This window comes from Larus michahellis, chromosome 11 (genome assembly GCF_964199755.1).
Source record: "Larus michahellis chromosome 11, bLarMic1.1, whole genome shotgun sequence".
NCBI lineage: Eukaryota > Metazoa > Chordata > Aves > Charadriiformes > Laridae > Larus > Larus michahellis.
Genome location: NC_133906.1, coordinates 9,913,476 through 10,044,306, shown reverse-complemented (window position 1 = coordinate 10,044,306; position 130,831 = coordinate 9,913,476). Strand labels below are relative to the sequence as shown.

The 130,831-nt window shown below is 57.2% G+C and overlaps 4 protein-coding genes across 9 annotated transcripts; all 4 read left to right on the top strand.

Moving 5' to 3' along the window:
* Window positions 1-19,182: 19,182 nt before the first annotated feature.
* Window positions 19,183-32,477, top strand: ARHGEF37 (Rho guanine nucleotide exchange factor 37). Of its 2 annotated transcripts, XM_074603973.1 has the most exons (14): window positions 19,183-19,273; window positions 19,348-19,391; window positions 21,467-21,684; window positions 22,098-22,221; window positions 22,622-22,769; window positions 23,634-23,833; window positions 24,413-24,543; window positions 25,127-25,231; window positions 27,130-27,240; window positions 28,416-28,745; window positions 29,700-29,828; window positions 30,191-30,389; window positions 30,827-30,999; window positions 31,397-32,477. In XM_074603973.1, the coding sequence occupies exons 3-14, from the start codon at window positions 21,481-21,483 to the stop codon at window positions 31,604-31,606; spliced, it is 2,064 nt and encodes a 687-aa protein (XP_074460074.1). In that variant the 5' UTR covers window positions 19,183-19,273; window positions 19,348-19,391; window positions 21,467-21,480; the 3' UTR covers window positions 31,607-32,477. The 2 variants fall into 2 exon arrangements, with proteins under 2 accessions (XP_074460074.1, XP_074460075.1); XM_074603974.1 differs by having other exon boundaries at window positions 19,252-19,391; window positions 30,194-30,389.
* A 20,485-nt stretch (window positions 32,478-52,962) lies between these two features.
* Window positions 52,963-106,289, top strand: PPARGC1B (PPARG coactivator 1 beta). Its single transcript, XM_074603808.1, has 12 exons — window positions 52,963-53,160; window positions 90,748-90,921; window positions 93,411-93,623; window positions 95,514-95,630; window positions 96,422-97,598; window positions 98,198-98,234; window positions 98,651-98,715; window positions 99,404-100,169; window positions 100,652-100,727; window positions 101,595-101,716; window positions 102,079-102,233; window positions 103,923-106,289. The coding sequence occupies exons 1-12, from the start codon at window positions 53,077-53,079 to the stop codon at window positions 104,024-104,026; spliced, it is 3,090 nt and encodes a 1,029-aa protein (XP_074459909.1). The 5' UTR covers window positions 52,963-53,076; the 3' UTR covers window positions 104,027-106,289.
* An 8,517-nt stretch (window positions 106,290-114,806) lies between these two features.
* Window positions 114,807-121,397, top strand: LOC141749750 (E3 ubiquitin-protein ligase TRIM62-like). Its single transcript, XM_074603809.1, has 6 exons — window positions 114,807-115,826; window positions 116,454-116,549; window positions 117,624-117,857; window positions 117,953-117,975; window positions 118,976-119,118; window positions 120,509-121,397. Exons 1-6 carry the CDS (start codon window positions 114,927-114,929, stop codon window positions 121,081-121,083), a joined length of 1,971 nt encoding a protein of 656 aa, XP_074459910.1. The 5' UTR covers window positions 114,807-114,926; the 3' UTR covers window positions 121,084-121,397.
* A 1,230-nt stretch (window positions 121,398-122,627) lies between these two features.
* Window positions 122,628-130,357, top strand: LOC141749904 (E3 ubiquitin/ISG15 ligase TRIM25-like). 5 transcript variants are annotated; one of them, XM_074604174.1, is made up of 9 exons: window positions 122,634-123,314; window positions 125,538-125,633; window positions 126,204-126,437; window positions 126,563-126,585; window positions 127,767-127,903; window positions 128,493-128,523; window positions 128,753-128,781; window positions 129,615-129,653; window positions 129,970-130,125. In XM_074604174.1, exons 1-9 carry the CDS (start codon window positions 122,694-122,696, stop codon window positions 129,987-129,989), a joined length of 1,230 nt encoding a protein of 409 aa, XP_074460275.1. In that variant the 5' UTR covers window positions 122,634-122,693; the 3' UTR covers window positions 129,990-130,125. The 5 variants fall into 5 exon arrangements, with proteins under 5 accessions (XP_074460276.1, XP_074460275.1, XP_074460273.1 ...); XM_074604173.1 differs by having other exon boundaries at window positions 122,635-123,314; window positions 128,750-128,781; window positions 129,970-130,357; XM_074604175.1 differs by lacking the exon at window positions 128,753-128,781 and having other exon boundaries at window positions 122,628-123,314; window positions 129,970-130,357.
* Window positions 130,358-130,831: the final 474 nt, after the last annotated feature.

The following is a 130,831-nucleotide window of genomic DNA, read 5'->3' as shown; positions in this document are numbered from 1 at the left end:
CTCTGGGCAACCCAGGCCAGTGTCTCACCACCCTCACAGTAAAGAATTTCTCCTAATACCTAATCAAAATCTTCTCTCTTTCAGTTTAAAACAGTTACCCCTCATCCTACCATGACACTCCCTGATAAAGAGTCCCTCCCTAGCTTTCCTGTAGCCCTTTTATGGTCACCCCGGAGCCTTCTCTTCTCCAGGCTGAGCAACCCCAACTCCCTCAGCCCTCACAGCAGAGGGGCTCCAGCCCTATGATCATCTCCGTGGCCTCCTCTGGCCCCGTTCCAACAGGTCCATGTCCTTCTGCTGTTGGTGGCCCCAGAGCTGGAGGCAGCCCTGCAGGGGAGTCTCACGAGAATGGAGCAGAGGGGCAGAATCCCCTCCCTTGCCCTGCTGGCCATGCTGCTTTTGATGCAGCCCAGGATGCAGTTGGGTTTCTGGGCTGCGAGCACACATGGCCAGGTCATGTTGAGCTTCTCATCCACCAGGACCCCCAAGTCCTTCTCCTCAGGGCTGCTCTCCATCCATTCCCTGCCCAACCTGCATTTGTGCTTGGGATTGCCTTGACAGTGTGGCCCTGTGGCTCCCTTGCAAGGACCATGCTGCAGGCAGAGCCACCCGGCACGGCCACAGCTCTTGGCCCGCAGCCCCCACTTTCACGTGGCCGTTACAACCGGCTCCTCTCCTTCCCCAGATTACTTTGACCCAGCAGCTCATGCTCCAGGAGTTGTTTCTTGCAGTCTGTCAAAACCGAGCTCTCCTCCGTTGCCCCCTCGCTCAGCGCTGTGAGTTTTTCCTTTGCAGGAACACAAAACTGTGAATTCCCAGTGACTCATCATCACTCCCTGTCAGAGCAGCGTCTTCTGCTGTGCAAGCCTACATTTGGGAAATGATTCAGTCTGCAGGAGAAAGAAAGCTCCTGCAGTAATGTAGCTCATGTATGTAGAAGGAAAGACTACTCAGGGTCTCTACTTTTAAGGGGGTCAGTCAGAGAAACTGCTTTCCAGCTTGCCTGGTGCACCCAAAGCCATGAGAATAATAAAAAGTTCGATTTTAAGACTAGTCTATGCACAGATTTTTTGTAATAGTTAACTACTATTTTGGAAAAAAGTGAGATTAAAAGATCCAGATTAGGACACTGCTATATCGGTGGGAAGTTTTTCGTATAAAGGTAGAGGAGTCCTCTTAACAGAACAGCATCCACACTGTGAGAGAGGCTTTTATTGCACTCACCATGTTGCTTTCTAGCTTGGTAAAGGCACGGTGGTACAAACACTTTCTATCTGCACAAGTGCAAAAAAGTCCTGGCTTGTGTCCATCTGGCTGTTAGGCAGCGAGGGAAGTCAGTGATTTGCCTGTGTTTCTTCCTGCGGTGGACTCGGTCAGCTCCATAGTGAGGCACCAGGAGGAATGAAGAAGGAAGACGAGCAGCCAGCAACGCTCTGAACTGCAAATATCAGCTCCAAGTTCCCCTTGTGTTTCAGGGAGCTTAGATCCAAGGTTTTACTACAGGTCTTGCCGCACCTCTAGTAAAAATAAAATGCAAAGGATTCAATATCAGCCCAGATCGTGCCAGATGCACCAGAATGAAAACGATGCTCCGAGAGCGAGCTAGCCTCCAACTCATTCCCACCTCGGTTCTCTCAAGGAGCATTTGTGCAAGCAAGAATATCTGCACTCTTTTCACTCAAAAGCAATGTGGGTCTTGTGCGGAGGAGCTCAGATACATCACACGCTACTTAAGGGGGCTGGAGTTTCAAGGGCAAATGAGGTATCTTTAAACATCACACTCATTTCTAAATGCAGAGCCCCTGTGTCCTCAGTTGCCCTCACGTTGCTGTTAATGGTGATTTGCAGACAGCTTAGGACTGATGTGCACTTAGCAGCCTTTGGGGTTTGGTTGTTTGTAATGGTTGCTCTGGATGGGATTTGAGCAGTTTGGAAGCGTTTGGCTTGAGTCACGTATCCTTGGAGGAGCTGGAAAAACAGGTCTGCAGCTCCTGGCCAGTAAATAGACAGCGCCTGGGTATGCAGGAGAGCAGGATCTCCTGGGCTATGCAATGCTGCCACCTCCTGCCTGCCAGGGGACATCTCTGTGTCCAGGGGACACTGCCGGTGTCTGGGGCCAGGGGACATCACACAGGACAGGGACTGGTCCAACCATGCCTGGTGCAAACGCACCCAGGCACGCATCTTCCCCAGAACGTCTGCAGTGCTGACCAGCAGTCAGCATTAGGTATTTTTTTGTCTTGGTCATTTTTAACATGCATTCACTAATGGGTCCTACAGCAGGGATGGGAATGGGGGAATTCAAAGGAGGATCAGTCTAGGCAATGTGGGAAGGGCTGCCGGACAGGAAAGGGATGGCAGAAGTCAGCCAGCATAAACCAGGCTAAAACCGGGACACAGAAGAGGTGGAAGACCTACCAGCACCGCTGCAGCTCTATCACCCCTGGCCGGGAGCAGTGAGGATACCTGTGAACACCCTCCTGCACTGGGACCAGGACTGTGGGGAACACCTCTGCCCCGTCTCCAGATCTGCAGCTCCAGACATCCTCATGTTTATTGGACAGGTGAAGGAAGAGCTGGAGAGCCCCGTGTGCCAGCATCCCACTGTGTGTCACGCTGAGATGACCTCAACCTGTTTCCCGTTTCCTCACTCCCGTGGTCGCAGACCACATCTGTTTGTGGGCTGGGGACATCATGTTGGATCCTACCTTTCAGATTTACATCTCAGCCACTCCAGGGCTCTGTTCATATCTTCACAGGTAGCAAGGAGAGGTTGGTTTAGTTTCAGAGAGGAGGAAAGGTGCATGTCTGTTTCTGGGTAGGCAGAATTTAATGCAGTGAATGAACAGCACTATTCAGAGCGTGAGGTTGGAGGAGACATGTAGCTGCATGAATCCTAGGTGTCCAGAAGCTGATCAGATCTGGAGGTAGGTCTCACCTGGTGTGTTGTCCCCTCCTGTGTCAGGACAAAGTCCACCTGTGCAAGACATTTTGCTCTTTTTTATTTTGGCCCACAGAGGTGTTCTGTCTTCATGCCATGGTGCAGGAAAAGTCCCCTCCTAGCCCCTTGCAGAAAACCAGATCCTATGGCACGGCATTTGGGGTTTGCCTTGCTGAACAGTGGAGATACTGACAGTCTGAAAGCCATCGGGGCCTTGTAAAAATCCTGCCACCACCTCTGCCTTGGGGGTTGTGTCCTGAGTCTTTAGGAAAGCACAGAAGTTGGTAAAGACAAACACGAACAATATCAAGATCAGTACAAACATAAAACCCATGAAGATGCTGATTGGATTTAAAATTATATCAATTAAAAGCGCTGAAAATGTAAGTTGGGAGGGGAATTGTAGGCTGTGGTTTCACAGCAGCTGGCCTGATCTGACTCACTGGTGCTCATACAGGGTGGTCTCACTTCTGCGTCCTTCTCCCCTCCTACTCACCCCGCTCCCAATGCTCAGCTCTGGCGGCTCCTCAGAACCTCTGTGGTCAGTTCAGCTTTCCAAGCCTACAGAAAATTGTCTAAATGGTTCCTCTCGGTGTTTTCTCTGGGTTAATGTTCTGCCAGACTAGTGACTTGAATGGCGCAAGGAGCTCCAGGAGACAGTGCAAGGGTTGTCCCCTGTTGGCAATGACATGCTGTCGGCCAAAACACCAGATGGGAGCGATCATTGGGAAAATTAAAGAAACATCCCCTGCTGCCTGGAAAGGCACTCTGCAGACACCCAGGAGAGAGCACGAGAATCGTTGAATTCACTGCTAACAGGGAGAACATCAGCCTCATCACCACCACCAAAGAGGATGGGGTGAGCTGGACAGCCAGAGCATCCGCAAGTTATTCTTTAGTTCCTGTTCATTATTATTTTTTGCTTCTTTCAGGGACACTGAGACAATGAAAGCATGTTTATGGCTGCATCACTTGGTAAAGTGAAAGGAATAAATCCCCTCTCTTCTCTTTCCAGAAGATAGGCCAGAAGTCCTGCTGCATGACCAAGCCTCCAGTGTGACTGGTCCTCCTTGATCCCCACATCCCTTATCCTTTATTTGTGCCTGCTTTGCAACTGAGCATCCCCAAACCTCTTAATTTGATCCCAGCAGAGAGGGGTGTTTTCAGTGTGATACACCAGCTGTTTGATGCAGCACTGATGGAGCAGCATCTTCTTTGCATGCTTGTGACCATATCAGCAAACACGTGCTGCTGTGAAGTTGGAGCAGGAGGGAACTGCTCATCTTCCTGGGCAGCAGGGATGTCTCAGGCTCCTGGGGAGGGAGGAACAGTGAAATGACAAGCTAAGCAAAGTCATAATTGAAAAAGTCAAAGGCCATGCAGCGCCTCTGCTCCGGAGCAGTCAGCTCGCATTCAGGTCAAGTTATAATTTCAGAGCCTCTCTGGAGTGGAGCTGCCATCTCCCAGGGCTTTCCTCCTGCCGCTGTGGGTAGGACCTAGGAGCAGCAGGGATGCACGTCCTGAGCGCTTCTGCAATACGGACCGCAAAGGGCAAAGTTACATGTCACAGCAGAGCTAAGGTGACAGATCCCATCCACTGCCCAGCAGCAGAGTTCTGCTCTCCCAGCCAGCCGCCCCGGCAGCCCAGCCCCTCACTGACATGATGCACGTCCTAACCTGGCAGGAGACGATTCCCTTGTTTTGCCAGGCTAGTATTCTCATGGTTTAGGGAATAAAATTGTCTCATGCCAAGGTCCAACAAAGCTGGAGCTGATGCAAAGGAAAAAGAAGAGCGGGATCAGCAGAAGCCCAAGATCTTTAGAAATAAAACTGCCATCTTCTGTCTTTTGACTCGTCCCTCCAGACACCTAGCATCAGCCCCTCTCCAGAGGGACACGTTCACCCTGTGAATTCTGTGTAGCCAAGAAAAAGCAAGGTCCATATCTTCAACCCGAGGCCCAATCTGCTCTCTGAGGTGTTTATTGTCTCAGAGAGATGGAGAAACCAATGCAGTTTGTTTTGCCCCAAATTTTCCCTGGAAGTGGGCAAAACCCAGGTGTGGATGAACAAACTGAGACATCACTAATGGGTTTTGCTGGGTCCTGGGCAGCCAAAGTCATCTCAGTATTTCTTTGCTCTTTGGCAGGAGGGGCAAGCCAGCTTCTGGCATGGCTGAGGGATTTGTGTTTTAAATTAGGTCTGGGTTGCAGGTTTGTAGACACAGCAGGTTCCTTGTCTGGGGACACCCGTTCTGCTCTAGCATCTCCTCGCGCTCCCCCTGCCCACGCTGTTACACCAGCAGCATGCCCTTCACACAGGGGTGTTTGCGCTCCCTCCTGAGCCCCTGGGCTTCGGCTCTGCTCTGACCTTAGCTGACTCTCCATCCAGCTATTTTTAGCAGGGCTTACGGCGTTTGGGAAAGTGGCTGGAGAGGAGCAGCTTGTGCCAGTAAGAACCAAACCAGGCTTGTGCTGGGACCCCACGTGAGGTAGCTCACCTTTGGATAGTCCTCTCTGTGTGCCTGAGGACACCTCACGGGGTGGCTTTGTCACCCATCTGGCCAAACCCAGCTCCCCCGCAGGTGCCTCTGGCAGAGTGGGGTGATGTGGAGCTCACCAGGGCATTGCAGTGGGGCGGGAGGGATCCGGTCTCTCCACATTCGTTGGGCAATGTCCTGCCTGACACCCACCCATGCCAAGGGCATCCACAGGCACCAAAGAGGTGCTACTGGCCACCCCTGCCAGGGCCACTTGTCCCTGCCCTCCCTCTGCTCCCTCCCCTGCGCTGGCAGGGCCAGGCCGGGGGCTGCGGGGAGCCAGCCCAGGGAACTGGTCCAGGTTGAAAATAACTCTGTTTTTCCGGAGCAGTCTGACACCGGCTGCGTTTGCCAGGCTGGCTCTCAGCGCAAAGCTTCAATGCCAGTGCTGGCACAAGGCAAGAGCCACCATTATTTTTGGCAAGGGTGCCAGCTTTAAGTGTTCGCACATAACCCTCAGAAAGTTGTCATCCCTCCTAATCTGGGTTTACAGCCAGCACGGGCGATGCCTTATTGCATCAGAAAAGATATGAGCAGCCATGCCATGTCTGACCTGGAGCCTGGGATTTCGTCTCCGGCGCTGCTGCAGGAGAAGGGCAGCAGAGCCAGGCAAGGCTGGGACGAGCCTTCCCCCCAAACCCTTGTATTTGACCACATCGTCTCTCCAGACAGACCCCATCATCCGCAGCCATGGCAGCGTGGATGTAGCATCATGCTTTGCTGGTCCTCCAGCAGGGAAAGGACACGGCGGCGGCCTGGACCTGGGGCACGGCTCTGGCCGGCTGGGCAGAGACTGGAGCCGGGCTGGGACAGTGGGACAAATCTCATTCTCACAGTGCTTGAATTGAACCAAAAGTATCTGGGTCTGGGGAGAAGGTGTCCATGAAGTAATAGCACCATTTCCAAGCCTTGCAAGAAGTTACATGGGAAATTCTGCAGTCTGTGATGTTCTTGGCTGTTTGGAGTGAGGGTTTTTTTAAGTACTGCAGGAAAAGGGGGATTTTCAAGTAATTTAGATGATTCATAGGAAGTGCCACTATTGCACAGCTGAAGTTCTACCGATGAACTTGTTCCCTGGAAGGCTCTTTCCTGTAAAGTTTCTCTAGTGAACGTACTAGTGCCAAGCAGCAGCGTCTGCAGGCTGCTGGGATTGCCCCAGCTCTGCTGCAGAGCTTGGAATATCCACCCAGGCAAAAGGGTTCAGAGATGTGAGATCCCTAGAAGTTTCTTTCTTGGTGGAGCTCATCTGGTTTCCTTTGGGATACCTTGCCGTAACTCTCTGAAAGGCCACAAGATTTCCAAAAGCAGTTTCCTTCCCTAGCCCAGTGCCAAGAGGCTGCGCAGCTCCAGGAGTGTTTGTAGGCAGAAGGAGGAGCTGCAGCTCCTTTCCTTTGGCACAATCGCCAGGAACAATTTGCTGAAGGGGGGTGAAGCTGAGGTCCAGTCTTTCCAGTGATGTCAGACTTGAAATTGCTTCGGGTACTTCAGTGGATGCACTGGGAGGTGAGGCGAGAGATTCTGAATAAGTCACGGACCAAAAAAGATGTAAATGGTAGCGCAGCTGATTCACTGCACGTCAAGTGCTATGGTTAAGTCTTCAGCAGCAACTTCTCCGGTGCTTTTGAATTAATTACCCTGCTAGTGCAGTGTACTGGTATTTGGCATCCAAGGCACATTTCCTCTGTGAAACTGCTGAAATCAGTCGGGTTCAAATCACTGAGGCGAGCCTCGTCTAACGCAAAATAATTCAGCTTGTGGATGACAGCTGGTACACCTGGGAGCAAATCTTCCCCCCGGGTATAATGTCTTGAACCATTTTAGGGAACACGGATTTTTATACATGCCACGTGCTGTGGTTTAGGATGCTAGGGAGGATAAGAGGAAGGAAAGCAGGCGGTGCAGAGGATCTGCTACAGCCGCAGAGCAAGAGCTTGGAGAGCGGGATGTGGCCAGCGCGGTCCTATCTGCCCAGCATGGCTTTGGCTGGGCTGGGTGGACACTGCTGCTCTCCGGTGGCAGGAGCCAGCTGGGCACAGTCTGTCCCAGCATGTTGGCCATCACCCTCTCCTGGGGTGCTCTGGATCTCTTTACACATTGGGGGAGGAATGATAGGGAGCAGTGCGCAGAGGCTGTGTCCTCCTGTCTCCCAGCCCTCCCCCTGCAGCATGGATGCTCCCTCTGCCTCCCACCTCCTGAATCTTAAAATACTTAGAGGCTGCCGCTGGATGAGGATCAGCACTCGAGCAGATTGCAGACGAGGGACCCAATCAAGGGCTGCTGAGTCTGGTGATTTTATCACTAACAGCACATCATGCAGTGGCTTTTATCAGCACCTCCTCAGGGGTCATGGATGTAAATGTCCTGTGGAGTCAGGGCACCACAGTTCCTTCCATTTTTTTTACAAGCAAGTTGCTTCCTCCCAAGATTGGAAAGAAAAATATGTTTGAGAGCACCCCAGAGAGCCTGGAGAGGATGGTGCAGTGGAAAGGAGCCCCATGCCTCCAGGGGCTTGTTTGTAAATGTCTGTGTGATTTTTAAACACGATGTTTCCTAGGCCACCATCCTGATTTCTGCATCTGGAGGAGATTCTCAGGATAATATCTCTGAGGGATGCTGAGTGCTGGCCCATCTCCTGGGTGGCATGCAAAAGGGCATGGCACTGGGACACTACTGGGCAAAGCGTTCCCTGGAACACTTCCCTGGAGGTGTTCAAGGCCAGGCTTGAGCAAAGGATGGGGCTTTGAACAACCTGATCTAGCGGGAGGTGTCCCTGCCCAGGGCAGGGGGTTGGAACTAGATGATCTTTAAGGTCCCTTCCAACCTAACCCATTCTATGATTCTAAGAAAGTATCCCAGGATTTGGACTCAGCCTGGAGCACCTGATTCCAGACATATTGTGGCTGGAAACCTGAGGCTCCAGCCCCTTTGTGAGCGTGTCCTCCCAGGGGTAGGATCCACTTGTGCCTTGTCGCTTCCAACAGTCACCTACAGGCCTGAACATCTCTACTAATGGCGCAGCTTTTCGTGTCATTCAAAAGCTTATTCTTGTTCAGATCAAAAAAACATGGGCTGAGAGATGCTGTTTGATTATGCCTGGATTTTTTTCTCTCCCCTCCTCCAAAGATTATCACGAGCTCCGGTTCATTAACGTTTATGAAAAGCGCAGGGTGGAAAGTGCCAGATAAGGGGAAAGGCTCATCACGTGTTATTGTCACCACAGTACTGGAAATATCACTAACAAATCAATCAGGCCCTTGATGCACAAGGCCCTGCTCCACATCTCCAGAGCAGCAGTTACGCCATGCGGGTCCCACTTTATCTTCTGAGGAGCAGAGCGAGCTGATGAAAAGGGTGCAGGCTGTCCTGCTTTGATGCTTTTGAGAGCGAGCTCATTCAAGGGCCCCTTTATTGATGGGCCTTCAGCTAATTTTAGTAGAAATGAAGAGCAGCTCAGCAGGGGCCACGGTTTGCAAAAGCAGGTGTCTGTGTTAGATGCTCCAGCCAACACGTGAGCAGCCACAGAAATGGCTCTGCCAGATCTCGCGGGTAGCCCTGAGCTCGCTGTCCCCAAGCTCCAAACGGGACGGGGACACGCCAGCTTCAGTCCCAGAGCTGGGTGGCAGCGAGACCCCGTGGCGACAGCTTAACCAACTTTTGGCCACCATCTTTTCCGGCAGTAGTTACCTCCCTTCTGCTCTGCACCGAGGGCACAAGCTCTGTCTGCATCATCCTCTGCCGAGGGGGAGCAGGTGCTGGCTGGGACCGGTCCCCGAGCAGGAGGGCTCCTCCAACAGCCCGGGACCAGATTCAACTGCAGAGCGGCTTCATGGTGGGAACACAGCTCTGCTAATAGCCGCTCCATGCCTCGTCCTGTTGCCACTGAGTGAAAATGCAGGCATTTTTATTTATCATGGCACAAGGCTCCGGGTGCGGAGTTCTCATACCCACACTTCTTCCTGCAGCCTCTCCTTCAGGTTCGTGAGGCCACGTCTGTGCGGTGGTGACTGACGCCTGGCACAGGAATGTCACACAGCAAGGACGGCTCACCCTGATTACAGGTACTGCTCTCCTGGTCCGAAGCCCACTAGTACCTGGGGAGCAGATCGAAATCTTGTGTGACTCAGGCACAAGACTCGTCATCTCTCTCCTAAGTGAGGTGGTTTCCCTGCCGTGCCAAGGTCTCATGTGGTCCTGCCTCCAGTGGGACGCAGACCCCCAGACCTCCAGAGGAGGAGTAGTTCCCCATGGCAAGCCCATGCTACCCGGGCTGATGGAGCCAGGCTCCGAGGACTGGCACCCAACCTGCTGTCTCAGACAGGCCATTTACATCACTCTAAGGCTTCTCAGAAAAATCCAGATGTGTGGGACCTGCCTCCCCTCTGCAGGGACGGAGACAAGGAGAGCTCTGAGACCAGAGGGGAAGAAATGAGTGTTTGACATTCCCCCAAGGGTAGACGTGCTGCAGCCATGGGGTGCAGGAGGTGACAGTGTTCCTCTCTCCTGTGTCCGCTGCTGGCTGAAAGGTGGCCAATGCATCCAGAGCATCCTTTGGATGCTGCAGCATGAACTGCAGCAGCAATACATTAACTCAAAACAGGCACCGCGTCCTGTCTGGGAGCTCTCTGCCAGCCACTGCGCTGGATATCCCCAGCATCTCTGTGCTGCTGTACTGGGACGGTTTGTCATGGCGGGTTGGGATGGGAGCTACAAAAAGGATCATTCCCCGCAAAGTGTCCTGTTCACTTCCAGAGGGTCAGGTAGCTGCCAGCGTGATCCATGCTGCGACTGGTGTGTTCGGTCTCTGGAGCACAGGAAGGCCTGTCAGTCACCTTTTTGAAAAATTATCCTGAAAAAAAATGTTTCTAAAAATAGGAATTTCTCCTCGTTTCACCTCTGCTGGACCCTCTCCCAAACAACAGACGGACCAGAGTCAGATCTTCCCGTCAAAGCCAGTGGAGTCACATCTCCGTAACCAGCAGCTGGTACCCAGCTGCAGAGAACTGGTGCATTGCAGGGAACTCCGAGCACATGACAGCGTCTCTCTGCGTGCCCTTGCTGTGAGGTTTGTTTTATCACCCAGGAGAACTGGAGATGAAGTTCAGAAACGGACTGAATTCAGCAGGGCTGCCTGGGTATCACAGCAACTGCATCATATCGTCAGACCACGTGGCAGCAAGCAAACAGAAGACACTGGAGTCAGCTGCTGTGTCCAAATCACCAACTCCTGACACCTCTGAGCTGAATAAAACACAAGCATTAAGTGGCACAGGGGAGACGTGCATGCAGACGTATGGGCTGGTGACAGAGGCAGGACTGAGTCCTAGCGAAAGAACTTTTTTAAAACGATTTTTTGTGATCGGAACATCTGTTGTGGTTTCCATGAATTCCCAGAGTCTTTTCCCCTCCTCGGTCTCAAGGACATCACCAGGCGGCTGTTGGCAGCAAAGTACTTGCTTTCATTGGGCTGTATGCTGCCTGAAAATCCAGAGGAGACCAGGCAGAGGGATGCTCCCTGTGGTGAGCCATTCCAAAAAGTTCTTCAAGAAAAGTAGTGAACTTCAGTTGATTATTATCACCTATTCTCCTAAACCCAAAGGGAATGGGAGCATCTCGTGGCGGCGCGGCTGGTCTGGCACACAGCAGAGGTCGGGCTGAGCTCCCCGTGTGGGGCAGCCTCCCTGCAGAACCTGCGGCTGGAACAACCTGCACTCCCCTTGGGCGGGGAAGTGGTGTGCCATGTTCCCGGGGAGCTGCCCAGGCTGTGGCTTCTTCTCAGAACAGCGGTTTGGCAAAACGTAAGAGCCGTGCGACAGCTCATCTAGGCCAATATCCTGGCTCCAGCTGTGGCCCGCAGCAGATGTTTACGAGGCACGGAGTAAGGGCACAGCAAGACTTCCTGAGAATAGTCCCCGAGCTCCCACCAGTCCTTCAGCCTTAAGGAAGAGATGGTGGTTCTTTGTATTTAATAACCCAAAGGATTTTTCTTCCATGAATTCATCCAGTTCCTGTTTAAATGCTTTGCATCTGTCACATCCTGTGGCGAGGAGCTCCACGGTTTAACTATACATTGCACCAAGAACCACTTCCTTTTCCTTGTTTTAAACTTCCCTCCAGGTAGTTTCGTTTGGAGCTTGTACTCCTGTACTGGAAGAAATGGTGAGTAATTACCCCTCCACACCTTCACGTGCCTCCCAAGACGGTGCAGATCTGTATCACACCCCTCTCTGTCACCCCTTTTCCTGGCCATGGAGCCATTCCTCACACAGAGGCTGCTCCAGAGCTTGGGTCATTCCTGCTTCCCTTCTCTGAGCATCTTCCATATCCCTCTGGAGACAGAGGCAAAGGGGAGAGCCTCCTGAGTGTGGGCACATCACCGGCTTATGCAGTGTCAATGCTTCCTTTCTTGACCTCTGTTTCTTTCCTACTCACTTTTAACATCCAATTTTTGCTTTCTCTGCTCCAGACATTTTGGAAACACCATTTAGCACTACTTCCAAGATGTCCTTCCTGGGAGGAGACGCAGCAGTCAGAGACCATCACTGGGCTACCAACATTAGAGCTGGGTTTTGTGTGTTTGCTCTGCCTTTGCCTGAGTTTCTTTGGCTGCCTTACCGTCCCACTGCTCGGGGAGAGGGACCCGGCAGCTCCTTGCAGCCTGCCCTTGTCCGCTCTGCTCTGAAGAGCTCAGTGCTGTTGGCAAACGTGGTCACTTTGCTACCCCTGCCCTATTTCAGATCATTTCTGGACACACTCAATGGTTCTCCATGGGTAACATCCCTTCCCTGTGAAAACAGACCCTTTACTTCAGTCCTGTAACAACTGGTCTGACTAACAGGTCTTTCCTCTCTCTCTCCCATTCAGCCTTTGGTGGGAGGCCTGGCCGGACATCTTGCTAGACACCCCAGCAGACCACATGAGCCAGATTTGCTTCCCTGCATCCTTGCTGGACGGCCCCATGATCCCCCCTGGCCGAGAGGAGGACCCAAGGCTTGGCAGAGCGGTCTCTAACTGGCTGGTGGCTCTCCACCATCATGGCCTGGGGAGGAGACCTGCAGCTGGGGCGTAGGCTGATGAGTCAAGGCAGGTGGAAGAGCTGGAGCTGGCATCTCATCTACACACATTAATAATGGAGACGTACTTCTGATGCTGCAGTCATCTTGTGGCTGGAGGGAAGGAGATGAAGTAATGGCTGCTGACGCACAGGGGAGCTCTGCTTTCAGCTGGAGCAACTGATGGGCACAGCACACCCAGCCAGGTGCTGCTGCTTTGGCAGGAAGCCCCACATTGCTGGGGCCGCGGTAACCCAAAAGGAGAGGGGGTCCTGAGCTGTACGGGACCCTGGAGCCTGGGCAGGTGGTGCACCTGGGGCTCCGGGCCATCATTTTATATTCCATGGCATTAGCTGCTGGGTTTTTTCCACAGCAAACTGCTCCCCAGTAAAACATCCTCCTTGCTAAGATGTGAGTAGAGGAGGACATGTGGGCAACACCGTGAGGTGGTCATAGAATCATAGAATGGTTTGGGTTTGAAGGGACCTTAAAGATCATCTTGTTCCAACCGCCCTGCCATGGGCAGGGACGCCTCCCACTAGACCAGGTTGCTCAAAGCCCCATCCAGTCTGGCCTTGAACACCTCCAGGGATGGGGCAGCCACAGCTTCTCTGGGCAACCTGTTCCAGTGTCCAGATGCACCACCCTGCAGCATCTCTGCTGTTGATGGGGCTCCAGGGAACCCCCTCCTTCCACCTCAGCCTCTTTTCTCCCCTTCTGGGTTTGTTTGGCCACATCTCTGTCTTCTCAGCCTTGGCATGTGGCAGCCCCACCAGCACTGTCCTGCCAGGGATCTGCAGTCAGACCTCCACGGATGCCAGGCAGCTGCCCACCCCCAGCTCTCCACAGCCCCCCGTGGAGATGCCTGTTTCTCACTGCTTGGTTATTTATCTGCTCACAAAATAAAGGGGGAGGCCAGGCTTTAGGCTGCTCTCCTGAAAAGGCTCTTGGCCATGAGCTTCCCCGGCCCATTGCACAAAGTTCGGGGGCTGCCCACCCCTGCCCTCCTTCCTGGCAGTGCGTGGAGCTGGTGGCCTACTGCAAGGTGTCCTTACTATGCTGTGAGACACAGCACACCGGCTGAGGTTCCTGGGCTGGGTTTTTGCCTTCAGTAGTGAAACAAGCACACGATGATCCTTCTCAAGGGGGCAGCTCTTACGCTTGCCTGTGGCGGAGACACAAGCCCTGTCAAGGCAGAGGCACTCCCAGTTGCGTCAGTGGAACAAGGGATGGAGAACTTGCACACAGACTGGCTTGGCAGCTTCAAAGGGCTGCTCTTGCCTCCTTCCCACCCTTCGTTTCTCTCTCAAGCAAGAGAAGTCAGCTCCTGCAACATCTCCTGCGCAGGCAGCAGCTCCTTCAGCGACTCCAGAATAACCACTCATGCAGGAATTTGCCTGGAGGAGAGGGTGCTGGTGGGACTGATCCCAGAGGAGAAGGTGAATCTCGAGGGGATGCACCTCTGCTTATCTTCTCGCGCCCTCACCTTGCACAGGAGAGCAACTGCACCCCGGGAGAGGGTACCAGCAGTGGGGTGCCTCGGTGCCCGGGTGCGTGGGTGGCCCAGGGCGACAGTGTGGTGTGCCGCTGGGAGGAGGCGGTGGTCACGTGGAGCTCCAGCTCTGCGGGTGGGTGGTTGTAACGACTTGGCAGGAGCAGAAACTGTACAAAGTCAGGCAGGGACAAGCTGTTGGTTTGATCGGTGGAAATGACTAATCGGCATAAACCACCAGAATTTTCTAAAGTCTTGTTACTTTTCTCATGTCTCATGGCCTCCTCACTTCAGGCAGAAGGTGATCGGTGGGATGGTGTGCCCATGCCCTGTGGGATGCTTTGGGCAAGGAGTGTTGTTGGTGGCACTGCCCCGTGATCGGATGTCAGTGGCCCCAGCTAGGGCTGGACTGGCCTGGAGACATTTGTCCTTCCTCCCAGAGCTACAAGGTGCTGCAGACACCCCCATCCCTCCCTGGCACCCCTCCCCAGATGCCCATGGACCATGCACACCTCTGTGTGCTGCTCAGCCGTGGCTTTCCAGGCCAGGGCAGGGCAGAGGCAGGGACTAAGTGCCTGTCCTGCTCATAGGTTTGGAGACACCAGCCCCGAGGAAGGGCCTGGTGTGTGCGTCCTTGATGGGCAGGGCTGGGAGACCTTGCAGACCACAGCCCTTACGAAATAACCAGTTTGATAACTGGGGAATTGTGCTCTCCAGCAAACTGTTATCCTTCATCAGCAGAGATACCAGCAGAAAAAGAGTCACCAGCATCCCTGCATTAATGGGAGGAAGAAAAGAATTAATATCAGTACTACTTGGTTTGTCAAGCAAGAGATGGCAGAGGGCTCCCAGCAGAGCACTGGTCCCCAGGGAGCAGGCATCGCTGTCTGGGCAGAAAGGCAGATGCCTCCGCTTTCAGTGCCTTCAAACCAGTGTCTGGCTTTCTCCTTGAGCTGTTCTCACCATCAACAGCTGACAACAGGAACATGGGCCAGATGGGTGAAAGGCCCAGAGTCACCAGCCCTAGGACAGGAATGGAGATCTCAGGGCTAGAAAAGCAATGCAAGGCAGCAGGGACTCGGTGGGGAGAGAAAAGGACCACAGAAGCTGGTGGACATGAAGCTTCAAGCACTAAAATGTGGTGCTGTAGCCTCAGAGAGGCCAAGAGGGGCTGAAGCCTCCCCCACGAAGGAGTTCTGCCTAGGGCCCATAAATAACCCTCTTAGAAATAAAAAGCTGACTCTTAATTTATTCCGCTTGGATCAAATTCTGTCTGCTTATTTTTAGGCTCTGCTCTGTCTCGTGGTGCAGGCATTGCCCCCCCAGCCATGGGGCCAGAGTCGGCAGCTCCTTCCAGATCGCTGGAGCTAATACAACTTCTGCTTGCTCAGGAGCGGGCCCTCGGCACAGCCCCAGTGAAGTACGCGGACGGGATTGTCCCGAGCAGGGAAGCACAGCCCTCCTTCCCTCCCACGGAGGATTTAAACACAGGTTACGTTAGCTGGGGAGGGAAGAAGGAAGAGATAGGAATGACATCTATGTGGTTTTTCAGGACTTGCCCGTGCTGATGGCCAGCTCAGCAGAATGAAGACCTTTCATTTCACGGTCTTTTTCCTCCTTCACCTAGCTCCTTAGCTCAACTTTTTCTGCTTTGCACAACACACACAAGCAATGGTGTTGGAGGCAAAGTCCGCTTCCTAGACCTGCCACGTGGGAGGAAGTTTTGCGATTAGGATGCACCTGCAAACACATTCTTGAGCTGCTTTTTTTCCCCCCATGTTTTCATTTCCACCATGAATGGCCAATAGCGGCATGTGGTCACGAAGTCCTTTCAAGACGGGAAAGAAGTCCAAAGAACAGTAATAATGGAAAATATTAAATAGAGGAAATGTAACTTTCCTGTGCAAACCTGCTGCTCAGAGAGGAACCCCCGCCTGCTGTTGTTAGGCATAGCCTGAGCTGTGCTTTGCATGGCTGGAAGTTGTGTTTATTTTCTGAGCAAGCCCTCTCTAACTCAAAGCTTGTCTGGTGTGTTCCCAGAGAGCCCCCTGATGGCTTTAGCTTTCATCCAAATAGTCTGAGCTTTCAGGTTTTGAGTAGCTGGGAATATCCCTGTCGACAGCAAAGGACTTTCCAGGAGCCAGCAGAAGTTCGGGGTGAGATGTAGGGGGGCAATAACCACCTCCTTGGCTGAGATGGCATCTTCTCCCTGGTGGCTGCTGCACACACGCTGGGGAGCTGCGTGCTCCTGCCTGAGCTTGGCTCTTGCTGCAGAGACCTGGCAGCCTCCCACCCTGCAAACCTGCCTCTCGCTGATGCTTTTACCATGGTGCCTATTTTGAGCCAGAGCCCAGCACCATCAAGCAGGTGTTTCTCCAGCCGCTGGTCTGGGCCTGTGCGCATCACAAGGAGTGTCACGGGGGCACCTTGTCCCACCAGCACCTTGGGGTTGGTTTTTTTCTTAAATACTGCCCAAATAGAGGTAGCAAAGTGCTCCTGCCATGGCAGTGGGTATGAAGAGGGCCGGGTGGTGCCATGGAGGTGGCTCACCCTTGCTCTGCGAGAAGCATCCTGCAAAAACAGTTTTGCAATGAGGTTATACAAAGCTGGCTCTGTTGCTGGAGAAGGCAGTCCTGCCTCCCTGCCACCCTCCGCAGCAGCTGCGGGGTCCCACACACAGTCCCACACGCAGTCCCACACCCTGCCACTGCTTGCCAGGTTTCGTGTTGGCAGGGCGGAGTGCTGGCTGCCCACAAGGGTGCCGATGCCGAGAGTGCCAGGGGACAGCCCACCCCGCTGGGACCCTTTAGCTTGGCTTAACCTGAGCACACCACCTCACCCTGGGACACAGACATTGTGCTCGACCAGCCAGCGCCTATTTGCTTTTCCCTTGTAAGGGGAGCCAGGCCAGGGCAGCCAGCCCGCTCTCATGCCTCCCCAGGGAGCCCTGGAGTGGTGACAGCGCTGTGACACTGCTCCAGGTCCCCAAGCCACCCAGGTGGAGCCGCAGCAGCCCCAGCCCCATGGCTGGATGGGAGGAGTGTGGGGCATGGCATGGCACAGCAGGAAGGAAACGGCTTGCATGGGGGGAAGGAGGCATCAGCCGCTCCCCACAGGGCTCCCCAGAGAGGCCATCCTGCAAGGAACTTGCTGGGGCCAGGTTACACAGCATCTGAAAAAACAGACTGGAATGGGAAATATGCCCAAGGCAACACCCATGGCGTGAGCCAGCCAGGGCGGAGCGGGTGGCCGGGGATGCCACCCTGCTGTGCTGGCTCCAGCGGGGCAAGGATGCCATCTGAGGCGGGAGAGCTGCCCTGCCGGGACTCCTCAGCAGCCGCAGGAGTGTGGTTCCTGCCCCGGTGTGATCAGCCACAAGATGCTGATGGGAGCAAAGCGGCGCTGACATCCCTCGAGGTGCCATGGCGTTGCTGGACGCAGCGGTAAGAGCACCTGCCCAAGGATGGAGCTGGAGAACTCCTGACATCGCTGCGATGCCAGCCCGAAGGCTGCCCAGACAGGCGTTCCACTGCTTCAGAAAGCACCTGGGCAAGGACTGAATCCCTTGCTGCCACCTGCAAGGGAGGAAGGACAACATCTTGTCCCCAAGGCCACAGCCAGGTAAAGCCCTTGCTGCCCAGCCATGTGTGGGTCTCTCCTGTGGCCACATATCTCTCCCTAAGCCCGTACAGTGGGGGCCAGTCTGGGAACTGTTCTTGTGGGGTGGGGCTTTACCCTGGCCACCCACGCAGCCAGGGGACATCACTGCATGTTGGCTTCTCCCCAAAACACCTGCCTGGCATTAATGCTTCTGCTTCTTCTCAACCCTGGCTCCTCCTGCTGTGTTGCTGCCCAGCTTATTCACCCACAAACTCTCCTGTGCCCTGCAGCATCCCCCCAGCACAGGGACAAGGGAAGATGGTCTCATGCTCTTGGCTCAGGGCCCCCAGCACAGCCCCATGAGCTGTATCCAGCATCTCCACAGGCAGGATGGGATGCAGGCAGGGAAGGCAGCAGGGCAGGCTGGCCTTCCTGGCACCAGCACTGTGTGGGAGCCAGTGGGGCAGATGTGTGCGGGCCCCCATGCTGCCCTGCCCAGCCCACATCAGCCCCCGCATGTGAGCAGAAATGGACCCAGAGGGAAGGACTACACTGGAGAGCTCGTCCTGGACCATCACTGCCTGTGACCTGTATGAGTCACTGAAAGACTCAGAGTCCTTTTTACTGTGCCACTTTTTGGACGCTGTGGGTCAGCCTGGAAAAACCCAGGTGTCACCGTCCCCTCCCTGTGGCCAGGCTGAGGACGAGTGGCCAGCTGCGGGAGCTGGCTGCAGACCAGCCTCTCTCTTCTCAATAGCTTGTTTATAAGGATGCAAACACCTCATAAGTGAAAAAACAACCTCACGCCAAATAGCCACTGGCTCGCAATGGCCCAACCTGTGCAACCACTTCCTCGCTTATATATTTTCAATTCTGTTTGCTCAGAACCCTTTTCCGCTGCTGAGCAGCTGGCAAGCGATGGCAGAGCAGAGGGGCATGCGGCCAGGGGGATGCCTGCCTGTGGGATAATGCGGGGAGAAGCCTGTGCGTCCATGGATGGGCTGTAGGAGCACCAGGGCACCAAGCTAGTGCTGAGGCGGCAACGCGCTGGAGCCATAGCAAGGCCATAAAAAGACCCAGAGGACTTGCCTGTGTTTATCTCCAGCAGGAGCGAGCCGGTGAGTCTCCTGCTCTCCATCCGGAGCTGCTGCCCGGCACAGGCCACCAGGACACCGGGGGCTGCCACACTGCTGGCTGCGCAGCACCAGGATTTCAGGATGGATAAGTGCAAAAGGTGGTGGCGGGGCGGGGGGAGCTGCGGCTGCGATGTCGGGCGCTAATACAGACCCAGGTACGGCGCTTGGCGCCCAGCTGCTTTTGCAGATGAGAGAGATGAGAGTATCCCCCCTCCTCCCCCCGCCATCGCCGCTGCGGCGACTCCCCCGGCTCGCTTTCCCCAAGCTCCTCTCCCGGCCGGGTTCGGCCGCCGGCGGAGGCGGTGAACATGGGCTACCAGCCCGCCTGGCCGCTTGCCAGCCTCCCCGCCGCCGTCGTCGCCGCCGCCGCCGCCGGGCTTGCGCAGCGAGCGCCGCGCTGCTCGTCCCACCGCGGCCGGGCCCCGCGGCGGGCGGACGGCGGGCACCGTGCTCCGGTTACCGTCACCCGGCGCCGCGGGCTCACTCCACGCCCTGGGCTGGGGCCCTCCTGCCCGCCCCGGCCGTGCCAGCCCGGCTGCGGCGCCGCGGGTTTATCATTAACTCCCCGCAGGCAGCGGGAGAGCGGCGGCCGCAGCCGGGCACGGCTCCCCGGCGCCAGCCCCGGCCTCCTCCGCAGGTAAGAGCCGGAGCAGCGGGTTTCGGGGCGTGGAGGTGACGGGGCGGCGGGGGGAGCAGGGAGATGGCAGGGCCGTGCCGGAGCCTGTCCCTCGGGGCGGAGGGTGGGAGCTGTGGGGCTGGAGCCGGGGTGCCAGGGGGGCCGCGGCATCCCCTGGGTGCGGGTCCCTGTGTGCTGGCTGGGGACGCTGCCTGGTCCCCGCTTTACGGGCAGGGATGCTCGGAGCCACTGAGGCGGCGGTGACATGTCAAAGGCGGGCAGCTGCCTGGGAGGAGAGCTGGGAAATGAAACCTGCTCTCGCTCTCTCCGTCTGGTCCAGCGCTGTCCAGAAATGCTTCTTTTTGGTTTTGCACAATTCCCTTGTTCCTCTGATGTTTCAGGCCGGAGGGTGGGGGAGGGAAAGAGGTTTCCCCAGCTTGGGGGCACCCCCAAAAGCAGCTGCGTGCTCTGGGGGATGCTAGTGCAAGGACCAGTGACACCCAGCACCTGCATGCCCCGGAGCTGCAGGACAGCTCTCCAGGGCTCAGCAGATGTCTCAGATCATGGCTTTCCACCTGCCTCCACTGCAGCCCTTCCTCTGAGTCAGAATTTTGCTGTGACCCCCAGGCAGAGGACGCTGGGCTTGTCCAACAGTCCTTGACGGGAATCCCTCTGCCTGGACACCTTGGAGGCACCCAAAGGGGCGCAGGAAAGCGTCCCCTACTCCCCGTGTCCCAAAGTAGCCAATGCCATGCCACAGACAGGGGTGGCAGCCAAATCCGCAGAGGGCAGGGATGACAGCTGGCACAGTAACGTGCCCCTGTAAGGCAGGCAGAGGTCCCATACCTTGTCACAGGCATTTGCTTGCTATGCCAAGCCCAGCTCTCCTCCAGCGCAGCAGTGGGCATGTGCCAAGGAGGGGATATTCACCCTGCCCGGCGCTCACAACTTCGTCACCCGCTTGTCAGCTGGACCCTTCCCCAGCAGAGGCGCGGGTTGTCCTGCCAGCCCCTCTCCCTGCTCCCACCGCGGGCGCCTGGGGCTGCAGCCTCTGAAGCGGGCGCCTGGCATGCTATGCTGCACTCCGGCTGACAGTCAGGCGTGGAGGTTGGCACTGGTTGGGCAGGCGGCAGAGGGCAGATGCAGAACTGTCCTCCCTGTGCCGCTGCTTGTGCCATCTTGCTTTTATCCTGCCGAGCCACCTCCGCCTTGCCTTCGCTCCTCGCCTCCTCCACAGCCTCCGTGAGCAGGCTGCCTGGCAGCATCCCTCCCCCCGGCTGGGATCTGGATCCAGCCGAGCTGTGCGCTGCGCTGGCGTGGGCTGTGCCCTGTCTCTCTCTCAAGGCCTCCTGCCTGCGACGGAGCACTATCTGCAATGATTTGGGAGGTGCTCCATCCTCCTCGGCATCAGTTAGAGCAGAGGGTGTTCCCTGAGAAGGAAATGACATGAATCAGCTCCAATTTTTCACACTCTCCACAGGCAGAGAGGAGAAGGGAACGGGTTGTGCTGGGCAGGGCACGGTCATTGCGCACTGGGGGCTGCGAGTGTCTCTGACAGAGGCGCCACCAGCTTCGCCCACTTCTCTCTCCCATCCCTGTGACTTTTAAACCAGCTCTCCCTGTCACAGAAACATCTCTTGTTCAAGCGCTACAAGAACACCCTTTGTACTTTGAATAGGACTCTTGAACGCAAGGCAACGCGCCGGGCGCTGACAGCCAAGGCAGGGAGGGCCACAGGCAAACCCCACTCTGCTTTCAGGGACCAGCCCCTGCGCGGTCCCGGTGCGGGGTGAGTGCTGACCTGCTTGCGGCTGGGGCTCCCCTTGCCTGCACCCTGGCCTTGCGCGCAGCCATTGGGCACGTGTGCGTGGCAAGTCCCTGCCTGCCACACGTGGGTGTCTGCCCTCCACTGTCAGCCTGCTCCTGGCTTGCGGTGCTTTATGGTTTTGTGGTTCTGGAGTGTCATCCACACCTTGCTTGTAAATGCAGATGGGTTGAGAGTCCCTGGGGATGTGTCCCTGGCACAGGAGAGGGAGCACGGGCCCCGGGGCTGCCCTTGCCACAGCCTGTCCCTAACTCCCTGCCACAACCTGCAGAGTGTCACACCAAGATGGCGAGCACCCACGGGACAGAGCCCGATGCTGAGGATGCAGCCGAGACTGAAGAGGCCATCTACGAGGAGGTGATGCCCTGCGACAGGATGGAGCTGAGCCAGCGGCTGGCCGTGGAGGAGCTCATCACCACTGAGGCCAGCTATGTCCACAACATCCAGCTCTGTGTGTCAGACATCCGGGCACACCTCCAGAAGAAGCAGGTGAGAGGGGGCATGTCCCCCCGCCCCAGGCCTAGGGACCATAGGGTGAATCTGTTGAGATCTGCAAGATGCTCAAATCACTGCAGGGAGGTCACCTTCCAGCCTCCTGGGCTTCCCTCAATCAGCCAAGGTCTTGGGTTGGTTGGACATTGGATCTGACCCAGTACAGCTGTCCTACAGCTGTAACCCTGATTCTGTAACGTGAAAAGGCCTCGTTGCCCTGCTTGGGAGCACAGCCGGGTCTCAGCATCCCCAATGCCTCCTGAAACAGAGCATCGCTCCAGCTCCTCGGATGTCGCGTGGGGCAGCTGGAAGGACACAAGTGCTCAGAAGGGTGTGAGTGCCTGCAGAACACAGGGTCCTCCTCTGTCTGATGTATTTGGCTTATCCTGGGGCATCTTTGTTCCCTTCAGCTACCTGAACTTGACCTGGAAGGACTCTTCTCTAACACTGACGACATCCTCCACATCTCCAGACGGTTTCTGAAGGGTCTGGAGGCCACAGCCACCCAGGAGCAGGAGCAGCTGCTCTGCATCAGTAAGTGGTGCAGTGCCGAGAACTGACCCATGCCCACCCATGCCTTTGCTGGTGCTGGCAGTGCCACCGCACAGTGCTGTGCCCGGGTGCAGCTCCCAGCCCACCTGCCCTGACACCTCCTGCACCTCGGCTCCAGGGAGTGCTGCTGCCGGTGCATTGCCATCCACAGGCAGCCACCCATGTGGACCCCACAGGGACAAGGCAGACCTGCCCAGCCTGCAGAAAGTGATGAGGGGGCAGCATCAGGCCCAGCTTAGCAGATGTGCCCGGGGTGCAGAGCACTGCCCTGGAACGTTTGGCTCTGCCAGCTTCACCCTTCAGCAGGCTGGGGAGAAACCTCTGCCTTTCTCTGAGGCCATAGGAAAGGACCATCCTTGCCAGCCTCACTCTCCTTCCCCAGGCGCCCTATTCCAGGAGTTCAAGGAGGAGATGGAGACTGTCTACAAGATCTACTGTGCCAGCTACGAGCATGCCCTCCTGCTGGTGGAGAGCTACCGCAAGGACCCCAGGCTGCAGGAGGAGATCTTGGAGACCCTGAATGCAACAGTGTAGGTACCTGCTGCTGAGCCCACCACCTCCCTCTCCCTGTTTTACCTTTTGGCCTTGCCCTTCTTCTCTCTGGACAAGCTATGCATGGATACATGCCACCATGCTGAGTCTAGTATGACGGCCATCACCTTTGTGGCATTGCCTGGTGTAGTCCCTAACAGCCTGTCCTGCATCCTTGAGGCCATTTGTCAAAGGGGCACTACAGGTTGGTGGTCTTTTATGGTGGACCCCAAAACAAGGGTTGGGGTGGCACCCGCAGCTGCCGCCAGCTCCACAACCGCCATTGAGGGCACATGTTCCCCAGCCTGACCAGAGAGACGGGTTGGCCCCGAGGGACCTGCCAAACCCTTCCTGAACTACAGGGGGGGTCGCACTGTCGGAGCCAGGAGTAGCAGGAGCGGCAGTGGAGCAGTTGCTGAGATTTGCTGCTCTCTTTCAGGGCACAGGCTGCGTGACTCCCAAAGGGGAGTCCTGCCTGCAGCCTGCCTGCGCTTTGCCCACACCCTCCCTCCCCATTCCCCCCGGAGCAAGCGCTGATCCGGTGCCTCCCAGCCAGACAAGCGCAGCACTGTTCAGGGAGGCAGGGCACCCGCCCGGGGCTGGCACTGCCTTCGGGGATGGCGGGGACAGTGTCCCCCTGCCAGCGGTCCCGGGGGGGTGGCCCCACAGCTGTCAGGGAGCAGGGGTTTACAGCCAGAAATCCCCCACGGCTGCAGGGCAGAGCTTGCCTGCATCTCCAAGGGAACAAAGCTCCCCTGAAGCTGGAAAGGGGCTGCTTTCTCCCCAAGATGCTCACGGCAAAGCCGGGAGGAGCAGCAGGGCAGCCCTCCACGCTGACCTTGAGCGATTCCCCTCTCCATCAGGCCTCACACAGGCGCGTCGGACCTCAGCTTCTTCCTGGTGATGCCGGTGCAGAGGGTCACCAAATACCCGCTGCTGCTGGGGAAGATCCTGGAGAACACCCCCACCAGTGCCAACGCTTACCCGGCCCTGCAGGCAGCCGTCCGCGCCATGGCCCAGGTCAACGCCAACATCAACGAGTACAAACGGCGCAGAGAAGTAGGTGAGCGGGCAGGGGCCACGGTGCAGGCACGGGGCACGGCATCTGGGAAGCCCCAGCCCAACCTCAGTCGTCTCCCCTTGGTGTTGCACTAATTCCTGCTTAAATCAGTTCAAAGCTCTCCTACCCTCCACCTGTCCCACCTGGTGGGGCCACAGACTCATGCCGGCAGCTCCTGGCACTGCTCTGGTCCTGCAAATGCCACTCTGGGCAAGACCTGAAGGCTGCAGGAGCAGGGTGGCATGGGCAGGGGGAGGGGGGAGTGCGGGTTGCTGAGCACAAAACCAGTCTGTCTGCATTCCTGGATCTGGGGAATGGGGAGGAACAGTCCTGCCCTTGGGATAGGAGAAATCAAGCTCCCCACAAACAGAAGCTTGCTCTTTTTGGTTTTCGTAGTACTTTCCCCGGGGCTGCCCTTCTCTGATGTGGCTTGTGCTTATCCTGTTGATCACGACTTGTCAGCTCCGGGCCTGGGTGCTGCTCACCCTTGTTGCCCACTAATGCTGCTGAGGATGCTGCCCTGACGTTTCCTCTTCTGATCTTTCTTTCCCTCCCATCTTGTGTGCCCCCTGCCCGAGACAGCGACCAAATACAACAAGGCCGAGCACCTGACGCTGCGGGACCGCTTTGCGCGCCTCAACACCCACTCCATCGCCAAGAAGACCACGCGGCTGAGCCGGCTCTTCATGCACGAGGCCGGCATCGTGGCCAAGGTGGGCAGCCCGCACCCTACTGCCTGCACCCACGGACCCGCTGCTTCTCCTTGGGTCATTTCTGGGGTTTTCCACTGCCTCCTGAGACACCTCATCAGTGGGAAGGGGAGAGCGGAGCCGAGGTGGCATGGCCAATGCTGACACCCAGTGGCCTGTGCTGTCACATGAGCCACAGTCCCATTTTCGAGCAGCCTAAGGGTGGCTCCTTGTCCCACCCGCCAAGGACCAGTGGGATAGGAGGGATGCAGGTACACACCTCACTCCCTGCCTCAGAGCGCTGCAGGAGAACACTTTGACCCCCAAAGGACCCACAGGCACCCCACTGAAAGCAAAGACACCCCAGCGTTCCCCAGCACCACAACCACACCGAAAGCCCTGTTTCCTCATGCATCCCAAGCACCTGAGATTTTGACCTGAGATTTTTTCAGATTCCTGGAGCCTCTCAGGGTCTCCCCCGGCTGTCCCCAGCACCGTGAGCATCAGGCAGGTGCCTGGCTGCTTTTTATGTTAGCACCCAGCGAAGGGCACCTGAGGCATTGCCTGGCCTGCCCGTGCTGGGGATAAGCTGCCTCTTGCCTCGCAGACGGAGGACAAGGAGTACGATGACCTGGAGGAGAAGTTCCAGTGCGTGGTATCCAGCGTGGCCGTGCTGAAGGAGAATGTGGCATCCTACCTGGGCCATTTAGAGGTAAAACCCTAGCCACTTGCAGGGGGTTGTCCCCATCCAGGCATCAGGACCTGTTTCTTGGGGTTGCAGAATACTTTCAACTATGGAAACCAGTGTCAGTTGGGGATGCTCAGTGACTTGCATCTCTCAGCCAAAGTCATTGTGCTGGGGGCTTGCACAACATCCAACGATTGCTCAGATACAGCGAAGTTTAAAACAAAGTCAAGGCTTCGTTGACACAGTCTGAGCTGGGTGTCATTTAGGAATAATTGGTCCTTAAACTGGTCGTTATTTCAAGGCATTAAATAGCTGGGAAGGCTAAGTGTTGCTCAGCCTGGGAATTCTTGCATAACAGGTATAAGGCAGAAGCGTTCCCAAATCAGGGAAACAACAAACTTCCCTTCTGAAATGACCCAGCGGGGTAGCTGCTGTGATTTTCTCGTGGAAATCCCTTGGGGCATCTGAGGGAAATGAAAGTATGAGCAATGGCAAAATCCCCAGACGCTGTATTATCAGAAAAGTCTCAGGAAATAACAGAGGGTTCAGAAAGCAGCAATTCAAGGGCTGGAGAGACCTTGTAATGAAAATACTGACAAGGGCTCCCCATCTAGGATTGGGAGGGAGGAAAAGGGGACAGAAAGACTCCTTGTAGCCCAAGGAGGGGGTAAAATGCAATTAGAACAGAAAAAAACGACTGTCACAGTGAGACATGGCATCAGCTAGGGGGACAAGGTATGACCGTCCTCTGAGACATCGAGTGCTCTTGGGGACCTGCCTGGCACTGCCCCTCAGTGAGCTGCATCTCTGTAAGCCAGCTTCTTGGCTTCAGCCAGGACATCAAGTGGCTGCAAATAGGCTGGGCAGCCTAGATCACGAGCTGTGGTGTGGAGTCATGCTGGGGTTTGGGTGTAGCTTCAGAGGAACTGCTGGTGGGGGAAGGTGGGGCTGCATGCATGCCCCGTCTGTCTCCCTCTGAAAGCTTCTCAGAGACGTCCTGAGGAGCCGATGAAGACATGTTCTCATAGGGCAGAGACAGCCACTCTTTATGCTGTCTGGCAGTTCCCTCTTGTGCATCTGTCTCTACCAGTGCCTCCACCACAAGGAGAGGCAAATCTTGGTGCATGCAAGATCACCACAGCCACCTCTGCTTGTGTAAGAGCCCCTGTAAGGTTGAGGAAAAGCACACAAGTCTCAGCTGCCACCTTCTGCTCAAAGGGTCAACCCCTTTCCCATTTTATGTTTCCATCTCCAGTCCTTCCTGAGGCAAGGAGAGGCCTCCAAAACACAACCACAGGCAAAGAGATCTAGGACAGAGATCAGGGCACTCAGAGGCCAGGCTTCTCTTGGCACCAGCAGCAGGCTGGGGCTCAGGGAGCTCAGTGCTCCCTTCTCTAGGTCTAGAGGTTGTGGGTCAACATCTGCCACCAGGCAGGAAGGAAGCTGCTGCCCACAGAGTTAACATTAAAGCAAAGCCTCTCAAAGCAGAAGAGGGTCTCCACCCAAACCATCTTTCTGCCACTTTCCTCTCCCACCAGTCTCACTCTCCATGCAGAGGTAGGGGGAAGATTTTGTACACAAATGCAAGAAACTCCATGGAGCTACTGGAGCACCAAACCCAAGAGTCAGAGCACCAGAAAACATCAAGCTGGGGCAGGCTGCCTGGGGCCACAGGGCAGCCCTTGGCCACCTTGCAGGGGTAGGAGTGCTTTTGCAAGCTGGTGCATGATCCCTGCTCAGAGGGAGAGGTTTGTTAACATTGAAGCGAGCTCCGCAACTTGCAGACGAGAGTAGCCCAGAGCATCAGTCCCGCTAGGCTGCTAGCACAGAGCGCCCAGACTGAGACACGGCATGTCTTTGAGAACATAGGGATAGGTTACAGATGGGTAACAGGTCAGGTCTGATGGCTTTCTCTCTTCCAGGCTTTCCTGTTGCCTACCCCACACAAGCGTGAGCTGCAGATCGACGAGGGACCCGCCCAGCAGTACTGCCGCTTCGCAGAATACCTCCATTGCACTGTTTTCCCAGAGTTTGTGAGTGCTCCTTCCCTGTAGATCTCCTTCAACCACGCATTGCTCACACCAGTAGGGCCTGGCTGCTCCCCCAAGGCAGGGCAGCTAAGAGTTGAGGGGGACCTCAGAAAAGGCAGTGTCCTCACCAACAGGCACAGTCCCCTGAACATTGCAGGCAGAGCCAGGGGTCAGTAACAGGATCCATCAGCAGTCCCAGACACGTGAAGTGAGGAACCAGCTCCAGGGTCCATCCAGGAAAGAAGAGGAGGTAGGGCTAGGGACATGGCTACAACACAGCTCTAAAGCCCATCCAGGGCTGGAGACAAGCTGCAATGTCTATCTGATGGGTTCATCCAGGAGTGAGCTACCTGCAGCAGAGGTCCAAGATCCACCCAGGAGACAGAGGTAGAAACCACCATACCCACAGTGATATTCAGGCAGCAGCTGAAGGCCCTTAAATGGGCTGCGGGCAGGGGTGTGGGTGGAGGCCCCAGGTGAGGCTGATTTGGGCCATTAAAGCCTATTTTGTGCCTTCAGGGCCCTGACATGTTCATGGCCAGCCATGGAGGCAGGGCTGCGGCAGAGCACAGGATGGTGGGAAACACAATGTACTGTTTATTTGACCCACACAGGTGTTTGGCCCCAAACCTCAGTCCAACCTACCCATACCTTGTGAGCCACCCATCTGTCTCCTTCCACCACCAGGACTCCCGCTTGGGTGGTGGCTGCTACCGTAAACGCAGTCAGGGAGGTTTTCTGAGCAGTAAAGAATGTGGCAGGGCAGCCTGAACCCCACACCTGGATGCTGGCATCCCCAGGGAGCACCAGCACAGGGAGGGTTAACCATGCAGACCCTGGGCTGAGGGCCTCCGTCCAACCAGGACATTGGGATCTGCATGGGACAGTCACTGCAACACCCTCCTTGGCCCATGGGACCTTGCACGTAAGGGTCCTACCCAATCATTTGCGTGGAGCACAAGTTTTGAATCATGGCATGCGTGACTGCTCTCTGCCAAGGGTATGCTTTGGTTGGCATCCTGTGTGCCTTCAGGGAAGGATGCCTCAGACGCTCCTCACTCCACGCAAGCCCCTCAACAGGTCCCTGAGCCTTTTCTCCTGTGTAAGATGGTGCCCCATGCAGACAGCTGGGCCTGTGGGGGCAGCTCATGTGGAGATTGGGTACTTTCGCTCCACAGAAGCGGCGACTGGACAGGCTGGTCTGCCAGCCCCTCTGCAGCCTCTCAGACATGCTGGTGGGGCCACAACAGCTGGTCAAGAAGCGCCTGGACAAGCTGCTGGACTATGAGGAGATCCAGGAGCGGAAGAGTGAGATGGGCAGCGTGACATACGACGAGCAGGCAGCCATGAACACCTACCTTGCCATCAATGCCCTGCTTGTGGCCGAGCTCCCGCAGTTCAACCAAGTGGCTCTGCAGATCCTGGGGCAGATACTGTGCTCCCTCTGCACCCTGCAACGGGACTTGGCTGCCCAGGTCCTGCACCAGGCAGAAAAGGCGCTAGAGCAGGTGAGAGTGACCCCGTGGTGTGTGTGCCCAAACCGTCCACGTGCTGAGGCGGACCTGTCTTCTTCAGGCTTGGAACATCATTTGGATGTTGGGGCACTGAAGGTTTGCTGTATCCCAAGCCTGCTCTTGCAGACACACAGCTCCCTGCCTAGCATTTGTAGGCGATCTCTCCTCCCCTTCAGCTAGGGAAAGCTAAATTTTCTCTTTTCCACTGCCAGGAAGTGTCCTGCTCTCTCTTTGAGGACACCACTGGTAAATTATTGATGTGCTGCCTGAGAGATCAGTGTTAACTCGGAGCTCCTGAGGGCTCTGTGCTGGGAAGGCGAGGAGGAGGACAGCTTCTGGCCTGAGAAACGAGCATCCCTAGAACCTCCATCCCCTGGGAGATATCTCCCAGGACTCCCTCACTGCACAGCACTCTGAGCCTGACATTTGCAAACATGGTGGGTCAGGCCAGTCCAGAGTCCTGGGGCAGGGCATGGCTCCGGCCTGACCCACGAACAGGATGAGAACAAGATGCAACCACTGGACGTATCCTCTCAGGCGCTGCTCGTACATACCTAGGCATGAGGGTGGATTCCCCTTGCTCAGTCTGGGATGCTTACATGCGGACATCTACCCCAGAGCTACATCCACCTGTCTCCCTTTTTAGTCAGGTGAGACGGACTGTGGGCTTGGGGCAGGACAGCAGGACCCAGGGACTGCTGCCATGGGCTGGGTACAGCCCAAGAGCCGCACGTGTGACTGCCCTGGGCAGGGCAGGGGGCTTAAAGCCAGAGAGCAGCGGCTCTCCTTGCCAAGGGGAACCACATCCTAGATGCAAAGTTCATCTTAAGTGACAAGGTCTGTTATCTTGCTTTCTCACCTCTTTTCTTCCTGCTCCTTTTGTTTGACCCTACCCACAGCTCTTCCCCTCCCCAGGGCCTACTCTGATCTCAGGGTCTGTCTTCACAGATGCCCCACGGTCGCATGCCTCTGCCCGGTTTCTGGAAGATGGTGGATGACACCTTGAAGCAGTCTGACGCTCAGCTCCATGCCTTCTGCCAGACGTTCGAGACAGTCACACCAAGCCCTGTGGCACAGGTAGGAGCTGGGAAGGGGGTGTCTCAGGCCAGCTGGATGAAGAGGTAGGATTGTGGCTTACCAGAGTAGAACATCTCCTTGGGAAAGTTGGCTCAGAAAGTGGCATGGGGGCTTGCCACAGCTACAGTATTTCCCCCAAGCCCCTGACAGCAGCTGAGTGGGAGTAACCAGGGAGGAAACAGTCTCAGCTCTTCTGGTTCTGGACATTCATCCCCAAACCATGAGGCAGAGCAGATAGTGTAAAGGAGTTTCTCCTCTAACCTCTCACTGGGATGTGATCCTGCAGAAAGGAGAACACGTGTACATGGAGGACCTCAGTCTCCTGTGTGTCCCATCGTGTTCCTGTGTCTTTTGCTCCCCACCAGCCTCTGAACCCTGCCGAGGAGCGGAAGGTCCTTTCCCTTGTGAGCAAGCACGGCCCAGACAAACTTTACCAAGTGACGAGCAACATCAGTGGCAGCAAAGACTTGGACCTGACCTTGCAAAGGGGACAGATTGTAGCTCTGCTGCAAAGTATGGACACGAAAGGGAACACGAGCAGATGGCTGGTGGATGCTGGAGGTACTGTGAGCGCTACGGGGAGCTTCTCCTCGCCTTGGCACCAGGGTCAGGACACAAACCCAAACCACTTCCTCACCTTGGATGAAACAGCGGGCCATTGCCTCCCGGGTCCTCCCTTCCAGGGTTTGCTCAGCCCAAACCCACCTCTGCTTTGCCAGCTGCGCCCATAGCCATTAGCTGTAAAGTTCAGGTTTCCCCATGGGGGAGCACTCGTGGCTCATCATGGCTGGCAAAGAGAATCCCATGCACACAGAAACATCTTGAAACCCCTTTTTAGGGGGTTTTGCTGCTGGATATCCCCTAGTGATGGATCAGTTTGAACAGGGCTGCTGTGCCATGCCAGGCAACAGCCAAGTTGTCATTCCTCTCTCCTCCAATCAGTCCTACATGTGCCAGGCAGCATGGCCCCATGACCTGTGTGTGTGCGTGTCCTCCAGGTCCTCGAGGGTTTGTGCCTGCTGGAAAACTCCGGCCCTATTGCCCGGTACAAAGCCAGCAGACCGGGATGCAGATGCCAGCCCTGGAGAGTGGCACAGAGAGAAGGCGACATTCGTACGCAACACCTGAAGCTCCCAGGCCCCAGGTGGCCACCTTCACCCCAGCTTTCCAGGTGAGAGAGGGGGACACCCCCCAGGGCCATTCCTAGCAACCCCACCAGCTCCATGCTACCCCTTGTGTGTGCAGCGTGTGGGTGGGAAGGTGGACCTGCTTTTCCAGCACACATGTGATCATACCTGTGCAGCCATGTGCCTCGCAGGGGAGTGTCACAGCCCCTGACCGAGTGCCCTGCGAGGCTGGTGTCTGCCTTGCTGGGACCTGGGGTGGACAAAGCAAGAGAACTGTGCTTAGTGGGGTCCCCGATGTCCCTCCATAGATGGCAGTACTGCAGTGCCCTCTTGGAATCCACCTCCGTGTCCCCTCTAGGTCCTGCCCTGCCATGTGTTCTTTCCCCCTTTGATCCTCGTGTCCAGCAAGGGCTTCCTCCCTCCTTCCCCTGCCTTTCCCAGGTGGTCGCCGGCTTCTCCTTCGCAGCCAGGAGTCCGCAGGAGGTGAGCCTCCAGGCAGGGCAGCCCGTGGTGGTGCTGGAGCCACACGACAAGAAAGGGAGCAAGGAGTGGAGCCTGGTGGATGTGAACGGCCAGAGGGGCTACGTGCCTTCCAGCTACCTGGTGACCGTCCCTGTGCAGGAGCCCATGGGCTGGAGCTTGCCTGTGTGAGCATGGCCAGCCCGGCACCCAAGGGCACAGGTTTCATCAGATGAGAGCCGTCCTCTTGGCACCCTGAAGACTCACTACGGGAGATGCTGGAGGAGAGCGGCTGTGGTGGCCCCGGGCCAGGGAGGCGGTGGGAAGCGTCTGGCAGAATACGGCCCGGGAGATGCGGGTGCGAGGGACGGCAGTCTGGAGGCACGTTTTAATGGGTAGGTGTGAGGGTGCCATGTCCCATAGGTATTTGCACAAAGGAAAGGAGCACGAGTGAGTGAGGGCAGGTGGCTGCGGTTTTCCAGGGATTTGCTGAAATCCATGTCAGTAACAAAAGTGTTCCTAGGGGTGACAAGACAGCATTGTCCCCAGGTTAGATCAGAACCAAGCTGCAAAGGGTGCAGTGCTGCAGAGGGGGTCTTCAGCCTGGCATGCAGCATCTCAGGCTCTTGGGAAGAGGCTCTCAGAGGAATCGCTGGTTTGAGTGCAGAGATTGAGGTGGAGCACCACGGAGACATGTCTCCCTGTTCCTCACCGGGGTGTCACTCCTGCCTGGGTGCCCACTGTGGTGTGCCATTGCGGTTCCTTCAGCAGCACAGCCTTCACATCCTGCTAAAGGGCACATCAATGCCAGCCTGCACCCGGCTGCAGCATCAATGATGGGAGGGTGCCAGGCTGAGTGTGGTGGTCAGGGTCCTCCCCAGCCCTCCTGGCCACCCAGCACCGCTCCTGGCCTCAGTTTCCCCCCGCAGCACCACGGGGCTGATGCTACTGACCCCTTTCATAGAATCATAGAATCGCCTGGGTTGGAAGGGACCTTTCAGATCATTGAGTCCAACCATCAACCTAACTCTTGACAGAAACCATGACTAAACCATATCTCTAAGCGCTATGTCTACCCGTCTTTTAAATACCTCCAGGGATGGTGCCTCAACCACTTCCCTGGGCAGCCTGTGCCAATGCTTAATAACCCTTTTCGTGTAAAAGTTTTTCTGAATATCCAGTCTAAACCTCTCCTGGCGCGGCTTGAGGCCGTTTCCTCTTGTCCTATCGCCTGTCACTTGGGAGAAGAGACCGACCCCCACCTCTGGACACCCTCCTTTGGGCAGTTGTACACTTTGAGCTCTGGTGACGAGAAGCGCTCTGCGCGCCACCGATGCTGTGTCGCGTCACTGGTGCGCTGACATTACAATACATGGCAGTGTCTCGCTGCCCCTCCCGTGCCGACGGGCTCCCCCCCGTGCCGTGGGCTGCGCGGTGGCCGTGGCAGCGCGGCCGCGAGGTGGCAGAGCCGCCCCACATGCCGCGGCCGGGCGCTGGGAGCGCTGGTTTTGGTGGGGGGCTGGCAGGCTGCGGAGGGGTTTCGCTGCTGGGATGGAGTGTCCCTGTCCTTGGGAGACGTGGGGACAGCCCGAGGTGGCAGGGCTGGCGGTGCCGGGGCAGCGGCTGATGGCCGGCTGTGCACCGCTTCCCTCCCAGCCGGTGCTGCTCGGGGCTGGGGACGGAGAGCACAGCTCCTGGGGGGCTCAGGGCACGCTGTCCCCCTTGCCGACCCACACAAATCTCCAGTGGTTTGACACACGCCTGCTGTCTAGAAGCACATGCCCCGTGGAAGAGGTTTTGGGGAGAACCAACCTGTGTCGGTCGGTCCCTGACCTAAGGCTTGGTTTGGGGACAGAGACAGCACTCCCTCCCACCACTGCCTGAGGCATCACAGCTCTGTGCCTCAGTTTCCCCATGGTTTGCTCTGATGCTGTGCTGTTTCGAGATGCTGTTGGGGCTCAGGGCAGGGAGCTGTGCTCATGAGAGCACTGACACAGTGTCAGAGGGAAATTCGGGAGCTCCCGGCTGCAGCCCTCAGGGACTGGCACCGTGCTCCCTCCACGGGAGAGCTCTGCCCACGGTGCCATGCTGCCCACCCCTCGCCCACCACGGGCAGCAGAGCGCAGAGGCACCCGCCGGTGCAGCAGCCTGGCGTCGTCCCGGCTGCCCTGGGCACCTGCCGCTTCCCACATCAAAAAGGTGTGATGGCCGGGCTGGCGAGCGCTGGCACGCCGGCTCCTGCACCCTGCCCGGCAGGGAGGCAGCACGCTCGGCCGCCCACGGGCTCCCCGCAGGACGTGCTTTGGCGGCACGGTGACTGGGTGCGGGTTCCCACAGTGCTGCCCCGCAGCCACACTGGGCAGGGGGGCAGAGGTGGCATGTCTGCACCCAAGCTTGCACTGTGTGGGGAGGGACAGGGTAGGTGCCAGGCAGGTGGGGACAGGCCCCAGATGCTGCTCTGCTTTCGCTGTGCACCCCACACGTGGGACCAGGTGCCTGGTTTGGGGCAGAGCTGCCTGTGGGGCTCACCCTCCGTTGTACCTGCAGGGTCCTGGGGCTTTATCTGTGGGGCGACTTGGGGCTTGCTACCTCCACCCAGGTGCCATTGAAAGCCCTGAGCAAATGCTCACTGACACAAAACCTGGGAGGGGACGGCAGCACCGGAGCTGGGGACATTGCCTGGGGATGCGCCCAGCCTGCGGAAAAGCCGATGGGCTCCTCGGGACGGGAAAGCAGGCAGGCTGGGGGCAGGGAGTGCTACTGCACGGGCACTGTATTTCTGAGCCTTGCCCACCAAGCCCTGGCCCCACCGCGGCAGGGCTCACACCTCCAGCTCATTGCTGATGGCTTCTCTGGATTTTTCTGTTCCTAATCAAATCACATCAGGTTGGATTTCCCTCCCGAGCCACCTTCCTGCCGGCTCAGCAGGGCACAGATGCAATCAGCCACGCACCAGCACAGGCAGTGGCAAGAATCAGCAGCTCGGGCAGGTCCTGCTCCATAGCCTGAGGGTGCCCAGGACCCTTCGGAGAGTGAAAGGTGGCAGCAGGACAAGGAGCATTGAGAAACTGCTGCTGCCTGTGCCCTGATCTGCCCGTTGGAAGGAGACCAGGGGCAGGCAGGACTTGATAGGCAGCTTACAAAACCAGTTGGGCTTTCTCCGTCACGCTCATCAGGACTCAGGATTTCTTGTGCTCTGAAATAACAGCTCCTCTTTCCCCCTGCTCCAGGCACCGCCGGTGCTGCCTGTGTGCCAGTGCCAGCCAGAAGCAGCTCTTTGTCCTGCCTGCAGCCAGCACGGGGGGTGCAGGCTGTTGCGAGATGTCCTAGACCCCCGCTGCCTCTCCTGGGTCCCCACTCCATCCACCAAACGTCCATCCACCAGCACTTGACAGGGTTGACAGGCATGAAGGGCAAGGTGGAAACAGCCCACCAGGAGATGTACATGAGCCACACACCAGTGCTCTGCAGGCAGTGGCAGCGAACTGGGGACATGCTGCTCGTGTCAGACGCTGGCTGGCTGCCCCCTGCACGCAGTTGTGCTCCAAGCTGGATCCAGCCGAGGCACCAAGAGGCTCCTTCATATGGTGCTGAGCAAGCCAGGACCAGCACCCTGCCCAGCAGTGGTGGCACTGGTGCCCTGCCTGCCCCGAGATCCCAGCGGTGCCTGGAGTGCAGTGTGGACACCCCCACTAGGAAGAGGAGAATTAGCTCGTGTGACTCTCTCTGGACCTGAAGGGATGAGCTGGGCACGGCAGTACCCACCAGTCCTGCTGCCGACAACCATGGCCATGGGACCTTCCCACGGGGTCTATCCTCAAGATAGTACTTGGCTGCAGGACACGGGGTGCTGACATCCTTCACCTCTCCCATGATTTCACCCACGCTTGTTGCACCTGCTGCTGCCCCGAGCCTGGAAGTGCCCCTCGGAGCCACCAGAGGGTACGGGACTCTTCCAGCCTAAACATGAGGGGGAATAAAGGGCACAAGTGTGCCTTTAAATAGCCCGGCGAGGACAGGCTCTCCCAGGAGGAATGCTCTGGCTGGCCTGGCGGAACGTGCTCGTGGCCAGGGGCACAAGGCGACAGCCGGGCAGGGGCGGCTCCTCGCCAGGAGGTCAGGTGAAGGTTACACATCGCCCCGGCCGGGTGCCGCTGTGCCGTGCCTTGTCACTGCAGGAGCGAGGGCCGTGCAAGGGGGAGAGAAACACGTGCCAGGCTGGGGTCTCGCGGTGCCCGGGGCTGATCTGCAAGGTGGCAGCGGAGCCGGGCAGGTGCTGCTGCCTGCAACCTGCCTGCCCACCCGCACGGGGTTTGGCACCGGCACAGCCTGGCTGCCGGAGCAGCCTGCCAGGCGGCTTGGGTTGTCCAGGAGCGGCTGCTGCACCCCTATCCGGGCTGATTCATATCCTGGACATGCAGGCATTTGGATAGTGTCCACCCGCGGGGTGTGACAGCACACGGCCGTGTCCCTGAGGTGCCGGGCGCCAGCCCAGCCGCATGCCGGAAAGCAGGATGGTGGCAGCCCAGACTGTGCTCTCCCCTGCTTTGCGGAGCGTGCTGGTCCCTGGGGACATGGCAGTGGCCGTGGGGAGGGTGGGGAGCCGCAAAGCGTATCTCCAGATGGAGACACCTGGATGTCAGGGAGGATGGTGGCGTGCCCAGGTGTCAATGTGTCCGCTGGCTCTGCCGGGGCACCCCAGTGGTAGGGAGGCAGGAGAGGAAAGCAGCTGCCAGGGCAGCCCCAAGGCTGGGCTCCCAAACCAGGGCCCGTCCCCTCACCGCAGAGTGCCAGAAGGGGAGTCGAGGTGCAGCAGGGCTGCAGTGGGCAGGGAAGGAGGGGAGAGGGGGGCACCCAGCTGCCCTGGGCTGAAGGGCATGGCCAGCCCCAAGCGGAGCTGTGCTTGCAGCCGTGGTGCTCGAGTTCACCACCACTGCCAGGCTGCGCTGGCTCCGAGCAGAGCCAGCCGGCGGCTCCACTGTTCCCAGGTGCCCGCCCATGTCTGGGAGCAGGGTGGCCCACGAGAAGCAGCCAGCAGCCCTGGCACACTGGCCCCCCGCGGCCCAGGCTGGCCCTGCTGGCTGTGCCGCCAGCCGTGATGAGGGCGGTGCTGCGTGGCCTGGGGCAGGGCTGAGCCCCACGGAGAGTGGCAAGACACGAGCAGAGGTGTGAACAGCAGTGCTCGCTCCAGGCTCGCGCAGCCGGCACCTGAATTGTCTAATAAAGTGTGAAATTGCTTTCATGCTCTGCTACCTTTGCTGAGATGGACCGTCATTACGGCCCCCCCTTCCCAGCCGGCAGCCGGCTGCTGCCAATGTCCCTGCTGTCGCGGCGCTGCCAGATGAGCTCCTAGCTGAAGCTGTGCCTGGCGCGGCCCCACAGGACCACTGTGCCAGGGGCTGCCGGGTGGCACCCACCGTCCCAGGGATGAGCCCCCCTCCCCTCCTCCTCAGCCCCTCCATTGTACCCACCCCATGTAAAAGCACAAGCTGCTGCAGGTGCATGACCCTGGATGGGGGTAAATGTTTGCCATGGGGTTGGGGGCTGCAGACCCTCTTCCTTCTCCCCATCAGATGCCCAGGGGGCACAGGGGTCAGCTCCAGACCGAGCCCTGCCCTGGGGCTGCACCGCTGCCAAAGCCCTGCCCTTTCCCAGGAAGGGCTGGCGGGGAGCGCGCCCATCAGATACAGCCCGCGAGGAGATAGGGCTCCCTCCAGCCACGCCGGGAGTGCCAGGAGCCGCCTCGGACCCTTGCTCGTGTGGCAGAGGGCTCCCACCTCAGCAGGGACAGAGGAGCAGCCCGCCACAACCTCACTGGTGGATGACTAATTGTTCCTGAACCACCTGGATGTGCACAGAAACCGTTCTCCAGCGTTAATAACGATAATCAATCATCCTGCTCTGGGCAGGGGTTGTGGAAGGTTTCCCAGGGCTGGGGAGCCGGAGGGCTGGTCAGGGGACTCTGATGCAAGCCCGGGGGCTCCCCTCGAGGGGGCACGGCGGTCTCTGCTCTGGTGGTGGCTTTCCTCCCGTGCTGCCCACCAGGAGGGCAATCCATGCCCAGGCACACCCTGCAAGGGGAAGTGCCAGCTCCTCGATGCTGACACCGTGCTGCTGCGCCCAGGTCTGTGCAAACTGGGATTTTGGAGGGAATATGCGGCCAGCTGGGAGCCTGGGCCATGCACAGGGCACAGGGTGTTCCCTGCCCCAGAGGGTCCCATGGGTCCCTGTACCAAAGGGCTGGACACAAGCGCTGGGCAGCTGCTGAGTGGGGCCCAGGAAAAGGAGCTGTGTCTGAGATTTCTGCAGGGATCAAGATACTTTGCCCCAGGAAAACAATGCCATGTTTTTCCAGCCACTGATAAAGTTGAACCCTTGATCTGGTTAAAGATTTAGCCCACAAGGCAAGCCTGGGTAGGACAACAATGCTGTTAGCACCACCAACTTGGTGACACTTGCCCAGGCAGAGGGGACTAACCCTGCTTCCCCCTTCCTTGTGACTCAGCCCTGCTGTCGGAGCACATCCCTGCAGCTGGACCCTGCCATCCCTGGGCCACATCCAGGGCCTGCCATGGGGGATGGAGCTGGAGGATTCCCAGGCGCCGAGCTGAGGCCGGGCAGGCGGATGGCACGCAGCCAGGGAGGGGAGCATCCCGCCGGGAGATGCTCTTTCTTCATGTAACCTTATAACCTGCACACCCCGCAGCCGCCTGCCCTGGCCGCAGCTCAGCCCAGTGCCATGGTCTGGGGCAGGCTTCATGCCGCTGGGAAGCCAAGCCTTGCCCTGACGTGACATGAGTCAGCTGGAGCTGACGGGCAACACTACCCACCATGAAAAGCTCAGCCAGCATGCCAGCCCCTGCCCCGTGTGCCCCTGCCCTGCCATGACCCGAGGGGGTCCTCAGGCAGGGACGCCCCATGCCAGCAGCCCCAGGGCGATGCACCCTTTCCCTTGGGACTTTGTCAGCCCCATGGCGTGAGGGGCTTCGTCCACCTGGCAGCAAAAGGCAGATCCCTGTGGTTTCGTCCGGTCCTCAAGGTCACTCTGTTGGCTGGAGAGCGCTCCGGGGCTTTCCAGAGACCACAGGAATTAAGAGAGCATGGCGGGGAGGGGGTGCAGGGCACCCTCCTGCCTTCCCGACGGCTCCTGTGACAGCTGCCCTTTCCCGCGGCCCAGCCTGGCAAAGGGGACAGACACCCACGGCCACAGCTCTCCTCCCGCGGCCCCGTGTTTGATCCTCGGGTGGGTGCACACGGTTGTCACGGTGGTACTTGGGGCCTCAAATGTATCCCAAATACACCCGTGCAAAGGCATCCCAAATAAAACCCTCAGACCGACCTTGGGTCACTGGTGGCCCCCAGGCTGCAATGGCCTTAAGCCATTTTGGGCAAAGGGATTCTCAAGCCCGGCTCTGCTCCCCTCTCCACCTCCCCTGCCCGGCTGCTCTTGCTGCCCTGAGGAAAAGCTGTGTGTGTGATCCCTGTGTGCCACCAGGCACTGCCACCCGCCAGAGCTGGCACGGCTGCGAGCCGGGGCTTCCCTCCCCAGCCAGAGCCCTGCGGCTGCAGCCCCCCACCCTGCAGCCCTGGGCCTGGGCTCCCCGCCTTACACAGGGAGGGCTAATGGGGCTGTTGAGTCCCAGACACCCTGGGCCCCTGGTCTGCAGGCACCACGGCTCAGTCTCCTGGCTGCGGGAACACGCTGCGGGGCTGGGGAGACCCCCCAGGCAGCTCTGTGCTGGAGCAAAGGCAGGGGGGAGGCAGGGATGGAGAAGCTCAGGTGAGCACCCGAGGGCAGCATTGCTGCCCGCGGGCAGGGAGAAGGCAGAGCGGTCATTCTGCCTCCTGCGGGCACAGGAACTGGCAGGGCTGCCTGCTGGCGTGCTGCCGCAGGGACAGCACACACCTCTCCGGCCACAGGCCGCTTCAGAGGGGCCACCAATTCAGCGCCAAAAGCCGTTTCAAAGCCCACTTCTCGCAATCAGGCAGAAAGGCTGCCTAATTCCCACCTGACCTCCCCACCGCCTGGAGCCATGCCAGCTGCTAGAGAAAAGCCGGCGCTGGGAGCAGCCGGGCCACCGGCACTCTAACCCAGCAGCATTCCCAAGCCCTCCTTCATTAGCATTCCCCCTCTCCCAGCCTGCACAGCCTGTTCCCAAGGCCCCCAGTGTTAATTGAATTACTTCCCCCACAACTGCCGCAGCTTTGGGGACTCGAACATCTGCATATGCCACAGGCAGCCTGCGTCGCTCCAGCTCAGCCCTCCCCCGTGCTCCCCGCTTCCCCCCCCAGGAATGAACGAGCTGCGGGGAAGAAGAACAGACCCGGCAATGGCAATTCCAGGTTGGTGTGAAGGTGCAAATAGCCCCCTTGCAAAGACTCACAGAACGAAGGGAATGGAGTCAAAGTGTAAATCAGAAGCCCCAAGGGCTTTGGGAGCCCCCCCGGTAAGGTCTGCAAGCATTCAGGAGAGCGTGCGGGGTCTGCTAAAGCCATCGCTACACCCGCCATGGAGCGGCAGCCCATCGAGCCGTCAGTCCGAGGCCGTTGCTGCATCTCCACCTGATGAAGGTGATTTGTGGGTCTAAAATCTGCCTGCTTGGGGCTGCACCCGACTGTAGCTACAAGCTGCAGACAAGAACCCCCTTTGTGCGCCCAGCCCGCATCCTGGCTGGGATTTACCTAAAACAGCCCCAGGACAGAACGGCTGGGTGGGGATGGGGGGGGCGGGGAGAGGGAAGAAGGCTGCCTGGTGTTTGTTTTTACTAATGAAGGCCCATAATCAAATCATTTCAATTTTAATTGTAAAGCCAGCAGGCAGATTTCTGTCTCCAGATGGGACGTGATAGGAATAGTTGAAGGCTGGGCACGTTCTGCTGCTCACCTTCATACTTGGAGCGTGGCTGATGGGAGCAACCCCCCCCCCCCGGAGGCACCCACCCTGTCTCGGATGAGCCTGGTTCTGGGGGCTGTGGGGACTATATGAGCCCCCTTGGCATCATTAAAAAAAAAGGACTGAAGACTGGAAGAAGAGGCACATCCAGCCATGGGGCTGTGAAGCTGAACTGTGGCAGTGAGATGTTCCCTGGAGCACCAGGCATCCCGCCTGCGCCAGCCTGGGACCTCGTCTGGTCCAAATCCCACTGCGCCTGGGGGACAAGAACACCAGAGCCCCTGGGGTTGGAGAAGGGGTGACAGCTTCCCTAAGCAGTTGCTGGGCGTCAGCCCCAAAGCCTTTCCTGCTACTTGGACCTGGGAAAGTTACCCCCGGGGAAGGTGCTGCCACCATACCTGCGTCAGAGCAGGGGCGGCAGGAGCCGTTTCCCCTCCTTTCATCTCCTGGCTCTGCCAGGGTACATGAAATCTATTTGTGGCTTCTACTTACCGTCTCATTTTTTGGGTGCTTGGACTTTGGGAAAAGAGGAAAATGAAGAAACTGGGTCATTTTCTATTTATTTGGAAGAGCTGAGATGTTAGCCCTCCAGCTGCAGAGAGCTCTGCTTGCGTCTCTGCAGGGCTTGCGGAACTTGGAAAGATGCGATGGGGGAGAGGAGAAACCTCCCCCTCACCAAAAAAAAAGTGTGTTTTGCCCAGCTTCTTGTTTAGGCTGGGGGGAACTGGGTGCAGTGAGATTGGGATTGCCCTAAAATGGCTAATTCAGGCTAAGCACATCTGTTTGTTTCTCGTGGTGGAGAAACGGAGCCAGGAGGGTCTGGGTCGCTCTGGGACTGATTAATTCCCCCAGGCTGGGGGTATTCCCCACTGCCTGCCAGGCCTCGGCACTCGCCCAGGGGCAAGGGACCGGCAGCCAGGTCCCTGGCAGTGTCAGGGGAAGGAGAAGTGCTCCTCTCCTCCCCATCAGCGAGGTTTATTCCTCCCAGAGGAGGAGGAGGGCAGAGGGCCGGGGTGGTACAGCGTGATCCAGGCAGGTCTTGCCAAGTATAAAATACTTTGTGCTCTTGTTAGTGCGATTACCATAGCCATAACGGGGCAGATCCATCTCTTATCAGGGATGGCTGCTCCTGCTTTCACTCCCCGAGCTTCTGCCCTCCCTGTGCCTGTGGTCCCGCTCCTGGTGCCGACAGTATTTCTGGAATCCCCTGGAAGGGATCCAGGCTGGGGCACGCTGGGCACTGAGCAGCTACCAGCAGCCATCCAGCCGGGCCTCTTTGCTCTTATCTGCTCTCCCTTTTTGTGCCTGAGTCACCAGAGACAAGAGCATCAAATCAGAAATAAAGTCATTAACTCACTAAGCAAATACAGATGAAAAACCTCAATTTATTTTTTGAAATCGGAGCCCTGGTTCCTCGGGGCTTTAAGCAGCGTCTTCCCTCCTCCAGCTTTCCTGCAGTCAGGTCTGTTCCAGCCCCACCTGCATCCCGGGGGTAAGGAGAGGAGGGAGATACAGGCACCAGCCCCACGGGGCTCGGCTTGTCCCACAGCAGCCCATGCACTTGCTGTGGATGTGGGTCTCCAGCTGGGACAGGGGGAGCCCCGTGCCCGGTGCCCTCCCTTGCTGATGGGTTCTGGCTACATGAAACCGCAGTGGGTCTCCCAGCCCAGGCTCGGGAGTGCTGGGAACATCCAGCTGGAGCGATATGTCCCTCTCCTTGCCCTGTGGCACCCATCCCTGCCACCAGCACAGCACCCTCTGCCCGGGTCCAGCAGCTCGTGCCTCCCACGTCGCTGCAGTTGGCGCATCCCCATCCCAGCCAAGCTGTGATTTTGCTCTTCTTCCTCTTTTTCTTTTTTTTTTTTTTTTTTTTTTTTTTTTTCCCCACCGTGTACAAATGGGAATTAAATCGAGGCCACTAAACTCATTCGTGCTCGCAGCCGTTATGGGATTGGAGGCAGCTTTTCACCACCAGCTCTTCACAGCAGCTGCCTGTCTCCGGCTGGAAAACCGCAGCGTGCTCACTCCTGCTGCTGGAGCCCGGCATGCCGCTGCCTGCTCCCTGCCTGCTCCCTGCCTGCCGTGCCGGCAGCCCACCTGGCAAAGCAGGGCTGGGGTTAAACCCAACCAGACCAAAACACGCGCGAGCAATTTCTTTCTCATGTGAGTGCACTCGGGGCCAAAGGGCACCGCATGGCTCCTGCTTGGGGTCCCGCGGCTACCCCTGGCCCAAAGCCCCGTTGCATTGGGTTTACCTGGTGTCCCGGAGGTGCCTGCCTCTCTGCATCCCTACCACACAGGGAAAAAGCCCCCAAAAGTGCCTGTGGACAGCAAAGGAGGGCAGGCATGAGCGCGCTGGGAGGTAACAGCTGCTGGGAATTTAAATGACCGTCTGTGAATGCTGGTTTTGTTTTGTCCCAGCCATGGCTGCACTCTGCTCCGGCCAGGCAGCATTCAAATGCAGCTGCTCACAGGGCTCACGCCTGAAAATAAAGCTGGCCTGGAAAACCCTGGGACAAACCAAGCTTGAGAGGAGGCCTAGTGCGGCACCCTACCCCTGCCTGGCTCTGCCAAAAGCCACGGCCCCGCGGGCCAAACCAGCGGAGCCGGCCAGAGTGGGCAGAGCCACAGGGGTATGCAGGAGCCAGGCTGGTCTCTCCCCAGGGCCTCCGCTACAGTTTTATTCCCGTCTGCCAGAAGGAAGAGCGATGGAAGGAGCAGAGATGTTCAGGAAGCGAGTGAGGCGTGCTTCCTGCTCGCTTCCTGCTCACCCCGCCTGATGGGACACTGCCGTGGGGCTGGGGCTGAGCAGCAGAGGCAGACTTTTCCAGGGGCAACCTTGGGGTGAAGATCTCAGCTTGGCCACCAGCCTGGGACATAGAATGCTGCCCCGTCACCCACCACATCTCTGTGGGCAAATGGAAATGCCGCCGGTCGCCATGGTTTATGGTCTCGGCCACGCACCGACGTGATGCTTGCTGCCAGATCCGTGACCTGAAAATCTAGTTTCGTATGGATAAACAGCATTTCTTATTACTGTTGCTGATGTGGTAGCGGTGCATTGCACCATAGATATTTTAATAATACATAGTCCTTTCAATGAAGGGGCTTAACAAACTAATTTACTTTCCAACAATTGTATATGTCATATTTGCTCATTAATTCATGCAATACATGAAACGAAAGTTACTAAACATTTAGAAAATAACAAGTGTACGGAAGAAGTGCACCTGCGTATTGAAAAAAGAACCCAGGCGCTGCTGCTCCTGGCACAGCGGCTGCCGGCAGGCACACGGTGCCCGATGGTTCCTCCTTGGCCCGTGTGGCAGCGCAGGCTGGAGGGGCGTGCAGCTGGGCACTGCCGGTCCCCCATTCCCGGGGATGCTGACGTTCGTGGCAACTGCTGCAAAGTCGCTGTTTAGATGAGCTTTTATTAAAAATAAATAATGCTTTTAAAACAAAGCTGGCACCGGGGCACCAAACTGTGACAAAGGCCAGGAAGGCGGCGCTGAGGATGATTAATGTGATTTTTCCTGCAAAAAGCTGTAGCAGTTCTCCCATGCCAAAGGCTCTGCTGGGGGTTGTGGGAAGGACGAAGGCGATCGGTGCCACTTGCAGCCCGGTGGCTTGTCCGCAGAGGGCAGAGCCCATGCCCGTGAGAGGTCTGGCTGTGGCATCACGCACTGCCCAGGCCAGGCTTTGGCGGGCACGTGTCAGGCAAAGGCTGGAGGTTGAGGCACAGAGCCCTTCCAGCCCCTTTGCAGGTCTCGGCTCTGTATCCATCCCTCCTTCGGCCATTATCCCCCATGCCTGCCTCCAGCAGACCCGACTCCTGAGCCCAGCTGGGTGGTGAACACTGCTCGCCTTCAGAGTAGTTAAACAGGACATATGATGTACCCTGACAAGTACCATACAGGGTCCCTGGGGTTTTGATAATGTCATATATCCATCACCTCACCACGCTGCACAGGCACAGAGCGGCCCACGCCAGGCACGTCCCTATCACATACGGAGATCCCCCCATATCGCAGCCTCCAGGTGAAGCTGAGCAGACCTCCAGCACCCCAGAAACACTCCCAGAGGCTGTGGGAGGCCAGGCCCGCTTCCCCGGGGCAGACTCAGCCTGCTCAGGCTTCCCAGGAAGGTGCACCCCATCCACCCCCCGTGCAGACGCGTTTTCCTGCGCAGAGCACCAGTGCGACGACACAGCTGCCTCCGCTATGGCCGTAGGGACTGGGCTGCAGCTGCTGTCTGGCTGTGACAACCCCGGTTGCAAAACCCCTGTAGCGAACGAGTTTTGCGGCCGGAGGGCTGGAGCCCTCGCTTGGAGCTTGTCCAAGGAGCGCTCAACGCCTCAGCTTTCCCCCACTTCCTGCTCCCAGCGACCGGAGGGAAAAGCCATGAGCAAAGTCTTAGGCAGACATTTGGGGAATGAAAAAATCTCGCTCTCTGAGCGCGGTTTGGCTTAACAGCTTGACGGGGGATGGCACGCATTCGATGTACAGATCGGGAGGCAGAGATGCTGCCCCATGGATCCTGCAGTTGTCTGCTCCGGCAGGGAGGAGAGAAGGTGCTGCCGCACATCGCTTTGCTCCTTTTATCCTGGTCCCTCCCCTGCCTTTCCAGGCCAGAGCATTTTCCAAACTCTGCTTTATCCCATCCCTGACGCTTCCTTTCTCGCGCTACCAGCATCACTAATAATAACAGCTCTAAATTCTCCTCGCCTGGCGCTCAGTCGGTGGCAATGGGCGCTGTGCAGCCTCACTGCATCTCTCTGCGTCTCCACTCGGTCTGCGGCGGTGCGCGCGCCCTTAAATACATAAAATGCGTGGGCAATCGTGCACTGCTCCCTCCTCCCCCAGTTGGGCAATTCGGGATGCAATATCCAACCCCCTGGCTCTTCGCTCATAGGAATATCATGCCCGTCCCCGTGGCAGGCAGAGTACCCAGGCGGCTGTATTCCTTACCTCTCAAAGGAGCCGGGAGCACGGAGAGAGCTGGAAATAGCCCTGGCTGACACAGATACCTGTGCAAAACAGCAGGGGCCTGCACTTGCCTTGGTAATTGCATACTGCATGGCGATGAGTCACCCGCAGCCCCGCTCCCTGCCTCCTGCTGCATGGTGCGGGCAGGATTCGCCATCCTCAACTTGGTACCGTTTGGCTGGGAAAGTGCTGCACCCCCCTCACCCCCCCGCCAAAGCACAGGCGGTAAGCGGCAAGGATAGCAGGGAAAGGATGGGAACGAGAGCATCTTGCAGCTTTTTAAGCTCTCGAGATGCTTTCAAGTGCCAGCAAGACTGTGTGAGCTGTGATTTTGCTGCATTATTTCTGTTGCTAGCCATCTCTGCACGGGGAGCGCCTGTGTGCAGGATAACTGCTTGCAGCAAGCAGGCATTCACCAGTGCCGGGTCTGGGGGGGCTGAGCCCACAAGGACACCACCCACAAGGGACCAGGGACCCCCTGGGACCAGCCCTTAGCACTTCCCGGGACGGGGATCCGGGGTCCCTGGGATGGGCCCCCCTTATCTCAGCCAGCGGTACAACTGCAACCGAAGCAGCCGGAGAAGGAAGCGATGTGTCAGCTCACCCCAACCTCCCCGGCCACGGGAAGAAGGCCTCACCAGCAGAGCTCTCCATCCCCATCCTCATCCTCCTCCCCGTGGCGGGGGGCTCAGGGGCTGCCTCGCTGCTGGCGATTGCACTGTCAGGAGGAGATTAATAAATAATTAGCCGGCAAACTTCCACCAGGGAGCTTTGTTTCTTCTCCTCCAGCGGTGCTGCCTGTTCAGAGAGTGAAAACCAGGGGAGAGCGGCTATCTCCGGGGAGAGGGCCTGGAGGGGGTGGCATTTTCCCCGCCAGGCTGGCAGCTCCCCGATCTCCTCCGCAGCTGACTTCACGTATCAAAGGGACGCAGGAGGGAGGAGGAGGAATAGGTAAAATCAATGAGAACCTATTTGGCGGGGTAAAAGAGCATGGTTTTATTTATAGCGCTGGCTGGAGCTGAAGTGTCTCCTGCCCAGGGATACGGTGCCGAGGTGCTGGGGAACAGCAGAGCGGTATCTGTGTGGGGACGGGAGATGTTCCAGTGCCTGGTATCCCAGTGAGCCCACAGCCCCATCCACACCACTCCCCAGGGTGCTGCGGAGCACCCCTGCGGAGGGGTTTCTGCTCTAACTGCTCTAACACCAGTGCTTGCGGTGAGAGGGAGCTGGGAACTGAAAACCAGCCCCTTCCCCCTGCTGGTGCCAGCCCAGGGGTGCAGTACGTGGGGACAGTGACGGCCACTCACCATGGGGGATGCTCGGAGGAGCACTGGTGAGGAGGGCAGGGGGAATGCAGAGAGGGTGCTGCGGGATGGGGGCCTGGGGACAGATGGGGGCAGCCTGGCTGACGATCACCCTGGGCTGGGAGCCACGAGGTGGGGAGATGCCCACAGACATCCCTGCCAGCAACGGCTGCTTGAGGAACAGCCAGTCCTGGCTTGGCGGCACGGGGGATCCGAAGCAGCTCCCTTCTCTGCTTGCCCCCTTGGCTAGCTCTGCTGGCGCGGGGGACCGGGACCTGCTCCAGTGATCACGGAGAGTCACCGAGAGGAGGCAGTTAAGAGAAAGAGGAAGAGAAAACAGCGATGGCAGCATTCAGACCCTGAGCAGCCCCCAAGGAGGGGCAGGAGGAGTCGCCCTGCTTGGGCCCAGGGTCAGCAGAAGAGGATGAGGCCAGTCGGGGTCTCTACCAGCCTCCTCCTGCCCCTCGCTCCTCCCGGGGAGCAGGGCAGAGGGGCGGCTGGCAGCAGGAGGATGGGGATGGAGGAGGCACCCCAGCTCCCAGCGCGCGCCAGCCAGCCAGCCAGGGCAGGGACGGGAGACCAAGCAGCACCACCAGGACCAGAGGCAGCTCAACAGGCAGGGACGAGGCAGGCGAGCCGGGGAGGGGACAGCAGGGTGACATGGATGGGCTATGACAGACACCATCAGCACAGACCGAGAGCCGCCAGTGGCACGGTGTGGCGGCAAAGTGAGAGCGAAAGAGTAAGTGTGAGGGACACATGCCATATGGTGCACCTCCCTTTGGTCCCTGCACGCCCATGGATGGCTGGTGCCACCGCTCCAGGCTGCCTCCGGGGCAGCACGTGGGGACACTGCCGGCGGAACAGCAAGGGGAAAGCTTGTATCTCTGTGGCGGGATGTCAGGCAGTGCAGAAAGTGCAGTGCAGGGTCTCTAACAGAGGGTTTCTTCCCCCAGATAAAGTGAGGAATGGGGTGAGCTGAGTGCTCCAGGCTGCTCCCGGGCTCTTGTCCCCCGGCAGAAGGGGCCGGCTGGCCCCGCTGTGCCAGAGCAGCCCAGGAGGAGGCCAGGCTGCTTCAGCTGCTGCGGGTGTGCTGCTTCCGCAGACAAATGAGTCACTGAAAACGCCATAAGGAGGCAATGGGCATCCTGGTCTCCTTGCTCAGCCCACACAGCTGGTGGGCAGCATGAGCCATCGCACAGGAGCCTTCCCTACCATCCGCTGCGCTGCCTGGCCACTGCCGCTTGCTCCAGGAAATTCCCATCTGTTTCAATAGCTCATCCACAACCCCCATCTTACTCCTTTGCCACCACATTTCTCTTTTCATAGGTTTTCTCTGCAATAACCGCACGGCTTTAGCTCCAAGGGTGCACAAGGCTGCAGTTTTGGAGAGGAGCAGGCTGCAGAATTGGGCAGGCTGGAGCCCTGTACGACACCACCCCGTGTGTGGGCAAACCCCAGCCCTCAGTGCCGACCACGGGCTCCTCTGCCGGAGCAGCCCTAGTGCCTGTCTCTGCTGCAGGCAGAGAGAGCTGCAGCGATTTGAGTTTGGTGGCACGGGGTGGGAAAAGACCCTCTGCCAGGTGCATTCCAGAGAGGGGACTGGGGGGTCTCTGCCATGGCACAGGCAGATACAGTGCCCGTGTGTGCCTGCATGAGGGGCTTTGCTGGCACTGTATAGCATCGGTTGCCTGGGGACGCTGGAGTGGGAATAGCAACCTCCGAATAAGCACAGCCACAACCACGCTCCTTGGACGAGCTGCAGCTCAGAGCCAGGAGCCCAGCCAGCACCCACTTGTGCTCTGAAACCGCTCTCTTGTTTCCCAGGGCCCCTCCAGCCCAAGAGGCCACATCCTCAGCGCTGTGGCAAAGAGGGCATCGCCTGAGAGTGGAGGGGCAGCTTCCACCCAGGCTTGTGGGGAGCGAGGGGCCGTGTGGCCCAGCAGTGCATTCCCAGAGGCTCGCTCCTTGCTGACCATTAAACATCACAGAGCCCTCATGCCACAAACCGAGGAGGAGGAGGAGGAGGAGGCAGGGGTTTCCAGGTGAACGTGGCTGATCAGGAGCCAGCGGACACAGGAGGCATGGAGGAAGGGCGACACTAGGTCCCTTGCGCTTGGTGATTTCAGGTGAAGGACAAGGCTGAGCTGAGTGTTGAGCGGGGCCGAGGGGAAAGGAAAGCAGAGCTCGTGGAACGGAGCCAAGCAGAGGAGCTCAGCGAAACCCAGGGACACAGCACTGCTAACCACTGCTGCCCCGCAGGGAGCCAGGGAGCGGGGCCTCCAATTAGCAGCCCACATGAATGAAGATTGCTTTAGCGGAGGACTCTGGGAGAGCCGCGGGGGCACCTTCCCCTTCGGCTGCCCCCAGCTTACCCAACCGCCAGCTCAGAGAGACCCAGCGCAGAGCCCCCTCCCCTGTGTCCCCAGCGAGAGTGGCTGCCGGGGTGGCTGTCCTGGCCGCCACGCAAATTCCCCCTGGGGCTGCATTTAATTTTAGTGCCCGGGAGAGAGTGACACAACACGGGGGGCTGGCGAGGACCCGCCGGAGGCTGGGGATGTTGTAACTCGGAGGAGCCCCATTTGCCGCTGCCTCTCACTGCTCCCGCTGCCTGGTCCTTACAACATTTTCTCATCCACAAACAGGGGCAGCTGCAACATGAAACCGAAGGCGGGAGTTTGCACAGTGCGGGGTGTCTCCTGTCCAGCCCCGCTCATTGGCTCCTGCCCCTGTCCCACATTTGGCCTTTGGTAGGCTAAGGGTACCTTCAAACCCTGTCCCCTCCTGACCGCTGGCCTAATGGCATTACTCGCTCTCTGCTGTTTTGAAAGGGCATTTGCAGGCTTTTCCTGTTATATTTTACCTTGGTAATATTATCCCCAGCCCCTCCGGGCTTAGCATCGTGTTGCTGCGGCTGGCTGCAGCGCCGGCGCAGGGCTGCCGAGCGATCTGGCTTAGCCAGCGCCGGCAAGCGAGGGGTGGGCACAGGGGGCTTGTTTCTGCCCGACTGTGGCTGACATCTCTTTGAGTACAAAAACACAAAGAGCAGCAGAAGCTGGAGCTCTGGCAGCTCTCAGGCTCACAAAGGTTCTGGTTTAGGAGGAAAGCCGTGAGCACTTAGAGAAACGGTGGTCGGTCTGTGCGCGGACAGAGAAGGGTGCGTACGCATGGGGAATATAACGTCCCGTTCACACCATTGCACTGAAGCACCGTGGATCGGCCGCCCTCTCTACCCACCATGGGTATTTCTGAGGTTGCCACATGACTGACCCACCATGGGTATTTCTGAGGTTGCCACAGGACTTCTAAGGAGGTGGAGACAATACCAGCTATAACATCTTGTCCTCCTTCGCCTCTCTCCTGGTGCTTTCGAAGCTCTTTTTATGAGCTTTATTCAACCAATCCCCCCAGCAGCCCCAGGGCACAGGGAAGTGGTGTGATCTCTGTTCTATAGGTGAAAAAACCCAAAAGGCACAGAAAAACACTTGGACTGTGCAAAAGTCCAGAGCAGTCAGGAGCAGAAGTTGGAGCGTGTTAGCACCGACTTGCAGCCACGTGAGCAACTGTACTTCGTCCTCTGGGATCTCACTGGAACCCAGAAGTAGCAGCAAGTCCACCCCTCCAAGATGTCCCCGTTTCGCTCTGTGTCTGCTGTCCTCCGGTCCCCTCCTGGCACAAGGGCAGCCTGCCCTCAACGTCCCATCCAGTTTTGCCCACTTGGCTGAAAGAAGCCCTAATCCGTCTCTGTCCAGAGGAGAAATGGGGCAGCGCAGGCTGGGCTCTGCTTTCCTTGTGCTCCTCTGCTGCCTCTGGGCTGCCTGGCCGAGCAAACCCACCGTGCGGGTCACCGCTGCCGGGGTGGGCAACCCACAGCCCCACAGGTTGCCACCAGCCAGGGACTGGAAAGGGACTCATCTTCTTGGGTTCGAAAGCAAGGAGGGAGGAACTGGGCTCGCACACACACGAGAAGGGAAAAGGTATTTCTGAAAGACATGTCTGTGCACGGCTTGGTTTTAGAACAACCTTTCACAAGCAATTCCCATGAATGGTTACTTCCTATTTGAGTACAACTGGTATAAAGGAAATCACGAGATACTCGAGCGAGAACCTCGTCTTCTGTGCAATAGATTCCTCCCCAAAGACTACTTTTATGGTGAGGCCTTCCAGCCCTGCTGCTTCCCCTGACGGGGTAGCCATCCCTCCTGTTCTCAGCTCACCTCCTCTCCCCGTGGCATTGAGCGCTTGCATCTCCTGCAAAGGAGGGACGGGGAGGGAATGCACTCCGGGTCACCGGCCAGCAGGGTCAGCTGGGAATTCAAGTCTTGGTCTGCAAGGAATCGCACATGCCCCAGAACAAGGCAATTTCCTTCCCCGGGCCCTTCCTCTCCCTGCGCCGTGCTCTGATGCCGTGCCTGCTGCGAGCTGTAGCCCCGCATCCCGGCCACTGCCGTCCTGGGCCCAGAATTCCCACCCACGGGAAGAGAAGTTTCATTGCTGGTGGAGCAGCTGGAAAAGCACTTCAGGTAACTGCTTCAGCGCTTTGTAAGAGTAATTAGGAATAAAGTGCCACAGCAACGAGGAAGAGTTGGTGACAGCTTCTCTCTTGTTTTGTCCCATCCCACCCCTGCCTCCAGTTCTCGTCAGCCGTATGATTTAACACACGCTGTCCCCTGACATCTTCTTTTGGTGCAAGGCTTGGGGTCATCGGGAAAACCCAACATTGCTGCATTGCATGGTGTTCACAGCTCGTCCTGGACCAAAGGGAGGGTGTTAGAGAGTGGCTGGAAACAGCTCTCCCTTTGAAAGAAAAGCAAGGCGAGAACACGGACAGGCTGCAAGCCTTTCCTACCGGAGGAAGAATCACCTTCTGTTCACTCCTCAGAGCCCGGCGCAGTGCTCTCCACCTGGATCATTCCACACAGCTTTTCTTCATCAGCCATTTGTGCACAGAAGTGTCCCACAGACCCGCCTGAGCCATCCGAGGGGATCTGAGGATCTGGAGCCATTAGGCTGCAGGTGTTGCCACTTGGTTAGTTGTGTATCAGCTAATTCGGGCTGCAGCGCCAAGCCCTGCTCTTTCCCATGTAATTGCTACGGGTAAGTAAATAGAACATTCATGAGATTTTTGGTCCCATCATTAATTATTTCTGAAAGGGCTTTTAGCACACGCCTCAAAACCCCAGACAGAAAATTGACGTGCGTGACATCAAGACACTCGCAACAACAGCAGGATGAGCACTGAGGCAAAACCGAGGGAAATCTGAAGACTTTTCGCTCCTTGTTACGCTTTGCTCTCAGCCACCTGGCCCCACTCCAGCGCAGACCCACTGAGCCTGGATGTGACCATCAGCCCAACACGCTGCTCTCAGGGTTTATATCTCAATGCGGGGTGATCTGGGACTGTTGATTGATGCCTGGTGATGCTGAGTGCCCCCAGCGTTAAGGGCTGGCACTTATAAGATGTGCACAGTGGTGCTTAAGGTGGGTGTGTGTCCTGTGGAAGGGTGCTTGTGCCCCACTTGTTGTTGCAAGCCCCACAGGGCACTCTGCAACCATGGATGTCCCCCCCACTGGGCCTGGATGTGACCCTCAACTCGGGGTGTATATATCTCAACTCGAGGTGGTCTATGGCCTGTTGAGTGGTGCCTGGTGGTGCTGGGTGCCCCTGCTTTTAAGGGCTGGCACTTCTGAAATGTGAACAGCGGTGACTGAAGTGGGTGCACTGGGTAGGTGTGTGTCACACGGGCAGCTTCTTGTGCCCCCCGTGTGGCTGCAGACCCCACGGGCCACGCTGCAACCGTGGGTGAGCCCCCACTGAGCCTGGATGTGACCTTCAGCCCAACTCAGGCTTTATATATCGCAACATGGGGTGATCTAGGGACTGCTGAGCGGTGCCTGGTGCTGCTGGCTGCCCCCACTTTTAAGGGCTGGCACTTCTAAAGCGTGCACAGCGGTGATTGAAGTGGGAGCACCGGGTGGGTGCATGTCCCGCAGGAACCTGCTGGTGCTCCACGCGTGGTTGAAAACCCTGGGGGACGCTCTGCAACTGCAGATGTTATGTCCCCCCCAACCCGCCTCAGCCCAACATGCTGCACTCAGGGTTTATATACCTCAACTCGGGGTGCCCTAGGGACTGTTGAGTGGTGCCTGGTGCTGCTGGGTGCCCCCGCTTTTAAGGGCCGGCGCTTCTAAAGCGCCCACGGCGGTGGCTGAAGTGGGCGCACTGGGTGGGTGCGTGTCCTGCAGGGACCTGCCTGCGCCCCACGCGTGGCTGCGCACCCCACGGGGCACTCTGCAACGCCGGCTGCCCCCTCCCACCCCCCAAGAGCTCCACCGCCCTTCCCGGCTCCCGCAGCCGGCGGGCGGGGGCTACGGGCGGCTCCGCCCCGCCGGCCGCCCGGCTCCCCGCCGCCGCTGCCGCCGCCGCCGCCGCGCCTGCTGCATGCTCGGTGCCGCCTCAGCTCCAGCCGGAGGTGGAAGATGGCGGAGCCGGGGCCGGATTGCAGCTCTCTGCTCGATGAGGATCTCTCCTCCTTCGTCTTCAGTTACCTCGCTGACAGCCAGGTAGGGAGGGCGGTGGTGGGGGGGCTCTGCTGTCCGGCTCCCCAGCGCGGTGCAAGCCGGCAGACCCTTGCAGATCCTCCGGGCACCTGGGGGAAGAGCCGGTCCCCGCACCCCCCCCGGAGGGGGGGGGGTGCGGGGACCGGCTCTTCCCCCAGGTGCCCGGAGGATCTGCGGGGGTCCCGTTTGCTCCACGGATGCGCAGAGAGCCCTGCCGCCCTCCGCGGCTCTCTCCGCGCCCATCCCCGTGGCTTCGGGGCGGCCCCGGCGCGGCAGCAGCCCCGCAGCCCCCGCCGGCGCTTTTCAGCACCACTCGCACGTGGACTCCCGCGCGAGCCCCCCCCCCCCCCCCCCATCCTTCCCCCCCCCCCCATCCTTTTTCTGCAGGGAATTTTTTTTTGGGGGGGTGGGGGGAGAAGTTGATGGGTTGATGGGTTTTGGTACGCCCCCCCCTCCCCTTTGAAACAGCCTCCACACACACACACACACACACCCACACACCCCGCTGCAAAGGTGGGGAGGGGGATGCCGCGGTGCAGGGCGGCGTGGGGGGGGGAGGGGGGGGGGGTGGGCTCCGCAGGGGGCTGCGCGGTGGGGGCTGATAAGAGCCGGGCTGTGGGATGAGTCATGCCGAGCGTCAGTTACACGCATACGGGCTGGGATCTTGGGGGATGGAGGTTTGGGGAAGGGGGTGGGGTGGGGGGAGGGTAGGGGGGGGTGGTTGGCAGGGAGAGGGGTCTTGGTGCTGCGAGTCGGCGGCTCCGAAATCTGGATGGGCTCCCTTTTGGACGGAGCTGGGGATTAAAATCAGATTAAGGCTCCTTGGCAGCTCCCGCACGATCACGAGAGCGAGCCGTGCTGGCTATAGGGCTTGCATGCTTTTCCATTTTGGGGGGTGGAAGAGAAGCGCTATACAATAAGCCGGGCAGTAGCAACGAGCCGTTGACTGATCTGGAGCACAACCGCGCATTTCCCAGTCGGATTGATGAGGCTGGTGCAAGTGGGAAGAGTTTTCTGTAGTTATATATCACCCCTCCAGCCCTTCACTTTCATAACCACAGATTACAAAATAGCTTCGATTGTGAAGCTAGCACATTCATCCCAACCCTTGCTCTCTCACCAGTTTAGCTCCGGGATTGCAAACAGCCGGAGCGTGTGTGCGGGGACGCAGGACGGGGACTAATCCTGCTGTTTGGGTTCAAAACAAATAAGGTCTCAAGACTCGGTAAATCAGATTTGCCCCTGGTGCGTGTGCCAGACAGAACCAGGCAGGTCTTGCCACCAGCTAGATTGATGTAGTCCCGGCGCCTCTCCTCGCATGCACCAGCTCCAGAGTGCTCCGGCTTGGCATGGGACCCGGGCAGGTTGCTGGGGGGGGGCGCAGAGCAAGGGGGAGGCGGCGGCTTCGGTCGTTAACGAAGAGCTGCTGACAGGTTGATTACAGCAGAAGGGTCAGGAAGGGTGAGAAGTGGGCCGAGAAGATTTTGTAAGCGGTTTGCGTTTTCTGATTTGGACGGATTTATTATTGCTGAGGGAACGGTCGGCTGGAGACGAGGAGGCTGGTTGTGTGGGATGTCATCCCCAGGCAGTACGGCAGGAAAGCTGTGGCACCCCCCGGCCCCACTGCTCCCTGAGCGGGTGAAAGTTCCTTGGCTCCGCTTCCCTGCAATAACCTGCCTGTTCTCCGCATGCTTAACGTGAAATGAAAAGCTCCCGTGATTGCAGCACGCATCTCGAGGCTTGTTGCATTTCGCTTTTTTGGTCAGCGTTTGACATGCCAACCTAGGAATCTTATTCTAAAAAGGGACTGCTAAGGCAGGGGGGAAAAGATCCCGAGAATTGTCATCTTTCTCTAGTGCAAAACCACCATGTTGTGAACATCCCCTGCAAAATTTGGGACTGCGAAATGGCCTGTGGTGAAACAAGACCGTTTTTATGGCATCTCTTAAAATATGGTTTGCTGCGCTCGAACTCTCTTTTTCTCTCCCTCTCCCATCCGTGCGCTATACTGTGGGGAGCGGAGTGGGTAGCGTGCAGAGTTCGTGCTCGTCTGACGTCTGCGGGGTGGATGATGTGCGGAGCAGCAACGGGATGTTTGCAGCCCCGCTGCAGGCTCCCTCAGCAGCGGCGCGCAGCTGGCGTTTGCTCTCCTGCCCCGTGCCTGCTCCTCATAACTGCATTTCCTCTCTGCCCCCACGTGCGCAGAGGGGTTAAAGGCTGGGGTAAAAAGAAAAGGGAAAAAAAAGGAAGAAAAAAATAAAAAAGCCCCCCTCGCTGCTAGCTATGATTTGCATGCATTTGCTTAAGAAACGCCTGAAGTTGTAAGCGCGTGTTGTGCTTGTACCTTAACCTCTGATGAAACTGCAGGGAAGGCTCCAGCCCTGGCTGCTGTCACATGCCTGCTTTATAACTCGGAGCGGGAGGCGGTCCCGGGCTGGCCGCTGACGTCTCTCCCCATTACTACTGTACGAGCCTCTGCTTACAACTGGGTTACTGACTTCTCAATGAAGCCCGAAAGCTGCTTCCGCAAAGTCCCCGGTGCACCAGCACGAGATCAGATTATCCTGAGAGGCTACAATGTCAGGAGGCCATGAGATCACAAATATTAGCCATTTCCTTCGTGGAAATCTTGAGGAACTCTGACTCTCCTCCTCTCTCCCCCGTGCTCCTCCCCAGTCCTTGCTTTCGCAGTAGGTTTGGAGAAAGGTGCAGTTGGGTGCGCGCAGGTGCCAGGCGATCCCTTCTCTCCGGTGGAGGAATCCTTGGGAGGGTTCTCGGGGAGATGGACAGTGAAGGTTTGACATGGATATTTGCATCAGTCCCTTAATTACATGGGCTTTTTCTGAGGATGCCTGCTAACCTCTATTTACATATCGAGGACAGCGATGATTCACATGGTACCTGCATTGCTACAGAAAGAAAATCAGGGTTCTTCACTTGATACCTGCCTTTCTCCTGCCAATTCCTTTTCCCTTTCTAACAACAAAAAAAGGTGATTTTGTTTTGCTGCAACTCCAAACGCGTCATTTCTGGGCCCACTTAATCCATTTTGTGCAACCCTGTGCCGCTCAGAGGTATGAAGCTGGCTGGAGCTGGTTGGTGTGCTGGCACCAGGCGCCGGAGAGTGCCAGCCGGGCAGCTCTGCCCCGAGCAGCGCAGGGCGGCCGGCGACTCTCAGCATCCCTGCGAGAGGCAGGAGCACTTCGACTCTTATGCTTCGATTTCTTTAAAAACCCCAAACAAAGTGCAACGGCAGGAGGGGAAAAACCCCCAAACCAGGCTGCTTTTCAGAGAGATGCTTAAAGATCACATTAACTGAAATACAATATTCCCTCTTTAACTTCTCAGCCTCCTGCTAACAGCTTAATCCATGGACGAGTGCAGAAGGCACAGGGAAGCCCTCGGTGGAAAAGCGGTCCATCGGGTGGGTTATTACTGTTAGTAAAGAAGTGGGGATGCGTCCCTAATTTCTGATAGTCCTTGCTGAGCAGACGGATATTCTGCTTTTTCTGTGGCTTGTCTCTCAAAGATTTTTGGGAGGGGAGTCTGGATGTCTGAGACAGCCCAAGGGCCTGTGCAAAGCGTTATCCTCAGCCTGCCTGCATTTGCTGCAGCGTTGGTCGAAGGGCTGCAGCATCGCCGGGGCTGGAGACCCCCCCTCGCTCCCCGGTGAGGCCCTGCGAGGAGGCTGTGGCGCGGTGGCGGTTACCCACGGTGGCAGTTGGCAGAGGCCACGCGGTCAGTTTGCGAAGCAGGGGGTGGTGGTTGCTGGGGATGCCGGCAGCCGTCCGCGCCGCAGAGCTGGCTGCGGGAGATGGCGAGTGTGGCGTGCTGCTGAGCCTGCTGCTCCGAGCTGGGAGGGAGCGGCGGGAGGGAGCAGCGGCGCGGGGAAAGGAGGGCTGGTCTGAAATCTGGCCCCTTGGAGAGCCTGCCCGCACAGCCATCTGCCTTCACCCCCCGGCTTTTGACCAGACACCCCGGTGCTCCCCACCCTGGCCGGGCTCTGGGGCTGCCCCATGCCATGGGCTTTCCTCCCTCCTGCCTGCACATCCCTGCCCCGGTCTCATGCCGTAATGGAAAGGCACATCTCCAACAGGTGAATAATTAAGGTCTTAACCTAGTGCCTCCAGCAAAGGGAGCTTTGTCAAGGAGACGGATCTCTCTCCCACATTAACCTTTCCAATGTCAAAAGCCTCTTTGTAGTTAGAAACTCCACTTGCTCCAGCACTTCAGCGCTGTCGGTTGTCCAGTGAAAAATGCCTGGGGGATGCCCTTCCTGCCCCAAACCCCTTCCTGGCTTGGAGGAATGGGTCTCGTGGTCCCCAGTACGGGGCTGGGGACGGGGATGCCTCAGGTTTGCTCCTAGCAGGCCATTTGCTGCGCTGCCGGCCACTGCTGCCTGCTGGTCCCGAGGCACAGGAGCCCTCCACGCTCCGAGATTTCTCTTGGAGGGGTTGGGGGCCGGCTGGTGGCAGAGTCCTGTGTTGCCAGCAGGCAGAGTGCCAACAAGGGCATGTTCTCCCCTGGCCAGCACGTGCCAGCACCCACGGGAGCTCAGGGATGTCACCCATCCAACTGGAGCGGAGGTGGAGTGTGGGGACAGCCCGTGCCTTTGCCGCCCGGTGCCTGCAGGGCAAACGCCACCAAAGACACCGCTCCTTCTGCTTGCCCATGGCCTTGGGGAGGTGGCGTCACCGGGGCGAGGGGCACCGTCCCTGCAAGGCACTCTGAGCCCAAGCGCCCCGTGGGGCTCTCCAGCACGGGGGGGGGGCCTGGCTCTGCTGGGAAAGGGCTGTCCCCAGAGATAAGGCTCCGCTGGGACCACACTTGTACTCCCTCGCCACCACCAAGGAGCTGGGGCAAGAGAAGCCGGGGACACGAGGTGCTGGCAGGGCCTCGGTTGGCAAACGTGTTTGCCGAAGGAATCTGCTGCGGGCTCCCGCAGCCGAGCCCCGCTCCATGGCAACCCCGCGCGGGCTTATATTTCTCGTGACTGCTTGGCAGCCTGAAGTGATTTAGCAGAGGGGGAACTTTGCACGCGCCGGAGCCGCCACTGCCAGCACGGCCATGCCGGGCCAACCGCCGCGGTCCCAGCCACGTGGCACTCATCCTCCCTGGGGGACACGGGCTGGGGCAGCACCCCCAGCGCAGGCAGCCGGCTCCCCTGCCCGCATGGGATGGGGAGGAGGGGGCAGGTCCCCACTACCTCTCTGCTGCCTGGAGAGCCACCCCCTTGCCAGCACCTGGAAGAGGATGCTTTAAGCTGCCTCTGCTTGTAGTAACGAGCCAGAGTGTAAAGGTTGAAGTTAATGGGGTGGGTGGTCAGGTGAGGTAATGACCTACTTCCAGGGGCAGCCGCACCGCAGGCAGTGGGTGATGGTCCAGCCAATGCATTTCCTTTCCCTTATCGCTCGTCCGTTTTGCTTTTCAGCACTTTTCCTGAGCTCTGGCTCACAATTTATTGTTTATTTATTTATTGGGTTTTTTTATAGTGCGAGCTTCCAAGAAATGCCGAAGGACTTTGCACAGACCTGGCTGCGCTCAGGGTCTCCTCAGCCCGCTCCTTACCCTGCTCCATCTCGTTGCACCTCCCCAGGGCTGAGCTGCTGCGAATTGCTATGTTAAACCGGTTCTCTTCAGAATTAAGGAAAAATAAAAGCTGGAAGTCTCCTTTGGCCCTCTAAGAGCTGGAAACCCCCCGGGGGGGGTTCCCCATGCGGCAAGTCTGGTGTCTGCTGGTGGGGGGTGTGTAGACTGTGGCAGCCCTGGGGGCTCTTTGGGATGGCCCCATCCAGTAGCCAGACTAACCTTTGATCGCTGCCGGCTCCTGGGCAGCTGTGTGGGGCTTAGGGAAAATGCTTTGCTTATCTTGCAGCCCTGCTGTCCCCAGGCGAAGCCGGTGGGTGCTGGGTCCCTCCCCAGTGTCCCCCGCGCCCCCAGCCCGTGAGCCAGGAGGGCTGTGTGGGGGAGGATGCTCCTCAGCGTCGTGTGCCCCGGGAGCAGGATGAGGATTCTGCTGAAGTATCACAGGAGCTTTTTATATCTGCCTGTGCATCCCCACCCCTCCCACGGCACCCTGCCCACCCAGGCAGCGCACAGGCAGGCGTTTGCCCTCGCAGCTGGGAGCAGGAGGCCTCTGCCCTTGGGGAGGGGGAGCACTGGGGGATGAAGCAGGAGAGACCCCGGTGCGCCGGGAGGGCTGATGTGACACTTCTCCCCTCCCCTGGGACCCAGCGGTAAATGCTTTATATGGATGTTTTTGTGCTGAGGTGGCGGAGGATAAAACGAGTGCCTCCAGGAGCTCTTGCAGCGACCACGGTGTCAGGACAGCGTATCTTTACTGAGATGCATTTTCTAAATTCTTCCTCTGCGCCGCTTCTGCGCCCTGCGGTCGCTGCCTGTAGCAGCGGGGAGCTCGCCGGCCCCACCAGCCCCTTCTGCTGAGCCAGCGCCACCGCTCAGGCTCCTCCGTTCCTCTTTCAGTTTGCAGCAAGTTCATCGCTGCTGTCGCTTCTGCTTCCCTGGCCTTTGTCTAGGGAGGCTGCAGGACCCTGTTTGACGCCGGGCGAGGGGTGTGGGAAGTGTCAGCCTTTCCCGCCGCCAAAAGCTGCCTTCCCCACCTACTCCCCGAGGAACCCTCATTTCCTAATTTTCGTGCGCATCAAGGGCAAGGAAATCCTGTGGCAGGGGGAGATGGCAGAGCATCCCGGCACAGGCTGAGCTGGGGCCGTAGCTGCCGGAGCAGCATGCTGGGGCGGCCGGCTGTGCCGTGCGGACGGAAGGAAGCCCAGCTGCCTCTAATCATGTTTCTTTTCCTCCCTCCTGCCCGGATGAGGGGGGACTGCAGGTTTCGCCGCCTGCAAGTGACAGCTGGGGACCTGGTTGTCCTGCCACTGAGGGGACCCGAGGCTGCAGCAGCCCCAGCTGTCCCTCGACACAGAGCTGGGGTGGAGGGGCTGCTGCCGGCAGCGGGCAGCGTGGTCCCTGTCCCCCAGCCTCGGCAGCCTTCTTGCTGAGCCCTTTCTTGCTTCATCTTTAGCCAAAGTGCCTAGATAGGAGCGAGTCGGGTTATTTTTTTTTAATGAAGAAAGTGCAAGTGTAGCTGTGGGGTGTTTCAGGAAACATCCCAGCGGGACACTGCCATGACCCTTTGCACACACACGAGGCTGACGGGGCTGGGCTCCAGCCGGCCCCGCAGCAGCCAGGCTGGGTTAGAGCAAAGAGCAGCGCTGATTGCAGCCGGGGTGATGGTTTTACACCCCCGCCTGGATAACAGCAAGGAGCTGGAGGTGTAAAACATGGCACTCGCACAGCTCCCCTTGAAGACCAAAGCAGGAGCAGGCTCTGGCATCTCTGTCCCCTGCAGAGGCCAGCCCCTCTGCCAGCATCCCGTCCCCGCTGGGTGCAGGGGGTGGGGTGGTGGCCACAGGGCCGTGGTGGCTGCAGGGCCGTGGTGGCCGTGGACTTTTGGCTCCTCGCGCATGTCCCCGGCGGAGAGTGCGCTCTGTGGGCTCGGAGCAGGGGCAGAGCTGCTGCCCGTGTGCCGGTGGGGTCGGGGCTCTGCCTGCTCTCCGGCAGCGCTGGCGGAGGGCAGGGCAGGACACGGGGACTGTGCGGTGGCTGGTGCCAGGCGAGCCAGCGGTGGCCTTTCCTGCTGCCACACAGAGGTTGCTCACCTGGCACCCAGCACGGAGAGGACGAACTTTGTTCCCGCTCAAGTCCCTCTCTCCTGATTTCCCGGGACTCGCACAGCCTCGCTGCAAACATTTGCAACTTCCATGGCCCTTGGCTTCAAGCTAATTAAACCTTGCATTCCTGTTGACTCCCTTTAAACCGCAGCTGCTTAGCTGCCTGCCTTCCCCCGCTGCTCTGGGGCCTGCCGCCCTGCCTGCGTGAGGTGTGTGCAGCTCAGAGCCACCTTCCAGCATCTTAATGACGGGAGGATTTTAAACCTTCCCTTGAACAGCATAAACCCCAGGGCTCTGCATAGCCGGAGCTGGAGATTTAAACCAACCAGCATCGTTCCTCCTTGCAAGCAGGCTTGCACGCAGATAGTCACGACCTAACCGGGCTAATAATGAAAAGAAAAAACTGCAAATGGTTTTCTTAAAAAGGAAGTTTCTGTCTCTGTGTGGGCCCCACCGGGAGGCGGGAGCATGTGGGTTTTGGGTGATAAAACCCATTTCCCAGGTAACAGAACTCAAGCCTGTGAGAACTGTGGTTTTCTCAGGCTGAAAGGCTGGATGGTATTTGAGCTGCTTTTTTGTTTTGGTCTTGTGGCCACGTCCTTTTAGGAAAGAATAAGTATGTCTATTTATATATATTTTGAAAATGAAAGCACGTGGTACATGTCCCCAGAAACCCTTGTGGTGCATGTTGTCATGCGGTGGGGGACGTGGCTTTGCTGATGACCAGCAACCAACCCTCCCCACCAGCTCGTACCAGCAGCTGAGCTGGGGAGCAGGGACAGCCCCTGCCCTGCAGCCCCGCGGCTTGGGGTGCGCAGCCGTAGGTGTGGGGGACATGCTCGTGCACGCGTGCCGCCCCTCCTGGTGGGACCAGAGAGGCTTTGGGATGTGGAAGTGGATGCAGGAGGAAGGAAGTCGGCTGCTGAGCTGGGGAGGGATGTCGCGGGGGACTGTTAGGACAGACAGTGATGGGAAGCGCTGGAGCTGCTCCGTTTATTTACTTCTGTTGACTCCTCCTGCTCATGCTATCGGTTGTGCTGCCTGCCCTGCCTGCACTGATGGCTTCTCCGTTCCTGTGTTAGCGCTCCTGGGATGGGATGCGTTGGCAGCCCCCATGCCGCTGCCTCCCCACGGTGACCAGGAGCTGCCCATGAGGGTCCGTTTGCCCAGGCTCCCTCGTCCCAGCTTGTGCCGCTCGCCTGCTGCCCCTCTGCCCAGAGGAGCTGGAAACCACATCCAGCTGAGTCAAAAATAAATGAAAGGCAGATTTTCGGGGGGAGAACGTCCCCATCTCTGCTGCTCGCTTTTATGGCCGTGCAAGGACCTGGAAACACAGCTTTCAAGTTTCTCTCTGTATTTATGTAACCCAAACTAACTCTTTTTTGGAAAGAGCCGCTCTGTTGCATTTAGATACCTAAATATAGCAGCTGCTCTGGAGGGAGGATTAGCCTGCGAGTGCCCTGGCGGGTATGGGACCTTTGTGGACGGGTGTTCGGGGGAGTTTAAACCTCTTTTAATCAAGCCGGGAGGGTTATTCCCTTGCCATTAGCGGGCCGGGCTTGCAGCCGTCCCAGGGCAGTGAGGAGCCCGCAGCGGTGACTGGGCTGCCCAGGCTGGTGGGGCAGCAGGAACCTGCTGAGATGCGAACTGCAGGTTTTTTTCTAAACACCTTGATGCCTTTTGAGACCGGAGCCCATCTATGCCCAAACATGCTTTTTGCTAACGTGCTGTTGCCTCCCTTTGGAGGAAGGAGCCGTGCTCCAAGGCACAGAAGCAGAGTTGAGCTACGGGGTAAACCCTTTGGGTCCTGCCCTGCCAAAGGGCCCCACGGGGCTGCGGCACCTCAGGGTGACCATTCAGGGCTGCTGGAGCAGAGCCACAGCTGCGACGCGGGGCTGGGCGCAAAGGCAAGGAAGGGCGAAGGTCCTTCTGCCCTTGGGTGTACGGGGCACCGCAGGCATCAAAGTCCTTTGAGCTCTTTTAGTGAAGGATGTGGGACCAATCCTTTGAACTGACGAGCTGAGGGACGCCCCACAGGTGCCATTTCCCCTTGCCAGGGACGTAACTCCCCACCCTCGGGGGCACTGGGACCCATAGGCTCGGCCGAGATGCAGTCGGTGGCAGGATGTGGGCACCCATGGACCTGCTTCTGCTTCCTGATACAAGACCCCTCATTGCCTTCAGAGTGAGCACAAGAGAGCGGTTTGCCTGAGTGGTCTGACCACCTCACTAGCTTGCCCACATGGCATGGTGGGTTCCGGGGAGGCCTTATAGCGGCCTTCCAGTATCTGAAGGCGGCCTACAAGAAAGCTGGAGAGGGACGTTTTACAAGGGCATATAGTGATAGGGCGAGGGGTAATGGCTTCAAACTGGAAGAGGATAGATTTAGGTTAGATATTAGGAAGAAATTTTTCACTATGAGGGTGGTGAGACACTGGCCCAGGTTGCCCAGAGAAGCTGTGGCTGCCCCATCCCTGGAGGTGTTCAAGGCCAGGCTGGACGGGGCTCTGAGCAGCCTGGTCTGGTGGGAGGTGTCACTGCCCGGGGCAGGGGGTTGGAATTAAATGATCTTTAAGATCCCTTCCAACCTAAACCATTCTATGATTCTCTTGTACCACCTGGGATCAGCAAGGCTTGCACATTGCACCAAATTTTGATGGAAACAGAGTATTTCAGATGTGCACAGGGTGACCCTTGCTTTTGTTTCTTGATGTCTCCAACTGCCCTGTGATGAGGGTGCTGTGGGTCCCTTCTGAGGAAGCGGGGAGCTGCCGTTTGTGTCCGCGCGTGACGATGTCCCAGGGACTTGGGACATGGAGCACATGGTGTGCTACTGGAGTCTCTGCAGCAGCTATTTATAAGTGCATGGAGGGGGCACTGTTGTGTGTCCCCTCTGCTCCTCCCCGCTTTGCAGCGCTGACAGCGAGAGCCTGGCTGCTGCAGGGGCTCCCTGATCTGTCTTGTGATTTGGGCCTTGATGGAGACCTGCAGGAGGATTCCTTATGTTTGCTGCAGGAAAGCAGAGGGTCCCTCAGATATTTGAGCCTTCATCTCTGTGCTTTTCTTGTTGTGTTCTCTGCACACCATGGCTTGCGGGTGCTGGCATGTCTGAATACCTCCCCGTCTGCCTGCTGCCCATCCCTGCCCCACACCGTGCCCTCTGCCCAGCTCGGAGCTGTGCAGCCTCGGACCACCTCACCCTGGAATGCAGGCTCCACCGGGCCAGGAGCCACCTGGCTAAATGGTGGGACCCCCGGGGAGGTGTCGGTGAACACATGCATGCTGGCTTCACACGGTGCCCTTGTGCAACCTTGCACGACGGCCTCTCATCTCCTATCACACAGGCAGGGACCAGGAAGGTTCGGCACTGCCCAGTGGCAGCCCCACTGGTCCCTGCTGGGGGCAGGTGGCCCTGGGTCTGAAGGAAGGACCCTGCCATTTTGGTGATGCTGTCCTCAGGGCTGTGTCATTTGGCCCTGGCAAGGTGGAGGTGAAATAGAGAAGGTAAAGGCTGCGCATTGAAATGGGAGGAGGCAGTGCTGGAGATCCGGCCGGAGGGCTCGCAGTGTCCCCAGGATCCCCGAGCCGCTCCAGCAGATGGCTGCAGCCCTCCCGCCCTGCTCTAAGGAATACAAATGTGCAGCAGATACGGTTACCCAGCCCCGAGAGCGGTGTTAGCTTTCATTTAGATCGATATCCTTGCCTGCCTGCATCTGAGGGAGCACTCAGCTGGCAACCCAAGCCCGGCCAGGAGGAGACACCCGCCAAGCCTCTGCTGCCCGCTCCAGACCCTGCCTGTCCGTCTGTCCGTCTGCCTCAGCGTGGAGGCAGAGCCAGCGCCAACCGCAGCGCTGTTGCCGTGCTGTCGGACTCCGTCATGCGTAAAATGTAATAAATAGGGCCATAAGCCTTTTACGAAGTCTATTTCCACTCTTGGATCCGGGATTTAATGCATGGCTGCTTAGAGAGGCTGAGGATTTCAGGGGTCAGCAAGGCTAATTGCACTGCTGGAATAAAAGGGCGCACGGCAGGATCCTGTGCGCGGGCGGGAGAGGGTGCCGGGGGTCCCGGCCGCCCGCCGCGCTGCCCCGGCCCCGCGCGCTCCCTGCCAGCAGCCTGGGGACACAGCGACCACGCGTGGTGGCTGGGCAGGACCAAGGCTGGTGGCTGGGTGGACACGGTCCCCAAGGAGCGCTCCTCGGCTGGGCGCCGGTGGCTTTTGGGGCTGGGGGAGACCATGCTGGGGGGGCCAGCTGGGGAGTCATATGCTGCAAGTGTTCGGTTCCCCACTGCTCTGTGGTGTCCCTAGACGTCTGACTGAGCACATCTGGCTGGAGCGCTTGATCTTAGGTTACCTGGAAGCCAGGGAATGCTTCCATGGGGGCCGAGGGCCGGTGAGGGTCAGGGTTGTCTTCGGTGCAGGCTGGTACTGCCGGGCTTGGCTGGCCCCAGTGCTGCAGTGGGGGCGTGGGTACCACGATGCCAGGCTGCCCGCTGTGCCGGCTGGCCCTGACACCACAAGTGAAGGGGTGTGTGTGCTCGGAGGTGGTGCCGCCGGGGAGACAGCCCCACCAGGAGTGGCAATGCAGTGCCAGGGCGAGAGCCAGGGGCGCAATCCCGGCTGGGTGCTCCAGTGCTGGATGTGCGCCCGGCCAGCACGGGGCTGAGGTCGGGACCTGGACTGCGCTTTCACGGAGGTGTCAGGGAGGAACCGATGGGATGGGCAGGCTCCACTTCTCGGGGACAACAGGCAGCCAGCACACGTCCTGTGAGACGAGGGGGACCCAGATGCCCGGAGGCTCCCGGGGCTTTGCCTTGTGCCAGCCATCCGCGCAGAGCTGGCAGTGCTGTGCCGCTGGCCACGGCAGACGGAGGACGCCAGCTCCGCTCGGTTACTTTCCTGGCTGATCCCGTCATCTCCATCTCACGCCAAGTGCTGAAGTCGTCATGGAAACCGGCACGGCGGCAGCCTCGCCAGCAGCTCCCGCGCGGGATCCTCGGTCTGAGCGCCTGGCCGGCGCTGGTCTGCCGCAGCGGTGGCGGGTGGCCGGCTCAGTCGGCCACTTGCTGCTGGTCCTTGTTCCTCGAGGGCATCAGTCTGCTGCTGGGCTCCAGCGATGCGCACGCATGGTTGCTTCCCTGGCATTGTAGCAGGGCCCGATCCATTAGCATTCACCAATCCCAGAGAGAGCCCTGCAGAAAGCACAAGAAAAAGCCCTATAGTATTGCTATTAATAGTACCTGTTCTCAAAGTTATCTTGAGCAGCACCGTTCCCACCTTCATTCATAACAGCCATCGCAGGGGCCTGATTCTTCTCCCTGCTGCCTAAGTGGCTTTGCGGTAACCCCGACCTCCCGGGGTGCTCCACTCACCGCGCGCTTCCACCGCTTGCCAGCGTTTCATTTGGCTGTGGAAAGGAATGGTCTGCAAACCTTTCCCTGCAGTGGGAAATGGAGAGGGACTTCTTTTCCAGGGTTAATTTTTCTCTGGTGACCGTAACTCTGAACTCTGCTTTCCTTTGCCTCTCCTCCCACGTCGCTCCTGTCCAGCGGGGCTGTGTCGTGCCAAAGGCTTTCTCCCTGGAGCATCCCTGCTGGAAGCCCACACTGGTGCTGGGATTTTGCTTGATCAGTGGAGGAGGCAGTGCCTGAACTTGACTGTTGGGGATGGAGTATTTTCCACTTCTGTTTCAGTGGGTGTTTTCATAGGTTTCAAGCTATGGTCCTCTGTTCCCAGCATCTTCCATCTTCAGAGCTCACGCAGACTCCTGGGAGGGTGCAGGGTTTTGAAAGGGCTTTGAGGATTCATGGGTTCAGCCCACCACTTTGAGGCAGCATCTCCTACCACTGCCAGGGAAAGGCTTATTTCTCCTATTCTTGAACTCGGCAGTCACAGAGTTCCTCTGGTTCCTGGGCTAATCTGTTCCTGCCTTTAACGAGCTGCCTCATTAAAGTGTTTTTCCCTAATAACCAGCCCTCCGGGCCGGGTGAGAGGCTGGTGAGGTTTGACTGTAGACGACTGGAGACCTGCAAGCTGCGAAGGGCTTTTCCTGCTGCTTGCGGGGGTACAGGATGAACACCAGCCCTCTCCTCCTGCACGCTGCCGGCAAGGCTGTGAAGGGGGCAGCAGCCCAAAGCACCCCAAAGCACCCCAAACCATGCCTCTCCTGGGCTCCAGCACTGGATTTACTGGACCCACAAACTACAACAGTGCCGCCGAGAGGAGCAGTGCAGCACTGGGGAAGGCATCTGTCCTTGGGGTGCAGCAAACTGGGGATACTGGGACTAAACTGCCCTGCTGCAGTCTTCCCACACAATGTTCCTACCTGGTGAAGTGCTGCACTGGAGCTGCTCGGCGTCACCCTACAAGCCAAACCCCTGCCTGCACGCTGCCGAGCAGGCATGCCTGCACGCCTCGGGCCCAGGAGGTGTCTGCCCAGCCTTAATGAGGGGGTTTGAGCTTGTTGCCTTGGCGCTTGCGAGCTGGAGCGGCTGGTTTCGATAAATGGAAGTGGAAATCTCCCTCCCGAGGGCCTGCTCTGTGTGGAGGAGTATGCACACAGCTTGCAGCCATGGCCTCCTGGGAGCATCCATCTGGCGGATGTCAGTCCCACCTGGTCCATCCCACATCCGTGGTGGCTGCCCTGGCCGAGCAGGGTGCAGGGCTTGGGGCGATGGCTACGAAGGAGCAGATTCGTCAGTGCCTTTGGCAGCACGGCAGCATTTCATGGCTGCCACAGCCCGGGCTGAGCCAGTCCCTGTCTCCAGGCCATGGTTTTTAGGGTGGCAATGATGCAAGGCAGGAAGGTGCCTGGTACCGGCGCTGCTGGGGCTGCTCCGTTTATATATAGCTGACCCAGTTGCTGAGCGGGGGCTGCCAGCCCCTCCGGGTGCCGCGCTGGGGGGTGCGTGCGTGCAGCGGGGCTGCGAGGGGCTGTCCCAGTGCCAGCCTGCGAGCACAGAGCTGCGGGCACCCGCTCCGGGGAAGGGCTGCGGGAATTCTCCTCTCGCAGCCTGCAGCTGTGCTGCCTGCCACTCGGGGGGCACGGGCTCTGCAGCCCCCCAGGACCCCCCCACCCACTGGCACCCCGGCTCTCCCAGGGAAGGGAGAGCTGCCGGTGCCCCAGCGGAGAGGGGAGTGGGCAGGAATGGCTGCTGGACGGACCAGCCCCAGGCTTGCCCAGTTCTGCCTGGGCTGAGGCAGGATCCCAGCCCAGGGCAGCACTCAAGCCCACCCCCACCCCTCCTATGAGGACAGGCTGAGAGAGTTTGGGTTGTTCAGCCTGGAGAAGAGAAGGCTTCAGGGAGAACTTAGAGCCCCTTCCAGTGCCTAAAGGGGGCTACAGGAGAGATGGGGAGGGACCCTTTATGAGGGATTGGAGCAATAGGATGAGGGGTAATGGTTTTAAACTGAAAGAGGGGAAATTTAGATTAGATATTAGGAAAAAATTCTTTACTGTGAGCGTGGTGAGGCACCGGAACAGGTTGCCCAGAGAAGCTGTGGCTGCCCCATCCCTGGAGGGGTTCAAGGCCAGGTTGGACGGGGCTTTCAGCAACCTGGTCTGGTGGGAGGTGTCCCTGCCCAGGGCAGGGGGTTGGAACTAGATGATCTTTAAGGTCCCTTCCAACCCGAACCACTCTATGATTCTACGATCCCAAGAGGCAGCCCAGCCTCCCGCGGGGTTAGCCTGCCTCCTGGCCATAATCCCCCCAACAGCCAGGCCTGGGGGGTTGGGTGCTGGAGCAGCCATGCTGCTGCTGCCCTCAGGTCTGTGAGCGCAGGTGTGCGTGGGGCATGCATCTGCATGCAGCAGCGCGGCAGGAGCATACGGCGCCCATGCTGCCGCTGGGGCCAGCTCCACCACACGTGCTGGGCGCGTGTGGAGCCCAGCATGGCCTGTGCCAGTGCTGACAGCGTGCGCCGTGTCCCACTGCCCTGCCTGCCCAGCGCTGAGGTGGCTGGCACAGTGTGGCAGAGGGACCTTGTCCCTGTGCCCTGGTCGCTGAGGAGCTGTGCTGCTCCTCAGGGCTCACGTCATCTCCAAGGCACAGCCTGGCGCAGCGTGGTGACCTCCCAGGCTCGTGTTCCTGCAGGGGACAGGGTACAAGGATGGGGCCGAGCACGGCAGGTGGCAAGAGGAGAGTGAGATGTAAGAGATGAGGACACAGCCCCGATATGGGGTCATGTTCCCTTGGGCCAGAGGACCCAGGAAATAAGGGAACAAAATTCATGTCTTGGACCACTCCGAGCACAAATCTTGCGTTGTCTCTCCTGCTTGGTGCTGGTGGGGCTGTCCCGATGGCCAGTCACCCCCAGCCCCAGCTTACCCCTCCAGCTGCCTACTGCCGCTGGCATATGAGGGGCTTGGGGGAGCCCTTGGAAAGCACTGGGCTGCCAAAGCAGTGCCTCTTGGTGCCAAGCTCCTGGGAGCCAGCCGCTTCCCCAGGACAGGAAGGAGATGAGAAGAAAAATCTCCTTTGAAGTGCGTCTGGTGGGACGCCCCACCATGTGGTAGCTGTGGCGCACAGGTCACCCAGGCGAGGGACGGAGGAGATGCTGGTGCTCCAGAGTCTGCACCCACACGGGCCTTGGCTGGTTCCCCGGGGAAGAGAGAGGTGCATGGCTGCCTGCTTGTGCCATGGCCCTCCTGGTCACGGGCAGGCATGGGGCGAAGTGGGAAGGACCGACCCCTTCTGGGTGGGCTCATACTTCTGTCCCTATGGAAGTGGGGTCTGTCCCTGTGGAAAAGGGGTTGTCCAGGTGGACTGTGGTTTGGTAGGAGAGGGGCTGGGAGCCCCCAGAGGCTGCAATTGCCCGCGCTGCCCCAGGTGGCTGCACAGAGCCATCTCTTGTCCCGCCCCACTGGTCTTCTGCCTGCCCCGAGCCCAGCCCTCAGGGCAGAGCATCACAGGGGATGTGTGAGGACAGGCTCTGGTGCCAAAACAGCTGCCACATGAGGCTGCAGATGACACTGTGCCTGAGCTCTCACTCTCAGCAAGATGCTTTGCGGCATGATGCCAGCGCTGGCACGGGAGGGTGGGTGCCATGAGAGCCAGGGGCATGGCAGTGGGTGGCAGAGGAGCCTGGCAGGGTGGCCCAGGAGAGACCGTGGGACTCAACCCCATTAACTGTGCAGGTCCCTCCCCGGGATCAGGGCGCCTGGCCAGGATGCTTTCCCAAAAAGAGCCGCTATCCACACGTAGTTGCCTCTGACAGGCTAGAGGGGACACGGTGTTCCCATCTGATGGCCTCTTGAGGTCCCTTTGGCTGGGTGTTTCCAGAGCTGTTGTGGTTGGCACACCTGGAGAAAGGCATGTCCCCAAGGTAGGTCACAGCAAATCGCTTGCTGCGGAAAGGGAAATTAATTATAGGCGCTTTGCTGCGCTCCAAGCAACTGCAAAGGCTGATGTTTCTCCTGTTGGCCGATAAACTAATTGTAACGACAAAACCTCAACAAAAGCAACACGCTTAAATGCTTTCTTAATTAATAATTCTCAATAATTACTTGACGTCAACGACCAATAAACATTTCGGAGAAGGGAAGTTGCTGTTAAGTGCCCGGTACCTTTGCTCCTCCAGTTGCTGTGCCTGGGTTCCTGCAGCCCTGATGAGTCCCACAGAAAAGCACAGGGAAGGCCAAGCCCGATGTTTTTAAAGGAAAACATTAAGCAGGAAAAACGTGATTATTTACGTGCATGTCCACAGGGAAAAGAGGAGGGAAGCTGAGCAACCGCTCAGCCCTGCTGCTCCCTGCTGAGCGGCTAGGAAGGGATGGCAATGCCGACGGGCGGACGCCCAGGGGGGTGGCACCCATGGGGGTCCCTTTCCTGCCCCGCCGGTGCTGCTGAGCCCCTGGTGGGGTGTCTCCTGGGGGCAGCATGAGGGGGAGGGCACCTTCCCAGGGAGCTCATGTTCAAGGGATCTTCGAGACCTGCTGGGCGTCCTGCACCCGTGGAGGGTCCCTTCCCTCCTGCAGGCATCCGCCATGTGCCACTTCCTCCTCCTCCTCCTCCTCCTCCTTCCCACGGCCTGTCTGAAGGCAGCATCTCCCAACTCGCTGCTGCCAGCCCTGAAAGCATCACCAGCTGCATTTTATTGGGTGGGAGTCGGGGGGACCCTGGTCCATCTGCTGTTAAGCGGAATCTCGGGAAACCCGCCATTCGTCCTCACCACGGTGCTCCTGGCTGCAGCGCAGTGCTGGCAGGGTTAATGTCGTCGTAGTCCTCCTCCTCCTTCTTCTCCTCCTCTCGGCTACACAGCCATCTTAAAACCACTGGAGCCGGAGCTTTGCAGTCCCTGTTCCCACTCCTTTTACAGTATGGACCAGCCGGCTGGCCAGGGAGCCCAGCCGGCTCCTCCATCCGTCCGACTCCTTTCCTTCTTTGGATGTCCCCTGTGCTTTGCTGGCTGAGCGCTGCCTCCCTCCCGCGGGACCCGTGCCCCTGGCGAGGGGCGATGGCTGGGGAGAGGGGCTGCCTGGGTCCAGGGGGCAGCAGACACGGGGTGCGATTTTTGCAGAGGTTTCTCTGGGATGGCACTGGGTGTCTGCCAAGATGGATGCCAGCCGGCTCCCGGGCACGGTTAGCACTTAGCGAGCCCTTTATAGCTGCAAATCCCTTGGCGGGTGTGAGCGAAATCCTCCTGCGGGGAAAGGTGGGAGACGGTCGCTGTCATTAGCCAGGGGGTGAGGAGGGGAAACTGAGGCACGGGCAGGGCACTCAAGCTGTTCAGAGTGAAGGAGCCTGTTGCAGAGCATCCCATCATGGATAGGGACAGGGATAGGGACCGAGCTCCTTGTAGCAGGGCAGCAGCAAAGCCTCGCCCGGCACGTGTCACCATCCAAAATAAGCTGTGGTCCTGGAGGGGGTGGGGGGGGCAAAAGCAGTGAGGTCCCCCCGCCCCCAGCCCAGAGAGCTGCAGGCAGGGAGGGCAGAGCTGCAGGCAGGCAGGCTCTGCTCCCCTCGGAGCTCTTCCCCCGTCTGCCGCCCCTCACATCTGGACTCGGGGGTCCCGGGGGTGTTTGCTGGCGGCCGTGGGAGAGTTGCTGGAGCATGCGCTGCTGTTGTCCTGACGGACGGACGGCCGCGGCTGCGGCCGTCCGTCCGTCAGGACAACAGCAGCGCATGCTCCTTGCTCTGCATCCCCAGCGCTCTGTGGCCTGTTACCCAAATACCAGCTACTGCCCAAGGGTTTATGCCCCCCGTGAGCCTGGGGAAAGCAGGGGAAAGGCCTCTGTGGCTGAGGGGGGAGGCAGAAGCAGGGCGTCTGTGTGTCCCCTCTCTGCTGCTTCAGCAGATGTCGGCACAGGGAGGTCATCCAGAGATAGTGTCTGGGGTTTTTTTGGGGGGTTGCTGGAAGTCTTTGTGTGTAGCATGGTCCTTGAGCGGGGAATGGGGTGAGAAGGGGGAGCAGCCCCCACAGGCACAAGGAATTCTCTGATGTGCTCCTGGCTCAGGATCAAAGACTGATGTTTCTCCTCTGGGCTGATAAACTAAGTGGGGACTCGGGGCTGATTAACATGGGGCAGCTCGCCCAGAGCATGGGGATGCGGTGAGGGTTGGACCGCTTCAGGCTTCTCCGCTCTCCGAAAATGCGAAGGTCAGCTGGAAGATTTGAGGGGAAAGGGTCAAAACGTGTCCCCCGTCTCCGGTCCCCAAGTGGGGACTGAAAGACCGGGAGCATCCCGTTTTATCCAGGGTGGGGCTGAGGGATGCTCCCAGGCACAGGGCTCCCGTGAGCTGGCAGAGCCAGAGCTCCATCCCCACTGTGCTGCTGCAGGTCCCCATGGGCCACTGGCAGCAAGAGTCTTGCTGCAGCCCCCGTGGCAGCGGGGACACCCCATGGGGGACGAAGACCCATTGGTTGGAGGGTGACGTTTTCAGCTGCGCTGTACAAGCCCCGTGCCTTGTGTCCTGCCTTGACCCATGTAGCGGGGAGAGCAGCCTGGGGTGTGACCATGCCCTTATGTCTGGGGGTCTTGAGGTGTTTCTGCAGCCGCCCAGCTCAGCTCCCAGCCAGCGGCAGAGATGCTCAGGAGTCGCCTCTGCCCTGCCCAGGGGATGCTCGGCGTGCCTGCATCACACCCTCCCCATGCCAGCGATGGGCGGGTGTGTGGCAGGAGGGTGTGCGGTGGGTGTGAGTGCAGCAGGAGTGCCATGCAAGCCCGGCAGCTTCCCGGTCCCCATGTGAGTGGTGGCACAGGTGCAGCGGATGCCACCCGCTGCCAGCCCGCCTGCCGGCAGGACGAGGCAACCCCCACCTTCCCCAGCTGCTCTGCGAGACCCTTGCGGGGCTTGAGTACCGGGGTGCGTGGGGTGCAGGACTGGCGCTCCTGTGGGTGCCATCAGCCCTGGGTCCAGTCGCTCTCCAGTAGGGATGATTAATGGATTAACTCCTTCCCTCCCAATGTTCCCCAGCCTCCCGCTTGGCCTGTGGGGTGGCTGTGGGGGAAGCCAGGCAGGCTGGGGAGTTGGAGGGCTGTTTCCTTTGGCCGGCACTGTGGTCATGGGGCAGGAGACGTGGCCATGGCTGGTGGTGCTGGCAGCAGGGCACCCTGGCCACCCGGGGAGCAGGTGTCCCAACGTGAACCTACCATCCGGGAGTGCCGGCAGCAGGAGGCAGGATGCCTGGAGTTCCCGTCCTGCTTGGCCTCGTCTCAATGGGACTCAGCGCCAAGAGCTAGGGGGATGGCTGCTGCGAGCAGCCAGCAGCGCCTTGGCCCAGCCTGGCTTCCCGGCCATGCAGGGGTAGAGGCTGGTTTGTAGCGCATCCTCTTTTTTTGCGATTTCTCTAGCTGTAGCGATGGAAGTAGCCAGCACGCAGCCTAGGCCTTGATGGCAGCCACCGCGGTGTGTCTCCCTGCCCCTCCTGCCTCTTGCATGGGGACCCTGCTCCGATGTCCCTGCCAGAGAGCAGTGGGAAAGGTCCCGGGAGCTTTCTCTGCCCGGGCAGGAGGCTTGTGGTCAGCTCACGCCAGCCCTGCGTCTCCTGGGATGGCTCTGATGGGGCCGTGGGCAGGGATCAGTGCTGGGGTTTTAGTGGGAGCACCCTTGGGGTCCCACCCACCCTGTCCAACCCCCTCAAATGTGCCCTGCATGAGTTGGGGTGAAGGGACCGTGCAGCTTGGCCCGAGGTGGGGAGGCTGCGCGGGGCAGCTGCCAGGGGAGCGGTGCTGCAGCATGGCAGCTCTCAGCCGCCTGTCAGTGTGGGCAGCAGCCAGCAGCGTTTTACGGCATCCCGGCCTTCACCACTCTGGCTCCTGCCCGTAGCTCGGCCCTGTGGCAGCTGCCTTCACACCATGTCCCAGAGCTAAGCCTGGTGGGATTTTGTGCTCTCCTGGGCATGCAGGATGTGATCTCCATCCTCCCCTGCCTGCCTTGCCCTGAGCGTCGACACCTTCCCCCCCAGCACCGCTTTTCCCATCACTGAACCAGGTCTCTCAGGAAAGCCTTAGCAAGGCATCACAGAGGCTCCAGGTCCCCAGAAAATTTTGGGCCATGTCTCCTTCCCTCTGGGATGTGCAACAGAGGGACAAATCCTGGTGTGACCCATGTGTCATGCATAGTCCCAGGGAGACAGCAAGTGCAGCCGGGTGGAGCGCTGGCATCGGTGGCTGGTTTGGGTGAGGAAGGATGCCTGCCTTTCATCGGCAGGGAAGCGGCAGGGAAGCTGCGCATCCTTTGCCGGGCAGCCTGGGTACCGCTGCTCTTGCCAGGAGCAGGGGGAATCCCTTCCCGCCTGGGTAGGATCTGCATCTCTAAACCCCTCTGAGATGCAGAGTAGGGGATTCAGGCCCCCAGCGTTTCACCAGCAAACCATCCCCATTTCTCAGGAGACACCCAGGGAGAAGGCTCATGGCCTGTTTTATGCTTTGCATCCTGTTTAAGGCAATGTGAGCTTCCACACTGGATGTGTGTGGGCAGTCCCTGGCCGTGGGCAAGGGGGAGCATCAGTGCAGTGCCCCGGCTCCTCCCGCACCAAATCCAGCAGCCGGCAGGGTAATAAATGAGGGGTCTATATTTAGACGCAGCATCTGGAGAAGCGCCACGGCATTGCCAGCGGGTTTTACTATTCAGCGCAGGCAGGTTTCCCCGCTCCTCCAACTTGATGCCACCTTTGTGGAGAATCTCATCAAGGACATCCAGCACCAGCTGTAAAAACACCCCAAACAGAAAATCTGACACCCGCAACAAGAGCTTGGCACCCACCGAGGCATGGGTAGAGCGCAGCATCCCAGGGAGCCTTGGAAGGAGCTGGCTCAGGGCCCATTTGGTTTGGCAAAGGCCTTATTTTGTTGCACAGAAGTTTGTAGTAAAAAAGGATGTTGCAGGGATGCAGTCCTGGTGCAGGCGGATGGCTGGCTTCATCCCGCATCATCCCGCATTTCAGCACAGCGTCAGCTATCACCCTGGGGAGCTGCTAATCCATACGGTGCCTAAACCTCCAGCAGCACCCTAGCTGTGCTGCCGGAGTTGCTGGGAGCAGCCAGGGATGGTTAGGGTACATTTTCCTGCTGGAGCCAGGGCTGACAAGCCCCCGCTGACTCAGTCGGCGGCATATAAGTTCCCAGCAATCCATGATGAAATTTAAGGAGAGGCCAAAGTGTTGTGCAAAGGAGGAAGAGCCCAGCGCAGATCTAAGCTGCAGGTTTCCTGCTGTCCCATAGCATGAGGTTGGTACTGGCTTGGGAAGGATGAGATTTGCATGAAGGTGCCTGGTGCTGGGATCTGGGTTTTTTCCCCCGTTTTGCAACGCGTCGGAGGCTGTTGGGAGCAGATGTTCTCCACGTGCTGGCTCCTCTCCCTCCCTAGCCTGAGGAGAGCTTCTCCAGACAAAGCCAAACACTGAGCCATTGCCATGAGACGTGTGGCTGAGCCAGCTGGTGACAGACATGGTGACCAGCTCTGCCAGAGGCCTCTTGTGGCTCACAGCACCTTGCCTGTTTTTTACAGCACCCCTCCAAATTTTGGTCACAGCAGGTCACAGTTTGGTTGTGTTCCTGCATCCCACCGAGGATGCAGACAGGGTGGAAAATCCCAGCACGGCCACAGTGCCAGGCACAACTCACCAGCAATGGGGCAAACAGCCCCGTCCCCACCTCTGCTGCACCGGGGGGCTTGCACAGCCCCGGGTCCCTGCTCTCGGCCGAGCGCGACAGGTGTCATGTGTGTGCGAGCTGCGCATGGACAACCTCTCCTCTGGTTGCCCGTGTGCATTAGCCCGCTGTGCATTAGCAGTACCGGGACACTTGAGGACACCTCAAGGACTGTGAAACCTGCTGATGGGGCTGGTTCGCAGCTGTGCTGGGGGATAAGAGCGCGTGGTGCTGGGGGACGGCGAGCCCCCGGGCCTGCCCCCACCTCCCGCGGCACCCGAGGGAGGGAGAGCCCCTTGCTCATGGCAGGCACAGCGTGTTCAGCGTGGGGACGGAGGCACCCGTGGGAGCCTGGGCAGCTGCCCACAGGGGACTGGCAGCCGTCTCAGGAGGAGGAGGAGGAGGAAGGCACCTGACTGCCAGGCAGCAGTCCAACTAGTTGAAACGGCTCCCGTTGTGGTTTGCATAACCAGGCACGGCTCAGACGGGTCTGGGGACGCGCGGCTCCACGCGGTCGCCCACGGTTGGAAACCGCAGTGGGCAGAGGAGCGCTGGATGGAGAGGCCGAGGGGTTTGGCTGCTGCGTGCCATGCCCGCCGTGCCCGCGCTGCTGGGGCATTGGAGGTGTGCGGTGGCTCGTTCCCCTCCGGCAGTGGCGGGAGAGTCTGAAGCCAACTTTGCCCATGGGCTCAGTGTGTATGGACCGGACAGGGTTCTCCTGCCAGCGCCGTGCTGAGTGTGGCTGTGGGGCTCACTGCCCTGCCTCCCTGCCACTGCCCAGCTGGAGCCACAGCCCTCCCCTCCAAGGTGACATTGGAGACTGTGCCCAAGGACACCTGGCTGCTGTCCCACCTGGCAGCCTCCAACGCAGGGAGTAGAGGCAGCCGAGACGGATGGATGGCCTCCATGGAGCGGGGAGATGGACAGGGGACAAAAGCAAGACGAAGAGGAGGTGGTGGGGCTGGTAACTGGAGCTGCTCACATGACTGAGGAGCCGCTGCCAGGCGCTGGGACCATTCAGAGTGTATGAAGGTGGCACACCAAGCAGGCGCCTTAACCCCTGCGAGCCTGACGTGGGGATTTGGCCCGTCTGGGACATGGTGCTGCCAGGGCAGAGGTGTCCTCCTGTGCACTGGAGGGGACCCTTGGCTCTGATGCTCCCAACCCAGAGGCGGATGCAGGGTCAGACCAGTTCCTGGGCACCAGGCTGTCGGATCCAGACTTCAAATCTGGATTTCAAGCCAGCCTGCCCCAGGGTCTCTGGCTTTAGGTTGATCTCTGGATTAACTGGGGTCAAAAATGGTGGTGGGGAGGGGGGTGGCGTGGCTTGGGAGCAGGCAAGCTCAGGGCAGGGTTGTGAGGGAGCTGGGACAGGACATGGAGAGGGTAAAAGGGTCTGATTTAAGCATAGGAAGTCATGTTTGTGGGCTTCGCCCCCACTGGTTTGGGGGGAAGGAAGGAGGGGTCCCAGCCACCGCAGCGGGGAGCGGCCAGACCCCACCTGGGGGGCAGCCCCCCTGCACCCCACCGGAACCGGTCGGGCTGGGGTTTTGGGGAGGGGAAAGGTGTGGTCCCTCACAGGGTGGAGTTTGGAATAGCGCGAAGCTTTGTACATGTGGGTGATCGCCTGGGTTTGCATGTGCTCCTGAAGGAGGGTTTTGCCCTTGGAGGGATTTTTCTATCTGGAGATCTCGGAGCAGTTTCTTTCCGGGGTGAGTCAGTTGGTTGAGGGGCGGGGGGGGGGGCGGGCCAGGAGCACCCAGTCCCGACGCGGGGGAAAGCTCGGAGGAGCAGCCAGGTTGGCTCCCAGAAATGCTCTCTGCAGAGCCAAAAAGCAAGGACAGAGCCCCAGCCCTGGGTCCCGGGGGGCAGTTGGCCTGGCTGGGGACACCCACCACTTTCCAGGATGCCAGCAGTGCTCCGGTGCGGACCCGGGCACAACAGAGCCATGTGCCAGTTGGCATAGCACCGGGAAATCCCCAGGCCAAACAGGTTGTGCTAGTGAAAGTGCAGCCCCAGAGGTGCTTCTCAGGGATCCGGCCCCCACCAGCCACCTCGTGAGCCGTGTACCCAGCCCGTGGTCACAGGACCTGCTGTAACCCGCTCTCCTTTCACCTTCCAGTGCCTCAGTTTCCCCACTGTAATAACTGGAATAGTATCAATACCATTGATCAGTTAATTCTGGTGATTTACCAATGGTGCCCGCCTGGAAAATACCCAGCTGTTCAGCATCCCTCTTCCCCACCACGTGTTCAGGTGGTTTGAGTCACTGAAGGGGCCATGCAGCCGTGGCAGCTCTCTGCAGTTTTGGGGAGCTGGGGCTGGCACAGGGCAAGCCCAGGGAGGGCTGTAGCACCTGCGCCGTGCCTGCCCACCAATGCTCAGGCTCTCCTTCTCCCCCCTCGACGGCTTTCCCGGGGAGCACGGACAGAGTCGTGCTGGAGCGGAGCCAAGCGGAGACCATGCCGTCTGGTGACACATCTCCTCTAGCCAGGACACCTCTGTGCAGAAAATGGGCAATAATTTAATCAGGGAGACTGTAGTGCCCGGATGATGGGTGCAGCCCGAGGAGGAAGAGTAGGGAGGCCCCGATTCAGGAGAAGGGGTGGATGGGAAACCTCTCCTTGGTCTCGCAGGGGACCCTGGCAATGGAGAGCAGTGAGGTGGCCGTGCCATGGGGTGCCAGGCCCAGTGCAGGCAGGAGCTGGCGCGGGCAGCGCTGCCCGTCCCCCTCCAGCAGGGGCATGCGGCGAGGGGCGGCCACGCACCTGGCAGGGAGGGCTGGGCAGGGCTGGCGCTTCCACCCCCACCGGGATATGGGCCTGTGCACGCACAGACAGGCCTGGCGGGAGGGTGCGGGCAGATCTGAGGAATTTTGCCTGTTCCACGGTGGTTTTCATCCTTTGAGGCCTCGCACCTCCAGCTGAAAGCTTCATTTTTCACGTGGGAGGTGGGCACAGCGGGGGTTCCCCCAAAGGCAGGAGGGCCAGTGCTGCCGGTGTCTGGCCGGAGAAAGGGTCCGTTGATGGTCACCGTGGGTCAGATTTGGTGATGGTGGCGTGACTCCCGGCCGGGCACGGCACGGCACTGGAGCATGCCTGTGGCAGCAGAGCATCGGGGCTGGACCCACTGGGAGGTCAGGCTAATGCGGGAAGATCTCCTTGCGCCTTCTTAACCCCAGCTTGAACCTTCCCTGTCTCCTGCCTTGTCCTGATTAGCGCTAAGAGGGTGCTTTGCTGCCGGCAGTGCGGGCAGCACCAGACAGCGGGCGCCGTGCTGTCTTCCATGGCAGGGGGAAGGCCTCCACACCTCTCTGAGCTTCGGTACAAAACCAGCAGGCAGGCAGGAGACGTGCTTTCCTCCCTCCCCTGCCTGCCACCGCCCTGGCAAAAGGGACTGGGAGTGCTCCCGGCAGGGGACAGGGTGCCCTGCTCTGCATGGGAGCATCGGCAAGGTCCAAAAAGGCGCCTGTATCTTGGGGAGGTGAAGAGCATCCTGCAGATGATGGGCACAGACCTGGCAGAGGGATAACAGCAGGCTGTGGGGTCTGGCAGTCAGCAGGTTCTCTCCACCCGCTCGTCAGATGTGTATCTAAAGGGACAGGATTTGGGCCGGCTTTAACCTCGGCTCCCGTTTCACAGACGTGGATCTGCTGACACGCAGCACCAGAACGCGCCGGGAATTACATCCCCCTGCCGAGCGCGTGCCGAGCTGCTGCCTCCCGCTAGCTGCCACCCAGAAAGCCCTGTGTTTGGTGTCCCGAGCCAGGGGAGGAGGATATTTCAGTGATGATCGTTCATGCTGAGCTGGCCTCCCCTCCCCTGGCGTTTCACAGCCTCAGGACACCAACCCCAGAGCTGGTGGCACCACAGGACTAGTGGCTCTGGTGCGAGTGACAGCCTGCCCCACTGGCACGCTCGCTCCCTGCCGCCTGCCCATGGACCCCGAAAGCCTCCCAGCTTCCCCACGTTGCCTGTGCCAGCCTCTGGGAGTGGTTCAGGGATTCCCGGGACCACGGGTTGCGGCTATGGCTCCTGGCAAAGGCAAAGGGAGCTTTCCAAGCACAACAGCACGGAAGATCCCGAGGCTGTGGCTGCGGGAAGGGCGCATGGCTGAGGCTGGGCAGCCTGGGCAGCTCTGGAGCTGGAGCAGGATCCTGACGTGGCATGACACAGTGATGTCTGCCATGGTCCCTGCGGGCAGTGGCTCTGCTTCCCTCCTCGTACTGCTGCAGGTTCAACTTCACTCGGAGCTGGAGGGACGGCTCCTCGCTGCCTCCTGGCTCCTCTTTGCTCTTACAGCCAGCTGAGAGGGGTGAAGAGCTGCCGGTGCCAGGGTGAATGGTGCCCACAGAGCTGAACTGGTGTTAGCTGGGAAGGGCTGTGCCACGGGAGGACCTTTGCAACACGCTCTGGACAGTAAGGGCCTCGTGGAGCCTCGTCAGCCCGTGGGCTGGTGACCAAACCTCCAAAAGAGCCAGTGGCTGGAGCAGGGCAGGGGCAGGGCTGCTCCTCCTCTGGCTCCTGCAGCCACCCCAGCCCCAGGGTAGCCACCTCTCTGCCCACAAGCCATCATGTGGATGCTGGCTGCCAGGACATCAGAAGAGGAAGGTCTGAAAATAATCACCCCCTCATTTTTTCCTTTCAAAAGGAGGGAGTTGCCATGGTGGGGAATTTTTGTGACCGGCGGAGCTGGCTAATAGTCAGCTCCTCTGTGAGTCAGGCACTTGCCCCCTCCCACGGCGCAGCCTGGCCCCCCTGTGCCACCAGCCTGGCTGGAGCTGGGGGGCGCCCCAGCTCCCAGGGCTCCCTACCCTGCCTTGTGGGGCCACAGCGCTGGGTCTGTGGGTGGAAGCAGTCCCCAGAGTTTTGGGGTCTTGGCACCCCGCTGGTCTCAGCCATGGTGCCCACTGCTCCTTCTCCTGCTGGGCATCCTCTGTGCAGAGCCTCTGGATGTGGCAGGACTTGTGCCAGCTCTTGCTCCGTCCTTGCCCCGCGCAGACTGTGCTGCCTCGATGGAGAAATGCTGTGGTGAGGCTGTGAGTGTCGTCATGGAGGGCAGCACCAGCCTGCTCCTGCCCGTGCCTCTCTCCCCACGGCCAGGGGATCGCACGGCAGGGCTGGAGACCTCCCGAGATGAGGGGACATTTCCATTCCCACTGTGTTCTTGTACCCGGCTCAGCACATGCCGGTTGCTGTCTGTTGGTTCTGCCTTTGGTTTTGGGGCAGATAACAAGGAATTTCTTAGAAACCACAACCAGGGTTCAGGACCAGGCCCGTGCCCTGCCTGGCTGATGCCACCGAGCAGTGCCAGCCCCGCTGCCTGCAGCAGCACCCGTCAGTGACTGGGACAAGGCTGGCAGCAGCCGCTGGCACGTACATGTTTGGGAGCGCTGGGATCAGCAGGTGGTGGGTGGCGTTTGCCGGGCTGGCTGCTGGCAGGGTTGACATGGGGTGCTGCTGTCTGGCTCGAGGGGTGCAGGATAAAACTGTCACACTTCCCTTGCGATGGGAGACACTCTTACCAGCATGCTGTGTGTGCCCGAGCGTGCTGGCACTGCCTGCACAGCCCTTTGCCTGGCAGACCGTATCCCGGGGACATGGCAGCAGCCGCAGCCGTCACGGCACGGTGCTTGGCAGCAGCCGCAGTCGGCAGGTGCTGTTTCCATTAGCCGGTGTTGAGAGAGGAGCGTCCCTCTTTGGGAACAGCCCGTTCCTCCCTGCGTCTACCTGCTGCCTCCTCAGCTTGCACGGGGCAAAACAACCATCGGGTCTCCTTTTCTGCCCTTGCCGAGTGCTCGGCGGTGCCGGAGGGTGCCGGGAAGGTGCTCTGGGCTCTGTGCGGGGCTGTGGGGTCCTGCAGACCTGGACTGGCCTGTCCTGGGTCTCGGGCAGAAATAAAGTGGGCTCTGTAATTTGGCGCCCAAATAAACGGCTGCCGGGTATAGTATGAACATGCAGCTCTGTAACCTGTGATATACTTTGCTGCTGCCCTTCTTCCTAAACCCGACACACCTTTGTTTGAAGTGTTCTAGCAAAGTGTTGTTTATTCAGGGCATTATTACCAGTATCTCAGGCTCCTTTTTTCTATCCTGTGACTCAGGGATAGTTTAGTGCAATTTCTTAGATCTTTTCTCCATATCAAAGATATCCTGGCAAGTTCATGTTTATTGTTTGCAGTTAATGTTTAATATTTCCTATTACTGGCATCTCATGGTTGATCTTAATTACACCCTTCTAATGTAAGACAAAAGTCAGCGAGCGAGACCGCGTTCACGCTCAGGCTGTGGCTCGGAGCCTGGCACCCAGCACCCTGCCGGTGACGCTGGGATGGGTGCATGGCGCTGAAATGGGTGCATGGCTGGGATGGGTGCATGGTGCTGGGATGGGTGCATGGCGCTGGAATAGGTGGATGGCACTGGGATGGGTGCATGGCACTGGAATGGGTGCATGGCGCTGAAATGGGTGCATGGCTGGGATGGGTGCATGGTGCTGGGATGGGTGCATGGCGCTGGAATAGGTGGATGGCACTGGGATGAGTGCATGGCACTGGGATGGGTGCATGGCACTGGAATGGGTGCATGGCGCTGAAATGGGTGCATGGCTGGGATGGGTGCATGGTGCTGGGATGGGTGCATGGCGCTGGAATAGGTGGATGGCACTGGGATGAGTGCATGGCACTGGGATGGGTGCATGGCACTGGAATGGGTGCATGGCGCTGAAATGGGTGCATGGCTGGGATGGGTGCATGGTGCTGGGATGGGTGCATGGCGCTGGAATAGGTGGATGGCACTGGGATGAGTGCATGGCACTGGGATGGATGCATGGCACTGGGACGGGTGCATGGTGCTGGGACAGGTGGATGGTGCTGGAATGGGTGCATGGTGCTGGGACGGGTGGATGGTGCTGGGATGGGTACATGGAGCTGGGATGGGTGGGTGGAGCTGGGATGGGTGGGTGGTGCTGGGATGGGTACATGGAGCTGGGATGGGTGGGTGGTGCTGGGATGGGTACATGGAGCTGGGATGGGCGCATGGCGCCGGGGCACTCCAGGGGCTGTGTTGGGAGGGCGGCTGCTCCGCGCGTGGCAGTGCCAGGTGGCCATCGTGGGGCCCAGCACTGCTGCGGTGGGTCCCACGTGCCACAGCAGCAGTTGGTTTTGAGCAGCCTGAGTGGAAGAAAGGATCAACCCGCTGTTTATTTTGCCTGGGCTTTCAATGCTAGTGCTGTTTTTTCCTCTTGCCGGCTGGGCTGAATTGTTAAAACAGATTAGTACAAACTAAAAAAATGACAGAGTGGTGAAAACGCCCTGCTCTGTGCAGGACGGCAAGGTGTTGCACGCCTCTGTGCAGACCCAGGAACCTGGGAGGTTTCTCTGCTCCTTTTTTCCCCCAAAATTGAGGAGCCTCAGCCTGCTGCTGCCCAGCCCTGCCTCTGCACTCCGTGTGTGCCTCCTTCTGCTGTGTCACCTCCGTGTGTTTGCAGGCAGGGTCCCTGCTGCCTTCGCTGCCTTCCGAGGAGGGACCGCTCGCCCTCCGCTTTGGGGCTCTCGGGCTATAAATATCGGGGGGTGGCAAGGGGCGGCCGGGTCAAGGCACAACCTGACACCGCCTCTCCCTCATTCACAGTGACATTTTGTCAAATGCCAGTGGGGAGGGGGGTTGCTTATCTGCTGGCACATGCTCCGGTGACCTTCACAGCTCTGGCCAGGTGCCTCCTTGCTGTATTTACACTTATTTATAGTTCTCTCCTCCATCTCCACCTCTGCCCTCCTCCCTGGCACCAGAGGGTGGCTGCCCGCCCCACACAGGTCCCTCTGGGCTGGGAGGGAGCTGGAACATCCGTAGGGATGATAAGGGGCTGGCAGCACCCAGCTTTGCTTCCCCGGGGTGCTGGTGGCCTGTCCGCATGGGGACCGTGTCCCCTGGGGGGGAGCCACGGGGAACAGCAGGGTGCACCCCAGAGGCAGATGGGGCTGGGTTTGGCCCCAGTGCGGGTTGCGGTGGGTGCTGGGGGTCTGCGGACACCCATGCCTGCCCTTGTGGGCTCCCACTTGCCCAAAGCAGGTGGTGGGGCGGGCAGCCGTGCCCACCACCACAGCAGCCAGCCCGCCACCGCCTGCCCGGGGAAGAGTTCATCCCGGTGAAACAGCCGCGCGGTGCCCGTCTCCCTGCATGGCTGTAATCCCGTTTCAAGCAGTCTGTAATTACGGATTTCCCTGATAAGCCCAGACGGCTCTCTCCAAAACCCCTGCCCAAGGATTTTCTTTCCTTTTTAGAGACAAGCCCCGGGTGAGGAGGGGGAAACTCCCTGGCTGGCCACGATCGTGGGCACCGGGAGCCGGCGCTGCCTGTGCCGCCGAGGGAGGGCTGGCAGGAGCCGGCACTTCATGTTCCCGGCATTTCTCACCTTCTGCTTGTTTGGGTCCCAGCCTAAATGCTACTGGCTAATTTGGGGCTCTGTCTCCAGCGCTTGTGGATGGATGTATATTTATCCCTTAATGTTTTGGGTAGGCACTCGGCTGTGGGGAGGGAGGAGGCTCCGTGCGGGGCTGAGTCACCGCCTGGGCTCCTCGGCAAGGGGATGGGCTGCCTGTTTCTGGCCAGTTCCTTCGGTCCCTCTGAGGAGCTGCCACGTTCCTTCCTTTTTTCTGGACAGCAAAGTGGCATGTGAATGACAAGGCAATTGCAAAGCATCCTGGGGCCGTGTATGCAGGCGGCAATGTAAATCTGGCCTCCCAGGCTTAAACAGGATTAAGTTGCTGGGAAGGCGCTGCAGCCGTCCAGCGGCGGTTTCGCGCCGGCGGACTTCAGAAGCTGGAACTTTTGCAGCCTCGCTAAGCACGAGCACAATACAATGGGTGCCGTCAGCCGGCACGCTCGGAGCCTCGCTGCTAAATACTTGGCCACAACTTCAAGGGGCTGGATCCAGGGGTTTTGCAGATAAGGGAAATTTCTACCGGCGCTGTTGTCGGGGGTGTGACAGTGGAGAGGACCTGCAGGTCTCTTTGTCACGGTCACTGCTCCGTCCCCAGCCCTTCTGAGCCAGTTGACCACCGCGGGCAATGGCCAGCTGAGCTCTCTTGCTTCCTCTGGTTTAGGTTGCTATTGCCTGGCAGCAGCAGGGCTGTGGTTCCTCCAAGGTCATGTCCGGAGGCGGCATCACCCCTTTGCTTCTTTTGCAGGCTTGCCCAAAGCATCGGCATTTGCCTGAAGGCTGCTGAGCTCTGGGGGGCAGGTGCCTGTTCTCAGGGCCGTGGCGCTGCCTGCTCCCCGGGCAAGCTGCCTGCACACGCGTGGAGACAAGGTCTGCTCTCGGTGGGCTTGCTGGCCCCCAGTAGCCAAAGCCCAGCCCCAGCAGCCTCCCCAGCCCCACTGAGCGGGGGGTTTAGTCTGAGGAGCCCAAGTTGACACCGACAAAGAGGAAAATATTTCCTGTCTCATTGATCCAATATTTGAACTAGAGCTGGGTTTGGACAGGAACCTCATGTCTCTGCAGAGGTAAGAGCTCACATGCTCCCGCACCGGAGCTAATGCTTCTCCAAAGCAGGAGAAAGACCTGAAAGGGGAAATGTCAGACTTGCCATCCCCATGACATCGGGAGCCAGCACTGAGCTGTGCTCCGCAGGGCATCCTTGAATGTGGCTCCAGCCAGTGGCTGCCGCCTCTCTGCTGCAGGTCCAGCCTGGAAGCTGCTAGGGACAATGGAGATGGCTGCTCTCATCGGCCACCCTCACAATCGGGCAGGGAGATGGAGCTAAGCCCCATGCCAGCTGCTCGTCCTGCTCCGCCTTGCCACAGTCATAGGATCATAGAATTGTTAGGGTTGGAAGGGACCTTGAAGATCATCTAGTTCCAACCCCCCTGCCCTGGGCAGGGACACCTCCCACTAGATCAGGTTGCTCAGAGCCCCGTCCAGGCTGGCCTTAAAAACTTCCAGGGATGGGGCTTCCACCACTTCTCTGGGCAACCTGTTCCAGTGTCTCACCACCCTCATGGGGAAGAACTTCTTCCTAACGTCCAGTCTGAATCGACCCATCTCTAGTTTTAGTCCATTCCCTCTAGTCCTACCATTACCAGACATCCTAAAAAGTCCCTCACCAGCTTTCTTGTAGGCCCCCTTACGATACTGGTAGGCCACTATAAGGTCTCCTCGGAGCCTTCGTTTCTCCAGGCTGAACAACCCCAACTCTCTCAGTCTGTCCTCATTGGAGAGGTGCTCCAGCCCTCTGATCATCCTCGTGGCCCTTCTCTGGACACATTCCAGCACGTTCATATCTCTCTTGTAGTAGGGGCTCCAGAATTGGACGCAGTACTCCAGGTGGAGTCTCATGAGAGTGGAGTAGAGGGGGAGAATCACCTCCCTCGACCTGCTGGCCACGCTTCTCCCGATGCAGCTGAGGATACGATTGGCTTTCTGGGCTGCTAGTGCGCACTGGTGGCTGATGTTGAGCCTCTTGTCCACCAGCATCTCCAAGTCCTTTTCTTCAGGGCTGCTCTCAAGCCAGTCACTGCCCAGCCTATATCAGTGCTTGGGATTGCGCTGACCCAGATGGAGGACCTTGCACTTGGTCTTGTTGAACTTCATTAGGTAGGCATGGGCCCACCTCTCCAGCCTGTCAAGGTCCCTCTGGATGGCATCTCTTCCCTCCGGCATGTCAGCCAGGAAGGTCAAAGATCAGGGGCTTTGCAAAAGGTCGGAAAGTTGGAGTAGCAGGTGCACTGGTGGGTGCAGTCCCCAGAGCACCTAGGAGCTCTTCCATTTGCAGCCCCTCGAGACTAAGGGCTGCTGACCAAGGAGCCACCAGAAGCTCTCAGACTGGCGTGCTCGCATGGGGTTTCCAGAAGAAGGCATAGCACAGGCTGGGGGGGTGGCTGGCCCCTCCTCACCCGCAGTACGTAGGGAGAGGCCCTGCTGGTACTTGTCTGGAAATGTTTAGGTGCAGCCGAGGCTCCTCGGGACAGGAGAGTTGGTGAGGCGACCTCTGGATGTCCTTGACTGATGGTTTGGAGACTGTCCCTTGCACTTTCTTGCTATTGCCAGCTCCGCCGTGGTGGACATGGATGGTGGGGCTGGCAGCAGGTGGTGCAGCCCTGGCAGAGCCCTCCTGCTCTCCTGGCTGTCCCTGGGCACACACAGCACGGCTGCTGACGGATACGTCCAGCCTCAGCAGGGGCACGAAATGGGCACAAACCCTCAGCGCAAGCGTCACCACTGGCCTCCGGGGTCAACCCCTGCTCCCACAATTGAAGTTCTAAACCCCTCGCAGCAGGGAAGGGCTGTCCGAGCTCAGCAGTGAATGAATGAAAACGTTAATGCTCTGTCCTCCCAGCAAGCAAAGCCTCTGCAGGGGCGAAGCTCCTTGCAACACGCACGTGCATATCAGCTGCCTCTTTGTCCTATAATTGCGATTGCGTTTCTGCTAGGGCTGAGGTCAGAGTTGGTTCACGCTTTAAAGAAAGCCGAGGAGGATGTCTCCGAATGGAGGCTGTTCCCCCAGACACCCTCCACCTTTTCGTCGTGGCTTTCAGGTGCAGCTGCCCATGCTCCTGCTGCCGGGGGGGATGCCCAGGCTTGGGCTCCTGCTCCCCCAAAGGATGTAGGTCTGTGGCTTGGGGGCACCCACATAGCTGCCTGGGCATCCCTCTTCCCTCGAGCAGGGATTCGTCAGACACGTCTCAAGGAGCTGCCGGCAGCTTTCTGGTCGCAGCCACGCTGCAGTGCGCACGGGCCAGGTGTCTGGGCTGGAGGATGCCTCCGAATTTTTGAGCATGTCTCCATGGGTGTTTGCTGGCTGCACACCAAGAACCCATGGCTGATCTTCCTACAAACTCCCGAGTAAAATTAGAACAAAAGTTCACTCCTCTCCCAAGGCAGCAGGAAATGCAAAGGGTGGGAAAAGGGAAAGTCAGAGCAGATGAGGTCCAGTGCCCGCAGGCAGCATCCCCATCACCGCTGCCACCCCCTACCCGGGCAGCAGCTGGGTCCTCCCCCACCCCTGTGGCCAGCCCAGAGGGGCTCTGCTCTCAGCGCTCAGTGCTGGGCTAGCCGGGCTTGAAGTGACGGATTCTCTCCAGAGGCTCAGTTCCTGGGTGGCGGGGGCGCTTCAATGACCATTTCTCACAGAGGGGGCTGGCTGGAACCGCAGCTTCACGCTGGGATGCCCTGGCCGGTGCCCATGTGGGCACCCGCGCTGAGCAAAGGCTCTCCCCACTTTTTCCGAGGAGGAGAGGGACCGACGCAGGCAGAGCTGAGTTTTCGGGCACTCCTGACCTTTGCTGGCTGGGAACCTGGGAGCATCCTCTGCCAACCACTGCCTCGGGATGGCAGCACTCAGCGCGGCAGTGCCGGGGCACTCCTGCCTCCAGGGTGCCCAGAGAGGGCAGCTCAGCAGCGTTAGATTGCAGGAGTTTATTTTTACCCAGCCCTGTTGCCAATGGGGACATGTCACATCTGTGGAGTTGATCAAAAGACATCCCGAGCACTGGTGTCAGCTGCTCCTTATGATCTCAGCACCAGGATCTTTTCCCTTGTGGCATATCAAAAGGAGCAGGAGAATTTGACTGCTTTGCTATTTTTAATTGAACGCACACACGCACACACAGAGACACACATATATATATGTACGTATGGCTTTTCTAAAAATAAAAGCCTCTGCCTGTGTTCCCATGGGAAGATTTGGGGAGAAGGGGGAGCCAAAGTTGTTGCAAGACTTTTTCTGGAGCAGGCGCAAGAGCGGTGGCAGGAAAGCAGGGACAAGCCACAGCAGGTAAGGGACAGATCTGAAAGGCCAAAGGACATCTGATCCCAGAGCAGCCCAGGATGCCTCTGAGCAGAGGGGACAGGAGAGCTGGGGGAAAGGTAACATCCGTGTCCCCCAGAGCTGGCAGTGACGAGGACATGGACCCTTGACCTGCTACATGCACTTTGACCACACGGAGAGCAAAGGTTTTTGCAGGGTAGGTTTGAAAAGCCCCAGCCTGGGGGGGCCATGAGAAGTATCCGGATCCCAGAGCCATTCAGGGGTTTGCGCAGACTTTTTTTCTGCCCGATATACTTGGTGGCACCACGCTGGTGGATGTCCACCTGATACACCTCCCTCCGGCGGCAGGGCAGAGGGAGGATGCTGGGGAGAGCATCCCCAGACCCTTGCAGTGCTTTGCCTGCGCTGGTAGGGCTGAGGCAGCTTCAGCAGCCCCCTGCAGCCCCCCACAGCCCCCAGCCCTGCTGTGGCCATGGGCACGGCCGGGCTGGCAGTCTGTTGCCAGGACATGGCACTGGCTCACTATGGGGACGTGAAGCCACTCTCCCGTACCCTTCCTGCGTTCTCCAAACTGGTCGCCCTTTCTTCCACCAGCCCTGGGATGGGACGGTGTGGAAAGCGGGTGAGAAATGCAAAATTGGTGTGGGTGCGTGCACAGGAGTGTCCTTTGGTGTGGCTCAGAGTGTACTAAACACGGCGGGGAGCACGGCACACAGGCTGCTCAGCCTACGGGAACACAATCAATTCTCCCAGATAGTCCCCATTAAAAAAAAAAAAACAACAAAAAAAAACAGAGAAGAGAAAGAGAGAAATGCTGCCCTTTCCATTCCTGCAGCTCCATTTGGAATCCTTTTTCGTGTCAGAGGAGACCCTTCCAGGGTGCTTCAGGAGGGGAGGCCCCATGTTCTCCTGCCCCTGCAGCCTCTCTCACGTGTTCGGATGTTTGCTTGCTCCAAAATCCGTTTGCTCTGTAAATAAAACTTGCTTCCCTCATGACCAGAAAACTCCCCCCGGGCAGCCAATACCGGCAGGAGTCGCACCAGACCTTTCCCCTCCGCGTTTGAACCTGGACGTCGGGGGCAAAGCCAAGCGGGACCCCAGGGCTCGGTGCAGGCAGCGAGCGGCAGCGCAGGCAGAGCCGTGCTGGTGCCAGCCCTCGCTCCTGCCCCTGCTGGATGCATCCTCAGGGCTTTGTGGCCAAGCACCAGCTGGGAAGGTCCCAGCTCCTTTCTGGGCTTAAATGGAATTTTTTAGCTCGGTACCTAGAGCTCACATCACCCCCTGTGCACCCAGACATCGATTCGTTTCCATGACATTTTTCTCATCCTGCATGTGCCATGCGGGGACCAGGGTCTGTATTGCCTTGGTGGTGCCTTGGGATGTGCAGCATCCCCAGAGGGACTGTCCCCGAGCAGTTCAGTGCCATGTGGCAGGGACGGGGACAGGGTGCAGAGCAGCCATGGTGACCGGGCGTGAGGCCGCCCATCGGAGCCTGGCCCCGTGCATTGCTGTCTCGTGTGTGCCCAAGTCTCTTGGCTCCCTCTGTTATTGCTGATCCCCAGGGCAGCTGGATAACGCTGGATGTCACCCGTAGGGCACCAAAGGCAGGAATGGCTTCAGTTTCCCCTAAGAGCACCAGCAGCTGCTTTGCCACGGTCTGAGTGGCTGCGCTGTGCCCTGAACTTCTGCTCACCATAGGAGACGAGGCACTTCCAATGCAGATGCTGCTGTTTTGACACCTGCCTCAGTGCAGGGTGCAAGAAGGGGGCTATGGTGGCAGTTGCCGGGTGGCTTTCAGTAACCAGCAGTGCGAGTGCCAGGCTGTGCAAACTGATTTGCAACAAGCGCAGTGACGGGGTGCTCTCCGCACTCTGCACTGCCACATAACTGCTCTACAGCTGCTCGCCAGAGCTTATTCGAAAGGGGGTCTGAGGAATGGGCTCAAGTGGAGGTGACAGTACACGGGGAGACCGGCTGTCTCCACAGGTTGTTGCCGGCCCCTCTGCCATGGCGGCGGGCTCACCGCCTTTCTCTTCTCTCCGCAGTATGAGGTGTCCGGCGAGGAGCACCTCTACTCTGACTTCCCTGAGATTGATTTGTCCCAGCTGGATGCCAGTGACTTCGACTCGGCCGGCTGCTTCAGCGAGCTGCAATGGTGCGGGGAGCACTCGGAGACCGACTCCAGCCAGTACAGCACCGACGACTCCGAGCTCTTCCAGGTACCCCCATCCCCCTGGCACAGGGGACCCGAGGATGGAGATGGGAAGGGAAGAGGAGAGGGAGAAGGAGGGAGGAAGGAGGGAACACACACAACTATTAATAGTCCCTCCCCAGCTGATTAGTGCTCCATTAATTTGCATGCCGGCTCTAAATGGAGCAAGTGGAGTAAGGCTAATGAGGAGGTGGATGAGCAGAGGAGGGCTGCTGAGCCAACCCTCCTGTGATATATCATTAGCAGGGAGTTACAGCTGGTGTGCAGCATGTCCCATTCGATTCCCGGGATGGCAGGGTGTGCGGGGGCGGCAGTGTGGGGGTCTCAGGGCTGTGGAACGGGGCAGGTATATTAATTTCCCAGGAGCAGAAAGCATCCCCTTCCCCCGTCTCTCCAGCTCTGGCATCCTCCCTGTATTTGGGGCTGGGGTACCTCCGGCAGCTGGTTTCTTTCCTCGCCTTTGTGCTGGGGTGGACCCATCGCTGTGCCAGCACCCGGGACCGCGTGGTGCAAAGCAGTGCCAGGGCAGAGGATGCTCCCAGGCACAGGCAGGGCTGGTCCTTGTCCCTCGGCACTGTTTTTGCCTCTCCTTGCAGAAGAGCTGAGCATCTCTCGGAGCTGTGGTGCCAGGGCAGGGCTGTGAGCGCAGCACAGGCGGGTTGGAGGCAGGGAGCTGTGGAGGCTGCCTGGGGACCAGGCGCGGAGCCGGCTGGGCAGCCTGCTCGCCTTTCCCAAAGCCCGTGCTGTGCCCTGGATGTGCCTCATCCTTGGGGGCTGGGGTCACCGTGCCCTCCTGAGCAGCACCCAGGCAGCACCCTTACCCCCTTGGACAAGGAGGCTGTGACCCACTGGTGCCCACAAGTCACCAACTCTGGGTTACATTTTGGGAGGGAGGAAAAGGATTTGTATTTAAACAAGGGGTGGGGGGCAAAAAGCCCCAATATTTTTGAACCTGGCCATAATAACAACCCTCTGGCTTTTGTGCTATGCTGATGCTGTGCTTGAAAATGGTCCAGTCCAGCTGAGGGACCTTCATCACGAGATGCATATTTTCCGCTGAACTTCCTGGGGAAAAGATAAACAGAAAAGAAATGCAAAAGACAGGCCCATTAGGAGCAGCGGAGTATGATGAAATGTATCCCACTGAACTTGTATGCACAGCGGTCTCGTGCCAATAACAGGAGGAAAAGAAACGGAGCCAAAAATGGAGCATCCTGCTGCCTTTCCCTGGAGCCTGCTCTAGTAACTGCGAGCAAGGTTAGGGCATGGAATAAAAGATATTTAATTTTCAAACAAGATCAGAGAAACACGGGAGGCTGTGTGCAGTCAACAGTCCTCCCGGCAAGCCTGAATTTACCCCTGTGCTAATTTTGTAGCTGATGGTAGCCTGCTTCTTGTTGGACAAGGAGCAAGCTCCTGGCTTGCTCCAGCCATTCCTCGGCTTCTGCATCCTCTTCTGGGCTTTTGCAGTGTATATCCAGACTGGAAGGGGACTGTGGGGCTGTGTGGGACTGGGAGGGCGCTGGGAGGGCTGGAGATGAGCCGAGCCGAGATGAAGCGCAGATGGAAAGAGGCGCCTAAGGGGAGCATGTCAGGGCAGCAGGCAGGGGGAGCCCGTGGCCCTGCCTGGCCCAGCACAGCCCCAGACATTCACAAATCTCCCATCAGCATCCCCAGATTGCCAAAAAAAAATAGGTGAGGGGAGCTGTAATACAAGGCCCATCTCGTGTTGCGTTCTGGGGGCCTTGCTCTGTCGATAGGGTCCCTTTCAGATTGCTGGGCACAGCCGGCTGTAAGCATGAGGGCTGAGAGCCCCTGTTGAGCTGGAGGTGCCTGCATCTGGGGGCTTTTCATGAAAAAACAACACCCCATACTGCTTGTTGCAGGCTGCGGCATCCGGCCAGCGGTGCAGCCCAGGCTGAGCTTCCCCTGGGGGGCCGTGCTCTCTTGTCCACTGGGCAGCCCCGAGCTGGGCTTACGGCTCTCCACATTTTCTTTGCCTTCCCCGTCAGGAGAGCTGCGAATAACCAGCCGTGCCCTCTCAGGCCTCCCCAGACTTGCAGAGGGCAGGGGGCTGTGCCTGCCCCCTCCCCAGGCTCCTGTGCTGGCTGGATGCTGCTCCCAGCCCCGCTCAGCAGCATTGTGATAGCCAGTCCAGAGTCAGGAGGATTTGGCCAAGGAGCCTTTTAATCACTGATCCTGTTTGCCTGATGGTGGGGTGGAGGTGACTGTGGGGAGAGAAGATGCTCTGATTCATTATTTTCCCACTGGGGGCATGGGGGAGACAGCCTGATGCTCCTTTTCCAGCCGGGTCTCTGGGCTCCTCATCACATCGTGGTGCTGTGTTGGGGAAAAACTGTCCCAGGTCCCCTGCGGTGTCACGGGGAAGTGTGGTTGCTGGTGTGGTACCACCGTCCGCTCTTGTCCCCTGCCCAGCATCCCCCGGTCCCTCTGCCCAGCCTAACTGCCCCTCTCTTCTCTGCCTGCTCCTTCCAGATAATAGACAGCGAGAACGAAGCGCTGCTGGCAGCCCTCACCGAGACATTGGATGATATACAGGGAGATGACATGGGCCTGGCTGCCTTCCGAACTATGGAAGAGGGGGACACGCTCAACCATGCCTACACCTCGCCTGCCCCCTCCCCCAAACCCACCGCCCCGGTCACGGGGGGGCCGCCCCCGGCCCCCGAGTTTGATGAGCTGTCTCTAGTAAGAACCCACTTCCTACTGTTTAAGGTGGATTTGGATGAGCCCCTGATAAGCCGGCTGCATGGGTATGATAGGAAGCAAAGGTCTGAATTTTTTCATTCTAGGCTTAAAACTCTCTTTAACCGTCAATACCAAAGCATATACTTGTATTGTATACGTATACATGTTCTGCATCATTGCTGTCACCTCCATCACCATCCTCACGGGAACAAGCTGTGTGTATACAAATATATATATGAAGGGGGTGGGGGCGGGTGTCAAAGGGGTGGGAGCTGCTTTGGCAAGACCCACACCTGCTTTTAATAGGACGCACGGATGTGGGGCTGCCCGGGGGGTCTCCCTAGCGCATCCCAGCCCCGTGCCCATGGGCAACGGTGGCTGTTCCCGCCCGGCTCTGCCTCGGGGCTGAGCTCCCCACTGCTCTCGCAGGAGGGACAGAGGGGGCTTGGCCGGAGTGTCAGACATCCCCTGCCCTCAGCATTCAATTGGGAGGGTTTGACCCCCCCCGTGCCTTCTACCACGACCCCCTCCGGGGCTGCGTGGCCTCCAGTCCCTACAGATTTGGTGACTGGAGCATCCCTCTTGGTTCCCTGCAATACCAGGGCTCCAGCCCCGCTCCCCCTCCTGGCCTGCACTAACTGGCAGCATTTGCTGCAACCAACCGCCGTCCCCGGGAGGACCCCTGGGACAGGGGCAGCCAGCCCGCTCCCTCCTGGGGCTCAAGGTTCCCCCCAGGGACCCCCAGCCTGTCCCCGGGGTGTCCCCAAAAGCCGGGGCTGTGGCCGGGAGGAGTGACATCCAGTGGTGAGAGCGTGCATTTCCACCGCCCACGCCCTGCGCAGGGGGGTATATATCACACACAATATGTATGTGTATATATAGGATGTATACGTTGCAGGGGGGGGGCGGGGAAAAGGTGCTGGTTGCTTCCAGCCAACAGGAGCTGCACGCCTAAAGCTGTGGGTGCCCCAGTTGATGTTTCCCAGCAGACCCTGACCCGGGCACCCCTTATTTCTATCACCCCTTAAGCCCCCCCTGTGCCCGCCCCAGGGCTCCATGCCCACCGGCCAGCACAGGAGCCCCAGATCTGTCTCCTCCGTGCAGTCCCCCGCAGTCGTCTGGCTGTTGAGCTGTTGTCGCCTTCGGTTGTTAGCGCGACATGGGTGGAATATGAAATGTTGTTGCCGGGTGTGGGGTTTGGGTTTTTTTCACCCCTCCCCAACCAAAAATGGTTTTGAGTGGAAGAAAACTGTTATGCTGACCTTGCCATCAGAAGTGGCGGCACTGTGGGTAACCCAGGGAAAACCCCACTCCCACCGCCCGTGGGCTTGAGCTTGACAGAGCGTGTTGGGGAAGAGCCTCAGCGTGTCCCACAGGGGCTTGCATCTGCAAAACGCCTTGAAAGCTCATTAATGAGTCGAGGCCCTCTCTGGACGCTTCAGCTAAATGAGCCTTGCACGGCGACCCGAGCGAGCTGTCCAAACCCGTCACTCATGCCAGTGTAAGCCTCTGCCACCTAAGGGCAGAATTGATGGAGTGAGAAGTTTGGATGGCACGACAGCTCCTGTGTGTCTGACGGGAGCGGGGATTCCCCTGGGATGTTCCCACCACCCCAACCTGCTTGGGGGTCCCCGGGGGCACGGGTGAATGCTGTGGAGACAGCCCCGACCCCCCTCGGGGCTGTGCGTGGCTGGGCGCCCACCCACCACAGCCATGGGGAGGTGGGAAATGCCTCCCTGCCTTTTTATTTTTCCTCACCCATTTTTGGGCGGGATGCTCAGCAATGGAGGCGCCCAGCGCAGGCGCGAGCCGAGGGGCTGCGGCCCCGCCGGCGCTTTCTCCTGCCCTCGCTGCGATGCCGACTCCTTTTCTTGCCGCTTCTCTTTGCAGCTGAAGAAGTTGCTCCTCTCTCCATCGCACGTGCCTCCGAGCTGCGAGGCTCAGCGGGATGGGAGCGCCCGGCGCCCGGGGACCCCCAAGTCCCGACCCACACGGCCCTGCACAAAGGTACTTCCTCGGCAGGCAGAGCTCGAGCCCATCCCAGCACTGAGCTCTCGGGAACCATCCTAAAAGAGGACACCAAAGGATGGTGTTGGGGAGCGTGGGCAGCCTCTGAGCGGGGCCAGGGGCTGGGGACAGGCAGGGACTGTCACCGCCGGCAGAGCAGCACGTGGCATTCCTGTCCCTGCTGCAGTCCAGGCTCAGCAAAACCTCGGGGCTTCGTGCTGGGCTGAGAAACATTTCGATCTCATTTGGATCCAGTGGGGTCAGGCCTCTCCCGGTTTCCCTGAGCACTGGTTTGTGAAAGCCCCCGCCCCCCGTGCTCCCTGGCTGCCCCCTCACCCCTCTCCCCACTGACTCACAGCCCACGCTGGGGAGAGCCGCATGCCGCGCTGCAGAGCCGACCCCGTCACTTAAGCTAATCTCCTGAAACCCAGCAGAAGTTGCCATCAAAGATTTTTCTACTTGGCTAATGGTAATTGTGTGGTGCATTAGGCCTGGCAAATTAGATTGCCTGGGAAAAGCAGCAAATCCCTGCCGGGGAGAAGGAGCACCATTGCATGCCGGCTGCTGGAGGGGCAGCAGTTGGGCTGCCGTCCCCGCGTGCCCCGTGGAAGGCCCCTGGGGAGTGGGGCTGACCTGCAGGCAGGTTGGTATGCTGGTGGGCCAGGACCCGGGAATTTGAGGATGCAGGGTGGCTCTGTTAGCCCAGGGGGCTTCTCCCCCCACACCTGGTACTTGTGTCAGGTCATGGCTGCAGGGCTCAAGGCTGACTTTCTCCTCTCTCTTCTCCAAAGGTGGAGGGTCCCCGGGACAGGAGGGCAAGTGTCCCGCAGGCGCAGAGCCGCAGCTGCACCGAGCTGCACCGGCACCTCACCTCTGCCAGCCCCTGCCCCCAGACCAAAGCCCCCCAGGCACCCGAGGAGTGCCCCAGCAGCCGCCACCACCCATCCCCAGGCAACTGCGTCCATCACGAGGATGACAGCGACTCCAGTGAGGACTCGCTGAGCTCTGGTGACTTGGTGACCCCCCCGTCCTCGGCGGAGGATGGCTCCAGCAGCCAATTCTCCTGCGAGGGGGAAATGCACTCGATGGTGGAGCTCATCCGCTACATGCACACCTACTGCCTGCCACCACGGAAGCTGCCTGCCCGGGATGCCACCGACGTCAAGCCCCAGCCCTGCAGCAGCCCCTTCAAGAGAGCCAAACCGGACTGTCCTGCGCAGCCGGGCCCCCCTGGCAGTGCCCAGAGCCGGCCAGGCTGTGCCTGGCAGGCGGCCGGGAGCTGCAAGAAGCCTGGAGCATCCTTCTCCATCCTGAAGGAGCTGCTGGCGCGGGACCTGCTGTGCGATGTGAGCAAGCCATACCGCCTGGGCAAGCCTGTGTACGCCGCCCTGGCCCGGCCGCCTGGCTCCCACTCCCCTGTGCCACTGGCCCAGGACAGGGAGGACACTGGTGGGACCTGCACATCCAGAGCCAAAATGGCACCAGAGAAGAGCGAGCTGCGGCAGAGCCCTGGGGCCGAGGCAGAGGCACCGCAGGAGCCGTGTGGCCTCGAGGACGATGCTGGGAAGCATGCGGGTGCCCTGGGCACAGCTGCGGGGAAGGTGGCCCGCAAGCAGGAGAGCAGCCTTTATGCCGTCCGCCGGTCCAAGAGACTCAACCCCGAGCTTGGCCACTGGCTCTCCTTCCTTGACGAGCCACCCCCTGAGCCCTCCGTCCCCCGGGAGGTAGGGGACAGCCGTGGCCCCCGGGATGCCCTGGCCTGCAGGGAGCCTGCAGCGTGCCCGGGGCTGGAGGGCTTTTCCGCAGAAGAGCCAGCAGCTGAAGTGGAGGTCGGGGGCACGGAGGAGGGAGACAGCGGGAGCTCAGCACTGCTGGCAGAGCCCCAGCCCCTCTCCCTGGGCTCCCTGGGGGACGGCGAGGTGGGCGACGGGGCTGAAAGCCATCGCTGTGCCCTCCGGGAGCAAGCAGGTGAGGGGGACTGGGGGCTGTGGCTCTGCTCACCCCTTCCCAGGGCACCCGCACGGCCCATGTCATCCCTGCTGCGGGCAAGCGCTGCTGGCGAGGCACCGGGCACCCAGCTGGCAGTGAAGCTGTGAGCAGCCCCAAGCACAGCTGAGCCCTGACCCACATGCCAGCTGGCTGTGGGGTCCCATGCATGGGGAGTTGGGGCCCTGTTCTGGTTTTGGGGTGCTGTTTCAATCCAGGGGAGGGCCTGCTGCCTCAGTTTCCCCATCCTGATAACAAGATGCAGGAGTCGTTGTAACACTAACCCAGCAGGGACTGGGCTGCCCCATCCCTCCAGGTCCCTCTTCCCCATGCCCGGGCACTGGGGTTCAGCTGCACCGGTGCCCCAAAATCGCAGCTATCTGCAAGTGCTTGGTGAGCACAAATGGCTCAACCCTGGCAGTGTTAGCCTTCCCGCAGCCGCTGCCGCCTTGCAGGCTGGCAAAGCCCATGGTCCCCCAGGCTGGGGTGGGCAGAGGGGTCCCGGCTCCCCCCAGGAGCACGGCGGGCGCTGGAAGGAGCACAGCTCCTCTGGTAACCTTGCTTCTCTCCCTGCCTTTCAGAAACACCCAGGTGTCTCACGCTGTCCTTGGCACAAACGTAAGTGCGCACGGGGCTAAATGAACCGCGCTGGGGCTGGAAAGCGCTAGCTGGTTTGTCTGGCTGGGCATGGATCTGCTGGGAGCAAGAGAAGGTGCTTTTGCAGAGCAGACGGAGCCGTGCTGCTGGGCACGGGGCTGTGGGGAGCCGCGGCCCTTGCTCAGGTGCAAGGAGCTCAGAGAGCCCCGGGCCGAGGGCAAGGCATTTCTGTGTGCCAGGGGCAACGTGCCGGGAGGGGAGGGCACGCTGCTCGCCCCGCTGCCCCTCGTACCCCTCCATGGGGGTAACTCCATCAGGCACCAGCCACAGTGGGAGGGCTCGCTTGTAGGCTGCGTTTTCTCAGCTGCTTTTTGGTTTTGGGGGGACTGTGGTTCACCTAAACACCTTCTCTCTCCTTATTTTCTCCTCTTCTCCAGTGACCCAACCTTTGGGAAGAGAAACTTTGAGCCGATGCTGACCGTGGAGCTGTGTGGGACGGCAGGTAGGACAGGCTTTTAATTTTTTAATTTTGCAAAAATCCTCCCTGGGAGGGGGCAAATTTACCTTAGATTCAGCCTGGAGTTCCCAGCTCCAGCCAAGCGCAGCCAAGCGGCCGTGTTCATAGAATCATAGAATCGTTTTGGCTGGAAGAGACCTTTAAGACCATCAAGCCCAATCATTTACCCAGCACTGCCAAGTTACCACTAAGCCATGTCCCTCAGCACTACATCTACATCTTTTAAATACCTCCAGGGATGGCGACTCAACCACTTCCCTGGGCAGCCTGTTCCAATGCTTGACAACCCTTTCCGTGAAGAAATTTTTCCTAATAACCAGTCATTCCCCATCCAGGGAGCCCTGCTTTGCACCGCAAATGCAGGGGACTTCCCATGTGCTGCCTCCACATCCCAGCACTGGAAGCAGCTCCCAAGCTGCATCTTTCAGAGATGCTGGTGCTGGGGGGACGCGTTTGTGATGGGGGGACAGTTCAGGGGGCCCCTGCATTAGCCAGGAGGGGGAGAGTCCTCTGGTCCCTTCTGGGATCAGGCATCCTTTTTCCCCCAAGTGCCACTGGATGGATGAAGCTGCAGGGTCTGAGCAGCCTCCCTCCCTTGCAACGCTGGGGTGGGACGGGGCAGGATGGTGGGGGGGCCGAGCTGACTCCTGCCCTTTGTTCGGGGGGGGTTCAGGTCTCACGCCGCCCACCACTCCGCCATACAAGCCTGCCGAGGAGGACCTGTACAAGCCAGACATCCCTCAGGAGCCAGGGAAAGAGGACGGGACAGCCCCCAGCCCCAGGGGCACAGGGGATGCAGCAGCCTCCCAGAAAGCCCCCAAGAAGCACCCCGAGAGGACAGAGCTCTTCGCCCACCTGAGCCGAGCCGCCGGGCGCCCCGCGCTCCCCGAGCAGCAGGGCCTGCTCAAGCGGCCATTCTCCCGCTCCTTCGGGGACCACGACTACTGCCAGGTGCTGAAGCCCGAGGCTGCCCTGCAGAGGAAGGTGCTCAAGTCGTGGGATCCCCCGAGCCAGGTGGAGATGGAGCACAAGAGGAGGGTCCCAGCCGCCCACTACCAGGGGCTGGACCTCAGTGGGAAGGAGGCGGGTGGCGAGATGCTGTGGAAGGACGGCGTCAAGCATCTGAGAGACCAGGAGATCAGAGCCAGCTTAACAAAGCACTTTGGCTTTCTGGACAGTGCCCTCGATGACGAGGACATGGTCTTCTGCAAGACCCCTGAGTACGACACTGTCTTTGAAGACAGCTGCAGTGAGAGCGGCTCCCCCGTGGAGGAGGAGGAAGAGGAGGAAGAGGAGGAGGAGGAACATGGCGACACCAAGCTGTGCCTGCGGAGAAACCCCCTTTCCAGGACCAGTTTGCATTACTGTCCACGGAGCCGGTCCAGCTCGGGATCTTCGTGCTGCCGGTCACGATCACCTGCAAGCAGACGGACCTTCAGGTACAGGGGGCAGTGGGGGAGGCACTTGGGGCTGTTCTTGCATCCTGTGTTTTTGCCCCGGTGCGTGGCAGCCCCAGCTTGCTCTGGTCTCCTAGCCCAAGTAATCAAGATGCTAATTCATAAAAGAAAAACCATTGAAATAACTGGTACTACATCAGTAGCTGCTGAAAACATCATCAGAAAGCAGCACGGGGGGAAGCAGCCAGGGATTTTCATTGTGCTGGGGGTGATGGGGCATGGGCAGGGGCCAGAGCTGCGCCTGGGAAGGGGCGAGCGCCAGCTGGGACCCTCCCGGCATCTGTCAGAAAGGACTTCCCAGTGTCCTTTCCAGGGTTTGCAGAGCCCCATCTCCACTGGGCTCACGGTGCTTCCGAGCGCCCACCCACCCGCTGCTGCAGACGCCACGTGTCTCAGCTTCGCTTTGACGTTTGAAGCTTTCCCCGCCGGATCCCCCGGCTGACCTCCTCTCCCTCGCTTCCCAGGTGTGAGAACAGCGAGCAGTGTCAGGGCGGGAGCGGGCACTGGGGCCAGCTGGAGAAGAGACGGGAAAAGGCCATCGTAAGTGAGCGGGGACCCCGCGGTGGGACACAGCAATCCCCAGCCCTTAGTTCATTTCCCGCTCCAGAAAAGCAGCGTCAGAGCCCATTAGCCCTGGCTTCAGCATCCCTTGGTGCAAGGCCAGTGTTAAACAAGGACATGGGGGTGGAGAGGGGAGAGAAAAACCTCACGTGAAGTGGAAGCCACCGGCGATTGGCAATACACGGAGTCCTTGGCGCAGAAATGCCCAGAGCATCCTACGCTGGTGCTTCAGCGCACGCAGCATTGGCAATTACCGGGGTGAGCTGGGGAATCCCTGAAGCTCCTCAGACGTTGTGGATGCAATCCCTCCGCAGAGGTGGCCTTGTGCACCGGGAACCCTGCGTGTGCCCACGGGTGGGAGCTGGGGGGGGCTGGAGAGCACGCAGGGAAATTACTGTTGGTCCTCTACTGTTGTACACATAAACACACACACACACACATGCCCCTGGCATTTTTGTTCTGCAATGCAATTGAATGTTGCCCCTAGCAATTCCTGGGAATATTTCCTGGCATGATCAGCAGGAGAAGCTGAAAAAGCTGCAGGAATGCAGGAGAAATTTAAATGAGAAGGTGGTGGGGGTAGCTGCTTCAGCCTGGCTGTAACACCATCCTAAGTGATGTGGATATGGCTGTCCCTTGCAGCAGTGGTGACCTGGGGGTGACATCCATGAGCTAGCTGGAGTGTAGACAGCCAGACCCCGGAGACGTCAGGCTGTGCCCATGGTGGCATCGCCCTGCTGCAGCCTGGTTCCCAGGGCTCCTTGGTGGCCCTGCATTTCCAGCGCCCGTCGGCAGCACAGAGGGATGGGGCTTCCGGAGCCTGAAAGCTTTCGCTTGCTTTGCCAGGGGGAAGGCCGGGTGGTGTATATCAGAAACCTCTCCAGCAGCATGAGCTCCAGCGAACTGAAGAAACGCTTCGAAGTGTTTGGTGAAATCGTGGAGTGTCAGGTCGTGTCCAGGACTAACAGGTGGGTGGCGAGCGAGCCACAGTCTGGGGCTCCAGCGGCTGTGGGCAACCCCTCTCCTGTGGCAGCATCAGCACTGCCAGGCGGTGCAGGGTCACCCCCGCATCCAGCTGTATGTGTACCAGTGATGCGGTTGTGCCGGTGGGGTGAAGCGCTCTGTGCCATGCCAACCCCCTCGGGCAGGAGATGCAATGTGTCCCCAGGTCCAAGGGCATGGGGAGGGCCGGTGGGATGGAGGGATAGCAGGATGGAGGGACGGTGAAATGGATGGACGGTGGGATAGAGGCACAGGGTTGCAGTGCTGGGCAGAGCCACGTTAGGCTGCGGGGCCCATTGCATCTTGAATTCTTTCTCTGGTTGCTCAGGGGGGATAAATATGGCTTCATCACCTACCGGTATTCAGAGCATGCCGCCTTATCTCTGAAGAACGGCACCTCGCTAAGGAAGAGGAATGAGCCTTCGTTCCAGCTCAGCTCTGGTGGCCTCGGGCACTTCTTCTGGACCAGATACGCTGACCTGGGTAAGAAAGCAGGAGCTGCTTTTTTTCCAAAGCATCCTGCTTATCAGCACAGAGCCGTAACGGCATGTTGCAGTGCTGAACCCTCGTCACGCAAGGATCTAAACTTCTTTAAAGCCTACAGGGAAAGCCCACCAGCTCTTCTATGGCTCACTGTAGCTGCTCTTAGCTCAGTGGGATGGCTTGGGAAACTTGGGGGAGAGAAGAAAAGCAACTGATGTGAGGACCTGGAGTGTGTTGGCTGCAAAACGTAGCATCACACCCCAGAGCTGCTGGGTCTCAGCTGACCGCAGCCCATCCTGTCTCTGCTGCCTTTCTGCACAGCGCTGGACCCTTTCCAGCAGAGAATTCCCTTCCTAGTCATTAGAGAAAGCAGTCAGCAACATCTCATTAGCCCGAGAGGTGATCTGGGTGGTTTGCTGCTCCACAGGCCAGATTCACCACACTGCATATGCACTTTTGAGACAAAATGACAGCACTGAAATGTGCTGCGATGACATTAATTCTTTCTGTGCTGTACGGGCTTCTGCAGGACCTCCTGCCTCGCTCAGTGACCGCGTTAGCCCTTTCTGGACCCCGTCCCTTTGCGGGTGGTGGGGCTGCAGGCTGAGCTGAGGGACAGGAGACAAACCCTATGCTAGTCCTGCAAGAGAAATGTGATCCAGGCTTCGCTCAGCCCTCGTTGCTGTGATCTTCAGGTGTTTCACAAACACCGCACATTTATTTCTGCACCCTCTGCAGGGGGTGAAGTGGCCCTAGCATCCCACTTCATGCACCAGAGGCTGAGGTCCAGAAAATAAAGCCCTAAGTCTTGATTTATCTCTAGATGCCCAGTCTGATAAGAGTACTGCCCAATCTTTTAGCACCTTATAATACGTCATCTGCTCAGAGCAGCAATCCCTCTGACTTTGGTTGGGCGCAAATGCCCATTGGCCATCTAAATAAATCCCAGGGCCTCTCAGTTTGGGCATGGAAAAGATAGGAAACAGAGAGCACCCCGTGATGAAGATGTTGGCACATGGCTGTGCGGTGCTGTGGGGAGCGGGGCCAGAGCTGTGCAGGAGAAAACCCTCCCCGCAGTGCTCCTCACCTGCAGATCGCTGCCAGGCCAGCAGTCACCCCCGTACTGCACCCACCGCCTCCTTCCTAAAATCCTGCTCGCCCTGGCACAGGATGAGACGGTGAGCCCACGGGCAGAGGCGAAATGCAACCGTGCCGTTCATGGCTCATTCACAAATACACACCCTAAAGGGTTAAGCTGCTGTTAAATTAGGCAGCCTTATTTCTGGCATTTGCTGAATTTCCCAGGCTTTGCGGGGACACTGTTTGTTCAGCCTCTGATGGAGGGCTGGGGAGGCTCCCCCCTCACCACGACCGGGATGGCCCTGTGTCAGCACCTCGGAATTCAGCTGGATCTGGCAGATTTTTGCGCACCTGGGAATGAGTGTCTGCGGTGTGTGACCTGCCGGGCTGGGCGCTGCTACAGCCCGTTTCCAGTGGGGGAGAGACAGCACCGTCCCCCCTCCCTTTCGCCATTGCCGCCTTGTCCCGGCTGGCTCCCCGGGGTGGATGTGGGGTTTGTGGTCCGGGGGTGCAGCACGCCGGTAGCGGAGGAGCGAGCGGTGTCCCTCTGTGCCTCAGTTTCCCTCCCCGCTCCCTGACCCGGCTGCTTTGTGTCCCTGCCGTTCCCAGATTGCAGCGCGGAGGAGTCCTCCCCAGCTCCAGTGAAAAGCAAGTACGAGACCATGGATTTCGACAGCTTGCTGCAGGAGGCCCAGCGAAGCCTGCATCGGTAACAGCCTTAACCTTGGAGGAATACCTCAATACCTCAGTCAAGGCACTTCCAATATGTTTACGTTTTCAAAGAAATTATTCAGTCTATGGAAAGCGAGAGAGAGCGAGAGAGAGCGAGAGCACGCACGCGCGAGAGAGAGACTGCCGTCCCTTCCGATCGATGTTTACATTGAACAAAGCTGCTTCTGTCTGTGAGTCCCCATGGTGTTGATGTCTCACTGCCACACGTTAGTCACCCCGCTTCTGACTGGTTGTTTTAGGGTGAGCCTAGGAGCCCCCCCGGCCCCTCTCCCCCTTCCCAGACCCCCCCCTGCCCCATGCTCCCGCCGCGGAGTTGCAGCTGTGTTCACCATAACATTTTTTTGTCCGTAGTGTGTGATGATGAAATTGTTAATTGTGAATAGAATCAGGATTATAAACTAATTTTTAATAGAAGAAGAGAAAAAAAAAAGTATATACTTAAAAAAATGTATTTATGGCTCAGATGTACTGTAATTCAGATTTATTGTACCGCTTCCTTGATTTTTAACTATGCACTGTAATGAGGCATTTGCCACTCAGCAAATGGGGGGTCAGAGCAGAGTCACGGAGCCGGCATTCACCCATCGGCCGCGGAGGCACCCGCCTACCCCGCTGGCAAACCGGGGTGCTCGGTGGTCGCGTCGGGGTCGCCCACTTTCCTGTCAAAGCCATTCTTCTTGCCCACGTGGCTCGAGCCCCCCAGCCCGGCTGGGTCGCAGTACCCAGATGCTGAGCTCGGTGCTGGTGGGTGATGGAGCTGGTGGCCGGTGGGGCACGTGCCATTCTCGCCGTGGGGCCAGGCAGCTGTGCAGGCACAAAGGAGAGGGGTGGTGGAAGGATGCACTGCCCAGCGGGTGGCTGCGGGACCGATGCCAGCCAGCCTGCGCAGCTCCAGCCCTCCGCTGCCCTTGGAGCCAGGAGAGAGGGGTCGGGGAGCGGGAGCCAGCCAGGCTTGATCCGGCTGGTCCTGGGGAACGAGCACCTCCGGGTCCCTGCGCGGGAGCTGGCTTCTCTCCGGCGCCTCGGGTGGCTGGCAGAGCGGCCGGGGCAAGCGGCTTGCTCCGCACTCGCTTTTTCCCCTCCAAAGCAAGCGGGGTGAGGAGACCTGGCTGTGATCCCTGCCCCGCAGCCAGCCCAGAGAGGCAGGGAGGCGGGGGGAGGGCCCAGCTCACCCACCACCCTGCCCAGTACCTGACAAGCCATACACTTCCCAGCACCTGGTTGGCACCCAGGACCCGTCCCCCTGCCGGAGCCCCATGGCACGCTCGCCCCCTCTGCCTCTGGCCGGGGGCCCTCAGGGCTGCCTGGCAGCACTGGATTTAAGGCATGCTCAAACAACACCCCCCCAAAATATGCTTGCAAACCTGCCCTCCCTCTCCGGGCGAGGTGGTAGGGGGAGAGAGGTGACCACCAGCTGGAGCAAACCCCACTGCGAGCCGGCCAGAGGCACCATTTTACCCCAAGGGAGCGGGAATCTTGCTGCTCCTCAAGCCATCGCCATCGTCTCCATTTATTTTTCAGACCCAGAGACCACTAGGGATTCAGCCATCCTCTGTAGATAGAATATTATAGCCTTAACTCTGCCAATAGATAGATTAGAGTCTCCTGGGGTCTCCTCTCTTCATGACTTAGGGGTTTTATTCTCATTTCCCTGGCGTGGATATGGTTTCGTCTTGCAGGGAGTCTGAGCAAAGCCTCTGGAACTACAGGAGATGGGATGCCGAGAGCCTGAGCCCTGCCGAGTTGGCCCTTGACTCCGGGGCCGTGCCTGCAGCTGGTCTCCGGTGGGAGCAGAGGTGCCGGCGGCGCCGATACCAGCACAGTCACCTGCTTGTTTCTCCCCGCTTTTGGGGAAGCCGCGATTCTGACGACAACCAGCCCGGCAGTGCGAGGGCCCGCGGGCCACCGCGGGGTTTGAAACCGTGGGTCCCCAGTCTGCCGCCGGTGACGATCAGTGTCAGGGAACAGTCCTCGTGCCATTTCCGTCTCAGCAGCAAGGTTCGGCATCTCCCGCCGCTTCTCATCCCACCTTCGCAAACACGAGTAGCTCTGGCCCAGACTGAGCATCTGCTATTGGCAATTGCCTCATTGTAGCTTTGCCTTTTTCTGTCCTAGTATTTCCTCACAACGATGATGTTTACATGTGATTGCTATAGAGCTTATGTAGAATGTATATAGCGACACATTTAGGGTGGGTAGTACTGTCCTGTGCTGTGCTAATGTTTTTCAGAAAACGATCAATCCAAAAAAAAAAAAAAAACCAACAACAAAAAAAACCCCCAACAACAAAAAAAGCAAAGTAAGTGGAATTCTTCCATCTCCCGCTCAGCCGCGGGCACCGAGCCCCCGCGGCCGCCCCCGCCGGGGATGCATCAAGCGTGGCAGAGGGGAGGGTTAGTGCAGAGCTGGGGGGCTCCGGAGCCGGGGGGAGCCTTCTCCTGGGGGATCACTCAGTCGCTTCCCAAGCATTGGTTTCCGTGAACCCGGATATAAAATTTCGGAATGCTTTCCTGCGGCTGGGTGCCCCGGGTGGGCCCGCAGCCCCCGCGCCTGCCTGGATTCTGGATGTGGAGGCCGGTGCTGGGGAAGGGGAGGGCTCATCCTGCACAGAGCCGATCAGTACTGCACCCGTAGGGTAGGAAGAGACGCAATAAGTGGTCTTCGTGGTGCCTGAAGCCTATAAGTGGGGTTGGGTTTTTTTATCTTATTTTTTGGTTTGGGGTTTTTTCTTTGTTTTTTCTTTTTTTTTTTTTCCCCCCTTTCAATTGGGATGGTTTGGTTTCCCTCCTCCCCCAAGAAATTTCTCCAGGACTTATGCACTATGCACAGAAATGTGCACGGCGCAGGGGCACAAGTGTGGCTGGGGCAGCCCTGTGCCACCGCCCGCGTCTGCTGGCCCATGGCTGTGGCAGGGAAAAGCAGGGGACACGTGCTGCCAGCCCTGGGGGCACGTCCCACCCCCTCCCGGGGCTGTGTGCTGCCTGCCCTGGGGGGCTTCCCCTGACTTTTAGGACAGGGTGAGAGTGGGGAGTGTCCAGCTCAAGATGCACAGGTCTGCTGGGTTTAGAATCCCTCACGCTGGGTTTGTGGTGAAAAAATAAGTTTCCACTTGATTTTATTTTTTTTTATTTTTTTTTTTTAATATAAAGGTGTCTTTAGCTTGCAGTGCTCGAGTCTGCAAAGGCGTGGGAAGGAGGGCTCGGGCAGAAGGGGCAGGTGTGAGCTCCCTCCCTTAGCGGCCCAGGACTTTGGGATGCTAACAGGGAAACAGGGCAGGAGCCGAGCAATGGCCGGGCACCCCGTGGGGAGCAGCAGCCGGCCCTGCCGGGGAAGCGCCGGCCTTCGCATGTGCCTCATCCCCGGAGCTGCCGGGGAGCGGGGATGGCCACCCCCCAGGATTAGCTTTACAGTCTCAGCCTGTGGCATCGCGGGGGGTGCCCCGGCATGGGTGCAGCTCAGCGCTGGGCACCCCGAAAAGGGAACCCTTGCACCCCGGGAAGCTGCCCCCCGCCGCCTGCGAGGGCCGGGCGGGAGCGCTGCTTCAAAGAGAAACGGGGAGCAAAAGGGTATTTTGCGGTAGGCAATAAGTAAGGAGGAGATTTATTTTTTTAAAAATATATAACTATAGAATGTGCCCCAGCAGTTTCCTGCAGGTCCTGTGGGGAAATGCTGAATGTGAAGAGTTTCGTGATACAATGCCCCTTTGCCTTTTTTGCACAGATTTGCCCCAGAAAAGCTCGTTGTTCAGGGTGGGGTACCGGCTGGAATCCACCGGGTCCCTGGGGCTCCGCGGGAAGGAGCAAATATTTCTGAGTGTCTAGGCTGAATGCAGAGGACAATCCCAGGTTTTAGGTTCGATGCCGCCCCAAAGAAAAGGTTTATCCCGATTCCTACTCAGCGCAGCTGGCAGGGCTGCACGTCTTCTTTAACAAACGGCAGCTCAGTCACCACGTTGCAGTCTTGAGTGTCTGATTTCAGCACTGGTCCATGCAAAGGAGCGTTGCAATTGCAGACCAGCACTTTTTTTTTACTTTTTTTTTTTTTCTGGGTTTTTTCTCCTTTTTTTCTTTTTGGAGGTATGCTGAACACCGAGATACATCCTTGTTTGTAGCTGAGCCCTGACACCCTTTCTGTTCTAAGCGCCGTGGTCCATCCCCGACAATCTCAAGCAATATAGAGCCAAATGCAACCTTGGGGTTTCACTCCTCTTCCCTCGCCCCCCGGCTCCGGGGCCAGGGGGGGCAGCCTGGCTGCAGTGCCCATGGCCACGGCGCCGAGCCAAGAGCCACGATGCGGCGAACGCTGAGCTGGGGAGGGAGAGTGTGTATGCCTGTGAGAAAGAGAGAGAAATACTAAATTGATGCATTTCTTGAAAAAGGTGTAAGAATTTCACCTAAAGAGGGGCACATCTGCTTTGTTATTTATAAAAAAAAAAAGCTAAATTCTGTCTTTTTTTTCTTTTTTTTTTTTTTTTAAGTAAAAGGACACCGCTAATAATTATTAGGGGCCAGTTCTGCCTCCCTTCCTCATGCTGAGGAAGTACTACTTAACTCGGCAATTTTCTACTTGCAGAGTAAGTAAAAGTAGCAGAATTGATCCCTCTGTAATTAAGAATCAAGTTTTTAGTCGGTTTTTTTTTTTAATTCATAGAGGTTTTTTATATTTCACTTAATTTTTTTCCCCAGTTCCGTTCCATTGTGTCCTTATTTATGTAATATACTTTAACCTTAAAAGATGGCATAAATTCTTATGCCTTTCCTTTATTATTATTGTTGTTATTTTTAAAAAAGAGATTTATTTCTAGTGTGATTTAACTGTCTACCTTCTAAAACGAGAGAACGTTTTCTTGTATTTTTACATTGTCAGATTCTATAGTTTCATAGATAATTTAACCAAATCGCTCAATGTATTATCTATATCTATCCGGTGGGTATAAAAGTTCTATTTTAAATTGTGTAAATACTTCAGAACTGGCTTCTTTTTCCAGACTCCCCTGCCGTGGAGTTACTTGTTTACATCAAAAAGACTGTAGAATCTCTACGCTCATGTACTGTAAATAGTGAAGTGATCTGCCTATAAATAAACGATAACATATATACTATAAAGTGGAAAGAAAGAAAAAAAAAAGGAACAAGTCTGTGCCACTAATACTTTTGTTTATGAAGTAAACTTAAGTTTACTTTTGTTTACTTATGGTGGGGGCACGGCCGGGGCCGGGGGGGTGTCGGAAGCCCCCCAGCTTGCTCACACCAACGCTGCACCACTGCCAGGGATGTGGCTCCCGTCGGGGAATCTCCCTGGATATTGCGATTTTAAGTGAGGCTTCTTCCAGTTCAAATTCTGCAGGAAAAGCCCGGGCTCTGTACTCGGGACTTTGGGAGCGGTGCCGCTGCTGCAAGACCCATCGCAGAAGAAATCCCCTGGACCAGGGGGGGTTAAAAATGAAGTGGGGCATGCACCTCGAATTTCCTTGAGTGGGAGTAAGAGAGGAGAGGGCTGCATTGGAAGAAAAAGTGTGGAAGAGACTCCAGATGGTGATGCAGGAGCCATACGGCTCAGGACGGCACCTGGATAGTCCTCCCCCGGTACCAGGACGAACCGCCGTGTCCCAGCACAGAGTGTCCATCGTGGGAGCCCCGGCTGCGGAAGGGAGGGGATGGAAAGCCCGGCCAGTCGGTGGCAGCGTGGGTAGCCCAATGCCAGCTGTCGCCCCTGGGGGGGCTGCCGGGTCGGAGGATTGCACTGAATGTATCGGGAGCACGGCATGGTGACGCTGCCAGGCAGGAGGCCCTCAGCAGCCCGATGGGAGGAGCTCTGCAAGGTGCTGAGCTGGCCCGGCTGTTGTTTTTTCTGCTGATTTGCACCAATTTAGGCAGCTGCCCTAGACCTGCCCATCTCCGGCACATCACAGCCAGCGGGAGCCCGGCACCGGTCCCCCCCTCCCAGCCACAGAGCCAGCACCAGCCTCCCACCCCAGCCCCAGCCCTCATCCCTGCGACTGCTGCACCCTGGCTGTAGGACTCACGGGAAGCCCATTTCCCTGCTGCTCTCCAAAAAAATGGGCTTCGAGGCCACCAAACAGGAATCTTTTTCTCAGGTACATCAGGGCACGGTGACGCTGCCAGTGCCAGGACAGAGCAAAACATGGAATTGCAAGGAGGAAATGTGGGGATGCAGCTCGGGCAGGCGGAGTCGGGGTGCCCAGGGTGGGAGCGAGTGGGAGCAGGGGCACGGGAGCAGGGTCCCGGCTGGCCAGGCCCTGGGATGGAGCAGGGACACACGAAGAGGGGGTCTGCGAGGAGGGACAGACCCGCACCTGAGGCTTCTCCTCCCAGCCTGGCCTGTGCCTCCCGGCACTGCATTCCCAGGCAGCTTTCTGGAAAATAAAGGACTGGTGCTACTCATCGAGTATTAATTATCCTGCAAGCAGGCTGAAGGGAGCTGCTGGTGAACCGCGACATTCGTTCAGCAGCTCTGTTAGTCCCAGCAATTACTTCCAGCCATTTGGAAAAAAAAAAAACCCATGCAACAGTTTTCATTGTGGCATAACTTTTGTGAGAAATTGGCTTCTTTGTCACACAGGCGGGCGCTGCTTTTGTAGTAGCTTATGGGGCTGCTCTCGGGCTGCTGGAGGGAAGGGAGGCGACGTTCTCTCCTGCGCGAGGCCCACCGTGCCTTGTGGGAGGGGAAAATCAGTCAATAACGGGCTTTTGTGCCCAGAAACAGCTTTTGCTGCTGACTTTGGCCGGCTGGCACCTGGCAGCAGCGTGGGGGCTCAGGGGCAGCGAGGGCAGCGTGGCTGTGCCGGCATCTGGCTGAGACCTCGGCTGCCCCGGGCTCCACCAGCTCGGTGGGACCCCCTTGCCCCACGGGGTGGGCAGGGGAGGCAGGGGCGCAGCAAGGCGATGCCTGGAAATGCCATGCCAGGCTCGTGCTCGTGAAACGCCTGTTGCTTGGGGTTTATTTTGCTGCCCGGCGAGCCATCCCGGGATGCCTTTTGGAGTTCTCACTCCCCCTCTCACCCCGGGCAGCGGCATCTGACACCAAATCCTGCCCTGCTCCTCCTCCCCCCTGCCCACCCCCTCCCAAGCTCTGCAGCACCTGCGGCTCCAGCCACCTGTGCTTGCTGTGTGTCTTTAAATGCCGGTGGAGAGCTTTCTCCAGGTGCTGCTGGTTGTGGGTCCCACAATCTCTGTTCCTTCTTTCTCTCCCCCTCAGTCCTTGGCTGGCTGTGTTTTAATTTCTCTTGTGCCGTCGCTGCCTCCAAATGCCTTTTCAAACGCAGACTTGGACCCCTCCTGTTCCTCAGCAACCTCCTGCAGGTAAGAAGGTACCATCCTCTCCCCAACGGCTTTTCCAGCACTAACCCCGCTCCCGGCAAGCCCCCACCACCCTGCTGCCTCTGGGGGAGTGTTTCCAGCTCCTTGTGGCTGCAGCTCGTGCTGCCTGCGGTGCAGAGTGGGCCCGGCCGGGCGGTGGATGAACAAACCCTGCGATAACCAGGGCAAGAGCAGTGAATCTGCCCCGGCAGCGGCTGCGATGGGTGAGATGCTGGCGCCGGGCTCTCGGGAGACAGCTGGCTCCGCACAGCAGTGCTGGGGCTGCCGCCTCTCTCCTCTTCTAAGCATCTCTGCTTCCCCTTCAGCTTGACACCCACAAAGAATGCCCCTTGCTCCTGCGACTGTGCTTTGCTCACCACAAGCGAGCGGCTGCCTGGGCGCAGGCTGAGCACCAGAGGAAGAGCAGACGGCAGGCACCTCCTCACCGCCTAAATAATAGCCATGATTTTAGAGGAAAGCTGTCCACACACCATGGCCCAGGCTCTCGGTAGCCCCCGAAACACCGAAGGCTGACTGCCCGTGCAGAACCTGCTAGAGAAGGGCACAGAGAGGGGTGGGACTGCCCCGATTGCTGTCCGTCATCTGTATCTGCTCATGCTGGTTTCGGGTCACTCGGAGCCCCCATTACAGAGGGTCTGCAAAACAGCAGCGTCTGCCCGGAGAGAGGCAGGGGAGGGGTTTGGCTCAGCACTGCAAAATGGGCAAACTCTTGGGTGAACGCCCTGCCTTTCATCACCACCACCACCATCTCCATTCATCACTGCAAGCTACTGAAAGCGAGCTCCAGGCAGCCCAAGCAGAACAAACAACTCGTGCAATGCCCCTGGACGCGGGGCTCTCCCCGGCGCACTCGGGCAGCGGAGGACAGGATGCTGCTCCGAGCATCCTCACTCCCGGGGTTCGGCTCACGTTCACGTCTGCTTCCAGGAAACAGAAGTCCAGGTTTGCTCTGATGGGTTTTTGCAATCAGTCAAAGCCAACCAGTGCTGAAATATTGTCATATTTAATAATTATACAGAAAAATAAACACACCTAGCAACCAGCTATTGCTCTCTTCACAATGCTTCTGGTATAAGGAATTTACCCTCCCTCCAGTGCTGCTGGTGAGGGGAGCCACACACCAGTGTAGAGGTGAGGCCCAAGGGAAGAGTCAAAAGGCTGCTTGGCTGTGGCCGTGCACCATTTTGCCACGTGGGCTGGCCGCAAGTGGCCCAGGAGATGCCAGCAGATTATTTACAGTGGCCGTTACCTGCAGCTTCCAGCATCCAAACTCCTGAAGGAAATGACGGAAATTAATTTTTCTTCAATGACAGGAGCAGCGTAATTAATGGAAGGGTAATTAATGAAGGGTTAAGAAAGAAGACTTTAGGGTAGGCGGTTTGCAGGCAGCACGGGCAGCCAAGGCTGCAGCTGGACACAACAGGGGAGCAGCAGCTTGTCCCAGCCCGTGCCTGCAAACAGGGCACAGTAAGGAACCCAGAGTGATCCACAAAATCCCCACAGCCTCCTGCCGGGAGCAAGCCCTCCTGCAGCCCGCACTGGCTCCAAGCAGATCAAAGAGAGGATTTTTTTTCCCCTGTGCAGCACTGTGGGGCTGGGATGCAGGCAGCAGTGTGACAGCCACCGGGGCCACGTGTGCCCAGGACGGCATTTGCCAATGCACGTTGTGCCACGCTGGAGGAGGTGGGGACGGGCGGTGGAACACAGCAGTTTCACGTGCTTTGAGGGAACAGCAAAGCCAGGCGAGCGCTGCATACAGCGTTAGCCACGTCCGAGGCAACTGAGGAAAAGGGATTAGCAGCAGTGAAGTGTGAAGCCACAAAGCCCAAGCGGAGAGAAAAATAAAGTACACAGAGTGGTTAGGAATAAGAATGAGAAATGTCACTTGGAAATTACAGCCATCGGCTGAAACTTCCCCATTCAGTGTGCAAAGGTCATAAGAAAGCATTAGGGAGCAGGTAACAGTCTGGAAGTCGAAAATGACCTTGCGGTTGGATATGGAGGGAATAATTCTAGCTACCCCCAGCAGGTGTATCGTGTCAGAGAGGACTGAGAAGCCAATACCATCAGGAGGAAATTTGTCCGATGAATTCTTGTAAAATAACTAAAACAACTATTGCCTGTCTGGGCATTTAGCCAAGTACGGAGTCTTCGCCCGGACAGCAGCTCAGGAGTCTTGCTTGGTTCTAGTCACACGTGTTTAACAAGTCCTCAGGAACCCAGAAGCAACCAGAGCAGTCCAATAACATCAGCGTTTGCGAAAACCACAGGCAGCAAGGTCTCTGCCATGGGGGGCTCATGGAGACCACTTGTTGATAGGACACTTACAGACAGTGTGCTTTGTGCCAACAGCTTCTCGGACACCTCTCAACAGCTTCTCAGAACAATGGGACAGAGAACAGAGAGGAGTAGCTTTTAAAACAGTAAAAATAAGTTCCCTCCATCCTCCTCCATGCCCTGCAGCTGAAATGAAGGAGCCTTTTATTCCCTCCTATTTCTAGGAGAAACTGAAGCCCAAGACGTAACAACTCCAAGGAGGAAAGGAGGGAGCAGCCCTGAGCAGAGCCCTCGTACAGCTCCCAGAGGAGGGCTGGGCCCCCGAACACCCACCCGGCTGAAGGGCAGCAGAGGGAAACTGGTTTTTGTTTTTTTTTTTTTCTTCCAGCTTTTTCCTTGGCACTTGGATATTGAGGGGAGAGAAGAGCCCGGGCAGTGCTGGAGCTGGGAAAAGGACCAGTGGACGCAGGGATGGGCTTTAAGGATGGAGGATGGCCAGATGTGATCTTCTTGTCCCAAATCTGGGTTCTTTACCTGATGTGCAAGCCAGTAACACACAGAACAGAGGTATTTCCAAGTTTATTCCATTAATGTGCAGGAATAGGGTGCTCATCCCAAAATGGGAGCACCCCTTAGTTTCAAAAATTTCCCTTTTTTTACACCAATCATTACATAGTCTAACAACTTATACATATTAATTGTTATTCTTTTTAATGATTGGTTGAGATTTCTTCACTTACTATGTAAATAAGTGCACAGACTCTATTTTCTTCTTCCATTGTTCCCTTTTGAGTAGGTGGTATCCTTTGTGTAGGTGGTCAATGAGTCGGTGGTCAGGATCTCCCCCTGCCAAAATTACGTTTTACCTACTCCTCCTCTAATCTTGGCAGTTCTAGGTGGTTTTCTCGGTTTGCTGACCAGGCCTACAGTTCATCACTCTCTTGACAGCAATATCCTGCTTAACAACAAAGCTACATTGTCAAGTAGTTAGTTCCTTAATTTCATTTTAGATAAATCATGTCTAGTTACTGTTTCTCTATAAATGATCAAATAGGGTCGGGGCTGTATGGAGGACTTTTAGCAGCAGTGGCAGGTTCTCCTCGGTTGCTTCGATTATGTGTTACGTTTCATTTTTCTAGTTAATACCAATTTTACTACAACAATCATAGAATTGCCTGGATTGGAAGGGACCATTCAGATCATCGAGTCCAACCATCTACCTCACTCTGACAAAAACCATCACTGAACCGCATCTCTAAGCGCAATGTCTACCCGTCTTTTAAATACGTGCAGGGATGGTGTCTCCGGAGACGTCTACCCGAGGGCTGGGACAAAGAGAAGTTACGCGGGGGACAGCTGCTCCGTCCCCCGGCTGCGCTCCTCGTTTGAGCCGGGGGGGCGGTCCCTGCCCCGGGCAGCGGGCGAGCCCCCGGCCGGGCCGGCTGCTGCGGGGGCGGCGGCGGGGCGGCTGCCGGAGGAGGCTGCAGAGCCCTGCGCTGGAGCGGCCGGAGCCGCCGCCCCTTTCCGTTTCGCTTCCCGGCCGTGTCCTTCCTCCGGCGCCATGTCCCGGGCGGGTGCGGCGGCCGGGCTGGAGGAGGAGCTGACCTGTCCCATCTGCCTGGGCATTTACAGCACCCCCGTGTCCCTGGGCTGCGGGCACAGCTTCTGCCGGGGCTGCATCCGGGAGGCCGGTAGCCGGCAGCCGTTCCCGCGGGGACCCTTTAGCTGCCCGCTCTGTGGCTTCCTGTTCGACCCCGCCATGGAGCCGCAGCCCAACGTCCAGCTCCGCAGCATCGTGGAGAAGTTCGTGGACCAAGAGGAGAAGGAGGAGGAGGAAAGTCTGGGCCAGCAGGACAAGGTGATCCTGTGCGATTTCTGCCTCCAGGAGCCCCAGGCAGCCGTGAAGACCTGCCTGAGCTGCGAGGCCTCCCTCTGCCAAGCCCACCTGAGCAAGCACAGCTCAAAGAGCCCCCTGAAAGACCATGTCCTGATGGAGCCCTGTGGTGCTCAGGTTTTGGCTGAGAGGAGATGCCTCCAGCACGGCAAAGTGCTGGAGTGCTACTGCAAGACGGATGCAGTCTGCCTCTGCGTGCTGTGCTGTGTCACCAGCTCCCACAAGAACCACGAGATCGCCACCTTGGAGGAGGCTTTTGCCCAAGGGCAGGTAAGAGACTGCCAGGACAGTGGCCTGGGCACAGATTGTGCTAGGAAAACCACGGGCCTTGGTGGCACAGAGAGCTGCCTGCAGCACAGGGATGAAACCTCTCCCTGGTTTCACAGCTGCAGACTCAGGATGGGGCTAAGTCTCCATCTTGGGATATTGGGCTTTTATTCCTACTTTTGCCCCAGATTCCCTCTGGGTATCAAACAAGATGTTACAAACACTTTCTTCCCATCCTGAGGAGCCAAACTGGAGGGACCACATAGCTTGTGGCTATGCTTTTAGTGCTCGGTGCACTTTCAAGCCAGAAGATGAGCCTGAGATGCATTTATGCAAAGAAAATTGATGGCAGAGTAACAGGAAGGAAGCAGTCAGCACTGAACATAGCTTTACGTGTGGCTATAGCACATGAACAGTTTTCAGTTTCAAATTGTCTTTCCCATGTTCGTAATTGTAGTATTTAGGTCAGGGATAAAATCTCCCAGTAAACCTTTATGTATTGATTTGTCCTGAGAGCATGCAGTAAACAAACTTTTTTGCAGGTCTAGCTTAACCCATTTCCATAAAATTGCTGATCGTGTGCACGTATGTTGGTCCTATCCTGATGTCTCCCTCCGGTTATTTTTATAGAGTGCTTTAGCTGGAATTCTGGAAACAGTGAAAACAGAAGAAGCTGCGCTGGATCAAAGCATAGCAAACCTGCTGGAACAGGAGGGGGAAGTAAAGGTTTGTTCCAAGGTCCCACATCACTTTGGGGATGGTTGCGCACTGGTAGCTGATGAGATAAGGTTTTCTTTTGCCCTGCCTCAGATCATGGATTTCGAAGCTTTTTTTAGTTCCTGGGTGGTTTCTTAGATATCTTCTAGGTTTCTTCATGGAGGGAGGATGATGAACAACTTGCTTATCAGTCTGGGAAGTACGTTCCTAGTTTCCAAAGAACCTTCGAGCTTGAAAGTTCCTGTTAAGGCCATGCCCCCTGCTTGGTGGGTGGTGGTTGACTTTTTTTTCCCCCAACTTAATTCAATTTGCAGACTCTAAAATATTTATGGAAAAGATACAGACCGTGTTACAGTCATTTCAGTCCTCCTTACAACAAGAAATCCCTTTCGGTTAGCCTGTGGTTCTAAGAAGTTGGCTAGGAATGAGGTTAAAAGATTGCTCCAAAGTGTCTTGCTTTTGCTTCCAGCAGACAAATGCCTATCTGAAAGCTCTGAAAGGACAGGGAATTTAACACAGGTCTCCAAATCATGGTTCATTCTGCTTATGCAGAATTGGCACTTGCCTGCCTTCCCAGTAAAAGTGATGGGACTGGAAGTCCTGGCACTGGGCAAAGGAAATGTTCCCTTCTAGCCTGAAGACAAAACGGTACCTGTTGGCAGCGTCCTGGCTGACATCACAGCTGCTTTCGAACAGCGAGGGAAGTTTGATGGAGGCAGGAGGCAGAGAAACTGTTTTTCCTCACCCCATCCTTAAAAGGACCAAAGGCAATGTATCAGTAGAAAAACACCAGGGCAGAATAAGGAAATATCTGCATATTGGAAAGTCTTCAGCAAGCATTGTGCAAGAAGCACTACTTTTTCGTCTTTTTCTGGTCAGGTGCCAGATGCTGGGGAAGGCCACTTAGGTCGCTTGGCCTTTCTGCCATCAGTGGGACATCTTGGTTTGTTGTCCTATGGAGAGGCACTATGTTAGTAGTTACTTCTGTCAGCCCAGAAAAGACCAGGCTCTTTTCTGAGTGAGAGTTAGTGTGGAAAATGTAAGATTTAGTCCCTAACAGCTTTGAAAGTGTTTTCTTATTAGAGTAAGGAGAGCCTGAGGAGGGATCGGCTGGAGAGCCTCTTCGGAAAGATGCGTCTGCAGCTGGATAACAGAAGAAGAAAGGTCCTGAAAGTTCTCAGTGACAACGAGGAGCAACAGCTTTCTCAGATTCAGATGCAGATACAAAAATACAAAGAGAAGAAGGATGCAGCCAGCCAGGATGTACAGAAGCTAGAGGCTCTGAAAGATCAGAAAGACCGACTTCTTTTCACCAAGGTACCTAACAGCATTTCCCTTCCCAGAGGTGCTCAGATCTTGGGCTGGCCTTTGCCTGCGCTATGTTAGTTCTGATTTCAAAATGTCTTTTACAGGCTTTCGCAGCGATTTCAGACAGGTAAGCTCTTCCCAAGGTGGTCTGGTATTGCATTTCATGTTGCTTCAGGTGACTATCAGTCATTCCATGACTGATAGTCCAGTGGTGTGGGCTGCTAGCCCAGCCTGCACGCACTGTGGCCCCACAGCTCCCTGGGCTTACACAGCTGCCCCTTGGGCACGCTGATGGCACGCTCCGAGCCTGGCTTCCTCAGAGACCTGGAGAAGCCCCAGAACCTTAACAGAGGTCACATGTGACTCTTCATAATAACATGGCTTATTTTTCTGTACCCTCCCCACCTCAAGATCCATTCTGACAGTGATTCACACAGAATTCTAGGGGTTGGAAGGGACCTCTGGAAATTATCTAGTCCAACCCTCATACCTGAATATTAGGGCGGTCATGCAAAGGACGGATGAGCTGAGATATCCTGAGCCATCCTCCACTTTGCGTTGCCTTCTGCTTGTAAGAAGTTAATGCGGCGGGAGCTGAAACATGTAGTGAAGTCCTGAGTCTATAAAGTTCATGGCTCTTCTCCTGAGCTGTTCCTCCACCACAGCCCACCGCTGCGTGGACATGGGCTCCCCCAGCCCGACCTTCCCCCAGCCCTGCATTTCAGGGGCAGCAGTTGCCCCTTGGCCGTGATAACACAGCGCATCTCGTGTGCTGTCCCAGCATCTGCCCCTGACACCGCACCAGCTCCTGCTGCTGTAACCACAAACGTGATACTTGGGGTCCATCCCGGCAAAAACTGGGGCTGAGGGGGCTCAGACAAGGTCTTCTGGGGATAGATATTGTCCATGGAGTGAATTTCATCCTAAAGATGTTGAAGAGGTTTGGGGTTCTGGGAAAAGACCAGTCAGAGGGGAAGTCCCTGGTAAAACTGCAGAGAGAGCGGGGACAGAGGCTGCTTTCCTTATCTCCTATCGAGGCTGGGTGTGGAGTGGGGGATGCAGTTGTTGGCTCAGTGATGGTTTTCTGAGGACGTGCTGCTCTTCTGATGTCTTTCTGCGTGTTTTAGGAAATGCACGTCAGTTCCTAAGGAAGCTCATGTACAACTGCTAGTGCCACCCGTTACTTTGGATGAATTAACAACAGATGCTGTTCTAAGGCTTTTCAGGCAATTCCTCTCAGACATGCAGTCCTTATTTGAAGCACCACCTGGTAAGTGATCATTTCACTACCTGACAAGCAAGATGGAGAAGCTAAAAAAACGTATTTAAGAAAGGACTGTAATAATACACCAAGTACCTCTAGAAGAACTGATTACTAACATTGTATGAATATTTTCACGTGTGTACATAAAAGAGTGCTTGTTTTGGGCTTCAGCGCTCTGGGACATGCCTGTTAAAATAGGTTCTGGGTAAAGAGATGCGGATGTCCTAGGAGTTTTCTGGGAGGATTGAGAGAAGAGAATAGCAACACCACTTCTGTCTGTAGCATCACTTTGATTCAAAGCATGGGGAAAGTTGAGAACTCATCACCGCAGGGCAGGAGGAGTTTGTCTTAGGATGTAAATAACCTACTCTTTCTAGGTAAATAGTTCTACTCTTTTGTAATGTTTTGTAAGATCAGCCTACAGTCCTGGTGCTGTGCACAGTGGATGCTTGTCCAACTGAACTGAAAAAATTAGGGTTCCTTTGTTATTGCTCTCTTGATGGTGTTTGAGCCCTTGCTGACAGTGAGCCTAGGGACAAGACTGAGAGACAGCCGGGGTGGGAAGGCTCTGTCCAGAGCGTGTGTGACAGTATGTGACATGCACACCTAATTGGCCGCCGTCCATACAGCCCTGGGTTCAGTAAGAAGCACACCATGCTCACGGCCGCTCCTGAGCTCAGTCTCTACCATCCCTGTAAGCATACTCCAAACCAACTCTGGCTAGAAGGCCGCAGATCCATGTTTTCCTAATTATCCATGCCATCTGAGCAACTGGGGTTGGTTGCCCAAGCAACTGCCATTGTTTCAGTTTCCTGAAGGAGTAACTTCCAGAGCGGAAAATGCCACAATATTGAAATGCATTACCTGCAAGAGAAGGTTTGAATAAAAATATTCTGCAAATGCCTGAGTGTAGAATTAACTTCTTGTGACTGGCCGTGCTAGGAAGTTTTGAGAGTTCTAGAAAACAACTTCAAATGATCCTGAGCAAATAAGCTTTTATAAAATGGCTGTGCTGCTGTTCGCACATCCTTGTACGTGCAAGTTAATCTGGGGAGTTTTTAAAAATGCCTAATGAAACTGCAGGGCAATGATGGAAAACTAAAATCTGAGAGTTGCAGTAGTTGGAAAAAAAAAAGCAAAAAGACACTTTAAGATTGTGAAAGAGCAGCATTTCTTGAAATGTGATATTAACCTGCTTTAAAATTACATAGGAGCAGCTAGGAGAGTTGTGGAAGGTGTTTCACTTAACATATGCTTTTAATGACTCGGGTGGGTTGGACTTGAATTGGATGACTTGGATAGGATGACTTGGATTGGGAAACCTAGCTTTCAGCAATGGGGATGTATGCAAATCTGCACAATTATCTGTTAATGTGTTTTTTTTTTCTTTCTATAGTTCATGAACATCTGACTCTTGAAGCGTGTGGATTAGGGTTTCCTCAGAGTTGCAAGGTAGTCTCGGCACCCCCACGCAGTTCTTCGCAATCTCAGAAATTACGGTTTCAACTCTTTGATACCCCCAACCACAGGTCACCTGGCTTTACATTCCAATCCAATATTTACCAATCTGCGTCACCACCTTTGGAAAGCACCTATGCCACCGAATGCAGGAAGAGTGCCCAGAGCTTCTCAGAGGGCTGTCACTTCTGGGAGGTGGACACCAGCAATGCAAGGTGCTGGAAGCTCGGAATTATTTGTGGCAACTTTCAGTGCTGCCTGGAAAAGTCTTATGATTACCTCCTTGTGTTCCTCGGTCAAAGAGAGATCACAAAAAAGAACTCTGCTATAACTCTCACAGTGGTCAGGGTAGAACTAGACTGCAGAAGAAATACACTGTCATTTTATAACGCATCTGTTAAGGATGCAGATCCTGACAAGAGCCTCAGGCTTATAGAGACAATAAGCATCCCTTTGAACTATCCCGTCCATGCTATCTTTGGCACGTCTGATGGCTCTTTGGAGCTCCTGTAGTGATGTGGGGACAAGGTGCTGTTTTGTATTTCCAGGCCCAGCTACTGCGACTGCTACTGGGTGGAGGCTGTGCTAAGCTGGCATATTAGAAATGGGGTTTTGGGCTGCTGTGATGGCTCATCGGTGTGAGGGCAAGGCCTCTGTGGGGTATATCACCCTGCTGCTTACCGCAAGAGCTCCTATCCTATTTGTTCAGTTAATCATGATGGAAATACCATTAAGTTGCAATTTTTGCTCGGCTGTATCAAATGCTGTGTTGGCTGCATGTTATTAAAGTAATTTAGATTGCAAAACTCAATGGCAACTTAGTTTGTAAAAAAAAAAAAAAAAAAAAAGCTGACAGAGCGTTAACTGCTAGAGAGCTAAGCAGCAGCAACGCTGACCTTTGCTCTAACGCATCAGGTTTTACCTCTGCCCGTCCTGCACAACCAAAGCCGCCTCTCGCAGAAGCAACGGTGGCCGGGGAGGCGAGCAGAGACTAGGTGGTAAGACACCTGGTTGCCCTTGCTCTCTGCTGCTCTCATCCCCCGTGAGCTCTCTGATGGATCACTTAGCGATTTCCTGCCCCGATGTTTATTTTCTCCTTGCCTATGCAAAAATCTCACAGCAAAGGGAGCGGTAAGGAGGAAAACTGCTGTGCCTCTAGTCTCTGCCGTCGTGGGGCCCGGGTTAGTTCGTTCTTATGATTGTTCAAACACCTTGGAGAGGAAGAGGTGATGTCCCTGCCTGCTGCTTGTGGTTCTGCTGCTTTCAGACAGAGCCAGGGTATTCGCATGAAGACACCCAGGCAGGAGCTCTCTGCCCCAGCAGCGTGCAGGACCTTAAGGGACACTACAGTTTTCCATATGTTCAAAGAAATCCTTGTTCAGTCTTAGAACAAGGAGGCTGTGTTTTGGGTTTTGCATGTTATACACCAAAATGATATGGAAAACCATGCAGGTAGAGTTGGGTCTCCCGACTGCGCCTGCAGGGGCTGCTGCTCTGTGTGGTCTCAGGGGGCAAAGCCAGGTAAGCAAGGCTGGTGGTACGGCACAGGGACATTCCTATCCTTGAGTGCCTTTCCGGGAGCCTTTTTACCAGCCCCCATTTCCCTGTCCGCTGGCAGCAGGTAGGAGACCAGCCTCAACACATCCCAGTACAAATTCCCCCTGGGTTCTCCCTATTTTACCTTGAGGGGAGCATCTGTAACTGTTGTGGAGAAGAACCAGACAAAGCAGAGGGAATTCCTGGCTTACCCCAGCCAGGCTTATCCTCTTCTCATCCAGGGTTTATCTTTTAATTTGCTGCCCCTGGCGTGGGATTGAGGATTTTTCCAGGAGGGCAGAGGGCTGCAGGAGAATTGTCCAAACCCATGCCCCCCCCAGCACCCCCTGTTCCCACCAGCCTGCTGGGGGCTCACACAGGGAGCAATGCTGCCTGAGACGGAGGGCAAACATCTAAAAGTTTACAAGAGTTTACACGAGCTGTTTGCAGGAGGAGCGTGTCTCTGCTGGCCTGTCACGGGGCGGAGAGGAAGGACGCTGGGCTGGATCTCCAACCGGGGCACAATGCCAAGGACGTCCTTTCAGTTTCATTTCTCACAAACTGGCTAACGCACCATTTCCGCAGCCATGGCAAGAGCTGAGGAAGGATTTGGAGGGGGTGCTAGCCTGGAGGATGAACTCAGCTGTCCCATCTGCCTGTGTCTGTATGGGAACCCGGTGTCGCTGAGCTGCGGTCACAGCTTCTGCAAGCAGTGCATCCAGAAGGCGCTGGGTGCCCAGCATCAATCTGGGGCCCTTTACTCCTGCCCCATGTGCAAGCTCCAGCTGGGGCCCATCCTGGAGCTGCAGAGTAATTTCCAGCTGCGTAGCATCGTGGAGGCATTTCTGGCCACTTCTTCCAAAGGACAACATGGCAAGGACTCTGCAGAGGGGAAGGAGGAGGTGGTTCCCTGCGACTTCTGCCTGGATTTCTCCCAGCTAGCGGTGAAAACCTGCCTGAGCTGCGACGCGTCTTTGTGCCAGGCCCATCTGAACAAGCACAACACCAAGGCTTACCAGCAGCACCACATCCTGGTGGAGGTGGGCGCAGGCAGTGTGGCGGAGGAGAGGAGGTGCCTGGAGCACGGCAGGCTGCTGGAGTGCTACTGCCAGGACGAGGGGCAGTACATCTGTGTCTTCTGCTGCATCGTGGGGTGCCACAAGGGCCACAGCATCATCACCCTGAAGGAGGCATATGACAAAGAGCTGGTAAGGGGCCCTCCTCTCCCCACGGCCCCTGCAGGGTTTGCCCCAAACTTCTGATCTGGAGGAAGCCGCAGTAAGGCTTTCACCAGGGAATCATAGGATCATAGAATGGTTTGGGTTGGAAGGGACCTTAAAGATCATCTAGTTCCAACCCCCTGCCCTGGGCAGGGACACCTCCCACTAGACCAGGCTGCTCAAAGCCCCGTCCAGCCTGGCCTTGAACCCCTCCAGGGATGGGGCAGCCACAGCTTCTCTGGGCAACCTGGGCCAGTGTCTCACCACCCTCATAGTGAAAAATTTCTTCCTAATATCTAATCTAAATCTCCCCTCTTTCAGTTTAAAACCATTACCCCTCATCCTGTTGCTACACTCCCTGATAAAGAGTCCCTCCCCATCTTTCCTGTAGCCCCCTTTAGGCACTGGAAGGGGCTCTAAGGTACCCCGCAGCCTTCTCTTCTCCAGGCTGAACAACCCCAGCTCTCTCAGCCTGTCATGGGGGCAGGGGGGCAGCAGCTCGGGGGATTTCATGTCCACCCCAGCGGGGACTGGTGTGCTGTGCTGGAATTTGGTTTTAATTTCCTCCTTGGTGTTGCCAAAGCAGCCTGGCAGGCTAAGCAGAGGGAGGAGAGCAGAGAGAGGTGTTTGGGGCTGAGCAGGGTGGGTCGATGCTGCAGTGTGTGTTGCTGTGCTGGGGAGTGAGCCCGTACCGTCGACCTGCATGCCCATGGCACTCGTGTGCAGCCCTGGGCAACTGCAAGCTGCCACTCACCAGGGTGTTCCTGGCTGGGATTAAGAAGTCTCTTCCTCCACCGACCCTTGAGGATGTCGCCACTGCTGATCTTTGGGTTGGGAAACAGGTTTTCCCACTCGAGGCTCTTCCCTTCCCTCTACCCTGAGGTTTGCCCAGCTGTCAGGCCATCATCCCAGTGGATGATGAGTCCAACTGCAGTCCTTGAAATGCTCCAGAACCAGCTGAGACTGAGGGGATAAAATGCGTTTCCTATGCTCACCCGCTGCCTTACATTTGACATTTCTGGGCCCAGTTTAGAGCCCAAGCAGAACAGCCTGCAGCAACCCAGTGCATGGGCAGGCAACGCCTGGCTCGCTCTCGGCCTCAGGACAGGTCACAGACTCCTCAGGAATTAGCAGGACGCATCTTTTGCAGCTATGTGTATCATAAACTAACTTTCTTCCCCAAGGTACCTATAAAAAATTCAGACAAAGAGAAGTGGGCTGTGTAGGACAGTAGCCCTCTCCTTCATCCCTGGAGCTGGTGATGGTCTCTCTATAGGGAAGCTATCTCCATGAGTAAGCTGAGATCTCAGCTGTGTATTCCTCATTAGGCTTTTTTTTTTTTTTTTGGTTTTTATTTTAAAACTCTCCAAGATAGCCAGGGAAATCAGGAATGCAGCTCTTCAGGAGAAATTATTAAAAGAGTTTTGGTGCAAGGGACCTTGGTCAAATTTGAGTATTTGTCTTGCAATTTTTCAAAAATTAAAACTTTCCAGGTGTGACAAATACCTCATGGAAAACCTAAGCCTTCTAACATTGTTTTTATTAAAGAAACAGGAATCTGGCAGCTGTGTCTGTTGTGGCCATTCATGGGTGCTCGAGGTGTGAAAACACTGCTGGAGGCAGCCAGGAGCAACCAGAGCTATTCAGAGACTGTCTAGTCCCTGAAGAACAAGGTTTAATGTCCCCTTTGAAATGTGTTGTCCTGCAGTGTAACAGCATGGCATCTGTTAAAATAAACAGCTGGGTGAGTAAGTACTGCTGTTTCGCTGCTCTTCAGAAAAGATGGTTGCTTACTACCTTATCCTCAGATCCCACAGCTGCTGACAGAGGAGAAGGATTTGGATCACATTAGGCACATGTGAAGATTCTGGCAGGAACAGAGCTTTAATGGATAAAGTGAGATTTATTCATCTAAAGCGAAATTTACTTATTTAAAAGGAAAGTTGTTTATTAACCTACCACATACAAAGTTAGACATATATGAAAATTAAACATTGACTCGAAAGATTTCAAGCTCCTATCAGTTTTCCGTTATGGCCTACCTTTATGAGGAGGTGAGTGAACACAGTTTATCATAGGACTCGGTGGTGAAAACAGGCAGGTAGAAGGCGCCTGTGCCATTTTATCAGCTCCACAAACTGCCAGCCTGGTTTAAAGGTCCCCGTGCTGCTTCCCTGCTATGAAGTTCAATGCTGTCTCTCTGTCTGCTAGAGTGAGCTCTCGGACACTGTGACGTGGCTGCAGGAACATAAACGCGCTCTAACTATTGCCCTAGAAGAGCTTCAGAAAAGCGAGAATCAGCTCAAGGTTGGTACCCAGATTGTCGCTAATTCAGAGCAGCTTTCCTCCACAATTTCCCAGAAATAAGTGATGGCAATTATACTGTTAGAAGCAGATGAATAGAAAGAGTTGTAGTCCAAAGCAGGGAAAACAGTGGTGGAAGAAACTGCCAGAAGCCAAGCTTCCTCCCAGCACAGCTCCATTGGAGGAACTAGCTGGGACACTCCACCATTAATTGTGGTTGCACAGACCAGGTTGCAGGACTGGCAGACCACAGATTGTATACATCATTATGCATTTTTCAAGTTTTCTATCTGTTAAATAAAAGAAAAACAAATTGAGTCTACAGGTGGGATCTTCAGTGTGTACTGATACAGTTCTCACACTGCTAGCTGAATTTTATCTGATTTTCTTACTATATCAGGATTAATTTTCATAACCCTCTGTTTAATCAGATATTCTAAGCAAATGCTTATTGTCCACTTCCTTCTAAGGCCAGTGCAAAGGATAGATACACTCCTAATTAATAAGCAGATACACTAAGCTGAAGTGTTGAGCTCCTGAGCCAGTGCACCATTTTCTTATCTGTTCATTTAGAGCAATACAAAAACAGTGACTTCTCAGCTGCAAAAGCTGTTTGAAGAGATGAAGATAGAGATGATTCAGAAAGAGAAGATGATCCTGAGCTACATCGAGTCCAATGAGAAAAAGCAACTGGCAGACATTACCAAAGTGAAGAAGGAAATGGAACAGAGGAGAGATAAGGCTGTGCAGCATCTTCAGTCTTTGCAGACGATGAGAGAGCAAACAGATATTTTCCTCTTCCTCAAAGTAAGCAGCAGTATCCTGCTTTTCTTCATGAACATGCCTATTTCTCAGACAGCTGCCCTTTCTGGCATTCACACTAACAATTTTTTTTCCTCTTTTTTTTTTTCTTTCGGCAATGCTATTTGTAGGAATTTAAACTCGCCAGGAACAGGTATGTTCCAGCTGAAAACACTTGTTTTCTTCTTCGCAAAAATATGGTGTAGATAGCTGGGATCAAACCCCACTGGCTGTGTCCCTCTGTCCCAGCACCCCACCGCAAAGCTGCTCCCTATTCCAGCCAAGCCAGAGGGCACCACGTCCACACAGTTGACAAGGATGGAGAGATATCAGCCTGCCGGTCCAATGGTCCCTTTAAGTTTCAGTTTCCTTGGCAGCTACACAGTTGCTGGATTCTGGTGAAAACCACTGGCTTTCATTACCAGAAAAAGATTTTTGTCAGAGACGAAGCCCATAGGGTTCAGTTTACAGCAACGCTCTCTTGGATGTGTATTGGTGACACTCCTGCACGTAAGTCCCAGAGAACAGCCTCTGCCTGCAGAGGTAACTGGCTCATTTCCTGACGATTTTTGCTGCTTCTTGTGGACAAGCTTAATAGCCAGCCAGATTTATTATCCCTTCTCTTGCAAGTGATACATTTAATTTATAACTTATCACTTCCTAATCGACGCCTGGGTGTCAGCTCTAATTCAATGGTGCAAAACCACCCGTAAGTTACAGATCCACGAGAGATTTTGCTGCATCACTGAACTCCCCAGGCGCGTGAAGGGCTAGCTCAAACATCCAGCTGGATTTTAAGATGTCATCTCCGCAACTTGTACAAATTAAAGCTGAGTTTGAACTTGGATGGTGGGGATAACTTTGAATCGCCGTCTACCTAGGGGCTGTGCTGGCAGCAACACAGTCCATTACTCACAGCTGTGCCGCAAGTCAAAATCTAGCCTGTGGGATCAAAGTCATTTTCCAGAAGCCTGGACACCATTTAATATGTTTGGCATTTTCTTTCTATCACGATGGCGGTTGTGCTAGAACAGTGAGAGCCTGCCTGCAGCAGGTCAAAGCACTATTCACACAAGGGTATTAGCAAAACACCTCCCCCTTTCTCATTTTCAGTATTTGGAAGTTCCCATCCAGGTTTGGTAAGCAAAAGGCATTACCAAATAAATAATAATATATAACAATTCCAATGCCCGTAACCTCACCAGAGAGCTCTTTACCTGATAATTCATGTTGCCAAAGCACCCTCCTCTTTGTTGAGCCCTTCCGAAGGAAGGAGTTTGTTAACTTTCTAATACTAAGTGATTTTCCCTGGTGAAATGACTGCCTGCACCCAAGGATTGCCAGTCAGAATTTCAGCGTCAGCAAGATGGACGTGGTGGGAGTGCTGCTGGATCAGGCCTGGATCGACTACTACCGACACCTGATACGGAAATTCGTGGATCGCCTGGGCTCACTGCAGAAAGCCGTGCAGAGTGAGTGATCTGTCCTGACCCTGGCACCGCTGGCCCCGAGTGGAAAACAGCGAGCCATGGGGTTCAGAGGGCTGGGCTGACAGGGATGATGAGGATTTGGATGGGATCTTGGGGGTGTTGGAGAGGGGAGGGTGAAGGGGGCAGAAAGACTATTTCTGGGGATAACAAGGAAGAGGTCTGCTCCTACCCAGTGTAAGGCCAGCTTCACCCCTGTCTGATGTGGTTTCCTGCTCCCACCTACCTCCCGAGTCTTCAGGTGCTCAGTCATGCTTTCAAGAAATGTCCTCTTTGTTTGCCCACACAGAATCACAGAATGGTAGGGGTTGGAAGAAACCTTCAGAGATCATCTAGTCCAGCCCCCCTGCCAGAGCAGTTCCACCTAGAGCAGGCTGGGCAGGAACACATCCAGGCAGGTTTTAAGTATCTCCAGAGGAGACTCCACAGACTGTCTGGGCAGCCTGTTCCAGTGCTTTAGCACCCCTATCCCCATCTAGTTTATCTATGACCATGAGATCCAGGGGTACAGTACCAAGTCCCAAACTTGAATGCTTTGCCAGCTTTGTAAAACATTCTTCTCCATCTTTCTTAGGTGTACTGACCAACCAAATTATATGGAACAGGTAAATCCTTTTCTTTGCTTATAAAATTTCTCCAACAGTTTCTCATTTAAGGACTGTATATCCTGAGCTCCTCTGCTTCAGTCTCAAGGAGAGCCAAGCAGAGTCTAGAAGGTGGTCCTTCATCTCAAAAGAGGGGCTCAGGTCTATTCACGTCTCTCATTTTGTTATTAACAAGATGTGATTTGTGCTTTACAAGGCACTAACATTCATCACTGTTTCTTTACAGTAGGGCTTCAGATACTGGTACCTCTTCAAACTGTAAGTGTTCAAAAAATACTAGTTATTCCTCGGGACTCTGGCCTGGGGCTGAGAGTCTTGCAGAGATAATCTCTCACCTAAAAATGTGAGCAGTGTTTTGTTGCATGCATCTCCTCTCCTTGCCAGAGGTGAGACCAGCAGGAGTGCAGCCTCAGGGCACCACATCTGCAGCTGGCAGAAATCTCTGGGAAGTCACCAGAGCAATCATTTACCTTCAGCCTGAGGGAGGGACTGGGTTTGCTTCGGTACTCAGTAAAGGTCTGAGCCTGCTCCGAGGAAAGACCGCGGAGGGGTTCCCACCAACTGAGCAGGAGCTGGAGCAAACCCAGTGCCTGAACGGATTCCCAGGGAAATCCAGGTGCTGCAGGAGATACTAAATCTGTAAACAGTATTTCTCTTCAGATAGCACTAGTCCACTGCTCAAATAGATTTCTGCTGGGTACAGTGGTGCATCTTTTCTACAAGCTTTTTTGAAGAAAACTTAGTTAGAAGTTATTTGAAAAATATATATTTTTTTTTTATTTTTTAATTGCTGCAACTAAAGTTCAGTTTGCAAATAAGTTTTTCTTAATTCATAACTTCAAAATAAAATCCTACTTTCTTCATCACTTTTTAATTTTTGGAGGGGAAAAATACTCTTTTCTGACAAGCATTTTTCAGGGACAAGTTAATGGTAAAATTTTACTTCGGAAAGGATGTGTTTGAGAACAGCTGTTCAATAGGGGGGTTGAGGACAACGTACTCTTGCCGTAAGTGCAAACTTATTTGTTTTACCAGACATATTTGAAAAACCAGAAAAAAATGTTGTTTTCTTTTTTCAATAATTCATGTAGGTGATAATGGAGGGAGAGCACAAGAGGCATACGGTGCAGGTAAGCGATTAAATGGAGTTTTAATTACACAGCACAGCTTAACAATACAGTTGTTTTCACTTAACGTAATGCCAGCCTCAAATCTAGAGGTATATTTTTAAATCAGCATACATGGCCATTTATTTGTCTTGTGAACTGTCTTCTACAGACAGATTAATGTCTGTATTCTATACAGAACCAGACAGTTACTCAAAACAGGGGAAGGAGAAGAAATATTTTTTCTGATGCAATGCAAAGCTGTATTTGGAAGCAACTTGTCAAATATTACTTTATTATTACAGTAAGTGAACCTTTTCCATCTTTTGTATTCCTGCAGCACGAAAACAATGGAAATGATCAAGTGACAGATGTGAACAGAGTATGGTCCACATATGCCCTGAAGTAAGGGAGAGATGAGAAGTCAGAACTGAAATGCAACGAAAAAGCTGAATATTGCCAAAAATGTCTTCTAATAATAGGGACCTGCCAAGTATCTTGACCTCCCCTGCATACCTGCTCTTAAAAGCAATTCTGTAGCATGTACAAATTTAAAAAGGAAGTGCTAAGAATTAACATGAACATAAGAATAGCTCCACGTGCTGCTGGCTTCCAAACTGTGGACTGTAGCATCTCATGATACTAATGATACTTGTATACTATTAATTGTGGTGACTATGCTGTCATTATGTGGTTGGATAACGAAATAAATGGCTATAGATATAGATAAGCAAGGCTGGCTGATTTCATGCTATCACCAGGAATTAATTGTTGAAAGCATTGTTTGTGGATGGCTGCAGTAGAAAGCTGTTCAGGACCATGCCACAGATTTGGATTATCACATTTAACACAAGTGATCTTTGTAGCAAAGAATTAATTATCTTTGTATGAAACCAGCTTAGTCAGCCCTAAGTCACATTTTTAACAATTCTCCTAGAGAGCGCTCAAAGAGCCATGCAAAATTCCATGGTCAGCAGCCTATGAAGATGCTTTACTGGCCACATCTCCATGCGTAGAGATGTTCTTTTCTGATCAAGCATGTGCCGTGCTTTCCACATGTAGCCCTTAATGCAGGTGTTGACTCCACAAAGGCATTTCATGGACGCTGCCAGGCGGACAGGCTCACTCTTTGTTGCTGTAGGGTGCTCTGTGCCCAGCTATGCTTCAGATCGAACACGTAGGTTCACAACCTGGATGTTTCT

Excerpts from the sequence above, each read along its gene's own strand:
- ARHGEF37 (XM_074603973.1), top strand. The coding sequence starts at position 21,481 with ATGGCGAGCACCCACGGGACAGAGCCCGATGCTGAGGATGCAGCCGAG. Across the intron at positions 21,685-22,097 it reads CACACCTCCAGAAGAAGCAG|CTACCTGAACTTGACCTGGA; the intron begins GTGAGAGGGGGC and ends TGTTCCCTTCAG. Across the intron at positions 30,390-30,826 it reads ATGGCTGGTGGATGCTGGAG|GTCCTCGAGGGTTTGTGCCT; the intron begins GTACTGTGAGCG and ends CGTGTCCTCCAG.
- PPARGC1B (XM_074603808.1), top strand. The coding sequence starts at position 53,077 with ATGGCGGAGCCGGGGCCGGATTGCAGCTCTCTGCTCGATGAGGATCTC. Across the intron at positions 53,161-90,747 it reads GTTACCTCGCTGACAGCCAG|TATGAGGTGTCCGGCGAGGA; the intron begins GTAGGGAGGGCG and ends TTCTCTCCGCAG. Across the intron at positions 95,631-96,421 it reads CCACACGGCCCTGCACAAAG|GTGGAGGGTCCCCGGGACAG; the intron begins GTACTTCCTCGG and ends TCTTCTCCAAAG.
- LOC141749750 (XM_074603809.1), top strand. The coding sequence starts at position 114,927 with ATGTCTACCCGTCTTTTAAATACGTGCAGGGATGGTGTCTCCGGAGAC. Across the intron at positions 116,550-117,623 it reads AACAGGAGGGGGAAGTAAAG|AGTAAGGAGAGCCTGAGGAG; the intron begins GTTTGTTCCAAG and ends TTTTCTTATTAG. Across the intron at positions 117,976-118,975 it reads TTCGCAGCGATTTCAGACAG|GAAATGCACGTCAGTTCCTA; the intron begins GTAAGCTCTTCC and ends TGCGTGTTTTAG.
- LOC141749904 (XM_074604171.1), top strand. The coding sequence starts at position 122,694 with ATGGCAAGAGCTGAGGAAGGATTTGGAGGGGGTGCTAGCCTGGAGGAT. Across the intron at positions 125,634-126,203 it reads AAAGCGAGAATCAGCTCAAG|AGCAATACAAAAACAGTGAC; the intron begins GTTGGTACCCAG and ends CTGTTCATTTAG. Across the intron at positions 127,904-128,492 it reads ACTGCAGAAAGCCGTGCAGA|GTGTACTGACCAACCAAATT; the intron begins GTGAGTGATCTG and ends CATCTTTCTTAG.